Here is a 142,454-nt window from a genome sequence, read left to right as displayed (position 1 = left end):
AGAGTCCTTATGAACTCGCAAGTCATCCCACAAGCTTTGTCTCTCCTCCACCGTATTCAGACCATAGACAAAAGAGCAGAAAAACTCAGCGTCTTGATCCTCCAATTTGACCGAGCAAGTGATCAACTGCTCACTTTTGTAAAAAGGACTAAGCCTCACAGAATCTCGCCAAAGCACCCAGATACGACCCCACGTGTTATGCTCATGGTTTGTTAGAATAGACCACCCCTTAAACAACTTAGCCCCCAACCGTTGAGCCTTATGCTCCTTAACCCTGGTTTCTAAAAGACAACCAAACTGAAACTTCTGGTCTGCAACCCACTTTTTAATAACTGAATGTTTTGAAGCTGCGTTTAAACCTCGTACATTCCAGAAGAATCCAAACATTAATGTTGTTTGGAGGATTGACGTGAGCCCTGATCCTTAGGCTGGATCCGAGCTGAATGAGAGGGTGGTATCGAAAGTACTTTGTGAGCCGTATTGGATTCACGAGGAAGAGACGGTCTCAACTGCTGCTTCTACTGCACAGGACCCGGAGGTAGATTAGACTGTTGGGAGATCTCCAAACCGCCTGAATCCTCTGTCTTATCCTCTACACTAGTTTCCTCACTACTCTTATCAACGTTCTCTATATCCTCCTCAGTAGAACCCTTATCAGACTCATCCTCCCCTTTTTCATCTCGACCACTTAGAGCAGAAAAAACATTAGATAAAATAGAAACTTCACCAAACTGAAGGGCTGCAGTAGTCTTTTTCCCCAGACTACAAGCCAATCTAGGTGTAGTCCAAGCCTCATTGCTATTCACTTCCTCAGTAGAACATCCGCGTGATGGTCTTGAAACAATCCCCTGATTGACTACTACCTCGGAAGTTATCACACCCGAGGTAGGAACCACTGGCAGATCATCTATCACAGGATTCTCAGTTGGAGGCGAAACAGTCTCCACCATCGAGCCTGTTGCAGGGGTAGCTAGAGAAGAGGACTGCAAATGACCCCATTTATGACAAGTACTACACTTAGGCGGCAACCACATATATGAATATTTGATCACAACATCAAGTTCTCCTTCCTCTTCCCCCGTGAAAACAAATTGTCGTGGGAGATCCTTTGTTAAATCAGCTTCCACCATGACTTGAGCTATATCAAAACTAGTGCAGAGCTCTGTGTTAGGGTGTAGTCTAATCGGCTTACCCACTGCACTGGCCAGGAATTCAATACCCTTGTCAGTAAACATTGTAGGTGGCACGTCACGTAAAATAACCCAAAGGGGCATCGTCTTCAAAGCTGGTTGCGTTTCTTCCTTGAAAGGAGACCATTTAGAGACCACCATTGGAATATCCATGATATTCCACATTCCCCTGTTCAAAATCCGACGCCTCGTACTGTAGCTATGGATCCGAAACTTCACAACAGCATCACTAACCTCATAAACATCTATCATAGAGGATTTATCCCCCAGACGCCAAATTTTGTTGACAATCATGTGGATCTTCCCCACATGCGGTGCTTTAATACTCAAGAACTTACCAATAAGAAAGTCCTCCCATAGAGGGTTTGCTCCTGCAAATACCTCCTTAGGCACAACCACCTTCGTCTGACCATCCACCTCCACAGCATCAAACTTCTGCCGAGTAAAAACATGCTTACGAGCGACGTTCACATAAGATCTCTTCTCCCCCGGTACCTTCTCCGATACATCCTGACTTTTCAAGACCACCTGAGTCGATACACCTTCTGAAGTCACGTTCAAATCCACACCATGACCCCCAGCACTCGGAGAAGAAACAGCACCTTCCTTCGTTGTTGTAGTACCACCGGTGACCGTCACCGGACTCTCTCCAACGGGAGGAGAGGCCGACGGTGCCATCAAACTTGCGAGAAAAGCCAGAAACCCTAGATCGCCCTTTTTCCGCCAGCCACGTCAGCAAACTTTTTCCCTTCAACTTTTTCTCTTCTTATCAAACATTCATTCATTTTTATGGTTCTCTTATATCTGAGATATATTTAATTCCTAGAACTCCATATGAATCTATGAAATTTTATCACTTTACAGAACAGAAGATGCAATATTTTAGTTACATTGCCCTCACCGTGGAAATCCACATCCACCAGTAGGTTATTGGTGCGCTAGACGTTCCTCTAATCCTGGTCTCCACTTTTTAACAACCTTCCTACAGGACAAGTTGTCACCAATTGACCTACAGATCAATTGGTGACAGTTTGTCCTGTGGGAAGGTTGTTAAAGGGTGGGAACCAAGATTCGAGGAACGCCTGGCGCACCAATAACCTACTGGTGGATTTGGATCTCCGCGGTGAGGGGTTATGATCGATACCCTGCAGGGCCAGATTCGGGCCTATGGGGGCAAGCTAGCGTGAGGGGGGGGGGGGCTAGTGAAGTCCACGAGACGGGTTGTTACAATAAAAATCATATACATTTACTACTACTCTTTTTCACAAAACAAACATACATGCTCACTACAATTTTTCAGTAAATATATATAGTTACTAATGAAAATGATGATTAAATAAAGATAGATTTATTAATGAAAAAACAACACATGATAGGTTTGCCTAAGTATATGTTATTTCTTCTATACTTTGCGTTTTGGCTTATAACATGTGTGTATTTTTAAAACACAAAAATATGTTGTTTGTAAAAAAAAAAAGGTGTTCATTGATTTCAAAATTGCAAACTTCTGTACCTTATATATAAACATTCATTCATTTTTATGGTTCTCTTATATCTGAGATACATTTAATTCCTAGAACTCCATATGAATCTATGAAATTTTATCACTTTACGGAACAGAAGATGCAACATTTTAGTTACATTGCCCTCACCGTGGAAATCCACATCCATCAGTAGGTTATTGGTGTAATAGACGTTCCTTGAACCCTGGTCTCCACCCTTTAACAACCTTCCCACATGACAAGCTGTCACCAATTGATCTGTCAATTGGTGACAGTTTGTCCTGTGGGAAGGTTGTTAAAGGGTGGGGACCAGGGTTCGAGTAACGCCTGACGCACCAATAACCTACTGGTGGATTTAGATTTCAACGGTGATGGATTATGATCGATGCCCTGCAGGGCCAGATTCGGGCCTATGGGAGCAAGCTAGTGGGAGGCTAGTGTGGTCCACGGAACGGGTTGTTACAATAAAAATCATATATATTTACTACTACTCTTTTTCACAAAATAAACATATATGCTCACTACAATTTTTCAGTAAATATATATAGTTACTAATAATAATGATGATTAAATAAAGATAGATTTATTACTGAAAAAACAACACATTATAGGTTTGCCTAAGTATATGTTATTTCTTCTATACTTTGCGTTTTGGCTTATAACATGTGTGTATTTTTAAAACACAAAAAATATTTTGTTTGTAGAAAAAAAAAAAAGGTGTTCATTGATTTCAAAATTGCAAACTTCTGTAACTTATATGTAAACATTCATTCATTTTTATGGTTATCTTATATCTGAGATACATTTAATTCCTAGAACTTCATATGAATTTATGAAATTTTATCACTTTACGGAACAGAAGGTGCAACATTTTAGTTACATTGATAGAGTGTTTAAGATTCATAAACAATTGTATAACATGTTTCTTTTATTTTAAAAAAATGTTTTTTAAAAATTGGTTAAAAATGTTTTTACATGTTTATGTGTTAACGGAGGAGGGAGTATTTGTTTAAAACATTTTTACTCCCTTTGTTTCATAATAAAATTTTGCCTTTTACCTTTTGGTAGCTTTATTAACCCCGAATAATCGATGTGATTTACAAACTTCGTAATTAAATGGGTTTCAATTTTGTCGGAATACCGTTTTCATACTTAACTGTATCTGGTTAATTACGATCGTAAAAGCATTACACACTATATAGTTTTTTTTTGATAAAAAGAAATTAGGTTATACATATAAATGAGGTTTTGACTCTACTAAGTCGTGTTACTTTGCGTAGTAGGGATTTACTATGAATTGAGCATTATCGATTCAATGATGACAAAAAACAAAAGAAAAAATTATCTTGACGAAGATTATGGTTTATAACAAATTATTCGTAGAGCGGAATCAATTGATGAAACTCCACACTTTTCCATCAAACACTTCAACCATATGCTAATTTGTCCATGTAACATATGGATGGAAAAATGGCAAAAAAAATACCAAATATTTGCCAAATATTTTTTCATACCTCAACTTCAATAGTTTGTAAATAACATCATGAACCATATTTAAATTCAAAATTTCTACCTAAACTATATATAAAATTAACTTTTCTACCTAAACTATATGAAATATTATCAATTTCAACATCTGCTGGAACGGTTTTAAGCGAGAGTTTGACGGTACTGAGTCAGACAGCTTGTGGTGTTCACATGACAGTAGGACTTTGTGAAACGTTGTCGTTTTGGTCATTTTTGGATGTGATGTGGCAAGAAACAAAACCTCGTCATTTTGCATTTGGGGATTAAAATCGACGTCGTTTTGCATCTGGGGATTAAAATCGACATTGTTTGCATATGGGAATGCTGTAAGTAAATCAATATGAAATTTTTGATTGTGGAAATTTTGTCAGTTTGCATAAGGTAATGCAGACTTGTGCTTGCTGGAAATGGGAGATGAGTAGACTCCCATGTCGTCATGCATTACGAATCATTGCAAAATACTAAATAACGTTGTTTTATTTCTTCCCACAACACACCCAAAATGATGAAAACGTCGTTTTTCCCAAGTCCCACTGCCACGTGGATGATACGGGTAGTCTGACTTAGTACCGTTAAACTTTCACTTAACACTGTTCCAACAGATGTTGAAATTGACAACATTTTATATAGTTAAGTTAGAAATTTTGAATTTAAATACGGTTGAGGTTGTTATTTACAATATACTAAAGATTAGGTATTAAAATTAAAAAAAGTTTGACAATTAGTTGGGATTGATTTTGGCCATTTCCCCAACACATGGATATACCCATATAATTTTATTAAAATAAATTATTTGTTAACATTTACAGCACAAGGATTTTCTTTCTATAAATCAGATGAATGTTTTAACACAATTTAGTTTGCAATTCACATTTAATTCATTTATCTAAAATATTGGAATTTTAGAATTTTTTTATAACTGAGCTCAGTATTGATCCGTGCATCGCGCGGACAACTTTCTAGTGAACAATATTTTGTTCAATTTTTTATTTAAACAAACTAAATATTTATATAGAAAAATGAGAAGGTGAAGTGAAAGTAAGTAAAAATATAGAATTCTTATTGAAAATAAATTAAATATATAGAACGAAAACATTCCCAGTTAATAACTGTATTAATTCATTACAACAACAAGACATATGCATATCAATTAAAACTTGACTGTAGTACGTACACTGTACACAAATACACGACGTCCTCTTGAAAAACTTATACCAAAATGGGAATCTGAGGGCTTGACATGAGTTTGTTAGTTCCATTACTGTTTAATTTCTTTACTGAGACTTCATCACCGTTCCCCACTAATGCCTTCAGATCAGCGTCCGTGATTCTCTGAAAACATTATCGAATTGAAACCAATTGAGTATGAGGGCCCTTTCTATATATATATATAATAAATCCATTCGTAGTTTATGCTAATATATTATTTAATATAAAATATTTCGAATTTTTTAACGCATATATGTATAAAATCAAAAACCATTTTCTGCTTGGTTAAATCTCTGAATCGTGAGAAGATGTCTTTCAATTGCTCATCATTGATTTCGTATCCCAACTGAGAAAACAAATTATGAAATACATTTTATCTCCAAAAAGTGTCATATCGTGCAATAGTTATCATATATGATTAAAGATTAAACTATTAATTACGAAATCACAACGGTACCTCTTTCAGCCGGTCTTTTACAGCATGATGTCCACTGCATATATTCATTAATGTTTGGTTAAACTAATTAAACAATGGTACGTAGCTTTAGTAATATAAAACTAAGAAACATCACTTACCTAAGCTTTCCAAGAACAAGTCCAGACTTAAGAGATTTTACGATCCCAATATCTTCTGGTGATAAGATCTCATATGTACTTCGATTTTTCAACATTCCATCCTGCAAAATGTTTGAACAATCACCATACATACACATGCATACATCAGACCATTTCCCATATTTTATTTTCTTGTCATACATATATAATAATAAATTACGGAACCTGGTGAATGCCACTCTCATGAACAAAACAGTTGTCTCCAACTATGGGTTTATGTGGTTGAGCATACAAGCCAGTATACTCTTGAACCTGCTCAAGAATTTACATATGTTTTTGTTAATGCTTATGAAGGCCATAGGAAATTAAATCATTATCTATTGACATATAAATTTCAATTTGTATATATGAAGTTACCATCTTGCTAGTAGCCATAATTTGGCGTGTGTTTATATTTGTGTAAACACCATCCATCAGATATTCTCCTCGACATTTCAAAGCTATCGCGACCTACATACAGTCACAAATAATTGGTTTTTCCATAAAAAACATGAATCATGCATGTACGCATGACTCCACAATTTAAATACTTTATTTAGGAGTCACCAACGTTGGTGCGATGGCTATCATTTTAAATACTTAATTTAAGGGTTACACGATTCATGTGATTCCATTCCTCTTTTTCCTAGTGTCAATTCCATTATATCATACATTTCAGCTTGTAGGTTTAATTTTTCTTATTAATTCTTTATTTTTTCCCCTGCTTTTATCATATTTTCATATGATTTTGTAAACTTCAATTTACCATATTTTTATTACAAGTACAACTCCAGCATATTTTAAAATTATTTGTAAATGATGTGTTTACTTTTTTATTTTCCAGTGCCTTGCTATTATTATCATTTTTGTGTTTTTATTAGTCTTCTAAAATAAATAGTAAAATAGTAGTAAGGTTAAAAGCCACATTTTGAAAATTTTACTTTGCTATACCAAAGAAAGATACTCATGATTCGACAATATCTTACCTCTTCAAGCGGCGCATTCCCACTTCTTTCACCTATTCCATTGATCGTTACTTCGAATTGTCTGACTCCAGCACATACAGCCTAAATATAATGTAAATTTGTTGTTTCATATTTTTGTCATCATCTTGATAATCTATTTTGTGAGGCAATTTAGTTAAGTACCGCGATTGTGTTGGCCGTTGCAAGACCAAGGTCATTGTGGCAATGAACGCTTAAGATAACATCATCAATTCCAGGAGTGTTTGCTTTCACATAGGTCACGAGTTTTCCGAATTCGTGCGGCATTGTGATCCCTACAGTGTCCGCGATGCACACCGAGGTAGCACCCGCTTTGATCGCTTCTCCTAGAATCGTACATAGAAAGTTCTTCTCCGACCTGAATCAGAATCACACTAGTATTTAAAAAATGCCAAATATGACATGATCATATTTGAATGTCATAACTTAACGGCTAATAATTTTTATACTATGATCTGGAAAGTTTCAGACGTTCATTTACGTGTTGTTGCACTTAGCCACTTGCATGTAAAAAGTACTTTTTTTGGCAAACGTACTGAAATTTCTGTTCTAAAAAAAAAAAAAAAAAAAAATTCGTTGTATTTTTATATATTACTTTCAAAATAGAAATGCAAATGCAAACGTAAGATTACTAACAAAAATTTTGTAACGTGAAACCAAATTGATACAAACGACAATCAAAATATATTCAAGTTTTTAGATATTTACCTGCAACCGTCTTCGCAACCAAATTGGATGTCATGGAAGCCTAAGCTTTTTGCGAACCTAATACTACTTATGGACATCTCGATCACTTCTTCTTGAGTCTTTTTCAACTTATATTTCATGTGAATGTCACTCGTAGATGTAAATACGCATATCCTCGGCCTCTTTGCGTACTTCACCGCATTCCAAGCGGCCTCGATGTCTCTATGTTTGCTTCGTGCAAGGGTGGATATCACCGGGACATAACCTGTTTCCACATCCACCTAATGATACCACCAACATAATTGTTCAATAAGTTTTTTTTTTTTTTTTTTTAAATTGCAAAATCTGTCAATTACTCCAGTTTATGTTAGTAATTAATATTTGTGTAAGCAGTCATGAGTTTCCAACCCAAAACAACGTGCAATGAGTTGAATTGATCAATATCTCTTATTCACTGGTGTTTGTTATTTCTCACTTCCGATGGAGGATCCCTAACACTTTGCATGCATATATAACTGAAGGAAATAAAATCTGTATATTATCATTTTAACTGAAGGAAATAAAGAAACAACCTCATTCCCCACGGTCTTGGCGATGGCTTTAACGGTTTCAAACTCTTCTTCCGATGACCCGGGAAAACCGACTTCCATGATGTCTACTCGGAGTTTAGCGAGTTGGCGGGCAATATTTAGCTTCTGTAGTGGAGTAAGAGATCCACCTGGAGCTTGTTCGCCCTCACGAAGTGTCGTGTCGAGTACACGTACATACTTCTCGTTTGGGAGCTTGTTCGGTATGTACTCCGGCCACTGTTCCACGATGGGTTTGAGGTGAGTAGCACTAGTTGCCACCTTTTTGGACCCAGAGGAGCCACATGAGATGAGCAAAGTCGGTTTGTTGCACAGACGGATCAGGCGGATAGAGGGAAGAGAAGATTTAATGGGTAACACTGACGAGAAAACGACGGGGTGACCAGTGGACGTGATCATACTGGGAGATGTGCGAAGTACCGAAGCCATAACTGTAGAGTACGTATGACAGAAAGAGAGAGATATTTTTGTTAAATTTGAAAGATATATAATGAGAAAACTGAATTGCAATGAGATACACTACACGTACATTATGATATACATATATATATATTTATATATAGGTAGACATCTTTGACTCGAAACCTTTTTTCTTTTTTTTTTGTGTGATTATAAACGATAAAGTGTTGGTGTTATTATGTGTTTTTTTTAATCTTATTAACATGTTTTCTTAATTGTTTGCAGAAAATCCCTGCCCACTCCCACGCCCGACTAAACTAATCCATTGCAACTCTGTCAAAGATATGGTTCTGATACAAAGTAGGTGTGTTACAATTTTACGCAACATTTTCAATTACTTCAAATATCTACTAAACTTTTTGGGTTTCAGACGTGTAATTTTGTTTCTAAGACTTCACTACTCTTAACCAAAAATTACTAATGCTTCAACTCCAAAGTCATCCCATCTTAAGCGTACTTTTCTAATAAATTTGCACCACACATTATATGTTGATTGATGAAAAAAAAAATAGATAAAACGAGCATTACAAATGTTTTAATGTTATTGAGGATTAGTGAGATATATAAGATCATTATTATTTACAAAAAAACACCAGAAAAAGAAACTTAGTTGAAATTACTTTAAAATTGTTATTACAATTACAGTTGCATTTACATTAATGCATTTCTGATATTATTTTTTTTCTGAGCATAATTAGTTAAAGGAAGAGTAATTAAAATAAAACCATGTATAAAAATAAAATAAAAATAAAGTAATCCTATAAAATAACAGATCTTGTGGTAACTACCAAAAACATTTTGCTAGCTACTGTTTATACCTTTATTTGCTTCCTACTTATTAATTGAGAAGTAAAAATATGAAACTAACCTTAAAATGTGTAAAAAATTACATTCAATTGCCATTAGAAAATTTTAATTAAGATTAATCAATTAATTAAAAATAAAAAAGCTGACAGATCAAATATAAAAGAATTAGAAAAATAAAAGAAATCTATTCAAATCAAAACTAATTTGTACTTGAAAAAAATAAAAAATAAAAAATAACTGCTAATATAATAGAATTTATTTTCTTCTTTAATTTTACATTGTCATGCCATTGATTTTAAATAATTACTAGTTTAGAAAGAAATTTCTCTCTCTAATAAATTATAGACGAAAATTAAATTTTTTTTTTATATAAAAAAATCGGAATTTCAAAAACTAAGATTTTATATCCAAGTAGTCAATATAATTATTTTTAATAACAAAATTTCAAATATTTTGTTAAAATTTCAAATTATGATTCTCATATCATCTTTATTTTATTTTATTTACAAATTGTTTGGAATTTTTATATAATACTTATGATTAATAAAATGCAGATTTGTTTCTACATATGTTGTTATTTGAACCTTAAAAAAAAGATATATTACTCAATCTATGAAAATAAAATGTGTGTTTTAATTTTCACTTTAGCGGATTGGTAAAACTAAATTTATATAGCTGATAAATTAATAAATTTTATTTGTTTATAATTGTATTATTAAAATTACTACTTCATATTCTACAAAATAATGATACAAATACAATAAAAAACAATATAAAACTGTAATATATATAAGTAAAAATTAAATATTATAATATTCTAAAATAATTAATATTCAAAAAAACATATACAGATTTACAGAACCATTAAATATAAATATTATTTCAAACAAAATAATTTTTTAAAAAAAATAAAACAATAACTTTTATTATTCTATTATAATTTTTTTAAAAATGTTGAAACACGGGATATTGCCTAATTGTTAGTAAAAAAGACTATTACGAAAATGTCATTAAAGAGAAAATGCCGTTATTATTTTTAATCCATGTTTCGAGTTATTAACTGGAGACTGCTACTCTTTCTTTCGTTTGGATACAATGGAAAAAAGTCTGCGGGGATGTGTAGTATAACTTTATGTTAACTTGTTACTTAAACCAACTCTAATTGTTTTTTTTTTGTTGATTAAGTATAATAGACTTTACCACATCATCTAAATATAATTTATGATCTCGTCTATTCGTGCAAGGTTTTATTCGTTGAAATGATACTATTTTTTTTGGAACTAGGATTTAACCCGCGGTACACCGCGTGACAATATTTTTAATATTAAAATTTTAAATTTATATTGTATTTATTTGTTATTTTATTATTATTTTATTAATTTTTAGATTGTATAGTTATGAATATTTATTGGATTTTAAAAATATAAAATTTTACAGGTATTTGATATAAGTATTCAAAGTATAGGATTTTTGTAGTGTTTTCAAGATTTTAACTCGTGTGGTATATGTATAGTCTATTAATACATTTATCTCGTAGTACACATCTAAAAGTGTTTTTTAAAAAAAAAATTTCACTTAACTCCCTATATGGCATTAATGCTAACCCGTCTCACCGAAATCAAAATAAATTTTTGCTGATGAAATATTAATGCGTTTTTGGAAAACTTAGATGGATAGAATTGTTTTTGGAAAAATCAGAATGTATAGATATTGTTAAGATTTTATGGCAATAAATGTAACAAATGTTGGTCAATTTAAGAAAGTTATTATTTGAGTTTCTCTACAATGTTATTTATGGAATTGTTTTAGGGGTTAATATTGTAAAACAAAAATTAAATAAGTAAAACTTAAAGGGCATAAAACAAAATGTACTTCAAAAATGTTAATATAGATTACTAAGATCTGATCAAACGTGTTATGCACAATAAATGAAGTTTGATCAATTGTTTCATCATGGACCTTACATTTGTCTATTGCCAAATTATATGAGATGATTTGACCCACTTTTCTGACAATTTTTATTTTTATTTTTAATGATTCAGAAACTATAACCAAATGTAGCAATACGAATTATTTGGAATAGTCGATAGTTTAGACGAATTGATACAAAGAACAGCACAAAGCAAGTCTTCTATATTATTATTAAGTAAGTATGCTAAATTGTCAGAATGTTTTTGCTAAATAATATCGATAAAATATGCTACACGGTTGGATTTTTACAAATATAACTAAGGCCTTTTGAACTTTCCATTATTTTGTCAAAACTTAAATTACATATTCAGATTTTTAATTGAAACTTTGGGTAGTTAATAATTGACTAGTGTTTTGTTTTTTGTCCGAAACAATTGACTAGTTTTTAGAAACAACTAAAGTGAAAAAAATACGATGTGGTAATACGTATTGAATACTAATGAGTGGAGGCATATATTCTGTAGACTCCATAGCTTCGCTGTTTATTTTCGGAACTGGTTTACTAATTATATTTTACTGAATTTTCTATAGTTATGAAGCAAGAATTATATATATATATATATATATATATATATATATATATATATATATTAGTTGTCACTATGTGTTATGCACAGATTTAGTTTACATTATTTTTAGATATTTTTTTGTAATTTTTTTGATCATCAACATATAATTTTTCTTACCTCAAAACACCATATCTTATTAAGCCGGTTCAAATAGGATAGCCTTGTGAGCTAACAATTCCGGACCCTGCGGATTTACATAGGAAAAGAAATATCCTCGTGTTCGAGCCGCTTTTGCAAGACGGACGACACAAATATTGTTCAATCTAGGTATAAATCCAATAGAAAAAATAGAAAACCTCTTTTGATAAGACTAAAAAGAATATAATTCCGAAGCTAATGCTGGCCAGTCTTTTGACTCATCTATGACACTTAAAATCTTTTGACAATATATCTCAAAATGAACCATATCATATCCCAGAGAGAGAGAGAGAGCACTTTCCATGGTCCAGCATAGAGAGAGCATTTTCATTAAAAACCTAAAACGACAACTAAATTAAAACAGAAGGAGAATTTCATTGTTATAGGAGTCACATAATTTGTGAGAATTATAGATATGCAACCATTACATATTAATATATTTTCTTATATATGTAATATTTATAAATACTATTATAAATCATTCATTGCATTAATATAAATATTATGAAAGTTACGATAATGAGAGTTAATTAGTACAACATATAGGATTGATGAGACATTATAGAAAAAATAATAAAAAATGTTTCAGGTTTATAAAAATGCATTATTGTGAATTAATAATTAAAATTGTCTATTTTTAAATATATATCCAAAATTTATATATTATAAATATAGATCTTTGAGCGGGCATCTTAGCTAATCAAATCATGAATTTAAATATATATATATTCACTTCTCTCTTTAAACAGAAATATGTACAATTATCTCTTTATCAAAAAATATATTCAATTCTCATTTAGTTATTTAGATATTATATATTAAAATATAATTTAGTTTAATTTGAATGGATTGAAAATAATGTAATATCAAGATCATGTGAATTATTTATATTAAAGTGTGGAAATAAAACAGCCAATTATTACTCGACATTATCCTATACAACCCATATATATATATATATATATATATATATATATATATATTATAATATTATTTCTTAAACAATTTAATCATAAAATTATTTGTTAAGCGAAAATTTTATTATGTAAATTCAATTGAATAAATTTGTTACATTAAAAATTAAAAGAAACAAAATGACACTTGTGAAAGAAGAGAACATCAAATGACAATCTTTTGCAGCTTTCCAAAAGAAAACTTTACTTTATTATTAGATGATATAATTATAATATAGTAAGATTTCTTTCAACTTTTACTCTAAGAATCTGGCGCCCAACATCACTATACATTAAAATTCTTTTAAAATCAAATACACATGACATTATTTATCTTTTTATAAATATTTTAAAATGATTGCATAAATCAGCTAAAGATGAACAATAGAAAAAATAATTTACATTTTTGGAAAAAATATTCAAGACTTAGTAAGACAATATTTCTTCTAAACTTAGGAACTTCCCGAAAACGGATGATCCAAAGAACGATACTATTGTTACCGGTTTTTTGTTGTTCGTTGGAGATTGAATTGAGGATAGAATAGAAAGTCAATGTTTTAGTTTTCACAATAGTCTGAAAGAGGATTTGTTTGTATGGTAATAGGTTGTTTTTAGAAAACTAAACTTTATAGAATGTTTGAGCCTTTAAGAAGGAGAAGAGATTGAAATCAAATATTAATGATCATAAATTCGCAAGTGTTTCAAAATTATAAGTTAAAAATGAGAAGTAATAGAAACAAAAATGAAAATTGAGAAAATAGTGGGTATAAGGCAATACATAAAATGATGGTATTATTTCAAATCAAAACATAACTGATTATGTTCATAATTAATTCTGAAATTCCTATTATGAAAACTTCTAAATTTTATAAAATTCAAAAATAACATAACGTTTAAAATAATAAGTGTGAATCAAACAATGTAATTATAGAATTAGATCAAAACCATTTCATAATTTTACATAATTTTCCAGAAAGTAAGTTCAAAATTTTAATTTTATATAAACAAATTTTTAAAATTTAATTTAAGCTAATTTATTTAAATAATACCTACCCACCATCATACTTAAATTTGATTACGTTTGTGCCCGTGAAAATTATATAAGATTCAAACACAGAAATTAAAACCAAGAATTCAAACCTATAAATTTAATTAAATGTTGGTATATAGTTCCAAGATGAAACCAATCAGAGACTGATCGATATAATGTGGTTTTAGATTCTTGGGGGTTGCATATGTTTCTGATTAAAGAAAAAAGGAAATACAGATGATTTTTTTTGGTTTTATAAGCCTGTAGTTAATTAGATCTAAACTATAGTTAATTAGATACAAATAAAAAATACTAGTGTCAGAAATATAGTAAGCCAAGTGTCAACTCCTTAGCAAAATTGAGAAAAATCTTTTCATGTTATATAAAATATATATATCACTTTATTATGATTTGTTTGAGAAAAACCTTCTCATGTTATATAAGATATATATATCACTTTATTATGATTTGTTCCACCTTTTAATGACAAGTTGATAAAAATTTGATACATTTCCTTAAAACATTAACTGATTATGTAGTTTTGTATTCTTAATTCATTATGTTCAAATAAATCTTAGGAAATTAAAGAAAAAATCGTGAACATATATCTTTAATTTTCTAAATTGGCAAGTGAGTAGTAGTATCTAATTACTTTTTGGAAACAACCAAGTGTAAAGTAAGGATGTGGTAGTATATTATTTTCTATTGGATATTTTTTTTGGTGAATGACTAGGGGACACTCCCAGAACTTTATAAAAAAGATGAAAAAAACAATTACACTCGAACACGTCTACGGCACCTAATGGCATAGTCCCGCAACAAATGCTCAACTATAGTAGGAACCACAATAAAAGCAAGAAAACCAAAGGATAATTTATTATTTTTACTTTTTCTTTCATACACTCCCTTTTAACTAATAGTTAATATTATATTAGTCACTAATTAAATGCAAATACAATATTAGGACATATAAATCACATGTTATGCACCTCCAGGTAGGTGTCACTTACTAATCTCCGTGAAGAAATAGTAAGTCTGTTGTAGAAAATTGACCAAACTTGATTCGATATTATTTGACTAAATGTTCATTTGCCTGTGGGTACTAAAAAAATATTAAGGTATTTTACTGGAAAAAATATTTTACAGATCTTAATTGCTTTTTTAAAAAATCCACTATTATTGGTTCATTAAAATTATGAGCAAAAACAACAACTGAACATATGGATTGTTTGAGGATAAAAAATAGAAAAGAAACATATGGAATTAAGTATTTCAGATGCCAAATCTTATTATTGGTTCATTAAAAATAGAAAAGAAACATCTTATATTATTCTCATAACATTCATAATTCTAAAAAATTGAAAGCAATAATTACAAAAACGAAAGAGCAAGATACCATAGAATATTGTTCAATACATTTTATAAAAATATGTATTTTTTATTTACGATTTTTTTGTTTTTGTTTTTTAAACTCTTATTAGAGATTACGAGTTTGAGACACACACAAAAAAAAGATTGAAATTACGAGTATATATTTTTTCTCAATATTTTAAACATGAAATATGACGTCAAATTTAAAATGGGTAGAACAAGAATTAGCTATTAAGCAAGTTAGCTTATTTCTCAAAATATTCTTGTGTGTGTTTCCTCATCTCTACCAGAATTTTTGTACCTGATTATGCTGGAAATACCTAAACCACACTATCAATACACTCTCAAGTAGAGTTATGGGAATAATATTATTTGGCTTGGTAGTGGAACCAACATTTCTTTCCATGCAAGGAAATACAGAGATCAGTTGAGAGAGAACACAAATAATTTCCGTTAAGAGTAACGTGTCCCACATGCATATAGAAAGACAAAAATAAAAATGAGAAAAAATCTCAATGATAATACCACAAAAAGAAAAAGAAGAGATTTCTAGATAGCATAAACGACAATTACTTCATATACTGGGAACCTCTCAATTACAAACGTCAACTCAATCTCAAGCAGAACGTATAGGGGAAGGCTTTTGGTTCTGTAGAGGACTCAAAAGTTTGTCCCGACATGGAAATAGAAAGCCAATAGGGTTTGCTAAAAGCTTGAAATCTTATTCCTCAAATAATTTGAAAGAGAGCACAAATATTTTTCCATTTAAGGTAATCCGTCCCACATATAGAACGACAATATAGCTATCAACGACCATAGGATAGAAAACGACTCTAATATATATGATGAGACAATTCATGTTTTATACTGATCATATTGCGTGTCGTTTACAAATACAGTATATAATGTAATTTTTTTCATTGGGCAATACGTTAATTAAAACACTTATCAAATATTTACATTGAAAAATACTACAAAATAACACGTATTTTAAAATAAAACGGTGTAAAACTACACTTGAAAGAGAGAGAAAATGATTGAAATCTCAAATGATTGAAGCCGTAAGACCTTGTTTATCGGTAGTATCATACAGGAGTTCTTAGTGTTTTGACTCAAAAAAATAAATCAGAACAAAATAAAAAAATTCAAGGGCGCCTCTAATATAGTATACCTGATTGTGGTTTAAGAGACGATGTGTGTCGGGTTTTGGTTGGTCGAAAGAATAATATAAAGGAAAAAAAGCTGAGAAGCTCGATTTTATTTTTTTTCTTCTCTCTTTCTCTCTCTCTCTCGCGATCGAATTCCCGAAATGCCGTGTGATATGTAATGGATGGATTTGGAATCAGGAGAAGGGTTTGGAATCAAAGGATTTGGAGATGAGTAGCAAAGGCGATTGACTCGGCGGAGATTATTTGTTCCGGTATGATCCTTTTTTTTTATATTGTTAGAGGCGAATCCTTAACTGTTTGACCGATATTGTTAGAGGCGAATCATAGTTGAGTTTTGTGTATACATATATAAACACTTCAGACTTTTGATTTCCCTGTGTTTTGTTTTGAGAAAGTCATCAGCTTTTACTTTGTTAATCTCTTATTTGTATTTGGAAACAGGTAAAATGATTGTTGAGATGCTTGGATGGGGATTATTAGAAGGGAAAACCCTTTTTGGTTTTTGTTATGATTTCCGGCAAAGCAACAGGTTTCAAAAAAGATATCTCTTTTGAGTTTGATTGAGGCTTTGGCGTAAACATTGAGTGATCGGTGTATTGACTTTTTTTTTGTGTGTGTGTTGCAATGGGTTTAGACTGCAGGAAACGTTGGACCAGTTTGCTAAAAAGTTGGAAACAGTTTACAAAGCTTCAGGAGAGAAGAAGATTAATGTTATAAGTCATTCTATGGGAGGACTGCTGGTGAAATGTTTCATGGGTCTGCATAGTGATGTATGTTGTGATATGATAGGCCAATCACTATTTTGGCCTTATCCAAAATCTTTCTGTGGACAGACTCTATCTTAGGCCAATCTCTGTTTCTCTCTGTCCAGAGACACAGGACAGAGTTGTGGATTCGCCTTTGTAACGATGAGCAATGTCAAAGATTGTAACATCATCATCGATAACCTCGATGGAACTGTAAGTTTCTTGCAAGCTTTTACAAAACACACATTGTTGGTGTTGGGTTTCGACGATCATAAGGCCCACCAAATAAGCCCATTAGGGCGTACGCGCAGGCCAGGAAAAGAGGCCCAGTAAGGGCCCATGGAGGAAAACCCGAGCAGGAGGATGAAGTCAACATGGAGAAGAAATCGGGATTGGGGAGCCGAGATTGCAGCGAGACGTTCAGGAAGGGTTTCGAGGAATTTTAGTTTAAATAGCAGATGAATGTGAAGGACACAACACATGTAATCAAGCTCAGAGCGAATCAATAGAAAAAGTGAATACAAAAGTCCAGTTCGTTGTTTTTCATAGTTCTAAGTCGATTTGTACCGAAAGTCTGCCCAGATCTCATTTTACAAACTTATTCTTCTAATTGTTGTTTCTAGCCCCAACAATTTGGCGCCGCCTGTGGGGAGTTAGGTCTTTCTATTCTCAAAAATCGACTGCTTTGAACTCCAGCGAAATGGATCCATCCACCGCTAACACAATCATCTCAGAGACTGCTCCACCAGCGGCAGTCCACGGATCCACCTCCATCAGTGCACCTTCCCAAGGTGCACCCGCGTCAGCCCAGTCCGATAACGAGGTTACAGATCTAGTCAGACCCGGGACAGGCTCATCACTTGACGACAGTCAAGCACCGAACCAAAGTATTTTGGGAGGTTCGGGTCTCACTCATCACAGACCCGCCCAAACTCAGAATCTCGGTAGTACAAACCCAGGGGTTACCGTCGGGGTTGTTCCCACGGCCCCCGCGATCTTGACAGGAAACAGGAATCAGTCCCGAGTATGGACTCGTTCAGAGAATAACGGAACGAACCGACCCGGACAGCACCATGCGCCGGTGGTCTCCTCCGGGACCCCCGTCAGCAACGATCTGTCCGAGATTTGCGGAATGCTCGCCGTTCTGATCGATAAGACCCAAAGTCAAGATGCGACAAATCGGGCCCTCATGAACAGAATCGAGCGGCATGAACAAGAGCTCGCTTCTCGCGCAAATCTTGGACCCTATCGGGATTCCGCGTACTTTTCGGGAACAGCTTTAACCAATCCCACGGAAAGAGCGCTTCCCCGGACTCGTCTCGACTTTGAGGCGGTCCACGTTACCCCGCCCGGGATCAGAACGTTACCCGTTTTCGCGCCGTCAGAGAGCAACGGAGCTCCGAGCTCGTCGGTCTTAAATGGTAACGCGAGCTCGCGACGTGACGAGCATCCCCCATCCGGGGACGTCGGGTCAGCAGGGCAGATCCTCCGCACCTCGGGGGCTCTGGAGGGCTCCTCGGTGAGACTGGATCCAGTCCTGACAGGAGAACTCAGAAATGGGGCGTCACGAGGAATAACGACCGAGGATCTCGGTCTTCCCGGACCTCCGAGTAGCGGCGCATTCAGCGCGCAGTTCCTAACCGAGTACATGAATAAGGCAAGCGCCGAGATGGCCCAAATCCGCTGTAAGGTGCACCTGGCAACAAGCGCAGCCTCAGACATCGATCGCGTGATCGCCGAAACAAGGTGTACCCCGTTCACAGACCGAATCGCGAAGGTTCACCTTCGTGACGTGGGCAAGCTCCGCCTTCCCGAATACGCGGGCATAACGGACCCGGGAGCGCACCTCCGAGCTTTCAGATTAGCCATAACAAAAGCTTATCTCACCGACGACGAGTGTGAAGCCGGCTACTGCCGTTACTTCACCGAGAACCTGGTGGGACCGGCGTTGGAATGGTTTGCCTCTTTGGAACTCCATTGACAGCTTCGATCAGCTCGCCTCGGCATTTTTGAAGCAGTATTCAGTCTTTTTCCAAGCTAAGGTGACCGAATCCGACCTTTGGCTTCTCGTCCAAGAAAAAGACGAACCGCTCCGCGATTACATCAATCGCTTCAAGTCAACCAAAGCCAGGATAACCAACCTAAACGACGAGGTTGCCCTGGCAGCCCTTCGGCATGGCTTATGGTACACCTCGAAATTCCGCGAAGAGCTCACCGCTCGACAACCCCCGTCGCTCGACGACGCACTCCATAGGTCGATTAATTTCGCCCGAGCAGAAGAGGAGCGGGCCGCTCTGGCCGAGATCCATAAGTCATCAAAAGCACCGTAAATGGTTTTAGTAGTACACCTCGGCGAAGTCAGGCTGGGACGCTCAGCTCCCCGGAGTATTGTGGGCCACCCGAACTACGCCGCGTGGCAGCACGGGCGAGACCGCGTTCTCCTTAGCCTACGGAATTGAGGCCGTAATACCGGCAGAAGTTACCATAGGCAGTATTCGCCGAGCTGTTTCCCCCGAGAATGAGGAGGAAAATAGCGAAGCGCTGCGCGATCACCTCGACGTCATCGACGAGAAGAGAGAACAAGCCTACGTGCGAGTTCAAAATTACCAGAATGCCATCGCTCGCTTCTATAACTCGAAGATCCGACCTCGGCGTTTCGCCGTCGGGGACCGAGTACTCCGTCGAATGTTCGATCACAGAAAAAAAAAAGAATGCCGGCAAAATGGGAACCAAATGGGAAGGACCTTTCCGTATCACCGAGGTCGTTCGCAATGGCGTATATCGCCTCGTAGACGAGAGCAACGGTAAAGCCGAGCTCCGGCCTTGGAACGTCATGAACCTCAAAAAATACTTCTAAGAGGTATCCATAATAATCGAACTACGACCTGGCTTGATCCCCTTACGGGGTACGTAGGCAGCTCAATATCCTGAGCGCAGCCACCTTCCCAACTCGATCCGCTCCGCAAAATCTTTCCAAATAAAACGCGAATTTTACAATGACCTGGTGCACCGTTACCAAATATACCAAATCAACAAACAATAACTCTTTCTAACGGCGCGACGAAATTGCCTACAAATAAACGTACCTACGACACCAAACAGCACATGCGAATTTCGCACTGTCTTGCAACCGTTTCAAGCTTTTTCGAACACTTCATCAAAAACAAAAAAAAAACAACAAGGTCAACACAGCTCTAGCTAACAGTCCGCACCCCACGACCTCACGTGAAAGCAAATAAGATTTCACTACCCAATTTGGAAAACCTCAAAGGACTTCATCCCCAAATAGCAAATTTTTAGTGAATTCTACGATATAAGTCATAAATCACAATGACTCAAACCAAGTTGGATCAATCTAAACCGTTCAAACCTTTCGGCTCCACCGTTGGATCCTAGGAGAGAGGGGTAATCATCACGAAGATCTCGGAAGCCGAGATTCATTGAGCCTTCCCCGAGGAAGATCGCGAAACCGAAACGACATGAAAGATTCTCTGGATATTCGCCTTTCAACCCTCCCAAAAATAGGTTAAAAGGCTGGGGGGCAATTGTTGGTGTTGGGTTTCGACGATCATAAGGCCCACCAAATAAGCCCATTAGGGCGTACGCGTAGGCCAGGAAAAGAGGCCCAGTAAGGGCCCATGGAGGAAAACCCGAGCAGGAGGATGAAGTCAACCTGGAGAAGAAATCGGGATTGGGGAGCCCAGATTGCAGCGAGACGTTCAGGAAGGGTTTCGAGGAATTTTAGTTTAAATAGCAGATGAATGTGAAGGACACAACACATGTAATCAAGCTCAGAGTGAATCAATAGAAAAAGTGAATACAAAAGTCCAGTTCGTTGTTTTTCATAGTTCTAAGTCGATTTGTACCGAAAGTCTGCCCAGATCTCATTTTACAAACTTATTCTTCTAATTGTTGTTTCTAGCCCCAACACACATCAAAAAGGCATAACGAACTCAAATTCAATAAATAATATGTTTATGTGTTTGGGTGTTTATGAGCAGGTGGGTGATCGACCTTTCACATATATCGTTTACAGAAACAGAAACGAGTTTCTAACCGTGTTCACTGAACCTTTGAGTCGAGCTGAGGAGCCTTTCATTGTTAGACAGGTTGGTTTTTGTCTTCCCTTCCTTTGTGGTATACTTTGGTAGTTCTGATTCAGGAATGAAAGTACAGAACTCTGTTTCTGCATCTCACTTTTCGTTTTTTTTTTCAGTAATCTTGAATAGTATAGCTGAATGGTGTTATTTTACTTACTTGTTGCAGGTGAGGAGATTAGAGTTGGCCTTGTTGAAATGTTGGTTGAGAAAAGGTTTGAAGCCTGTGGATCATAGTTTGGTATCAGATGTAACACAGTTTATTAAGGTTCCATCAGATTTGTAAGAAGGATTCTCAGTTTGTTCCTGTTTTTTTATGTGCAATGACAATTTTGACGTTTTGGGTTTTGACCAAATGCATGAAGATGAGAAATTCAAGGAAATGAAAAACCTCTTTACTGAACTAACGAACTCAAATTCAATAAATTTTTATGCTTAAAGGTATTGGTTACTTGGTTATAAACAGTCAATACTAATCCAATCTGTGAAGAAATCTCAGAGACACAATTTATAACTTATGTGTCTTAGCTAGAATATAACTTATGTGACTACACGCTTCCACCCAGACCTTCATGTGACGCTACTATGCTCAAGAATCATATGTTCGTGATCTAGAAAAAAATAAATGCTTGCAAGATGATTTGGTTGAGAATATTTGGGCAAAATTTGGAGCAAATAAGTATTAAAATTAGTCATTCTCTCCATTTATAAATTGCACTTCTATTGCAATATGTATGAATGTTTTTATTATGTTTTGTATGTTTGAAAATTACTTAAAATTTAATATTTTCTAATTTTATAAAATCTTAAATGTTTACACATTTATACCACTTCTATTCTATTTAAAAGTTTAAATTTTAAAAAACAATATTTTCAAAAATAAGATACCCAAAATAAGAACATACCAATAAAAGATAAAAATTTATCTAAGAGATCATGGCTTCTTATATTCTAAACAGTACAGAATTAATTCATAAAAACATTAAGAACTTCCCTTACTCAAACCCACCGATAAACATGCTCTAAGGGGACTGGGGACATATATATAATCACACAAAATTAATGCATCGCAGGAAATCACAGCCGTTTAATATTGTTTTCTTTCGTACTTGAAATCACAAGTTGTGATTATTCAGAACGTAAAATACAGTAAAACCTCTATAAATTAATAATGTTGGGATCAAGATATTTTATTAATTTATAGTGATATTAACTTATCTATAAATTAATAATTATTATTTTATAGTGTAAATTAATAATTATTAATTTATAGGTATATTTTTAATTATTTAATTTTTAAAAAATTATAAATTGAGACAATATTGCAAAATAAGATTAGAACTTTGGTTGTTGTAAATTTAATGGTATTGGAATTGAATTTGAAATAATTAAAAAATATTATTGACAATGAATTACAATATTATAGAAAAATTCACTTATACACATGACATAATTAATATTCAAATATATGAATAAGAATATCAATTATCATATTTTAATAGTCTATCAAACTATCAAAATGTAAATGATGCATATTTAGAAATTGAAAACTTTAAAAAGTTTTAGCTGTTTTATGAAATGTTATAGAATATTTTATATCATTATATATAGTTTGAAGATACAACATAACAATTGTTTTATAGATATGAGGTTAATATTACAAGATATTAGATGGTGGCAGACTCGATTTCAATCTGTTGAATTTATATTCACCAAACGTTGTAATAATTCAGTAGCTCACCTCCTAGCAAGATATGGATGTCTAAATAGTACATATTATTTTGAATGTTTTAGACCACCTGTTTGGTTAAAACAACAATTGTATCAAGAATATTTCAACTCAGCAATATAATTCACTATTCGACGGAAAAAAAAAAAGATATGAGGTTAATAGAAACATAATTTACTATATCAGCGTATATATATTTATATATAAATTTACATGATTATTAATTTATGATATTATTGGGACCATATTTTATATAGGGATTTCAAAAAAAATATTATCTTATTATCTTATCAAATTTTGTTATTTTTTACATTGTCCCGACTTGGGACTAGCAAAATTTATTAATTTATAATGTTTATTAATTTATAGAGTATTAATTTATAGAGGTTTTACTGTATAGTGCTTTTGATCTACTGTGTTGTTTTTTGTTCAGGACACATTACTTTCGTTGCGTTTTAAACTACACTGGCCCTGTTAGTTTAGAGTCGTGCGACTCTTGCTGTGACTAAAACGACTGAGTTTTTTTTTTTAAGTTAACTTTTATCTTACAGAGAGGAAGATAAGAAAAGTACATAATTGAAATTTTTTGTCAATGGCAATTTGATCTGTTTTTTTTGTAGATCTGCTAAATAAAAAAAACTAGGGGCAGTCGCCGTTTCAAATCAAAAGCTTTTGGTTGTGTAGCTGCTTTCACCGGCAGTTCTGAATATCAAAAATTCTAATCTTTGCGACAGAAAGTAAAAAACCAAAGAAAAAATGAAAAAAAAAAACACTGAAAGTAATTTTGTGATAAATAGTCACCGTCGCTGCGACTAACTGCCGAACAGACCCAAACGTAGAACAAAATTACATGGTACAAATGTATAGTTGTCATGTCGGGGACATTTGATTTAACAAATTTCGTAGTAGGTCGTGAGAGGAAAGATTTGCACCCAAAAAGAAAAAAGAGAAGAATAAGAAACATTAAAAGTATGGAATAGCAGTAAACAAAAAAAAGAACAATAAGGAATAGGAAATTAATTTTTCACTTTATTTGAATGAAAAGAATGAGAACATAAATTATGTTCAAAAACAAAAAAAAAAACAAATGAAAGAAGAGAAATATGTTGTATTGACACAAATATTGTGTATGAGTGTATCATATGACGGACCTTTATTAGCGCTCATACTAAATTGATGTAAGCACTCAGCACAAAAAAACTACTCTACAAGCGCTTATATGGCTCGGACGAACTTATCTTCAAGCAGCGGATGGATAACGATGGATTAATGAAATGTTTTTGATAAATATCAAGAACATATATTGATAAAATTATAATGAAAACGCTCCCCGTTAATACTATTTTTATTCATTAGAATAACAAGACATGCATGCATGCATATCATATAAAGCTTGATTTAATGTAAAATAAAAGGAACATAATATCGTATAGTACACAAACACAAAACGTCTTCACGAACTTATACCACAGAGGGAATCTGAGGGCTTGACATGAGTTTGCTTAATTTCTCTGATGAGAAGTCATCACCGTTCACCACTAATGCCTTCAGATCAGCGTCGGTGATTCTCTGAAAAAAATAACAAATTGAAACTAAGTGAGTGTGAGGGCATTTTTAATCAAAGTTTTAAAACTCCATTAGTAATTTATGTTACAATATGATATATAATTAAAATATTTTGAAATATGAGAAGATAAAAAATATAAAATAAAACCTTTTTCTGTTTGGTTAACTCTCTGAATCGTAAGAAGATGTCTTTCAATTGCTCATCATTGATTTCGTATCCCAACTGAGAATGCAAAAAAAAAAAACAGAAAAAAACATGTAAATATATATGATCATTATATGATTTGAGATTAAACTTTTACGAAATCACATGGGTACGTTACGTACCTCTTTCAGCCGGTCATTTACAGCATGACGTCCACTGCATATATATATATATATATATATTCATTGATGTTTGGTTAAACTAATTAAACAATGGTACGCAGCTTTAGTAATATAAAACTAAGAAACATCACTTACCTAAGCTTTCCAAGAACAAGTCCAGACTTAAGAGATTTTACGATCCCAATATCTTCAGGTGATAAGATCTCATATGTACTTCGATTTTTCAACATTCCATCCTGCAAAATGTTTGAACAATCACCATACATACACATGCATACATCAGACCATTTCCCATATTTTATTTTCTTGTCATACATATATAATAATAAATTACGGAACCTGGTGAATGCCACTCTCATGAACAAAACAGTTGTCTCCAACAATGGGTTTATGTGGTTGAGCATACATGCCGGTATGCTCTTGAACCTGCGCAAGAATTTACATATTTAATTTTGGTCAATTATTATTAAGGCTAAAAATTAGTATAGCATCAAACCTTCATTATAATACACACACACACACACACACACACACACACACACACACACACACACACACACACATATATATATATATACATATATATTTCAATTTGTATTTATGAAGTTACCATCTTGCTAGTAGCCATAATTTGTCGTGTGTTTATATTTGTGTAAACACCATCCATCAAATATTCTCCTCGACATTTCAAAGCCATCACGACCTACATACAGAATAGTCTTTCCATAAAGAACATGAAAGCATCTGATTTTTTTTTGGTCCACCATTTAAATACTTAATTTAAGGATCACGTTACCTAATTCTTTTGGTGGTGCGATTGATATCATTTTAAATATTTTAATTAGAGTCACATGAAGCATGCGATTCAATTTCCTGTATTTTCTTATATCTTCTCCTTTCTTCCTGTATTTTTACCTCATTTTACCGATTACATATTATTATAGATCTATTTTAAAATGACTTGTAACTACTAAAAGCTTTGTTTCTGGTTTGTTGTTCATTTTTTATGGGTTTACGTAATGTTTTATTTTAGTGTTATAAACCTTTTTTTTTGTCCTTTAAAAAATCATAGTAAAAATAAAGGACACATTTTTAGAAAATACTCATGATGACGACGACGATCTTACCTCTTCAAGCGGCGCATTCCCACTTCTTTCACCTATTCCGTTGATCGTCACTTCGATTTGTCTTGCGCCCGCACATATACCCTATATATACATGTATAAATGTTGTAAAAACTTATTGTTCTATATGTTTATTACTCTGTCACCTCGATATTATAATTTTGTACGGCGACTTTGTTAGTCAATCTAGCACAGAAAAAGGAAGATCGTAATTACATACGGAGATTGTGTTGGCGGTAGCAACACCAAGGTCGTTGTGACAATGAATGGCGAAGACAACATCATCAGACCCAGGAGTGTTAGCTTTGACATAAGCCACGAGTTCTCCGAATTCTGGGGGCATGTTAATCCCGACCGTGTCCGCAAATCCCACCGTTGTTGCCCCCGCTTTAATCGATTCTCCTAGAATCTTACATAGAAAATCCTTATCCGACCTGAATCACACTATAGTATTTTAAAATCTATATAGATATATGAGATGATCAAATTTGTAAATTTTATAACTCAACAGCTAAAAGCGTTTTAGATTATATGATTTAAAATTGTTTCAGTTTGCATGTAAAAGGTTATTTTAGAAAGAAATTGTATGTAAATAGAAATGACGCAAGATTACTAGCAAAGACTTTGTAACGTATAACCAAATTAGCCGCAAAAAAAAAAAACCAAATCAAAATATTTTAAGGTTTCAAAATACCTGCCACCATCTTCGCACCCAAGTTGGATGTCAGTGAAGCCCAAGCTTTTAGCGTACTTAATACTACTCACGGCTATCTCGATCAATTCTTCTTGAGTCTTTTTCAACTTATATTTCATGTGAATGTCACTAGTAGATGTGAACAATGTTACCCTCGGCCTCTTTGCGTACTTCAGCGCCTCCCAAGCAGCGTCTATGTCACTTTTTTTGCATCGTGCAATGGCGGCTATCACCGGGACGTAGCCGGTTTCCTCATCCACCTAGGCAAGACAGTAATATATTATTTTATATTCGTTGCTGTCAGTCAACTTTGGACAATTACTCAATTTTATGTTTGTATCTTTATTAATAACAACTTATTTCTGATACCCGATTTCTTTAATATTTAATTAGTATACTAATTTCATCATTTATCAAAAAATAATAAGATAAACTATACATATATCTTGATCATATTATATTTTTATGTAAGGGAAATGAAGAAACAACCTCGTTCCCCACGGTCTTGGCGATAGTTTTAATGGTTTCGAACTCTTCCTCAGACGACACTGGAAAACCGACTTCCATGATGTCTACTCGGAGTTTAGCGAGCTGGCGGGCAATCTCTAGCTTCTGCGGTGGAGTAAGAGCTGCACCGGGAGATTGTTCACCGTCACGGAGCGTCGTGTCTAATATACGCACATACCTCTTGTCGGGTAGCTTGTTCGGTATGTACTCAGGCCACCGTTCCACGATGGGTTTGAGGTCAGTGCCACTAGTTACCGCATGTTTCGACTCAGAGGAGCTACATGAGATAAACAAAGTCACTTTTTTGCACGGACGGTTCAGGCGGATAGAAGGCAGAGAAGATCCAATGGGTAACACTGACCGGCCGACAACCATGGTAGGACTGATGGTTGTGATCATACTGGAAGATTTGAGAAGTAACGAAGCCATAACTATAGAGAAACGTAAGGAGAGAAAACAAGAGATGATTTAATTTGATTTGGAGGATAAAGAATGAGGAAATTGGTTTTCTTTTAAATGGAGTATATATATATAGATATATATGTAATATATGATATAGCTATATTTATAGACAGATTAATACTCATATTTTATATAATTTGTAGACCACTTGGTGTCCAAAGCTTTAAACTAATTCTTATTTTGTAATGGTTTAGTTATTTTTTCAAAGGCGGTACAGTGGTTATAATATTCAAATCCTATAATTCACCAAAAAAAAAATATATATATTCAAATTCTATATGTAATAGTTGGAACTTGGAAGGCTCTCTAAAAGACTTACACATCAGCATGGTACATATATCATTACTCATTAGTATTTCTATTTGGTTACAAAGGATTAAACCATACATTAACTCTTCATTGTTTATATGACAATGACATGCTACTTATTACTTGCATGTATAAGAAAATTAACTAAATTAAAGTATAAAAAAATTAACTAAATTAATTATATTAAACATTGTAACCACACGCATAGACATCAAATAATCGAAAAGTGTTATCATAACGATCATATACTTGACAACTGTAAACGAAATGTATTCAACCATACATTTTAAATGATTTGAGTTTTTGTAAGTTTTTATTTGATATTGATGATTATGAATGAACTTAGAAAATTTGTTATGATTTGTTATCAAAACACTGTAAAATTGTATTAAAAGCCATGCAATTTAGATTTTTGTATTCTGAATTTCTAAAATAATTTGTAATTCAGTTATAGATCATTGCTTAATACATTTCAAACGATGTTTACCCAAAAAAAATAAAATTTAATGACTGTAAATTTCCATTGACACTTATGAATAATATAACATATATATAACAACAAATTTTAAAAGATATGATTAAATAACATAATCTATATATACATTTTTAAGTACATTTTAGGTTCTACCCTTTTATTTGTACTTATTTACAAAGTTAATCCCTAATTTTTTTCCAAAAATAGTATTACTTCAGATTTTGTTTCCTAAATCTATATATACAAAAGTACAATTTGAGTTTCACCCTTTTATTTGTAATTATACAAAGTTAATCCCTAAATTTTTTCCAAAAATAGTATTACTTCAAATTTTGTTTCCTAAATTTTCAACTAAAAAAAATTACAACTATATCAATATGGAAACAAAAACTATGAAATATTTAACCACACTTTCTATCGTGTTTTGAAGATATTCTATCTCTGAATCATTTGCAAATTAACAAAGAAAACAACAATTTGATTCTCATTTTATTTTCCAATAACTGTGAGCTTTGATTCTTAACGTAAGAAGAACTTCAATTTACATTTATTTAAATATTATAATATATATATATATATAAACTTAATAATATTTAAAATATTATAAATATGTAAAATTAAAAAGTTTAAAATACGATATAATATAGTTATATAGTAGATGAGTTATAAAGAGAACATGTTGGAATTAATAAAATATTATTAAATTTGTGCTAACACAAGATAAATTCTCATTTTATTATTTTCAACACTATTAATATTAGAATATTTGACATATAAAATCAAGTTAATTTTAACTAAGATTGTGTAAAATAATTAAATCATTAGGAACAATGTGAGTTAACCGTAGAGTATAAATGACTTATTATGTATTTAGATATCTTATTTTTTTGTTATAATAATTAAAAATCAAAATAGAATCTTAAACAGTAAACAAAACAAACTAAATATAACAAACAAATGGTCATGAAGTATATTGCGGGTTAAAAAATTAATATAAACATTTAGCCGTACAAACGACCAGAAAATTTAATTCCTCTATTTACAAAACATCCAATATTTAACAAATAAATACAACATAAAATATAAATTATATACACGTGGTGTACCGCGGGTTAAAATCTATTAAAATCTAGAATTATTCATTTTAACACAATTCCTTCCATAGGCACATGTTAAAACAAATCTATAGGTAATTCTCTTCTTACAAACATGTGCCTTCTCAAAGATACATAAGGAAGTGTAGATTTTAGGTCTTTTTTCATCCGTTTCAAAATATATAATGTTTTAACTAAAAGTATGCATATTAAGAAGTGTTTACTTTTAAAAAGTTCAACTAATCAGAAACAATATTGCATAATATAAATATTAAATTAATCTAAAAGTTGAATAAAAATTTAAAAACATTTTATATTATGAAATAAATTTTTTTTTCTAAAACATCATATATTATGAAACGAAAGGAATATAATTTAGACTACCAATATTTTGGAGACTACCAAAGTTATGTCATTAGATTACCTTGAAAATCTTATAAGCTTACAACTATATTATTTTCTGGATATAGATTCACGAGAATATTTTTAAGTTATTAGGAAATGAAACTCTTGCATGGAATCAGTTCAAGCTAATGAGTCCGATTAGACCAAGATGAAGCCATTCCCCACTTCAGTCACCTTAATGTATCATAGATGGCTCACGGAAATATATTCAGATTCAAATAGTTTTGTTTTCAAGATAAAGTGGACGAATCTACAATGGGGATAGGAAAGCATACCCATTTTCTCCCAACTTAGAACTAAAAGAATTAGGGGCAATGATTTTATAACATACTGTTTTTATTGGTGAAGATGATATCAAAATACGCATTTTGATGAACTCATAAAGATCATTTTTTCCCCTTTTTTTTTTTTTTGTTTCTTACATTCCACGCATTAAAAATTGTATGAAGAATAGTCTGTACCTCCGGTTTGTATTTTTAACCAGTTTAATTTTAATCATATTCATTGATAACAAAATAAATAAATTTAATTCTTTATATTATGAGACATTATATTTTACTTATTTCACTATCCAGTATATACACCTTTGTAATGATAACCAACCCAATACATATTATATATTCATATTAGTTTGTAGTTATTAATTCATACATTAGTGTTATGTTTGTAACATTTGTAATTTCTTTAAATTTTATTTGTCTTATTATCTGAATTGGAATATATACATTTTTTTGGATAAAATGTTAATTATATTACCAAAAGAGAATTTAAGGTTTACAACAGTTATACAACACACTTTTTTTTTGTTATACAAACAACAAACTGATAAGGCCCATGAAAATGAAAAGCAATTAGAATTCAGAGAGATTAGTTGGATAAATCCTAATTTTATTTTATTTTATTTTCTGAATTGGTATTTTTTAATAAATATTTGATTAGTTTTTCTTTTTTTAATAAATTTTTATTTGATTAGATGTTAACGGACTTCTGTTTATTTCTTTATCTCTCATATATATTTTCTTTTAAGTAATAGTGTACTATCCCATTTATAATAAAAGGGAAGTACACAACATTGTTTTGGTAGACTTTATAATTTTAATAAATGGTTACGAATATGTTATATATAGATTATAAATTAATTCATATATTAATTGTAACAAATAAAACTTTATTTGTAACAGAAAATCTTAAACGAGTTATTCCAAATTGATAGTTCATGGATATTCCAAACTTTATGAAAATTACGTATATGGTTCCAAATATCTATAATCACAATATTACCAATTTATTTTCCACATATTTTATTGATAAACCACATCAATAAAAAAAATTTAAAGGGATAAAAATATACTCTCAATCATAAAAAAGTAATCAAATCTCGCTAATTCGTGATTTGGGATCGTATTCAGAAATTAATCCCCTTTATAATAAAAGGGAAGTACACAACATTGTTTTGGTAGACTTTATAATTTTAATAAATAATTACAAATAGGTTATACATAGATTATAAATTAATTCATATATTAATTGTAACAAAAAAACCTTAATTGTAACAGAAAATCTTAAATGGTTTATTCCAAATCCCCTTTATAATAAAAGGGAAGTATACAACATTGTTTTGGTAGACTTTATAATTTTAATAAATAGTTACAAATATGTTATATATAGATTATAAATTAATTCATATATTAATTGTAACAAATAAAACCTTAATTGTAACAGAAAATCTTAAACGGGTTATTCCATATTGATAGTTCATCGATATTCCAAACTTTATTTTCGGAAGATTACGTATATGGTTCCAAATATCTATAATCACAATATTACCAATTTATTTTCCACATATTTTATTGATAAACCACATCAATAAAAATTTTATTAAAGGGATAAAAATATACTCTCAATCATAAAAAAGTAATCAAATCTCGCTAATTCATGATCTTCGGGATCATATTCATAAATTAAAAATTAAACCATAATGCTAGATTAGGACCGTGCTAGAGTACGGGTTGAAATTTCTTTTATTTATATTATAATTTTAGAATAAAATATAATTTATATGATATATGATTGATTTTAAAAGTTTTTAAGGTCTTAATCTAACATTAATCGTGATCTTTGGAATCGTATTTTATTCTAATATAATATAAATAAAAAGAATTTTAACCTGTGCTTTAGCACGAATGTTAATCTAGTTACATGATTACACTCACAGTCACAGATTAAATGCAAATACAATACAAATTAGGACGTATAATCACGTGGGATGCACCTCCAGGTAGGTGTTACTGACATATCACGTACGCTAATTTCTAGGAAGAAGCTTAATTTAAATTAACAGACTTATAATATTTGCAACTTGTCTACTAACACGGTTCTTTTTTTTCTTTTTGAACACCACTAACACGTTCCTTCTCTTATCTCTCCCTTTAGAACAAAAAGGCAATATTATTTTGTTTCTCTTTTCTAGACATGGTACAGTTCTCATCTTAATATATTAAACATATAATGGAACGAGAGGAAAATTAAGTCAATTACTGCTACTCTTGGTTATATTTGAATATTTTGAATATAGAAGCAACAGACGAATTAATAAATGAGGTGACAATAAATATTGGTGGTATTGATTTTGGAATATAATGAGTAACGCTTTTGTAATAAATGAGTCAATGACGTTTTCAGAAATAAATCGTGAGGTATATTCTATGAAACAATTGTGAAGAAAAATATCGTTTTTGATATTTAATCGGTTACTGATTCATAACGTTTTTGGAAGTTATTTTCAAAAAGTATTCTATGAAGCAATTGTGGAGCAAATCAACCATTTAAGAAAAACAATTAAGAGCAGAGCGTGGATTAATTAAGAGGATTCTATAGAACAATCATAGAGCAAATCATATATTTAAGAGATATAATTAATTTTGAAACCAATTTAAAGCTAAACAACCAATAAGAAGAGAGCAGAACAATACTTTTATTTATTAATTTTGAAACCAATTTAATGCTAAACAAACAATAATGAGAGAGCAGAACCTTACTTTTCTGTATATGATTTCAAAGTCAAGTGACATTGCTAAAAGAAACGTATTGTAACATCCGGAACCCAATTTTGGGTGGGTTTCGATCGACACCAAGAAGGGTGTCGGTCGAAACCACTAAATTAATGGTTGTTCGGTTTGTTTCAAAATTGATCGGTTTAGCTTGGTTTGGGCTGGAAACCCTAGGTCTCGTTTAAAAAGGCAAGAGCAGCCTCTCTTTGTAGGGTTTTGTCTTTTGTTGCTTCTAGAGAGAGAGAGAGGAAACACAGAGAATTTCTTTGGGGAGCCTGATCTAGAGGCTTAAGGAAAAGGTTAAGGAGGGTTAAGAGGAGCATAAGGGCTTGTTTTGGTGTTGTAAAGGAAAAGAGAAGCAGATCAGTAGATTTCTGGGCGTGAATAGGTTGTTGGGGTGTGGTTTCTTGTTATTCTTCATCTCAATCTTCTCTCTTTGCTATGGTGAGTGCATAACCATGGCTTATCTAAGCAATTAGGGTTTGTGTGATTGATTTAGTGATTGTATGGTTGATTCCTTTCGGTTTTGTGTGCTTTTGTGTGGCCATGTGTGGCTTTTCTTGGTTGTGTCGTCGTGGGAGATGATGTGGTGGAGTTTTAGGGTCAGTTGATGGTGGAAATCATCAACGGAGGTGTTGCAGAGGTTGGGTGTCGACTGACACCATCTGACTTCGCAGAAGGAGATCACATTGCAGAAGTGGTGCAGAGTGGTGGTGGTGTCGACCGAAACCAAAAGGAGTGTCGATCGACACCAGGTGTCTGTGGACGCACAGATTTGGTTCCAATTGTCTATTTTGGCTGCTTTATGCTGTTTTCTTGTGTATGGTCTTAGTTGCTTGTGTGTATAGCCTAGTAGATGGGAGGATTGTCTCACTAAGTATTTATGATAATACTTACGCATCTCAAATGTTGTTTGTGATGTAGGTAATATGCAACGTGGAATCATGGTGATAAGGAGGAGGATGATCTAGGGTCTCGGTTATGTGTTTTTTGTCTTGGCTATGTTATGTTGTTGGAATCTTAAGTAGAAATATGCTAGGTTGTTAGATAGAATAGTTAGGAATGTTCTTGTATTGATGTTATGTTAGAGATGGTTATGTTGTTGGTATGTTTCCACTGTGCATATTGGTTGTTATTGGTTTAATGATGATTTGTGGGTTGGTTGGTTTAATTAAGTATTATTGAATGCTTAGTTAATTATATTAATAAAAAACGGGTTGGGTTGTTTCACGTACCTTAGAAAAATAAGATGTTAATTAAATATGAATATTAAACCAAGTCGCCTTCGTTCAGTGGTAAAGGGAGAAAAGTCCCGCCACCTGGGTTCGAGTACATTGGCCATGGGGGTTCGAAAATTAACATGGTTTCCCTCGGCCCCAGGAAATTAGTCTTTGGGCCTAGAAAACCTTTAAGATCACTCTTGAGTTATCACAAATATATATATATATATATATATATATATATAAATATTAAACATAAATAGCTAGCCATATTATGACCCCTGATTTTGGCACTTAAAAAGAAGATGGTTATTCAAAAAAACATTCTGATTACAAACTTACACTTACAACTCATTCCACGCCTTCACTAGTTATTTTATAATACGAACTTGAGATTTTGTAAGAGAAACAAAGATAATGACAGATGTTCCTCACTCCATGAGTAAGACACATGTTCGATTTTTTTTTTTAAAAAGGTTTTGTAGACAAAAATTATTTGGTTTTACTACTCATCCATGATTGAAATGACGGTGGTATATTCTTAGTTTGATTGTTTTTTGCTAATTGAATCTAAAGTTATAAACTTTGGGGTTTTGTTTTTGACGCAAAGCTTTTGCGTGTGCCATTTACGGAGAAACCGCCCACACATAATTTGAGGCATATACGCGGGTTGAAGGTCCTTCAATAGAATTATACTCATATTAGTTAATGGAGGTTAGGAGAGTTGAAAGGCATTTAGAATGAAATATGGAAATATGGACCATATATAGAATGAGGCGATTTTTGTATTTTATGAATATAGGAATAACCTACGAATTAATAAATGGAGTGACAATAAATATTGGTGGTATTTGTTTTTTAATATAATGAGTAATGTTTTTGTAATAAAGGGGGTCAATGACGTTTTCTGAAGTAAATCGTGGAGTATATTCTATGAAGCAATCGTGAAGAGAAATTTTGTTTTTGGAATTTAATGGGTTACAGATTCATAATGTTTTTGGAAGTTATATTCGAGAAATATTGAATATTCTATGGAGAAATCGTAGAGAAGATCAACCATTTAAGAAAAACAACTAAGAGCAGTGGGTGGACTAAGACATGGACTAATTAAGAGGATTCTTTGGTGCAATCATAGAGCAAATCATACATTTAAGATATACAATTAATTTTGAAACCAATTTAATGCTAAACAACCAATAAAGAGAGAGCAGAATCTTATTTCTATGTATTAATTTTGAAACTAATTTAATGCTAATCAAACAATAAGGAAAGAGCAGAACCTTACTTTTATGTATATGATTTTAAAGGAAAGTTAAATTGCTAAAAGAAGCGTACCTTAGAAGAATAAGATGTTAATTAAATACGAATATTTATGTGAATTAAATACAAATATTTATGTTAATTAAATATGAATATTAAAAATAAATAGCCAGTTTATGACCCCTGATTTTAGCACTTAAAAAGAAACCGATGGTTATTCCAAAAAAAATTCTGATTACAAACTTACAGTTACAATTTATTCCACGCCCCTGAGTAGTTATTTTCTACTACGAACTTGAGATTTTGTCGGAGAAACAAAGATGATGACAAATGTTCCTCAATCCATTGGTAAGACACATGTTCGATTTTTTTTCTTCTTAAAAAAGGTTTTGTAAAGAAAAATTGATTTGGTTTTACTGACTCATCCATGATCTTCGATTTTGGCTTTGACTGTGATATATTCTTAATTTGATTGTTTTTTGCAAATTGAATCTAAAGTTATAAACGTTGGGGTTTTGTTTTTGATTGAAAGCTTTTGCGTGTGCCATTTACGGAAAAGCCGGCCATACACAATTTGAGGCACAAGCCCGGGTTGAGGGTCTGCAATGAAATTATACTCATATTAGTTAATGGAGGTTAGGAGAGTTGAAAGGTGTTTAAAATGAAATATGGAAAATGATGTAGTATATTTCAATCAATTAAATTATCAATCCTCAATTTGCAATGATCAACACACTAAGAATACACAAAGCTGCTTAATCTAATCCTAAACAAGAGATGGTTTTTGTAACAATCTTAACCTAAGCAAAGAAAATAAATAGTAAAAAACTCAACAAATAAACCAAGAAGGAAACAGAAAATCAACTCAACAATAACTAAAGGAGAATCTCAGGGTTATGGTAATTGATTAGGAGTGAAATAAGAGATGGATTATGGAGTAACAAACAACTTAAACTAAGCAAGATCCCTAGGCAATAGAAGAATAGCAAGACTAACACATTTCCATGCAATCAATCCCTTTACTAATCAATCAATCATCAACTTCTTCCAAAGGCAATTAAATGATTAATAAGCAATACAATCAAGTCTATCTAGCCACTAAGCACCTTTTTTTGTGCAACCTATGATTCATTAATTATCTTATTGGGCTAAGCCCATTACAAGAGTGTGAAAGCTTCCTTTGCCAAGGAATCAGCTTCAACATTGTTTGTGCGAGGAGTAAACTTAAAAGACGCATGCGTGAAAGATCTAGAAATGCTCAGGATATCGAAGAGAATCCCGTGGAACTCCTTCGGGTGGATCTTCGAATTGATTGCTTGGACCAGATTTATCGAGTCGAAAGCAAGAGAAAGATGGGTTATCCCCAATTGTTTGGCCGAGTGGAGGGCGTTCAGGATCGCCAGTCCTTCTGCTATGATCGGTGAGGCAACATTTGATATCGGAGTAGACCCTCGATCGACGACTTCTCCGCAATGGTTTGTGAATATCCAGCCTAAACCCGCAGATCTATTGAAATTCCAAGCTGCATCTGATGACATCTCTCCCCATGGGAATCTGATCCGTCGGTTTCTGGGACTTCAAAGTTGGTTTTATTACATTCTAGTTTTGGATCCACTCTTTTGCCTTGACAATAGCTTGTGTAATGACCTATGTAGGACGAGGATGCCTATCCTCAAAGATCTTTTTATTTCTATTATGCCACATAGCCTAGAAGATCCATGGAATGAAGCTTGTCTCACCGATACCCACCGGGGGTAGGCATTTCAGTAGTTTGGTGGCATCGAAACCATTCTGGAAGCTAGAAAAGCGATCAATCGCCAGAGAGCCTGCACATCGAAGGTTCTCCTAGATCTGCCTGGCAAAATGACAGGTGAAGAATAAGTGTAGGATCATCTCATCCTCTCCGCAGTGTGTACATTTAGCATCCGTGAAGATCTGCCGGTGCTTGAGGTTCTCTCCCACTGGTAAGGCATCTTGAAGTGCTTTCCATAGGAAGACTTTTATCTTGGGGTTGCATTTAATTTTCCAGAGGTTTGCTTTCCAATCATAATCACTTTGGGCAGGGGATTCAACATTGCATTTTTCCTCCTTATTTAATGCTTCATAGTAGATGGATTTAATAGTGTAGGTTCCAGTTCTCGTTGGTAAACCATGCCCACTTATCTGATCTGCCTACTTTGCTCGGTTTCAGATTGATGATTTTGTGTTCATACCCCGTAATAGTTAGAGCAATCTTGTCCAAGTCCCATTCTTGGGAGTCCCGTTGGAGCAGGTCAGCCACTTTTTGTTGTTGTGAGAACTCATTGGCTGGGCCTATTGGTACTTCCGGCTTATCTAGGGATAACCAAGGATCCCTCCAGAGTAGAGTTGATTGTCCATTCCCGATGATTCTGCCAATATGAGGTTTTAGGAGGTCTTTTCCCACACAGATACTTCTCCAGCTATGGGATGCGGTGGTTGGGACCACGGAGTCCAGGAAGTGGGCACTTTGGCAGTATTTGCCTAGGAGAATTCGAGCAAGCAGACAGGAGGGTTTTGTCAGGATTCACCAGCCAATCTTAGCTAGAAGTTAATCATTAAAATGTTGTATGTCTTTGAACCCTAATCCTCCCTTACTTAGAGCTTTTGTCATTTTCTTCCAAGAGATCCATGACATTTTCTTCTTATCCCCTGGACCATCCCACCATAATCTGGTGAGTGCTGATTGGATCTTTTTGCACAAAGAGACAGGTAGCTTGAAACAGGTCATGGCATAGGATGGCATAGCTGTCAGGACCGACTTGAGGAGAGTTAGCTTACCTGCGGTGGAGAGGAACTTGGTTGACCAGCTCATCACTCGCTGTTTGATCCTGTCAATAATTGACGTGAACATATCTTGCTTTTGGCGCCCAAAGAGTTCCGGTAAGCCGAGATATTTTCCTTGTCCTCCTTCATGGTGAATAATGAGTTCACCTTTAACTCGATTCTTGACCTCTATTGTTGTCTTCTTAGAGAAAGTGATAGCATATTTCTGGAAGTTTATCTTCTGTCCTGATGTTTCTTCGTATTTATGTAGGATGGATAGAAGGGTTTTGCAACTTTGTTTGTCTGAGCGGCAAAAAAACATGGTGTCATCCGCAAAGAGGAGATGGTTCACTCGGGGACAGTTTTTTGCCACTCTGATGCCCTCTAAGGATCCATCAGTCTAAGCTTTGGAGCATAAACCAGATAGTACTTCACTACATAGGATGAAAATATACAGTGATAGAAGATCACCTTGGCGGATTCCACGCTCAGGTTTGACTAATCCTTTTGTAGATCCATTGATGAGGTAAGTGTAACAACCCGCCCCTTGACCCCACTAGCCCACCGCTAGCCGCCATAACGGACCCCAAGCTGGCACTGCAGGGCATCGATCCTAACCCCTCACTGGGCAAATGAAACTATTCATCCAAATCCACAGTAGGTTATTGGTGCGCCAGGCATTCCACGAACCATGATCCCCACCCTTTAACAACCTTCCCACGGGACGGGTTGTCACAGTAAGAGTATGAGACGGTAAAAATGCATTTCATGATCCATTGTATCCATTTTCGATGAAACCCCAGTCTTACCATTACTTGATCTATAAAGTCCCATTCCAGCCTGTCATAGGATTTACTCATGTCAGTTTTAACAGCCATGTAGCATCGTTTTTGTGCTTCTGAAGTTCGAAGGTAATGTAATGCTTCATGGGTTATAAGCACATTATCGCTGATAGCTTTTTGAGGGACAAATGCTGATTGATTTTCAGATATCACCTCTGGAAGGAGAGGTTGAAGCCTTTTTGAGTGTACTTTTGCAATGATTTTGTAGTATACTGAGCAAAGAGCTATCGGTCTGTAGTCAGCTGCCTTCTTTGGACTTGTTATCTTGGGGATCAGTCTAACATGCGTGTGATTTATATTTTCAGGTAAGGTCCCGGGGATCATGTCTCCCACTATATGCCAGTTTGACTGGAAGACGCTAGCAGAAAAACCATTCGGTCCTGGTGCCTTGTCTGCATGAATTGCGAAGCATGCCTCCTTTATTTCCTTGGGAGATGGTTCGAGAATTAATTTTTCATTCATGGCAGGAGTAATGGTGAGGGAGATAGCATCATTGACACACTGAAGTCTGGATCCAGCCTCTGATTGGAAGAGATTGGAGTAGTAGTCTGATATGCTTTTTACTTTTCCTTCTTCTTCATAGATTGGATTCCCTTCCTCTTCTTCCAGAACAGCTATGTTATTAATTGCCTTTCTCCCTTTTGTTGCAGCGTGGAAATATCCACTGTTTTTGTCTCCCAGGGCAAGCCAAAGTTGTCTGCTTCTTTGTCGCCAAAATTCCTCCTCCACTTGGTAAGTCAGCATGAGTTCCTTATTTAACTTTATTATTAACTCGGTTTCCAAATAGTCGCTGCTCATTGCCTCCTCAAGTCTTGCTCTGAGGTCTTCAATCTTTTTTTGGCTGTTAGACGGTTGCTCCTTGTTCCATTGGATGATCACTCTACGACATTTGCTAATTCTATCCTCCACAGTGTCCTCAGAGTTTAAGTTCTAGGCAACGCTCACCAACTTTTTAACTTCATCATTTTCTCTGAGTCTGCGATCAAATCTAAACAGCCTTTTCCGTCTTTTCCTCTTAGGATCAAAAGATACTATAATTGGTCTATGGTCAGATCCCTCAAAACAAAGGTACTTACTTCTACTAGAGGGATAGGCTTCTGCCCATGCACTGTTTGCCATCGCTCTATCTAGTCTGCATTTAACCAGGTGATCATGCCTTTTTCCCCTCCAAGATAGAAAGTTGCCCGAATAGTTTAAATCATACAGATCGCAAGCTGACATGAGTGTCCTTAGATCAACAAGGATCCCTCGGCTCTAGCTGGACTGCCTCTTTTCTCTGAATTATTGATGATATCTTTGAAGTCTCCAGTCAGCAGCCATGGATCAGTTCTATTGTCGCCAAAGGTTCGAATCTGGTTCCAGATCTGAACTCTATTCATTCTTATTGGCTCATTGTATAAGCAAGTCACATAGACCTCCCTTTTGTTTTAATCCATGTATCGATGTGGTTTTTGCAGGACGAGAGTATCTCAACCTCGATAGAGTCCTTCCATAATAGAGCAAGCCCTCCTGAACCTGGTGAGCTTGGTGTGATTAGGAGTTTTGATGGGTACTCTATCCATTGCAGCTTTTGGAGAACAAGATCAGAGTTATTCTTTGTCTCCATGAGGAACAAGAAATCCGGAGATATCCTTTTACAAATATCTTTCATCCTGTTAACTGTTATGGGGTTCCCCATCCCACAACAGTTCCAGCTTACAATCCTTAAGGAAGAGGTTTTGGTGGATTCTGAAAATCTACCAGTTTCTTCCTAGCTGCAGGGATGAGCTTTATCTTTGGGTCACTTGGTCTTGAAGCTATGTTACTTGAAGTGCTTTGAGAAGCTCTGACACCCGATGGTCTTGTTTGTTGGTTCAGAGTTGGAGGTTCGTCTCTGGGCGTGTTGGCTTTTTCCATACCTGATCTTCTTCTTGGTGAGCCTGAAGCTAGGCAAATGTTTTTTTTTTGTGATTTCACTTCAGATATTCTAAGAGGGCTTTTGTTTATAGTTTTCTTTTGCACAGGTCTGCCTCTCTTCTTTTTCCCCGGTCCACCTGGCAAAATGCTCTGGGTTGAGATCTCCAGTGGGATGTCCTGGATAAGAGTCTGATCTTCCTATGTTTGGTTCTTAATTCTTTGAGCCTGATTTACTGCATTCTCAGCCGCTGCTATGATATTAGCTGCGGTTTCAGCCATTAGATCCTTTGCTTCTCCTTGTATAACTCTATTTTCCCTGGCTGCACTCTCAGTAGGGTCCGCACAAGAGATATACTGGACCATCACTTCCTGAAGTTCTCCCATAGTCTCCTCAAGTGTGGGAACAGTTACTGGTCTCATTGGTTGTTCCGGGAGGGGGGGGGGGGGGGAGTGTTTCCAAGTTTCTCTCTAGAGGAGGACGTCGTGTTCTTGAGGTTTCAGATGAGTCTGCGATGGCAGCATTATTACCAATCGTCTTTTCTCTCCATTGAAAGGAGGATGATGAATTATTCTTTTTGTTCAAGCCTGTGTAGTAGGAGTCATCTCTTTGATCTATGTGGGAGCCATTTCTAGAGTGCGAGTGGATTCTTTCCAATGATCTTCTTGGGTTTGGCATATACTCTCTAGGTCCCCTTGAGCCCGAGGATCGTCTGTAGTCCAAGTCGCTATTGTGATACGACCTTCTAGAGGGTGAGTGGATTCCATGAGGAAGTCTGTCTCTTATGTTGCTTTGGTTTGCTGACTCAGTTTGGTTCTGGTTCCGCCTATGATTTGCAGCCTTGTCTGAAGTGTTGTCTGCAGGGGGAGCTCGCACTAGATAGGGATTGGGCTTGGAGCTATTTGGGCTTGGAGCTATCATTCTTGAGGCCAGGGCAGTTCTTCCTCTCGTGAGTCAAGCGAAGGCAGTAGTTGCAGACAACACTGCGATGGCAGCATTATTACCAATCGTTGGCAGTAGTTGCAGAGTGTTTCCAAGTTTCTCTCTAGAGGAGGACGTCGTGTTCTTGAGGTTTCAGATGAGTCTGCGATGGCAGCATTATTACCAATCGTCTTTTCTCTCCATTGAAAGGAGGATGATGAATTATTCTTTTTGTTCAAGCCTGTGTAGTAGGAGTCATCTCTTTGATCTATGTGGGAGCCATTTCTAGAGTGCGAGTGGATTCTTTCCAATGATCTTCTTAGGTTTGGCATATACTCTCTAGGTCCCCTTGAGCCCGAGGATCGTCTGTAGTCCAAGTCGCTATTGTGATACGACCTTCTAGAGGGTGAGTGGATTCCATGAGGAAGTCTGTCTCTTATGTTGCTTTGGTTTGCTGACTCAGTTTGGTTCTGGTTCCGCCTATGATTTGCAGCCTTGTCTGAAGTGTTGTCTGCAGGGGGAGCTCGCACTAGATAGGGATTGGGCTTGGAGCTATCTGGGCTTGGAGCTATCATTCTTGAGGCCAGGGCAGTTCTTCCTCTCGTGAGTCAAGCGAAGGCAGTAGTTGCAGTGATTTTTAGTTGCTTGTACTCCATGGACACTAGAATGTCGCTACCATCTGGGAATTCAACTACTGTTTCTTTCAGGATAGGTTTGAGACCATCAAGGAGGACTTTGACTTTCGCATGAGAGGCCGTAATCTCAAGATCCATTAATTCTCCTATCTCTTCTGCAATGCTCGACAGCATCTCTGCCTTCCAGTAATGTTTAGGAAGTCTTTGGACGTTAATCCAAAAAGAGATTTTGGAGGGGAATGAGGAGGAGATGACCGGTTCCCAACGTTGGAGAATTACCATCCACTGGTCAAAATGGTATGGCCTATTGTCTAGTACTTTTTGCAGGTATTCTTCATAGTCAAATCTGAATTTGAAGCATCCATTTCGCAGATCTGAGCCTATTGCATTTCCTATTACGTTCCATTTGTTTGAGATGAAGGGTATGGGATGCGCTTACTAGTGTAGAGGGAATCACATATGGTTTGGGGGTTGCTGTGAGGGGTCGGTGAGGGAGGGAGAGAGCATTTTGGTCATCAGAACCACCTTCAACATCGCCGGAGTTGAAAAATTCTGCTATGGACCAACAAATATTTCTACTTTTAGTATTCTAAAGTAGGTGAGATCCGGTTAAAAGAGTTCCTCATTCTCCTTTCAATCTTCCTCGAAAGCCGTGTCTGAGAGAGTTTCTAGTTGACTTTTTTCAGGTTTATTAGTTTCCTAAATTATACTTTTTACATAAGTATCATAAATTATAGCCACTAAGCACCTTAGTCAACAATTTCCAAAGGTAAGGAATGCAAAGCACTTAAAAGGTTTGGTTCATGAATTTCATCAAACACCTTCTGGCATGAAATTTCTGAAGTCTAGAATCAACATGATCAAGGCTGATCAAGCTTTATTAGCAACTAATAAGTAAGGATCTAATCCAACTCCTAAATTATCCTAATCTCCCAAACCCAAAGACTCTATAAGACTACTCCACTCATCATCATGATCAGACAAAGGAAAAAGCTTGATTTTTGTGAAATCATAATAAGAGATTGTAGATTAAGAGAAATGAAGAAGAAATTGCTATTAAAAACTTAGAAATACTCAATCATTCAGAAAAACCAAGAATAGGCAAGTTTAAGAACCCTACAAAAGCTGCTAAAACATAAGATAAATCTCCCCTTAATAGGTTTAATGTATTTATATAGAAAAAGTAGGGAACCGGGTTAACCCAAGAGAAACCGGGCAAACCAGGGTTGCAAAATGGATCCAAGTGTGGACAAGCGGCTTCGGTTGTGGTGACCGTAGGTGCTGGCCGATAGGGAGCTACGGCCACCCTTTGGCCGAAGGAGATGCCCGTTTAGTGCGTTTGGAATTATTCCTCCTTTACTCCTTGCCCTTTTCAGCGCCAGAATGGCTTACATCCACTAATACCGCTAACTATTGCATTGTAGCTCAGATTTGCTTGAAATAACTTCCACTAAAAAGCTGACTCTAATTCCTATAACTTTGATGAAGAGAGTTGAAGCTAAATCTTAATGCAAGATCTTCATCCGACTTGATTTTTGAGACAATTTTGACTGGTTCTGAATCTTCCATCCGAGAAAGTGAGATGGGCAAGGCTTGGCAGAAGGGAAAGGCCGAAGATGTGAACCGATCATCGTTTGGCCGTACGAGATGGCCGTAGGTGTAAACCGGTCATCGTCTGGCCGAAGGGCGTGGCCACTTATACTTCCTAATAGGCTTGCGACTTCCGTCCGATCGGATAATTCGGTTTCCGTTAATCAGTTTTCGGTTTATTTGAAAAATTAAAAACTGTTCCGAATCTAACCAAATAAAGTTTCAGTTCGGTTCGATTTGGAAACGGTTATTTCAGTTATTGTAATTCGGGTATTCGGTTTAGTATTGGGCTAAAATATATTCTGAAAATTGGGCTTTCGGTTTTGTCTGGAGAAAAAAAGCAAGGTCCATTGGCCAAAAAAAAAACTTGGTCTTCGTTTCGCTATTCTAGCGATGAACGACGAAGACATCGACGACGAGATGTGGAAAAACATCGGCGGTGAGATCTGAGAAACACTAGTGGCAAGATCAAAGAAGAATGAATTGAAGATCTGAGAAACACTGGTGGCAAGAAACATCGGCGGCGGGGGAGCTCGCGGTATATAATATGAAGAAGATAATGATGAAGGATGAAGAATCAAAGAAAAATGAATTGAAGAAGAAAAACTAATGATGTTATGAAGAATGATGAATCAAAGAAGAAGGAGATGATTGTTATGAATCGAGTTAGAAGAAGAATAAGAAAGAAAGAAAGAAAGAAGAAATAAGATGATGAATAAGAAGAACAATAATGATGATGATGAAGAAGTAATCGAAGACAAATGAGGAAGAAAGAGATGAATGCTCGGCGGCTAGGACTAGTTCTATTAGGAGGTTAGGGTTTTTTGTTCTTCGGTTAACCATTCGATTTTAATAAACCAAACCGAAAATCTCGGTTAACCGATACTATATTAAACTCATTCTGATCGGTTTAATCAATTAAAAAAAAACAAACCGATTTGTCCAAATTTCAGTTCGGTTAGGTTCGGACAAATTGGTTCGGTTCAAAATCCCAGGCGTACTTCCTGATCTTCCATCCAAGGAGGTGAGTTGGGCATGATCTGGCCGATTGACAAAACCAAAGGGGTGAATCGGTTGATGTTTGGCCAAAGGGCTAGGTTGCGTATCCGTTATGGAACTTTGCCACTTCTCCACTTCACTCTTCTTTGCTTCTTTTGCACCAAATGCTCCAAATATGATGAAGTCACTCCAAAATCCTGAGAAATAACCAACTAGATGCAAATGCCCCTAAAAAAACCTACAATGACAAGATTATGCAACAAAACTATACAAAACAAGTCTTAAAACCCAACAAAAACACAATATATCAGAAATATGGACCATATATAAAAGAAGACGATTTTTGAATTTTATGAATATAGAATAACATACGAATTAATAAATGGGGTGACGTTTTTGAATATAATGAGTAACGTCTTTGTATTAAAGGGGGTTAATGACGTTCTTGGAATTAAATCGTGGAGTATATTCCATGAAGCAATCGTGAAGAGAAATTTTATTTTTGGAATTTAATGGGTTACATATTCATAACGTTTTTGGAAGTTATCTTCGAAAAATATTCTATGGAGCAATCATGGAGTAAATCAACCATTTAAGAAAAACAATTAAGATCAGGGTGTGGACTAATTAAGAGGATTCTATGGAGCAATCGTAGAGCAAATCATACTTCAAGAGATACAATTAATTTTGAAACCAATTTAAAGATAAACAACTAATAAAGGGAGAGCAGAATCTTACTTTTATATATTAATTTTGAAACCAATTTAATGCCAAACAAACAATAAGGAGAGCAGAACCTTATTTTTATGTATATGATTTCAAAGGCAAGTGACATTGCTATAAAAATCATACCTAAAAAGTATATGATGTTAATTAAATACGAATGTTTATGTTAAGTAAATATAATATTAGATATAAATAGCCATTTTCTGACCCCTGATTAGCACTTAAAAAGAAAACGATGGTTATTCAAAAAAAATTTCTGATTACAAACTTACAGTTACAGCTCATTTCACACTCCACACTAGTTATTTTCTACTACAAACTTGAGATTTGTAAGAGAAACAAAGATGATGACAGATATTCCTCAATCCATGGGTAAAACACATGTTCGATTTTTTTTTTTTTCAAGGTTTTATAGAGAAAAATTGATTTGGTTTTACTGACTCATCTATTATTTTTGATTTTGAGTAAAACACATGTTCGATTTTTTTTTTTTTCAAGGTTTTATAGAGAAAAATTGATTTGGTTTTACTGACTCATCTATTATTTTTGATTTTGGCTTTGACTGTGATATATTCATTATTTGATTTTTTTTTTTGCAAATTGAATCTAAAGTTGTAAACTTTAGGGTTTTGTTTTTGATGGAAAGCTTTTGCGTGTGCCATTTACGGAGAAGTCGGCCACACACAATTTGAGGCACACGCCCGAGTTGAAGGTCCTTCAATGGAATTATACTCATTTAATGGAGGTGATGATAGTTGAAAGGTGTTTAGAATAAAATATGGAAATATGGACCATATATAGAATGCGGCGATTTTTGAATTTTATGAATATAGGAGTAACATATAAATTAATAAATAGAGTGAAAATAAATATTGATTGTATTTTTGGAAGTTATCTTCAAGAAATATTCTATGGAGCAATCGAGGATCAAATCAACCATTTAAGAAAAACAATTAAGAACATGGCGTGGACTAAGGAGTGGACTAATTAAGAGTATTTTGTGGAGCAATTGTAGAGCAAATGATACATTTAAGAGATACAATTTATTTTGAAACCAATTTAATGCTACACAACCAATAAGGAGATAGCAGAACTTTACTTTTATGTATATGAATTCAAAGGCAAGTGACATTGTTAAAAGAAACATACCTTAGAAAAATATGATTTTAGCACTTAAAAAGAAACCGATGGAGGGGTGGGCGTTCGGGTACCCTTTCGGGTTTCGGATCGGGTATTTTGGATTTAGAAAAATAAGACCCATTTGAATATTTTTAGATTTCGGGTTGGGTTCAGGTAAACAGCCATCAGTTTAGGTATTTTCGGGTTTCACCCAAAGCCTCAAATTAGATTTCGAGTTCTGATCGGATTTGTAATTTTTTAATCCAAACCAAAGTAAAAGAGCCCGAAATCAATCCAAATTCAAAGAAAAAAATGAAATTAATCCAAATTCATTAAAAATGATTATAATCATAAAAAAAACAAAGTTATCAAACCAAATTAAATTCATGGAAAAGGACAATTCTAAATAACAAAATACCAAATTCTCAAGCCAATAATTTTTTACTTCTTAAAACATCAAATGGCATCAAATTCAAAGTCAGAACTATAAAATCTATCTAAATTAACATATGAAAATTGACATATTTAAAAAAGAAAACTTATTTATCTTGTAAGTTGTAATAGGGATTATAAAATTACTTCTGAAACTTGTAAATTAACTCAATATATTGTTAAATATATATAACTTTGGATAGTTTCGGATATTTTTTCGGGTGTTTGGATATACCCAATCGGGTTCGGGTATCCATTTCATTTACTAAAAGCATTTAATTGGATATTTTTAATATTTGGATTCGAGTTTGGATCGGGTATTTTTAATCGGGTTTGGATTAAATTTTTGGGTTCGGGTATGATATTTGAAAGGTGCTTAGAATGAAATATGGAAATATGGAAATATGGACCATGGAGATGATTTTGAATTTTATGAATATATGAGTAACATATGAATTAATAAATAGGGTGACAATAAATATTGGTGGTATTGATTTTTGAATATAATGAGTAATATTTTTGTAATAAAGGGGGTCAATGATGTTTTCGGAAGTAAATCATGGAGTATATTATATGAAGCAATCATGGAGAGAAATTTCATTTTTGGAATTTAATGGGTTATGGATTCATAACGTTTTTGGAGGTTATCTTCGAGAAATATTACATGGAGCAATCGTGGAGCAAATCAACCATTTAAGAAAAACAATTAAGAGCAGGACGTGGACTAAGGCATGGACTAATTAAGAGGATTATATGGAGAAATCGTAGAGAAAATCATACATTTAAGAGATACAATTAATTTGAAACCAATTTAATGTTAAACAACCATTAGGAGAGAGTATAACCTTTTTTATGTATATGATTTTAAAGACAAGTGACTTTGCTAAGAAAACGTACCTTTGAAGAATAAAATGTTAATTAAATATGAATATTTATGTTAAATAAATAAAAAATATGAATATTAAACATAAATAGCCATTTTATGACTCCTGATTTTAGCACTTAAAAATAAACCGATAGTTATTCAAAAAAAACATTTTGATTACAAACTTACACTTACAGTTCATTCCACGCTCCCCACTAGTTATTTTCTACTATGAACTTGAGATTTTGTAAGAGAGACATAGATCATGACAGATGTTCCTCAATCAATGGAAAAGACACATGTTTGATTTTTTTTTTTTTGAAGGTTTTGTAGACAAAAATTGATTTAGTTTTACTCACTATTTCATGATCTTCGATTTTGTCTTTGACTGTGATATATTCTTAATTTGATTGTTTTTTTTTGTAATTGAATCTAAAGTTGTAATCTTTGGGATTTTGTTTTTTATGGAAAGCTTTTGCGTGTACCATTTATGGAGAAGCCAGCCACATACAATTGGACAATACTTGGGTTCACCCCCATGGGTGAACCTATTCAATTGTAACATCCGCGAATCAAATTGTGCATTTTTGGTCTGAGTGTCGATCGACACCTTTGGTGTATTGATCGACACCATGTGTTTCCGGTTTGATAAGATTTGTTTTAATTGCTATTTGGTTCATTTTGGTTCAATTAGAAATCCCTAAATCGCATTTATAAGTGAGGAAGCGACGAATTAAGGGTTTTGGGGGGGGGGGGGAGTTTTGTTTTGTCGTCGTTAAGTGAGAAAGAGAGAAAAATGAGAGAAAGAGTTGGAGAGTGTCTCTGTGAGTTTATGGGTCTGTTCTTGGCGTTTTTGGAGAGATCTGTGGCTGGAGAAGGGAGAGCTGTTGCTGGGAACGAAGGAGAAGCTTCCTACGCTGTTTTTTCCACCGTTTTATCAACCCAATCTTCCTGTAAAAGAGGTGAGTGCTTGACCATGGTTGATCTAAGCATGAGATCTCTTTTGTTTGGGTGTTTCTTTGTTGCTTGTGGTGTTTACTTGCTTGGGTTCGTTGTTTTCGTGTTTCCCATAGGTTCCCGAGAGGTTTGGGTGAGTTTGAGACGGTTTTGAGACGAATTGAAACGGAGGATCAACATTCGTGTTTGCGCAGATCGTGTCTGCAGAAGAGGCATCGATCGACACCTTGTAGCATCGGTCGACACCAGGTTGTAAGGCATCGATCGACACCTTGTAGCATCGGTCGACACCAGGTTTTCTTAGCATCGATCGACACCGACTTAGCGTCGGTCGACACCAGTCTCATCCGAGACTTGTTTTCCTGGTTTGATGTATTGCTTGTGTTTTGTTTGCTTGCTTAAACATGAGGGTCTCATATGCTTGTGTGTATAACCTAGTAGATGGGAGGATGGCCTCACTAAGTATTTATGATAATACTTACGCATCTCAATTGTTGTTTGGGGTGTGCAGGTATGTGACGTTGAATCATTGCGATGAGGAGGAGGATGATCTAGGGTCTTGTTTGTGTGTTATTGGAGTTATTGGATATATTGTTGGAACCTTGGTTAATGTTATGTTAGGTTGCTGTATAGAATGGTTAGAAATTTTATTGTATTGGTTTTGCATTATTGATATGTTTCCGCTGTGCATGTTATTGGATGTTTGTTTATTATTGGTTGGTTAGTGTGTGTGGGTTGGTTTGTTTAATTAAGTAGTATGGGATGCTTAATGATATATTGTATTTAATTATAAAAAAAAAGGTCGGGTTGTTTCAATTCACCTCTTATAAAATATGGAAATAAAATCTGTATACATTATTATAAAATTAAAAACTTAAACCGTTCTTTTATAAATCCAAACCGATATATAATTTCATTCTAATTGTAAAATCTAAACCCTAACCATCTCATTTGTAAACCCAAACCGACATATAATTTCGTTCTAATTGTAAATTCTAAACCCTAACCATCTCATTTGTAAACTCAAACTGACATATAATTTCGTTCTAATTGTAAAATCTAAACCCTAACTATCTCATTTGTAAACCCAAACCGACAAATAATTTTGTTCTAATTGTAAAATATAAACCCTAATTTTCATTTATAAACCCAAACCGATATATAACCTCGTTTAATTGTAAAATCTAAACCAAGTCAATATTTAACTTTCCTTAAATAAAAGTATACAGAATTTGTTTCCTTAATTTTTTTACTTTTTAATTTAATTTTGATTTATTTTTAAATAAAATATTAAATAGAACAATTTGATTGGTTGAGAGAGGAGGGGGTGAATACAAATCAAATTGTTCTATATTTGAGTCATACAATTTGAGTCACATGCCTGGGTTGAAGGTCTTTTAATGGAATTATACTCATATTATTTAATGGTAGGTAGGAGAGTTGAAAGGTGTTTAGAGTGATATATGGAAATATTGACCATATATAGAAGGAGGCAATTTTTGAATATTATAAATATAGGGGTAACATAAGGAAAATAGTTTATTCCCCCATGAACTATTTTATTTTATCGCATTTATATATGAAACTTTTAACTGTGCTTATTCCTCCATTAACTAAGACAAAATTTGAATATCCTACATGAATTATACAAATCCGGTGAAAACTACAAATCGTTAGACGGTGTTACTGTGCCGTTAACGGATGCTGACTAGGACGAAACGTCAATTATAAAACTACTGCGTTTTGCACATAACAAAAAACCACTAAAACAGAACGACGTCGTTTTTTGCTTCGGGGATTTTTATTTAATTTAGATTCTTCTTTCTTCAAAATAACAAATCGATTTTATTAATAAGGATCTGGAAAATTTTAAGTGCTCCGAAAACGTCATTCTCAACAAGAAAGAGAGACAATAGAAGAGGATAAAAGCAAGTAAATTACCGATTTTGATAGAAGTAAATCGAATACACAGCCTGTCACAACCACGTATTCCATCTTCTTCCTCCGATTTTTTTTTTTAAATGGTGGTGTTGGGTTTGATTTAGTCTTTGGTCAATTCAGTTTACGAATAAGTTCTGATTGATTGGGAGTCAATTAGTGGACCAAGTTTACGGTTTGTTTCTGTTTGTTTCTTGCCATTTATGATTCACGTTGTTGTAAGAAGATTGACTCTAAAAGAAAAGAAAAGAAAAAATAAAAGTTTCAGCTATAGACTATAGTTACGTGTTTCTGCGTTTTGACTTAAGTCAAGCGCTGCGTTTTGGGTTAGGGGAAACCCTTAAGTCGACTTTTGTGTCTCATTCGGCGAGTTTGGCCGTTTTTGAGAGAGAACGAAAGAGAGAAAGAGTTCTTGAGAGTTTCTAGTGATTTTGGGCGTTTCTTGGTGAGATCTGTAGCTGGGATCGTTGTAGAAGCTTCCTAGAAGCTTGTTCTTGATTGTTTGACGTTCAATTTCTTCTGTGGCAAAGGTAAGTGCATGACCATGGCTTATCTAAGCTAGAGGAACCTTTAACTTGCTTGATTTGTGTTGTTAGACTTGTTAGATTGTCGATATGGACGTTCTTTCTTGTGGCTTGGGAATGAGTTTCTGTGGTTGTAGGAACGAAATCCGGCGAGAAGCTTCGGGGAAATCACGGTGCTCGGCGTTGCGTCGATCGATGCATTGCTTGCGTCGATCGATGCATTGCTTGCATCGGTCGATGCAAGTGCGAGGACGGCGCGTAAACTTTAGGGTTTTCGTGTTGCGTCGAGCATGCGTCGGTCGATGCAGATTGGGTATTGGTCGATGCAAGTTGCACTTGCATCGGTCGATGCATGTTTGCATCGGTCGATGCCGAGTCCTGGTTCTTTGATTGTTGTGCGTTGATTGTTGTGTGTGGTTATTGGTACTCTATTGCTTATGTGTATAGCCCAGTAGATGGGAGGATTGCCTTACTGAGTGTTTGTAAAATACTCATGCATTGCAATATGTGTTTGTGGTGCAGGTAAAGGCAAAGTGTGATCGTGGAATCAAGGCGATGAAGAGGAGGATGTTCTAGGGACTCGGTTTTGTGTTGTCTGGCATTGCTAGGTTACTAGAGTTGGGTCGTTAGAACATTGCTAGGTTGCTGGTTCTATGATTTATGTTGTTTTGGTTATTGATCATGTTGAATATTGTTATATTTTACTATTGGATTATATTTGGATATTGGTATTGTTTTCCGCTGTTGGTTGTGTGTGGTTAGGTGCCTAGTGGGTATGGGACCACTAGTTGTAGTTTATATTTTTATATTATATTTATTATTTATTATTTATTAAAAAAAAAGGTCGGTCGTTTCAGGAATAAAAATCCCCATTCATAAAACGACGTCATTTTTTTCTGGTGTTTAATCGAATTATGCAACCCGCAGTCATTTTATAGTTGACCTGTCGTCCTAGTCAGCTTCTATTAACGGCACAGTAACACCGTCTAACGATTTGTGGTTTTTCACTGGATTTATATAGTTCTTGTAGGATATTCAAATTTTGTTTTAGTTAATGGAGGAATAGACACAATTAAAAGTTTCATGTATGAATGCGATAAAGTAACATAGTTCATGGGAGAATATGCCGTTTTCCCGAGTAACATACGAATTAATAATTGGGGTGACAATAAATATTGGTGGTATTGATTTTTGAATATAATTGTCCCATATTTCTGTTTTTTTTTTTTTAAGTAGAAAGAGAGCAAAAAGAGCACGTTGGTACTTGCAACTCCAGTTCGGCAGATGGGTGTTTGCACCTCCAGGTTGGTACGTAGGTGGTTTTGCTTAATATTACTTGTGCGTAATTCTGTTCTCTTTTTCTAATCTCTATCTAGATTTTGTTTGCCAATCCGTAATTCTATCCATACAAAAGGACTGAGTGGCTAAGTCAATGAAAAAAAAAAAGGCTTTGATTGGTGATTTTTTAAGTTGTTACTTTATGTTGAAAATCTTTTATTCAAGAAGAAAAAGACGATCGTTGATGATGGTAAACGAATCATCAGTTGACAGCGGTTTTATGTTGTCGAAAATGTTGTAATCTATTTATTCGTTTCCAAAAATTTGAATTTTAATATTCATTTTTGGTTTCATAATAAATTTTAATTTGATATTTTAGATAGTCTATATCAATAACTGATTGTTTATTTTTGCTTGATGTTAAAATTAGGTATTACATGCTAAAATTGATACTGAATTCCGAAATTGATACTTAATATATGAAAACTAATATTCTGAATTTATTTATCGCATATATTATATCCCTTATATAAAATACTAAAAAATTATGAGTTCTCAGTAATCAGTATATTCAAATATAAAGAAAAGAAAAAAGCAACTCATTCTTATTTATACTGTTTTTATTCATTACAACAAGAGAAGGCCTATCAAATGGAACTTGATATTGCCGTGGTTCACAAACATACAAAGTATTAGAGGGAAACCTGAGGAACTGGTATATAGCTGTTAGGCATTTTACCATTAGCGCGGTTTAATTTCTCGATAGAAATTTCATCACTAGCTGTTACTAATGCCTTTATATCAGCATCCGTGATTCTCTGAAAAAATTTAACAAATTGAAACCAGTTTACGAGTAAGATTTCTATTTCTAAAAATGTATATTTAGTTTGTCTTTTACATTCTTGTATAATATATAATTAAGTTTGTAAGCTAAAACCGTAATGTATGTGCATAAAAACCTTTTTATGTTTGGTTAAATCCCTGAACCGTGAGAAGACGTCGTTCAATTTCTCGTCATCGAGTTCATATCCCAACTGTGAATAGAAAAACACATAGGTATGACTTATCAAATATTTATCCCTAAGAAGAGTCATCTGGTATGTACAGTTGTATCATATGTGTATATAATATATGATCGGTTACATTACTCAAGATTAATGACATTACGATATCACAAGGTATACCTCTTTCAGCCGATCTTTCACTGCATGACGTCCACTGCACATTTCCAAAGTTGTTAATAAATAAATAAGACAAAATAACAAAATGGTGCTAAAAAATTTCTCCTTTCATAGAATAATTACCTAAGTTTTCCAAGAACAATGCCGGAATTTTCAGATTTAACGACCCCAACATCTTCTGGTGATAAGATCTCATACGTACTCCGATTTTTCAATATTCCATCCTATGAAATATTCGAACAATAGTCATATTAATCAATTCGATCTGACATTATTTATCATCATTTTGATATAAGAGTACATATAAACTAAAATAAGGAACCTGGTGAATGCCGCTCTCATGGACAAAACAGTTGGCTCCAACGATGGGTTTATGTGGTTGAACATACAAGCCCGTATATTCTTGAACCTGCTCAACAGTTGTACACATATTTTTTGTTAATATTTATCAAGACCATAATAACTAGCATCATTATCTTGATATATATGTATACTGTATATATATATATATAACATGTGTATAAAGAAAGTTTTCGATAAAGAAAAAGAATCTGCAAAGAAAATTACCATCTTGCTTGTAGCCATAATTTCCGGGGTGTCTATGTTTGTGTAAACACCATCTAGTACATATGCTCCTCGGCATTTCATAGCCATCACGACCTACATATACGATATAAATAAATTCTCACGTCGATGATGATGATGATCATGATATATAATGGTGGTGATGTGATTATGGTGATGAACTGATGATGATACCTCTTCAAGAGACGCATTCCCACTTCTTTCACCAATTCCGTTTATCGTTACTTCGACTTGTCTTGCTCCCGCACGTATACCCTATACAGATCATTGTAAACTCGTTGTTTCTTTTTTTTTTTTTGACCTAAACTCGTTGTTTCTTTTTATGTTTATATTTTTGTCACATTGACAATTAGTGAATGGAAATATATATCTAACGCAGATCCACACACACAAAAGGAGAATTAGTTACGTACGGCAATTGAGTTGGCGGTAGCAAGACCAAGGTCGTTGTGACAATGAACACTAAAGACAATATCATTAATTCCAGGAGTGTTTGCTTTGAGATAGGTCACGAGTTCTCCGTATTCATGTGGCATGTTGATTCCAACTGTATCTGCGACGTTCACCACCGTAGCACCCGCTTTGATCGATTCTCCTAGAATCTTGCATAGAAAGTCCTTGTCCGACCTGAATTACACTAGTATTATAAAATCAATTTATGACATGCATGATTAAATATGTTAATATCACAATTCACAAGTCACACAAAATCCCTACTATATCTACAAGGTTTCATATGTTTGATCTACGCGTTTACTCCATGTGAAAACCGTTTTTAAAAAGTTACATTTTGAAAGAAAATACTTTTTTTTGTTATGAATTATTCTTATAAAATATGAACCCAAACGTCAACGCCAACATATATAGGACTACTAACATAAGGTTAATACAAACTAAACGTAAAACTAGACGAACGCAGGCAAAACAATTGAGATATATTATAAAGTTTTTAAGATTTTTGACCTGCCGCCATCTTCGCAACCAAGTTGAATGTCATTGAAGCCCAAGCTTTTGGCGAACCTAACACTACTCGCAGCCATTTCGATCACTTCTTCTTTAGTCTTTTTCAACTTATATTTCATGTGAATGTCACTAGTAGATGTAAATATGAGTATCCTCGGCCTCTTCGCGTACTTCACTGCCTCCCAAGCGGCCTCAATATCTCTAGGTTTGCTTCGTGCGATGGCACATATCACGGGGACGTAGCCTGTTTCCTCATCCACCTAAGTGAAATAATAATATAATAGTTTATTTTCTTTGCGGTCAATTTTGAACTTTTACTTAATTTATGTTTGTAATTTCTGTGAGCAGACCTAAGTTTCCTACTCAGAGTCACATGTATATATTATATATTAGTATTATGTCATTTACACCAAAAAAAAAAATATTAGTATTAAGTCACTTCTTGTTTCTAATATACTTGGGAATCTAAATTATAACACTAAATAAGGTCAGCTACATGGCACGCTCAAATTAAATAAAGCGCCATTGTGCTTTCTAAAAACTTGGTTAGCTAAAAAAACTAAAACAAGAAACAAATGGTAGAAGTTTTTTCTTTTTTCTTTTTTGGACAAACACATGACAAACAAATGGTAGAAAAAGGGTGAAATTAACTGCAAAATAGCAAAGACAAAAAAAGAATGCAACTAATCCACCAACAACCTAGTGTCTCCATCTTGTTCATTAGCCGCCTCTAAAAAGTTTCTAAAGACAGAATTTTGTTTAATCTTTGATTTGGGCCTCAAATTAAAAAAAAAAAAAAAACAAAACAAAAAAAAATCGAGGATCTTGTGCATTTACGGACCTTGCACACCCTTAGAACCGGCCCTCATTAACCACAAAAATAAAATCCGCATTTTTAAATAAAGGAAATAAAGAAAGAACCTCATTTCCCACGGTCTTGGCGATGGTTCTAACGGTTTCAAGCTCTTCTTCAGACGACCCCGGAAAACCGACTTCCATGATGTCTACTCGGAGTTTAGCGAGCTGCCTGGCAATCTCTAGCTTCTGAGGAGGAGTAAGGGATCCACCGGGAGCTTGTTCACCGTCACGTAGCGTTGTGTCAAATACACGCACACAGTTCTTGTCGGGGAGCTTGTTCGGTATGTACTCTGGCCACCGTTCCATAACGGGTTTGAGGTCAGTAGCATTAGTTTCAGTATTTCTGGACTCAGAGGAGCAACATGAGATTAACAAGCCCGGCTTCTTGTATGTTCGGGCCAGGCGGAGTGAGTGCATAAAAGACCGAAGGGGTAACACGGACCTGACGACCACGGTAGAGCCGGTGGTAGGGATTATACCCGAAGATGTCAGAAGTGAGGAAGCCATAACTATGGCGTACGTAGGAGAGAAAGGCTGAAAGACTTTGATTTTGATTTAGATAGTGAGGAAACTGTTTTGAATGGAGATGGAGTACAATATAAAATTATCTATATTTATAGGTAGAGTTTTTATTTATTTCTATTAGAAACATTTTGATGCCAAAAAAAGAAATATCTGATCTAGCGGAATGTGACTCAATGAAGCTTATCATTAGTTTTGTAATATTGTTTCTTAAAGCTAGAAAATGTTTCAAATTACATAACGCGTTTGGTAATCAAATAGAAAACGTTAAATGGTCAACATATTTAAAACCGGACGGGAAACCAACTCCGAATATTACTAGATGGCTCAATTTTTTTTTTAATATTACATTTTATATATTTAAATAATGAACAACATGATGATAAATTATATTTTACATATTTTATATATACATTTTATATAAAAAGTATATTAACAGGATAAATCTTCTATAAATTGTTTCATATGTATAAAAATTTATAGATAAATTGTGTTTGATCAAAAACAAAATATATATTTAAACGTGTAGATATCTATAAATTATAGACGTAGGAAATGGTAAGTTTGGTCATTTTGATATATTTGTACATGATAATATAATATATCACAATATTCTTTTGAAAAATGGAATTTAAATAATAAATTTTTATTAAAATATATTCTTAGCATAATAATTTATGTTAGTATTCTTGATATATCAACATTACCATATTAGATACTGTTGTAATAATTCTAATAAATAAAATAACGGATTGATATGACATAAAAATCACGTGGTATTGCACCTCCAGGTAGGTGATATATCGCATATGCTGATATTTGGACGTAGTTTACTATAGTTAAGTTCTGTAGTCATTATCTTGAAATAAAGTTTACAATATATAATGAAGTTTCTCTGTCAATTAGAAAGATAACAAAAACAAGTCCCACATAACATTTTCCACGTTTCATTGTCTTTAGAACAAAAAGGTAGGATTCTTCTTATATTCTATATTCTCCAGTCTCCACATGATCCTACTCTATCATAATATATACAATACACAATATGTCAGTTTTGGTTCATTTGATATATTTTAATTTTGAACATAAGAGCCTTCAATTCTACGATATTTCTGCATCTCACTAGTTTTATTTATAACCTAGTATGTCACTGGTTATTTCTTTCACTGGTTTAAATTAGATATTAAGGAGAATATATATAATGTTTTGTCTACTATTAAAACACAATTTTATTTTATGTGAATTGGTTTAAAATTTGGATTCAGAGTGACAAGGTGTAGGTAAAGACGTTTTTTTTTTTTTTTTTTGAGAAAATATTCATATTAGGCTGTGAGAATTTGGTTCAAATGCTTTGGGCAGATGCAATATGTACAAACTGGAACAATCGATGAAGGCTTCAATATCCATTAGTGGATGTTAGTAGAGGTGGATCTAAAAAATAGTTTATTGGGAGTTAAACGAAAAGAAGGAAAAAGAATGGTTAAAAAAGAAATTGAACAAAAATATAATTGGGGACAACATATATACTATTACTTTTAGCAAAAAAACATATACTATATTAATTACCATTTAACCTAACAAATTTATCTCATTTTTCATACAAGACTATTAATATTAAAAACGTACAAATTAGTGTCAAAAATACAGAATCACGTTTCAACACAAATATGAAATATAGTTTTGGTTTATATTTTTATTCTTTCATCTCTAGTATTTTGAGGTATCAGAATTCCGCTAAAACAAGGACATGTTCTTTTTATGATATAGACACTTTTCAACATACAGATTCAAAGTACTTGCTGCGTTATGTTGCATTCTGTGGTCACTTAAGATGTTACATGTTCTACATGTTTCTAGAGTGAAAGTAGTTTTATCGATTGAAGCAATAAATAAAGCATTTTGTGGCCAAGGTACTGCTTTGTCTTGGAAGACATTCGTGACATCTTGAATTGTTTTCTTTCATGGGTTGTCATCATGTGCCTAGTTCTGCTAATGCTATTGGAAAATTAGTGTTTAGTATCACAAAGGATGGTAGATTTCATTCATATTTAGCATTTGGAGGGTTATCTTGGCTATTCGAGTGCATAGACATATATTATTTAAAAAGGAAAAAATCAGTACACAATAACATAACTAATGATAAAGTTACAAATACATAAGGACTATTCGACATAGAAATAAAAAGAAATCCTTGGTACAACATAGGCCCCGATTGGTAACGACTGTTATTTGTGGCTGTAGAGACTTTGACTGTAAAAATTTGGTTGTATAAAATTTGGCTGTAGAGACTTTGGCTGTAGATACTTTAACTGTTAAAATCTGATTGTTAAAAAAAACTTTTAAAACTATGACTGTAATTTTATTAAAAACACAATTATAAAAAAAATACAAAAGTGATGATAAAAATAATTAATTTGTGAAGAGAAGTGGATATCAAAAGAAAGAGAAAAAAATACTGATAATTAATCTATAAAAAAGGTTTGTATAAAAATATATATAAAATTATATAGAGTTTTTAATTATGATGGAGAAAGAAAAAAAAAAAGTTTTTAAACTTGTTGGCTTTAAAAGTTTTACAACGTCATTTTGAAGCTTTAAAAAAAGAAGGGAAATAAAGAAGAAAAAAAATTAAAGTGGCTGTAGAAACTTTAAAAAATAAAAAAGTCATTAAAGTTTGATTGGCAAATAAAATACTTTTAAGACTTTTAAATGATTTTAAAGTCTTAAAAGTCTTCACCAATCAGGGCCATAGACTAGTATTTAATAATGGGAGATTCTAAAAAATAGCACCAAATTATGTTTTTGTTCCAAACTTAGCACACCATCTTTAAAATTCCAAAAATAGCACTAATTAATCTTCTAAAATTAAATCCTAAATTTAAAATACTAAACCCTACCCCTCAAAACTATACCCTAAATGTGAAATTGGGAACCCAAACATAAAAAACAAATTCTAAAAATTAATTTTAAATAATTTAATGTGTTAAATAGTGCTATTTTTGGAAATTTATGAGATGTGTGCTATAATTGTCAATAAAACTTGGTTTAGTGCTATTTTAGGGTATTTATCTTTAATAATTTGGCAGACTATTTCGGATCCACCAAAAATCATTAAATAGTATTGTATGTTATAACTTATTGCTAAAAATAAATACTTGGGTTGAATTGATTAATTTTATAAATAAAAGGTTATAATAATCATTAATAATTGAATAGGAAGAGATATATTTTTGAAGTAAAAACTATAGTAATGGATTTTTAAAAAAATCAACTCTGTTTTTGAAGTAAGAAAATGGAGGAATTGATATAAGATGTTCTTAAGGAGCGGGCATCTTAATGAAATGCTTTTTGAAAATTACTCTAACTACTTTAAATGTGGGCAAACAAACTGTAAAAACAACTTATCATTTTTTTGACAACTTAGTATTATTTATTATATATATGTGACGTATATAATATATTAATTTCGTGTTTAAAACTAAAATCCTATAAATAACACAGATGGAATAGTATTTTGACATCGCATGGAAGAGATTAGCATCAGTGCATCACGTGTTTGTTTGCATATAGGTAGGTGAGTTATGGATAACTAAAATGTCCAATATGCTGTCGAGTGGGGTATAGCGTAATGTTTTGTTTAGCTTTCATGCATGAGTACTTAGGACATTTACTATCCGACTAATCGAAACTAAATCATAAAATACTAGTCGAACATATTATACTGTACACGCGGCACAAGGCTGAAATTAGTAACAAGACCGAAAATAGTATTATCTCAAAATCTAATCAAATCTTAAATACTATACACTGATTTAGTTTACAGAATACTATGGCCCTGTTCATTTTTGAGTCGCTAAAGTAGCGACTGCGACTGATTTTAAAATATTTTCTTTTTGTAATTACGAGTATTGTAAAAGGTCTAGTTATAAATTCTGTAAATACCCAATTGATTAGGTTAGAGAAGAAGACGAAGGGTTCTGCAATTTTCATGTCTGAAGCTTCCTTTATCTGATTTCAAAAATGGTAATTTGATTATAGAAAAAGTAGCGACAGTTGCTGGTTCAGATCATGGCTTGGGTCTTATCGCTGGTTTTTCCAGCGATTCCAAACTCTTGAAATTCTAGTCGCAGCGATCAAAATTGAAAGAGAATTAAAGGAGAGATGAAGAGAGAGAAAGGAAAAACAAATATATTTTTATGATCGATGTCGCTACTGTAGCTACACATAAACGAACAGGGCCTACATCATAAAATAGTTAAAATTAGAAAACGTCTTGTAGCTCTGGTAATATATTCAGCAAATAACACAGGGAACACAGTACTGTCACTTTCAAGTCTCACCGATAAAATTATGTCAGACACATTTCTATAAAAAAATTTACAATCCAAAACCATAATTTTTTTAAGCCGCTATGACATCAATCGACAGATGACCGTAAACCCCATATGATCTATCCAACTGGTGGTGAATGCTAAAATATACATTTCAGGAAATCATAACCATGTCATGTGACACAATACAATTCTCTTTGTGCCATAAACCATATATAGATGTTTGTTTCATTATCAGATGTGTTCTCTCCTACTCTCAGTCTACCTACTTAATCCAAAAACAACACAGCAATGTTGGAGATGCAAAATCTGAGTTTGGGAGAGAAGAACGACCCATTTAGACCTTTTACGGCTGTAAAATATGAACTAATCTGATAATTGACGTTAAAATTTTGTATATACAAATGAAATTACAACAATACAAATTATGCTTTGAGATCGCGCAAAAGATCTAGGATGCAGGTGGAATTCCACGGTTGATAATTATTAGCTTCATAGATGTCATTGCTATGATCGGCAGTTCTGCACACTTGTGTGCTCCATGATGAATTCAAGTTTCAAGTTTCTTTCTTTCATGTTATTGTTTTTTTTACGTATCCTTATAGTTTACAGTGTATTTTATCAAAAATACATCCATAATCAAATTTTAAAAGAAATTAAGTGAGGTGAACAATTTTTATACAACGGGCCTACGGGCTTATAAGTCAAAAAGTCCAAAGCTAATATCTCGGCCCATGTAAAAGCTACGAGCTTGGTGTTTGTCATCAACTCATGAGCCAAAGTCTCCCGATCACTCAAGTTTTAGATTAAAAGTTGCTCTAAATTTTCACTTTGGTTTTATAATTTTTTTTTACAAATAATAATATAATTCGACTGCTAACGAAAAACATTTATAATTCTCTTCTATTATACAAGTTTTTTTACTTAAAAGCACAAAGTTTAAGAATTATTTTAATTTTTGAAATAAATAAATAAAAACCTTAAAAATTCTAATTTTGGGAGAGAGAGTAGTATATACTGTTCGATTTTTTACACCTATTTTCTTACACCTAATTTTCCCTAACCTATTTAATATAGAAAATATGCAGGTTGCAGGTTTTGTAAAGAATAAAAGATCAAATAAGAATAATTTTTTTAGAGCATCTTTATAGGGGGAATACTTTTGGATGTTCTTAGAGTATAAATATTATGAAAATAATGTAAGATCATTAGTGATCTTTTGTTAAGAAGTTAGTTATTGGGAGAATATGTTTAAGATCATAAGATTTAATAATATAATATTCTTAAACATATTACAATTATAAAAACTTATAAAATAATATTTAAATTGCAAATTTATAAAAATTTTACTAAAATTCAAAATACAATACCAAATTTTTATGAAACAAAAAAAACATTGTAAATAATTTTTTTTTAAAAAACCAAACAAACATATTACTTAATTAATTAAAGCACACAAACATTCTATTTAATTAATACATAGATTAATGTCGGCCAATCACGTTAAGCCACGACCAATAAGAACTGGGATTAAATCAGTTCTTATTCAAGATCAAAAAAATAGTTCTAAGCCCACTATTCATTATTTTTCTAATTTTTTTGGGCTTAGAATACCCTTGGTGTTCTCCCTATATAGATGGCCTTATTATTAGCTCTAGAAAAATCTCTCAAAAAACCAAAGCTCTCTTACAATTGTTCTCTTTCAAACTCTCAATCTCTATATGTTAATGTCATAGCTCGACATACATATATATAGTAAAACAATTCCTAGTCCTACTAGGAAAACACCAATAACTTAGATAACACCAAACAGAGTTTGATCCTTATCCTTTCACTAATCATAACTTGAGAAGGACTTCAGCCTTTCTATCTTTAAGTCCTTCTCAAGCTTAAATCAACATTCTCCCCTTTAAGCTTGACTTCACTCTTCACATCACTAACTCCAATAAGTTCTCTCATCTCTTTAAATTTAGTCCTTCCAAGTGCTTTTGTCAAAATGTCTGCCTTCTGCTCACTCCCTGGAACATGCTCTACCTCGATCAATCCCTTCTCCACACACTCTCTTATAAAATGAAACCGTCTATGTATATGTTTGCTCCGGCCGTGAAACACAGGATTCTTTGTCAATGCAATTGCTGACTGATTGTCAAAGCGTATTGTAACCTTTTCACATGAAGCTCCTGTTATCTCACTAAGTACCTCTTGCAACCAGATGGCCTGTTTAGCTGCCTCTGTTCCAGCCATGAACTCGGCTTTACATGAGGACAGTGCTACGACATCTTGTTTCTGCGAACACCAGGTTATTGGACTCTCCCCTAAATAGAAAATATGTCCAGAGGTGCTCTTGCCATCGTCCGTATCTACATTATGACTACTTTCACTGTAGCCTATGATCCTCGGTATCTTTGCTTTGCTGAAAACTAAACCAAGAGGTGTTGTTCCTTTTAAGTATCTCAAACATTGTTTCATAGTTGCTCCATGAGAAACTCTTGGACTCTGCATGTATCTGCTTAGAACTCCCACACAAAAGGATAAATCAGGTCGCGTATGCAACAAATAGCGGAGACACCCCACGTTCTTCCTCTACATTGTTGCATCGATTTCATCCTCCTCTTTAGCTTTACACAACTTCAGTCCACTCTCCATTGGCGTATGTACTAAATTGCAGTCTCTCATCCCTGCTTCCTCAAGAATTCTTTGTGCATAACGAGGTTGATTTAATGTTATTCCTCCTTGTTGTTGTGAGACCTCAATGTCTAAATAATATGTCAGTTTGCCTAGATCGCTCATCTCAAACTTTGACGACATCTCTTTCTTGATCTCATGAATTGTCTTTAGACTCGAGCATGTAACAAATAGATCATCAACATAAACTCCAACAACTAGCAAGTGCTCACCAACTTCTTTGCGATAGACTGAAGGCTCCTTTGAACACTTAACAAACCGTAATCCCAGTAAGATTGTGTTTAGTTTGTTATTACAGGCTCTAGGTGCTTGACGTAATCCATACAAAGCTTTGTTTAGCTTGTAAACATTTCCCTCACTTCCAATCTTTTCGAATCCCTCAGGTTGTGAGACATAAACAGTTTCCTTAAGCTCACCATGAAGGAAAGCTGTTTTAACATCAAGATGATGTATCTCCCATCCATTTGTTGCTGCTAAGTCAATAAGTAATCTAATGGTTTCAATCCTTGCCACTGGAGCAAACACCTCATCAAAATCAACTTCATATTGTTGTACATATCCCTTTGCAACCAGTCTTGCCTTGTGTTTGTTGATACTACCATCTGAGTTCTTCTTTAGCTTGAACACCCATTTGAGACCAATTGGTTTTGCTCCAATCAGCAAATCAATAAGATCCCAAGTTTTTAACCTTTCAATCGAGCAAACTTCTTCTTCACAAGCGTATATCCAATCTTTTGAAGCCTTTGCTTCTTCAAAGCATCTTGGTTTGTTGTTCAGACTTAAGAGCAACATCTCTCCTTCCTGTTCTGCCAGGAGAACATAGTCATCGAGATACCTTGGTGTATGTCTCTCTCTCTGAGATCTTCTTAGTTGAACCGGTGACAAATTTACTGATATGAGATCATCTTCTCTTATTTCTTTATTATTTTCTCGGATTTCACTATCATCTTCTTCTGCTGCTCCTCTGTTTTCATTGATCTGTTCTGTTTCAGAGACTTCGTTGTCATCGTCTACTCCATGATTTCCAAACGTACCAGTCATAACTCGAAAACTTTCATTTCTCCTTCTCATAGCATCATTAAATTCAGCATTCCAGTCCCATCCTTTTGTTTCATCAAAAACAACATCCCTACTAACAATAATCTTCTTTGTGTGATGATCAACGAAACGATAGGCTTTTGATCCAGGTTCTGTTCCTAGATGAACAAGTATGCGAGTTCTGTCATCTAGCTTCTTAAGATGTGGAGAGTCAACCTTTCCATAACCAATGCAGCCAAAAACCCGAATATGATCAACATTTGGTATCTTGTCTCTAAAGAGTTCATATGGTGTCTTATCCTTGAGAGACCGTGTTACAACCCTGTTTAAGACATATGTTGAATGTCTTACATCTTCTCCCCACATGTAGTTTGGCATGTGCATATGCTTCAAAATGCTTCTCGCCATCTCCATCAATGTCATGTTACGTCGTTCTACAACACCGTTTTTCTGCGGGGTATAAGGGGCTGATGTCTCTAAATGCCATTTTCTTCACAGAACAATCTAAATTCATTAGATACAAACTCTCCACCTCTATCTGTTCTCAAAGTTTGTATTTTACTCTCTGTCTCCTTCTCAATCATTACTTTGAAGCTTTTAAATTTCTGAAAAGCATCTCCCTTTTCTTTTAGCAATATCGTCCACATGTATCGCGAGAAGTCATCTATAAGAACGAATATATAACGGTTTCCAGCACTTGTACATGGTGTAATTGGACCACAGAGATCACCATGTATAAGTTCAAGCTTCTTAGTTGCACGGTATGATGTTGCTTGTGGGAAGACCCAACGTGTTTGTTTCCCAAGCAAGCATGAACTGCAGAGTTCCTTCTTAAGTGTAGTACTAGGAACTCCATAAACCAGTTTCTTCAAAATCATAGAGTTCAAGGTGTCAAAGTTTACATGACCCATCCTTGCGTGCCACTTACCTGCGTCACTTACACATGTTAGATACAAACATGTGTTATCCTTCAAGCCCATTCGAACCTTGTAAAGTCTATTTAGAGATCTCTTTGCCTTCACAAGTAGTTTTCCTTCACGATCCTTCATTGTTAAGTATCCATCTCTCAATCGAATATCACATCCAGCTTCTGTAGCCTGACCAAGACTAACTATGTTACTTTTCAATCCCGGAATGTAGTAAACATCAGTCATCTTTCTTGGTTTTCCATTCAGATCAACAAAAGCTATAGTCCCTTTCCCTTTGATATCAATGCGGGAATCGTCTCCAAATCTTACTTTTCTTGTGACTGTTAAATCAAGTGTATCGAAATACCTACTATCTCCTGTCATGTGATTGCTAGCCCCGTTGTCTAGGTACCAAATATTATCACCATCCTTGTTTGTCTCAAATTTGCTAGGCACACATCGTTCTTCATTAAGAAAAACGACTTCATGCATCATAAGTTCATCTGCAATCTCTGTATCTTTCTCTACTTCTTGAGCTTCTTGCAATTTGAGTAGACGATCTGGAAAACTGCTTGCATAGTAACCCATCTTGTCACATCTAAAACATGTTATTTGTGAGATATCTCTTCCTCCGTTGCGTCCACGTCCTCTTCCTCTATAGAAGAATCTTCCTCCTCTGCCTCTTCCTCTGTAACTTCCATTATAATCATGTTGATGTTGGTTAGAATAACTTGCTTGTGTGTCGGTATGAGAAACTATGTTAGCATACATCAGCTTGCTTTGTTCTTCTTGTGGTTCTTTATCTTCACATATTCTTTCTTCATAAGCTTTGAGCCGTCCAACAATTTCAACAAAACTTGTTGTGCTTAAATCAAGTACTTGTTCTAAGGAAGCCACGATATGGATATACTTTTTCCGAGGAAGGGTCTTAAGAGACTTCTTCACCAGTTTGGATTCTTCTATTATTTCTCCTAGTGCAGCTGATTTTGATGATAGTTCTGATATTCTCCCAGAGAAATCATCAATCGTCTCTGTATCTTTCATCTTTAGCCAATCAAAATCAGTCATCAATGTTTGCAGCCTAGCCTCTCGAACACGTTCTGCTCCTACATGTCTATTTTTGACAGCTAACCATATCTTTTTAGTTGTATCAAGCTCCCCTACTTGTAGAATGAGTGCCTCAGGAATTGATTGAAACAATAGTGCAATGGCCATGTCATTCTTCTCTTTGTCGATGGTTTCTGCATCAATTGTTTCCCAGACTTTGTTAACCCTAAGAACAACTTCATCTTCATTGCCCAAACTGTGTAGTTTGTAGCAGTTAGCATCGGACATGTAATGGAGGAGGATCCTTAATACAAGACTCGGTGGTGAGTCTTATACCGGGATAGAGATGATGGCTTCACAAGCTGGCGGTCGCTTCTCTCTTGTGAAGGGAGGATGATCGATGATGAAGATCTGACACGATGGCGGTCGCTTCTCTCGTGTGGGATCGGTAAAAGGGGAAGTGCTGGCGGATTGAAGTACACCACATAGATGTGATTGGTCTCTGATACAGTACACAAACTCAGCCTTGTGGAATCTCACACACAAGACTAAGAACAAGCTTATTCTCTTAAGAACACTTATAGAGAAGAAGTAAGAAAATTCATTATTTTATTGATAATCAAAGGTGAAAATTCGTACAACTACTGCAGGGGGACTTTACAAGAGTCCTTCAGCTAGCCTTAAGGCTGAAAATAAATGCAGAAAATGCAACAAAGGAAAGCAAATAAAATCAAACACAAAACCATTGTTTTTGGAAAGTAAATAAGCTAATAAAAGAAAATGCTAAAGTAGACTTGATCTCTCTTGATGAGGAAGTCTTCTAACCGTTGTTGGGGTTGGTGGGACCTGCAAGGATCGAAAATATTGAATAAGACTTACCTGGATGCGATTTAGGCCCAATTGATGTTCTCTGAATCACTTCTTGTACTACTCCATGTGCTACTTCAGAGTTTTTGTCTTGTACTTGATTGTTGGCTTGTTTTAGGGGTCCTCCTGGGGTTCCTCTAGAGTATCTTGGTCAGTCTCTTGATGCTCGTCCATGTCCTCTATATCTTGGTCTTGATCTTCACTACCTTGATCGCTTTCGGAGGTGTAGCTTGTATCACACGTCTCTGGCAGCTCCAATGTCTTCTCTTGAATTCTTGAGGTTCCTTGACCTGCCAAAAAAGGTTTCATACCTGGGGAACTGGTTTGATCAAGGCTCATTTGGGTGAAGGCTTCAGCAAGCTCTTCCTCAGCAATGTGATCATATCCGTTATGGTGTCATGATGGTGGTACAGACCAGTTGACGTCCTTCAGCTCTAGGGAGCTTACAATGTCTTGAACGGCTAGGTTAAACCTCTTCTTTAGCTGTTTAGCCTTCGAATGTGTCATAGGCCCTTCTCGTACTTCTGGTATAGGATGTATTACAGGAACTAGTTCAACGGTTTGGATGGTAGGATCGATGTCCGCATCAGTCCTCCTTCTGTTGGTTTTGCTATTACTATAGCTCCTTCTCCGTCTGCCATTGTTTTCTAGATTGGCTCTGATACCTAATATAGAAAATATGGAGGTTGCAGGTTTTGTAAAGAACAAAAAATCAAATAAGAATAACTCTCTTATTATTAGCTCTAGAAAAATCTCTCAAAAAACTAAAGCTCTCTTACAATTGTTCTCTCTCAAACTCTCAATCTCTATATGTTAATGTCATAGCTCCACATACATATACTAAAACCAATTCTAGTCCTACTAGGAAAACACCAATAACTTAGATAACACCAAATAGAGTTTGATCCTTATCTTTTCACTAATCATAACTCGATTAAGAATCCTTCAGCCTTTCTATCTTTAAGTCCAACATTTAGTTATTTATTATTCATGGTTTCTTATTTATATCTTTAATAGAGAATAAACAGAAAAGAAAACAGTAACCGAAGGATATGGCGCAGAAAGGAGAAAATCAGAAAAGTGATGAAGCCATCTGGGAAGGGTATATATGTCATTTACAACAGATGAATAGTGTATGTATTTCCATCAATCAATTTGCTTCTCCTAGCCGCTCTCGAGTCACTGACCAAAAGTGATGACTTTTATACACAATCCTTTGTTCACTCTCTCTCTCTGTAACAATAAAATTGTTAAGAGTATATACACTAAATTTGTAGTTGTTAATATAACTAAACACGAAAATTTATAAGAATGAAAAATCTATATCAGTATGTAACAAAAATATTGTAGTAAAGATGAATATTATTGCAATTGTAGCTAAAGATTAGTTATACTTTTATTCACATATAAAATATATATTACATGATACGAAGATTTTTTGTTTTTCTTTATTTATTTATTTCATTATGAATATTTACTTAAATTAAATTTTTGAATATGTTCGTAATAGTGTAACAATATACGATGCTTTAAATGTGTTTGTCTTTTAGGAATTTAAATTTATGATAGAAATTGTAGATGAGTGAGTGTATTACTATCAGAAAATTCTTTACTATTTATAGCCTATATATGCATAAAATGGTAATAGTCTCATCTAATTTTTTTTTTGAATTTAATAGTCTCATCTAATTTTAGAAACAATAACATGCTATATGTGGGTGTGGCCTGTGGGCGTGTGTATGATCACTTACTTTGTTCCAAGTTTTAACTAAAAGCTGATATGATCTACTCTTTTCGACAAAAAAAGAAGATTATCTTCAACCATAAATACATCTATCCTTTTGAGTTTCATCAAATCAAATATCGCATTGTCTTTTCTTAACTAGAAATCCAATAAAGAGACAACAATAAACAAAATACAAAATCCCTTAAAACTGATCATAGTCTTTCTCTCTCCTCCCATACCCCATCAAATCTTTGATATTACTAACAGTCAGTCCAAAATATATTTATATAAGAAGACAAGAGAGTCTAGAAGAACTAGGAGTAGAAATAGGGAAAGCAGTTGTGTTGTAGGAGGCTACTACTGCTTTTGTTCTCAGCTAGGTTGCTTATCGAACTTGAAGATGAACCTGAACCACCCATGTTTATGTTAGAATTAGTGCCTGTTCCACTAATCATTTGCTTCAAATCCCCATGCCCATTGTAGTAATTAAAATATCCTTGTGTGAAATCCCCACTGTACCCTTTTGTCCTCTGGTCAATGTGGTGGTCTATCATCATCATCATCATTATCTCTTCTTGCTTCATCATAGTCTCTGATCTCTTTCCATTGACGTCCGAAGAGAAACTGGTGTGGTTGTTGTAGTGATCACACATATTGTGGTTGAGCAAGAAACCACTTGCGCCCGAGATGTTGCTGTTGTTGCTGTCCGAGAGAGAGAGATCTTGAGTATAATTAGGGTTACTATAAGGAAAGACCATCTGTTTGTCGTCAGCTTCAAAGCCATTGATGTTGGAGATGAGGCATTTTGTTGGGTCTTGATTAGGGTTTTCAGCATACGGATTATAAGAAGAAAATGGGATTGTTGCTGATGGGGTTAATGGTCTTTTCATATCCTGAGAATTAGGGTTTAGATAAGGAGAAGCCATGGCTGATGATGAATGAGAGGAAGATGAAGAAGAAGAAGAAGACAAGAGCTTCTTCCTTAGCTTTGTATTCCAATAGTTTTTGATGTCGTTGTCTGTTCTTCCCGGTAGATGAGCTGCTATTATTGACCACCTACAAGTTTCAATTCATGTATATTATTAATTAATGTTGGAGAAAAATGTTGCAATCTAGATGAATAACTGGTGCTCGTAGTTTTTAACTAAAATTATGAATAAGTGTTGCTCGTAGTTTTGACTAAAATTATGACTAAATTATGTAAGTACGTTGTGAACTACTTTTATCGTTAGTTCCAACATTACACATACATTCAAAAATATATATAACTAAGAGAGAATAATTTTTAATTATATTAATTAAAGGAGAGTGAAATAATATTTTCTTTAAACCTATTTGAGTAGATAACTATTTAAGAGGGACCTTCATAAGCAAATGGACAACAAACGGATATCAGCTCTGTATTTTTAGTGAGGATCTTAATTAATATAATTTTCTTCTTATAATCAGAGATATATAGTTACATAAATAAAAATACTTCAATAGAGAACCTGCTTCCAATGGCAGCGAAGAGGCTAAAAATGATCCTGTCTTCTTCCTCAGAGAAGTCACCATGTTTTATGTTTGGTCTCAAATAGTTAAGCCACCTCAATCTACAACTCTTCCCACATCTCCTCAAACCTTAAACCACAACAACAACAGAGAATGGCATTAGCTCTTGTTTTGGGATTAGAAGCTCGAAAAGGTGAACCAGGAGATTGGTTTTAACTAAGAACATGTATATGAACTTACCGGCTTTGAGAGGGAGAGAGATCCAATTTCCACCATTACCATACTTCTCAATGTAATCTCTAAGCTTAGAGTCTTCCTCAGGGGACCAAGGCCCTCGCTTCACTTTTGTCTTGTCGCAACATGGAGCTCTTCCCATTTCTCTCGTTAGTGTGTTGAAGTTTGATAAAGAGAAGAAGAAAAGAAAAGGAGAGAAATCGTTATCTCTTACTTGCCTTTTTTTAGGATGGAGCTTTTGTGTTTATGGAGGAGTGGTTGAATTTGTGCCCGCCCTTTTAATAAGAGACTTGGATTTGGACTCACTCTATCAATTATTATTATTATATGTAGAACCAATAATTTTATATTTCATTTTGTTTCGAAAGCTATGGGTGTGGAGAAGTCAACATGATTGACATGCATGCATATTCATTGTGCCTGTTTGAAAAATTAGATTTTTATTGTCAAATATATATATATATATATATATATATATATATATATATATAATTTTCTATGTATCTACATATTTTATATATGTAATCAGCAATATTAAATATGTGATTGAATTATAGATTTAACAAATAAGGTGTGCTCCTAAAGTATTTTGTGGTACCTGTTTGTCTTCAAGTTTTATTCTTTTTGTAGATGTATAGTACTAATCCAAAGTTCCAAACAATAAATTTAAACGATATTTTTTATATATATTTATCATGAGAAGTGCAAAATATTCAAAAAAGGTACTTTGTGTTGAGGCTGAAAAGAAAGAAAAAATCACTAACGAAGATCATCAGCATGTTCCATGATTTGATCATTCGTCAAAATATTTTCATAATTATACATGTTCAACTTTTTTTTTTTTTTTTGACACAATTATTCATATTCAGCTATAGTTTAATTTGTATTCATCATGAATTTCAAAAGTGAAAAGTTAAAAGAGTTCTCAAGTGGTAGTGATATGATATTACATGGATAAAAGAAAGAAAACATGTTAGATGAGGAGACTGCATTGAACGGACCAGTGAACTATATAGAACTGTCTGATTATAAAGTGACAAGAAAACAAAAACTCATTTTTGTGATATTCCAATTACCAAAAAATTATCATCACGAGTTGACTTGCCATTGTTGTTTTCATTATTACATTTAGTAAAGTGCCAAAAGAACCCTTCATAATTATTCATTCGTACAACTTTGATGGACACTTGCATGCATGAATAAATCGATAAATATATTTTGCACTGTTGCACACACATATAAATATATTTCTATGTGAATTTCATGATGATCAGGTGTAAATTTGGACCGACTAATCAACTTCAGAGATAATGACCCATCGATGGGTATGTATCCATATATGTACAATTGATAGATCGACTGTACACATTTACATCATTTTAAGGTACATGTGTTTGATTCACGCAGACACAGTCGCACACTCATTTCCACAAATGTGTAAGTAATATGTATGTGTGTGTACAAATGGCCAAACAAAAGTTTCCAGATTCGTGGTGTACTTCTTACATTTGCTACATTACATTTTTATGTGTTATACGGAACTTAACTGTATGTATTAGTTACATTTATAGTCTTTTATTATCTGTAAGATCCTATCTATACATTTGTAGTCATATGTGCATTATAACTTGCAGATGTTTCGGGGTCATGAAGACATGAAGCATGTTACTAAATATGAACTAGGTGAAACTTGGAAGCAATAGTAGTAAATTGCAAGTCATTATCTTTGGCTTTTAAACTTTTTCGTCAATCAATATTGCATCAATATAATAAAAAGAATACTTCTTAGTCCTTATAAACATATTGAAAAAAAAACAATATAGCGTATAATTGCACGGTATCAAATCATTTTTATATTGCGTTGATATAAAGTTGATTTACTTTTTACATTGATACTTTAATAATCGAGGTTTATAAAAGCGATATCATTTACATTAATACTTTATTCGCGGAAAATTATTATAGCATATAATATCATGCTAACAAATAGTTTTTATATTATACCCAAATTGGCTACTAAATATTGCAAAAAAATATTCTACACTTTTCATAATTTATGTGGAGTTCAACAGTCTTTATATATATATATATATATATATATATATATATTAAAAAAAAAGTTCTTGAAATCTTGCTGGTGAACAAAATCTCGATTGTGTATATAATCTAAAATTGGAGATACTGGCCTTTGGTGGTGATGTTCAATGCATAAGAGAGAACACAGTATTGTCCCATTGGTATTCCATGGTTTGCAGGCAATTACATAATAAAGATATACAGATATATATACTCATAATTTCACCACAAATTGTATCATTGAATGTTTCTCATGCGTCCCCTCTTAGCCAGGCAATTATGATATTTTCTGGTTTGCTGATCATTATTATAATTTCATCCATAAGAACTTTGAAATTATTATTATATGCGTGAAAAAGCAGTAAAATATGAAAAAAGCAAATAAAATATAGGCTGATAATGGGCAGTAAATGTTTAATAATACATGTTTGTGACAAAAAAAAAAAAAGAATCGACTTATTATCTGTGAAAAAAACAATTACGTTAAGTCAAACTATGATTGGATGCTGAATACCAAAAAGACAAGAGTCTTTTTCTAGTTTGACTCTCAGTGTATAGAACTTTGGTTTTTCCTCAACGGTTGGCAAACTAAAGTGGACAAATTACTGAAGGTTTTTTCCAGGCTGTTAAACCATTTTCAACATTAAATATATATATTTAAAAAAAAAATTCTAACAGATATTGTCAACCTATTATAAAATATGTTACCTAATACTCATTATTTTCACTGCTACAAATATACATTAATAAAAAATTCCAGCAGTATATATCTTTGATACTTTCTAATATGTTAAAAAGAGATTTCATGGAAAGGTAATAGATTAATTTACCCAATAAAATAGTTTATTTTATATGTTTTGTTATTTCTAGATAACTATATTATATCTAATAGAATATTTTAATATTATGTACTTTTTATGCATAATAAGTTTTATGAGAAAATAGTATTTTTAATGTAATCACAATTTACTCTCATAATTATTTCCCCCAATTTTTCTAATTTGTTATATGAAACAAATCACTACAGATTGGTGTATTAATCTCATATGTTATATTTTATCAAAAATAATAACCATAAATCTATATAAAATTCTAAAACATAAATCATACTGAAAAGGGAACCTCAAATCTAATTAGATTAATTTTAAAACACACTTTAAGATTACATGTAAATATACCATACCAAAATAATGCAAATACTTTCTATGAGTGGGTTAATACCTCAAATATTAGAAATATAAAAATATGCTTACAATGATTGATTTAGTACTACTTTTACCAGGAAAACAATAAGAAATTTTATATTAATTGGTGTTTTTTTTGTTTGAAAAACTTTACGTCTTAGCCTGATTGAGTTGTTATTATTACACTACAAGAAAATAATCGATTTGCGATGGAGGAATTCATCGCAAGTGCCTCGCAAATGGACAATCGCTAGAGATTTGCGAGACTCTACGATTCCTCGCAAATCGAGTCTCGCAAATCGACCAACACCCCCAAATCTCTCGCAAAATTTGCGAGGAAAAATTTTGGTCGCAAATCCGACGCAATTTGCGATGGAGTGTATTCCTCGCAAATCTCACGCATATTGGTAGAGATAATTTTACTCGCAAATCTCAAGCAATTTGCGAGTGAGCCCATTCATAGCAAAATCATTGCAAGCCACGACGTAGTACATCCGTCGCAACATTTACGACTGCTTTGCAACGTCCGTTTAAATCTGCATGTTTCGATTCCGTATCATATAATTGTGTTTAATTTACATTGTACCGTTTAAAATTAGTTCGAAAATAATAAAATATAATCGCATTGAAAAATAAAATTCAGATTAAAATAAAATTCAAATATTACAAAACAAAAAATATGTTAACAAATAGTGTTTGTCCCTTCGGGGACATCCGATAAAAAAAAAGAGTTTTTAAAATGATTGAGAGAGAGAGAGAGGTCACGTTTCTGGTCCCTGTGTGGCTTCCAGCTACTGTTTCACCGGTGTTGCTCTCTGGTTCGACTTCTTGGTTTCTGCTTTGTGGGTTGGTTGTCGGGTGCCCAAACTCAGGAGCAAAGTCGGGATCATTTTCAGCGAGGTACTCAAAGTATGCATCATAGCTATGCATTCTCTCTGCACTTTGTTAGATTTGTGTCACCTGAGTTTGAATACATTCCTCAGCGAAAGCTAGCTTATGAGCCAAAATAACCAGATCATTAGCCGGAGACATAGGCGGTGGACTGCTACTGCTAGAGGATGCTTCAAACTGTAAAGAACCAACCCCAAAAATCATATTTTTCTTCTTCGGAGCAACCAAATAACAAAACAACAATACAACAATGAACTTGTAAGTTCCATGGAAATCAAAGAAAGACAAACACAAAACTCAAAGAAAGAAAAAGACAACTAATTATACACCACTTGAACAGATAATTTTTGCATCGACAAGAAATTCAAAGTATTTAAAATAGACAAGTATTACCGATGTCTAAATTTTGTTTTTGATATGAATGGGCACCCCACCAGAAGCAGTGCTCTCTCCATTATCACATGTGCAAAGCTAAGATTCCAACTCTTGAATCTTGGACAACACCTCATTGAAGAGAGACTCAGACTTTCCATCCGTAAATGACCCATCAGGATTTCGATGAGTCTCTTCTAGGATGCGTACAAATTCAGGAGTTAACTCACCAGTTATCTCAAACTGAAAAAGAGAAACATAGAGATGATTAGTCACTTATTGATTGTCCATAAGGTCAATGCTGCTGAAAAGAAAGCCAAACACTTACATGTTTTCGAGCACGAGCTTTAAAAGAGGTTTGGCCTAAGCGGTGCTTATAAATGTCGGTGCCATTAGGATCATGATAACGAGCATTATGGCTGTTGGTACTCTTGACTTCTGATTTGAGCAAATATTTAACAAGACCAACCCATACTTGAGGATCAATCCACCGTGGCTTTGCCTCATCACCCTTTAGTTTCCACTTTAACTTCCACCTAAACACTTGATCACACATCCTGTCCTTAAGCTTGTCTTCAAACTCCTTCCTAACTCTATCGTTTATGGAACGGTCCCAATTATATGTTTGCTTCCAAAAAAAAAAAGTTAACTAGTATATGTTTAAAAACGACAAACAAAACATATTGTATAGTAGCAAAACAGATTTGACTTACCGCAAAATATTCATACCAACGGTCTACCACTACAGTCGGCGTCTGTATCCAATTGGCATGAGGCTCTTTGTAATCTCTTTCAAAGATTCTTTGTACAGTAGCCGAAACAGAGAAATATTGGTCAAACCTCCAAACAAAATACAACTTGAGTGAGGAATGATTTGGATTCAAGATGCAACTATCATATTTCAACATGCAACTATCATACTCCTAACTGAAGAAACTAACAAACAAAATACAACTTGAATGAGGAATGATTCGGATTCAAGATGCAACTATCAGATTTCAATCATACTCCTAACTGAATAAACTATCAAACAAAATACAATTTGAATGAGGAATGCTTTAGATTCAACATGCAACTATCAGATTTCAACATGCAACAAGCTCAATTCGGATTCAAAATACAACTTGAATGAGGAATGATTCGGATTCTTACCAGAGAGTTCCTGAAGGTCGACACGGATCTAGCTTTGTTAAACTTCCATGCTCAGGGTTTACTCCCTCCGTTTCAAAATATAAGATGTTTTAGAGAATTTTTTGTTTCATAATATAGGATGTTTTCAAGTTTTTATGCAAATTTTATATTAGTTTAGTATTTTATATTATGCAGTATTGTTTCTAATTGGTTGAACTTGTTAAAAGTAAAAACTTCTTAATCTGCGTGCTTTAGTTAAAACATCCTACATTTTGAAACGGAGGGAGTACCTTTTAGATCTATGCTGGCAAAAGAGACGACGAAGAGACAGTGAAGAGAGGACGAAGAGGGACGGCGAGAGAGACAGTGAAGAGAGGAGGAAGAGAGACGGCAAAGAGAGGAGGAAGAGAGACGGTGACTAGGGTTAGGGAATACATCGGAGAAGAAGAAGATCGAAGAGCTAGAATTAGGATTTGAGTCGCAGAAATAGATTTAGGGTTTGAGCGAGCTCAAACCAACAATCGCCTTGTATATACAGACTTTTTAAGGCCTCGTGAATCCCTCGCAGTATTTGCGAGGGAATAACTAGAATACCTCGCAAATCAGTCGCACAATCGACAAAACCGACCAATAAAACACCCAATTTTGCGAGGGATTAACGAGAACTCATCGCAAATCCCTCGCAAATTGCGACAGAGTAATTAGGAAACTCGCAAATCAGTCGCAACAACCGACAAAACCGACCAATAAAAAAACCTCAACTTTGCGATGGATTTGCGAGGCCCTATACAATATACCTCGCTAATCCCTCGTAAATCCCTCGAAAGCTTATAAATCATTCTTTTAAAATACATTATCCTCAATTACTCAATCAGATTCATTTTCTGAATTATATACTAGACCGTACATTATTCTCAATAGAATCTACTCAATCAAAATATCAAGAAATACACAATGGAAATCAGCTCGTTCAACTTTCTCTTTCAGCTGGTTCAGTAAGTGATACAATCTCTCTTTCATGTTTGTTCCTATGTTTTGGAAAGCTCTTTGTTCGTATGGTTAGTGATTAATGGACTATGGACTCTACATTGTAAATCACTCCTGGTTTATCATTAGATGCATCTTCATTTATATATATTCGATCCGTGTCTCCACGTCAAAGTTTCATTAAACATCTCAAAATGTTGACAAGCCAATATATTCCTTCATCTCAAAAGTTTCTTGTCTCTTTATGTTGGTTAGTAATGATTTTATTTATGGCAAAAGCTCATTGCTTGTATCATCACATCTTGATTTAATATATATATGTGTCTTTTCACGTCAACTTTCTTTAAACATCTTAGCAATTTTCAGCATATGCCAATATATTCCTTAATCTCCAAAGTTTATTGTCTCTTGATGTGGTTAGTAATGCTCTTCTTTAATTTGCCTGTAAAAGATCAAATTGCGACGGAACCGTGAGGAGCTAGCGAAGGATTAGCTAGGAGCTAGCATATGCCAATATATTCCTCGCAGAAATCCGTTGCATATCCCTCGCAAATATATATATATATATATATATATATATATATTCTTTTGCATCTAATTCATTTTCTTAGTGATACAATCTCTATTAGTTTCATGTTTTTCTTATGTTTTGGAAAGTTTATTGTTCATATAGTTGGTGATTACTGGACTATAGACTCTATATTGCAATTGTTGGTCAAAAAACTTTAACACTCGGTCTCATGATCATAATGAAAGTAAATCACATCTTGACATATATATATATCGTGTCTTCACGTCAAAGTTTCTTTAAACATGTCAACATCTTAAAAGTTTTTTGTCTATTGATGTTTACTGAGAACTTCACTTCAGATTTAAAACTAAACTCAAACCCTAAACCCTTAAAGACCTCACAAATCCCTCGCCGCTTCCTCACAAATTTGCTACGGATAAGACTACTCGCTAATGCGTCCAAATCTACGATAGATTTGCGAGGGAGTATTTTCTCCTCGCAAATCACTCGCAAATTTGCGAGAGATTTTTATCTAGCAAATTTGCGAGGGATTTGCAAGGGTTCTCGTCTTCGTAGCAAATTACCCGCAAATACATAGCAAATTTGCAAGGGCATATATCCGTCGCAGTGATCCGTTGCAATGAGCGTGTTTTCTTGTAGTGTTATTACAGTAACCCAAAATTAGTGATTTAAAGCAAAAGAATTTCCTGCCATAGAAAATAGGTGTATAACATAGAAAAAAAAGCTTGTGCTCTCATGGTAATTTGCTATAAAATTAGTTCATAAATATTAAATGGCTCAAAGGACATGAAACTATATAAAAGGATTGCCATATCACTACATAAATAATATAAAGAAGTTCTATCCCTTTTAATTTTATCTAAACATTACCATACTTATAAAGTTTTTTTTTGTTTTAAAAGTAAAAAATGAATATCAAAAGATTATGTGCATCAAAATATTTACTTTAATCCAAAATTGATTTTCTGGACAAGATATTTTTCCTTGCTTATTCAATTTCTCCTTTTCTTTTATAATAAATATATGTTGTTGATTTATGAATGTACCTATATATAGGTGACACAGTAAAAATATAAAACATGCTCTTGTCAACTTTCAAAATGACTATAATCTCAAATGGTTTAAACTCTTATGGTGACGATACTATGAACATTCATAGTTTTTCTCCCATCAAAACAAGTTCCAACTTTAGGAATTATGAGTCTAAACTTTTGAATCAATGTTCGCTACTTCTGTCTACACAAACCATCATGGTTTATATTCTTCTTCAAATGTCTCTCCATCTTCTTTCGATTTCAATAATTCACATGTGGCTTATGAGATGAGAGAAAACATGGTTTCTACTTTCGGGATGCCTTTCATAACTCGAGTTCCAAATAATGCTCATCTTTCTCAAATCTCCGTCACTCAAACTACTATAAATAGGTATTACAATATTATTCCAACCAATAACCTAAGTACTGTGCAAAATGAATATCATCGTGCCATAAATCCCAACATCTTCAATTCTTCATTTTACCCTCCAAATTATTGGTACAAACAACATAATATCTTGAATCCAACACCTCTCAATACTGTTTTTCCACATCAAACTTTTGTTTATCCAACGCAGTTAGATATCTTTTCTTGTTCACCAAAATGCTACCATGACCAACTTGTCCCCCATCATCAACCACTGAAGAAACGATATAGGTCTACCACATATTTTGAAGAAAATCTTGGAAGTGTTAATTCTGAAGAAAATTGTGAATATGATGGGCGGACACATAGTTTACCATATAAGAAATACGGTCCATATACATGTCCCAAATGTAACAATGTGTTTGAAACTTCACAGAAGTTTGCTGCACATGTATCATCGATTCATTACAAGAATGAGACCATCAATGAAAGATTTAAGAGAGACAACGCGAGGAACAACAAAAGATTATGCAAAGCAAACCAAATGATCCATGAGGAATGTCGTAACATCCAGCCAGAAGAATGGAGGGAATAACAGCAAAATGGAGGGAATAACAACAAAGTAAGCGATCCTGAAGCTTATCAACATCATATGGTTGTTAAAGAAGAACCAACTTGTGATATATTTTATTAATATATTATTTATTTTTGTATAAAAAATTGTGTTACTTTAAACAACAATGACTTATTTCTTTCATACTTTTGACATATCCTCACCTTATTTAATCACTAGGACTGAGGCTCAACATTAGTGCCAGAAAGAAATATTTTTTGGGTATTTTTCGCATTTTCAATGTATGGTTTAATTGTGTTTTGTTAGTATATGTGACACCCCAGTTTCAGAGACTTGCTGAGAAGTTTAAAAGAATTGATTTGGCACTTATATTTTTGGTAAAGCCTTTCGGACGTAGCAAACCGGCCTTTGGATATGAGTGGATCCATGGGATGGGAGTGGATGTGGGGCTACTAAGCGAGGTGGGCCCATGGGCCAGAGTGGATATAGGGCCCACTAAGCAAGGTGATGTCGGAATGTTACAAGTGGTATCAGAGCCGAATCCATACGAGTGTGGAGCCATGAGGGCTCACACCGTCGGGGGTGACAGTTTTGGTGGCAACGTGGATGTTGCGATCTGTTAGTGAGGGTGAATTGTGACATCCTGGTTTCAGAGACTTTCGGAGGGGTTTATAAGAATTAATTTGGCCACCTATGTCACCAAAGTACACTTATCTTTTCAGTCAAGGGTCTTGAGAGAATTTTAGAGTTAAACGCGCTTAAGGTGCAGTAGTTTTAGGATTGGTGACCTTCCGAGAAGTGATTGTCGGAACTATGCGAGTGAGAACAAAACAAAGGAAAAGATCATGTGATGATTTTTAGGTTCGATAAACAAGTTTTTAAAGCCTTCAAGACGTAACTAACCGGCCGTCGGATATGGGTAGACACATAGCCGATAGTTGACGTGGAGCCTACTAAACGAAGTGGGCCTTTGGGCGGGAAGTAGACATAAGGCCCACTATGCAAAATGATGGTCGGGGCGTTACATTATAATTCCAAATTTCCAATAAGTATCATTGCATGCGCAATTATGCAAGTTACCCTATAATAAAAATATAACAAATTATATAATTTTTATTTTTATTGTAAAATAATCAATATCTATCAACCAATATATCTGATATATCATGGTTTTTGTGGTTTTTAACCATGATATTAGGAGTCTTTAGAGTCTTTCTTTGTGTGTTTTAGGTTCTTTGTGAGTCTTTTCAGGTTTTATAGGATTTTGGCATGAAAGGAGCAAAATGGAGAAACTAGAGGGATTTTGGAGCAATTCAGCTAAGGAAGAGAACTTGGAGCCGATCAGAAGTGATGGTGTCGATCGACACCACCCTTGGTATCGATCGACACCACCCTTGGTATCGATCGACACCACCCTTAGTGTCGGTTGACACCCCTGTTTGCCTACTCAAGACCCAAGTTTTGGAAGATTTACAAAAGTTGCATGAAATTTTCCATATTTGCATCATTAGTCCCTGGACGTGTTTTAAGACATATATATAGTATTTTTAGGTTTGAGAAACCCTTAAGCTTTATTTTTCCCTGCAACTTTTGAGAGAGAAAACCCTGAGAGATTTTAGAGAGCTTTTGGAGAGAAGATTCAAGACTCCTTAAGAGAAGATTCAGAACATAACTCCCTTACTTCTTTATTCTCTTTCTTATGCAATTTATTCGGTTATTGATTTGTGTTCTTATAATGATGTCTGAGTAGTATGCTTGTTAGGTTCAGGGTTTTTCACAGGGATTTTATGATTTATTAGATCTGTTTATTTAGGATTCATTATATGTTCTAGATCTTCATCATAGGTTGTTCTTCATATTAATTATTGATTGGCCATCTAGAATTAATAACCTAGGAAAATAAATTGATGTGAGAATATAATTGATTTTTCTGATAAAACCTTTTGATGAGCAAAATTACTTCTTTCAAAAAGAGATTTGATTTAGTAATTTTGTGAACAATTTAAACATGTTTTCAAAGCTGATTTTTAACCTTGAATTTTGCAAAGAGATTTGGATTTTCTGGTTTTAAATTTAGATAATATTTGCAGTAAGAACTGATTTATTTTACAAAAAAGTTTAGAGTTTTAGATCTGATTTTAATTGCTTGAATCCAAATTTATTGATTGATTTAATATTTTGTAATTTCCTGAGAAATTCCCTAGACCTAGCTTTTTGATTCTCTGAAGTTACAACAGTTTTATTTAATATTTTGCATTGTTATTTCAATTCAAATTAATCTGTTTAGCTTAATTATAAAACTCTATAATTTATTGTGTAGACTTGAGTCCTTGTGGAATTCGATCCCTAAGTACTACAGTGATCTCTTAATTTGAGAGAGTAGCTCTAGAGATTAATTTGATATGTTAATTTGAGCATATCAATATCTCTAAAAATATGTAAATACTCTAACATATTATTCATTATAATAACATGAAAATAGAGCCAAATTTTAATATGTGATTGGTCTATGTCAATGTTGAACACATGAAAACTTTAGTTATTAAGGAATTTGTAAAACCAATAGATAGTAGTAGATAAGTCTAAACATGCAAAATTGAATATGTGTTTTTTTTTCCTAATCTAACATTAAAGACGGTCGAGCTTAGTGAAAAATGGGTGTTAACAACATACGAATCTTTATAGTCAATTTTCATGTTTGACGTGAAGAAGCTTTAAATTGTATAAACCCTCTTGAAAAAGCTCTACTCGTGTATGGGGATAAATAAGGAAATGGTTGGATGTTATAGTTGTTAATAGTTGTTCGCGAGGCTGAGAAAGTAAAGATGGCTTATAGCATTAGTGACGAGAGGAGTCGTTGGATTTCTTGCAACAAAAAAATATTTTCTTCTTTTTTTGGGCATATGACAACAAAAGTTCAAAGGATGAAAAATATAATATCATGGCAACAATCCCAAAATAACTAATCAAGATTAATCATTAAGATCAATAGCATGAAAATACAAGGACATTATTATGAATGAAAGCTTAGATCACATTGTTTTGAAATGAAATGTTCTATACATGAAAATCATGGACGAACTCTCGGAGTACTACTAAGCTTTCCTTGCATCCAATACATAAGCATTTGCAAAGAAGCCTTCGGCTGATCCATCGGAACCATGTGGCCAGCATCATGAACCTTCAAAAATATATGAAGGCTAGTTTAGTTGTGTTACATCAATACTAATTTTACTTCATTGGTCGATTTCTAAATAATTGGTTCGTCTGAGCTAATCCTTTGTGGAGAAAAGTTTTTTTTTTACTTCATTGGTTTTTCTGATATACCTTAAGAAAAGTGAGAGGACCGTAATTTTTCAGTAAACCGGTTTCTTTACCATCTACCAAGAATGGTACATTTTTTGCTGATTTGAAATCCTTTTGGCCTGACCAATTCATCTGGTCAACCCACCTAGAGTTTCCTGTATAACCAAGAAAATCAATCAATTTATTGAACTAGGTTGAACAAGAATAAACTGGGAAAGTATGAAAATGTAAAACCATTATGAACCAGAATTGATAGTATAACACAAAATTTTGAACTATAAACCCAGAGAAAAACCATTCTCAGTTCCTAAACCATAAAATTTATATATAAAAAAAATATAGAGACCAAAATTTCTGATCAATCAAAAAACCTAGAGAAAAACCATTATCAGTTCCTAAACCATAAAATTTATATATAAAAAAAAAATATAGAAACCAAAATTTATGAAGCAGAATTGATAGTATAACACAAAATTTTGAACTATAAACCTAGAGAAAAACCATTGTCAGTTCCTAAACCATAAAATTTATATTAAAAAAAAAAAAAACCAAAATTTCTGATCGATCTCACCAAGCCAATTGCAAATGAAATCATATTCTCCGGCATAAATTAGTAGGTTCATTCCATCATTGACAAGATCTGGGATCTTGACCTCAAGATTAATCATCCAATCCTTTGTCATTGCATCATAAACTGTGCTACTACACGACACAAATTCAATGTTTCCAACTCCTAAGGCTTTTCGTACGTTTTCTTTGTTCAAGAATGTTTCCATCTTCGAAAAATCATAACACAGATTTCCAACACATTTCTTCCTCACGTCGTAGTACTGCAAAAAAGAAAAAAGTTAAATCATGTAAAGGAAATATAATATATATATATATATATATATATATATATATATATATATATATATATAAGAAAAATCATTTTGAGGTTTTTAATGCTTACACTTATGCCTGGTTTTACTGCTAATATCGTATTTAAGATGATGTCGCAAACTTCGAAAGCAGATTTACAAGCTAAACCACCATCAAGATCTGATATTGAAAAAGTAAAATATTTTCATAAAAGATCAAAATCTTTTTACTCGAACAGTATATCTAACAAAATTTAGAAGAGTAGCTATATATTGAAATTACTGCATTTTTTGATGAGACTTTGACACTCGACGTAGTCTTGTTTGATACCCTCGTAATCAGATTCAGTAATCAATTTCATTTGCAGTGCATAGTCTCCATACGCAGCATATTGGATTTCCGGATTGGTTAGACCATTACCAATCGCAAAACCCTGATTTAAACCAAGATTAGTCCATAATTTTTAATTTAATTCCTCACATGTGTTTGAATATTAAAACAACACCCTAATGTAAAAAAAAAAAAAAAAAAAAAAAGATAGAAAGGAAAACTCGATTAAAATAATAAATACAAAATTAATAAAATTCTAAATTTCTTAGAAACCTCATGCATCAACTACTAACCTTAAGGTTGATTGGAATTCCTTCCTTCTTTTTGTTTCCACTGTGAACACGTGAAGCGAAAGCCGGAATGTAGTGACCAGCATACGATTCACCGGTAATATAGAAATCATTCTTTGCAAATTTCGGATGCTCTTTGAAAAAAGCCTACCAAAATTCAAAGATACAACCCAAGTCACTACAATTTCAATAAAAATTCTTATAACAAAATGGGAATACCAACAACAATCGAACCTGTAAGAAATCGTAAAGGTCATTGCTTACACCAGCCTCGTCATGCCGGAGATCGCTTTTGTCCGATGTGTAAGAGAAACCAGTTCCAACTGGCTGATCTACGTAGATTAAATTGGATACCTATTAAAACAATATTAAGAAGAAATTTATTTTTTATCTTTTTGTCGTAGATAAACATGTTTCTTGTGTAAGAAAAAAAAAATTTTAATAAACCAGACAAACCTTGTCCCAACCAAAATCATTCCAAGAGAGAGAGAAATCATCAGAGATCTTGAACGGACCATTCTCATAGAACATAGCAACACTGCTACTGCAACCCGGTCCACCTGATAACCAGATCACAACCGGATCGGTACTGCTGTTTCGTGACTCAAAGAAGAAATAGAACATCCTGCGAAACCAAAATAAGCAAACACAACAAAGAAAAAAAAATCAGTTGCGTACATATCTATACTAACTAGTAAGCAAAACATGATTCGAATAAGACTTATTTGAATCGGTTAAAGGTTTTACTTGGCTGATTTTGAATGAGGGAGGCTGTAATAGCCAGCATAGTGGCCAAACTGTTGGACAGAAGGACCCCCAGAAACGTTTTGGACACCAAGTGTCGCTGGAAAATCAATTTGGCTCTCAAAGAGTCTTGGAGCGTCGGGACTACCTTTTGGGATGACATTGACGTCATACATAGGGGTTAGATTGAATGAATTGATGAGCATCTTCGCATTTAGGCTCGACAAACTCGCAGATGATGAGAAACCATATGGATCGTTTAAAATCCTTTTAGAAGTTGAGAGTGAAAAGTGAGAAGATATGAAAATCATGAGGAAAGGGAGAGTAAACGTTCTAGCCTCCATTTTTTTTCTTTGTAGTTTCTCTATGTTGCTTTGTAAGAGAATTGGGGTTTAAGATGTAAAGTATGGTATTTATGGGGAGATGACTTAACCACTGTTGATTGTCCATTGAATTGGGTCAGAGAAAAATAAATGCTAGATATCTTAATAAAAGCGTTTTCTATATTATATGTATTTGGTTTATTAATTATGCCAAACTAATTATTTCACTCAAATTAAAAAGGGTAAGTTTCAAAAGAGTCAAAGTTTTATACAAAAATTAAGAATTATCTAGATTTTAAAGAAAAAACTTAACCAAATAGTATAAAACTATATCTTTAAACTTTAATTTTATACCTTAAAAACTTAATATCTTATGTCACTCAAAAATTGAATTATAAGATCTTTAAATAGTGTAACTCTTAAATCACAAATACTAAACCTCTACCCCTTAAAGCTAAATTTTTAACACTAAAATATAAACAGAATGGTTTATTTCTTTAATTTTAAAAATTTTAGTCTATTTTCAATTAATATTTTTGCCTTTTGTCACTTATAGCTTTTATGTTTGCCACCTAAGGTGGACAAAAAAAAAAGGGTAAAAAACGAAACCAGATGTGAAAAGTGAATTGCAATTTTTTTTTAATGATATCCATTCAATTTTGATACATTGTTTCTCAAAATTTAGATTTATTATCTTTTGTAAATATTCAATTCACTAAAAATAAAGTAAGATAGATGCATGTATATAAATGTATGCACCTAATACTAAACCCACATAATCATTAGATACATAAAAATTTGTAGCTCATATTAAAAGTAATTAATTGATGGGGATTTTAAAAAATACCCCTTTTTCTATGACACTTTTCAAAAATATCCTTTCATGGTGTTTATTTTCAAAAATACATCTTTTAATATATAAAATGATAAAATTATAAACCCTAAACCCCAAATACTAAACCATATTCTTTAAAAACTATACCCTAAATGTAAATTCGGAATCCAAACCTAAAAAAAAAAATCTAAAAATTAATTTAACATAGTGTAATTGTGTAAAAGATGGCAAAAATGAAAATATTCAAAAAAAGGTACATTTTTTTTTTGCATCTAATGTTAAATTACATGCAAAGAAAAATAGCGTTTTTACAACTAGTGTATCGGTTGTTTGAACAAATTTATAGAGTTTACATTAAATTAAGATAGAAACTAGTCTCAGATTCTAGTTTGAAACCAAGCCTGAAGCCCATTGTCGAACCGCCTATCCACTTGTCGTTGAATTGCCAAAAGCTGATCTCGAACCTGGCGATCAATCCACTTGGTTAACTGCTCGGGGGTATTTGGATGCTGACCATGCCGTCTTCCATTCCTTCCTGCCAGATGGTTTATACCGCTAGTTGAAAGGTGTAGCGAGTGAAAAACCTGTCCAAATGATCTAGGTGATTGTCTGCTAAGATGGTGAGGAGTTGGTGCCAGTCGGTTGTGTATCCTGTACGAAACACCCCCTTAGCCGTCGCTTTCCACACTTCTGAAGTAAACCTACAGGCAAAGAACAGATGTGACATGGTTTCAAGACTTTGTTGACAAAGCACACAGGTTCCCGTAGCTCCAATATTCCACCGCAACATTCGATCCCCTGTCGCCAGCTTATCATGAACTGCTAACCAGGTACAAAGTATACTTCGGAGTAGCATGAGGAAACCAAACCGCATGGTACCAGGAAACCTCTGCAGAAGTGCGACGAATATGGTTCTAAGTGTCTACCGTAGAAAAATCCGCTTTGAAGTTACCCGCCTTGCCTTTCCACATAAACAAATCAGCCTCCTCTGTCTGCATCGGTATTGCTAGTGTAATATATCCTCGATGGAGAGGAGGAGTGGGAGACAAGGTCTCCGCGTGCGCCTAACCAACCATGCCTCTGCTACTGTCATTATGCGCCCAATCCCCAAGTCTACAGCTCCCCTATCTCCTGCCACATCTGTTAACCGGCCTAAAGACGACCAAGTATCAAACCAAAAAGAGGTCAGCCATCCATTTCCCACCTCCACTTTACACAGAGTTGTAGCCACCGCTCTATATTTCAGGATCTTCCTCCAAATCCAAGAGCCCACTCCTGTGTTTTCTTTAACCGACCATAATGATCTCCCCTTTAATAAATAACGATCCACCCATTGTACCCATAAGGAGTTGCCACGGGAGAGTATCCACCAAACCAACTTAAGACAACACACATCGTTCGCCTCCTTTAAGCTACAAAGACCAAGCCCTCCCTCCCGCCGTGGCTTGCACACAACGTCCCACGACAACTTAACTTTTTTAGGATTTAAATCAGCCCCGGACCACAAATAAGCAGAGCAAGGTTTTTCCACTTCCCTAAGACAAGCTCGAGGTAATCGAAAAGCACTTAACTAGAAGTTGCAGGCGCTCTATAAAACCGAACTGACCAAATTAAAACGGCCTGCAAAAGAGAGGTATCGAGACGTCCAAGAGTCAATACGCTTGCGTATCTGTTCAAGGAGAGGGGTGTAATCAGCGGTAGTAAAGCCTTTAGTGAGCAGAGGCAAACCCAAGTATCTAACAGGCAGCTCTCCCACCACAAAAGCGAACTGATTCTCTATTAACTGTCGGTCTTCAGCAGTCACACCCGCAAGATATACTGTCGATTTTTCCATACTAATCTTGAGACCCAAAATCTTAGCAAATTGATCAAAAATGGACACAATCCCCTCAATGGATCGTGGCTTCCCATCAGATAGTACCATCAGATCATCAGCAAAGCTTAAGTGTGTCAGATTAAGAGCTTGACACCGTGGATGGTAACCAAAACAGCCTGCTCCAGCGGTGGAGTCTAATAGCTTTGACAAAACATCCATACAATTAAATAACAAACAAATAGGGAGATAGAGAACAGCCTTGCCTTAGTCCTCGATTGCTTTGAAAATACCCCGCTAGCTCACCATTCACTTGAACAGAGATAGATGCAGTTGTTATACATAGTTTGATCCAATGGATAAACTCCTGTGGCAACTGTAAAGCTGAGAGGACATTCAAGAGGAAAGGCCATTGAACTGAGTTGAAAGCTTTGGAAATATCTATCTTTATTGCACAACACTCCGATATTGTCTCTTGATGATAATTCTTAACCAATTCTGTTGCTAACAACAAGTTTTCTATCAACAACCGGTCTTTAACAAAGGCTGATTGATTCCCTGCAATGAAACTAGGCAACACCACCTTCAACCGATTCGCAAGAATTTTTGAAATAACCTTGTATAGAACATTGCAACAAGAAATAGGTTTGTAATCCGTCATTTCCATCGCCTCCAGTCTTTGGTTCACCATTAGATTAAAGTCTTTGATTCACCATTAGATTAAAGTCTTTGATTTTGTCTAAATTTTTTTTTTCTATTTTACTCACACGCTTTTGTTTCTTTTCTCTTGTGTGTTTCAGGTACATGCCTAAGCCTAGCACTAGGAAAAATCCTACTGGACCAGTTGTTAAGCTTACAAACCAAGAGTTAGGACAACTAGAGCGTGATAACACAAAAGCAGCCACATCAGCGAAGATGGCCAATACAATCATATTTAGACCAGATGTGGCTGGAGTTTTGAGGGATCAAGAGGGTCATGTGCACAACGAACAAGGCCAAAAACTTGAAGCTGACGGACGGGTTATTCAGGAAGAACTCGTCGTGGTCGATGAGAATGCAGGTTGCATCGACCGACGCAACGATGGCATCGATCGACGCAACCAGGAAGGCATCGACCGATGCAACATTGCAAAATAAAGGGCATTTTTGAAAAGGAATATGTCAAAAAGGGCATTTATAACAAATTCTCTTAATTGATATGAATAAATGCTAAACTGTTTCATTATCTAAATAGCGTAAACACGAGTTTCATTGTTTCATCCCCTATATATTAATAAACAAATATTCTTGAAAACTATACTAATGTGTCATCGCTAGAGAGCTCCAGCTACAATTTAGCTAATCATTCTCATTAGTTTACATTAATTATAATTCATGCCATTATCTATTACATTGAAAACTATTATATTACTAGATTAAGACCCGTGCTAGAGCACGGGTTGAAATTTATTTTATTTATATTTTAATTTTTATATAAAATATAATTTATATGATTGTTTTTAAAAGTTTTAGTGGCTAAAACATTTGGCAATAAAATCATATGCTAAATATGATGGCTGGAAAAAAGACACATATTTTGTAAGTTTTATATTGCTAATGATTTTAGATAAGTACCTGTGCTATACCATTTTATACAAAATTTTGTATATTTTATAATTTAAAATAAAATTTTAATATATTGTATTAGTTTATGTATGTGAAGTTATTTCAACAATGTATATTCTACATCATGACATGAATGTCATTATAAAACATAATTTTGTAAATTTGGTTTTTAAAAAGCAAGTTATTATATTATGAGTAATTTAATATATTGTTATACTTTTTGTTTTAATATACTTGATATCTTGAAATTTTTTCATACTTTAGTGACATATTATTAGTAAAAGAATAATATTACTAAATATCATAGATCGAACAACTTATATTTGTTTTTAAAAATTCAACTTATGGTATATCCGGAAATAAACTACTTTTTTATTATAATAAATAATATGATAATTTAGTTGTTTCGCAAAATAGACTCATATATAAAAAGGAGAGGTGAAATATAATGATAATTAACAAATTAATATGTATAAAAAGGAGAGGTGAAATATAATGATAATTAATAAATTAATATGTTAATTTAGATGTCAAAAGATTTTGTTTGAGGAATAATTTATTAAAGGAAATTAATATGGTAAGTTAGATGATATCAAATAATTTTTTAAAATATTCTCTTTAAGATTTTCAGAAACAACGTGGTGTAGTAATAAAATCTTCCAAAAATAAATTAAGGTTGCACCCACTATTTAACTTGTAACCAATTAATGTATCAATTGATCTATAACCTATTTGTAACCAACTTTTTAAAATTATATAGTCTACAAAACAACGTTGTGTACTTCCGTTTTATTATAAAGGGGATTCAAACTGTTTATTCATATCAATTAATTAGTTGTGATATGTATCTACAAATTAGTATCAATTTTTTTAATTGTACAAACTATTTAAAAAGTAAACTCAAAAATTTTAAACAAATTATCATAAACTGTAGAAATAAACTCTGTTCGAACTCTTTTTTTGTCTAAAAAGCTAAGCGAAAATTAGATGGCGACTGCGGATCTAGGGTTTTAACTCCATGATCTTGGTGCGATTTCTGGTGAATGATTGGTTTCTTCTCGGGTTTTCAAGGGATTCGGTTGTATGGTATGGGCGAAGATTTGGTTTCGATTGGGTGTTTAAGAATCTAATCTTGCCGCTCGGGTGTCGAGTGGGATGGATGGGGAGATTTGGAGAAGGATTCGGGTTTCACTCATGTTTTTTGATGTCGGGATTCGGATTTCCTATTTCTGTGTTGGTGATTATGTTCTCGCGGATGCGGGGTAAGAGAGGGGATTTGGAGAGAATCGGCTACGGATACGGGGTTTATTCCTTCGATTTGTTCTATTGCCATGGGTGGATATTTGCGGGATCTTTTAGATTTGGGGATTTGGTAAAGCGATTGCAGAGGGTATTGATAAGAATTGAGACCAGTTCTCACGGGTTTATTTGGTTTATTGTTGTGAATACGAACACGGTTTGGAGTTTTATCTCTGTTTGCTTATAAATGGATGCTCTTTCCTTCTTTGGAGAATTCAAACAGACTCGGGAGTTCGAGCAGAGGTACCGGTATGGATGGTTTGGGTGTTTTGGAGAAGGATTCGGGTTTCCATCATGTCTTCTGATTTGGGGATTTGGATCTGCTAATTTAATATTGGATATTACAATCTCGCGGATGAGGGGTAGGAGGTGTGCCTCCGCGAGATTCGGCCACATATACGGTTTAAAACCTCTTGATTTGCTTTATTGTCAGAGCTGGATATTTGCGGGATCTCTTAGATTCGATGATTTGGTGTTGCGATTGCAGAGGGTCTTACTGAGATTTGGGATCAGTTTTTACAGATTGCTTGGGTTATCTGTTGAAGATATGGGATGGCGATACATGTCTCATTGCTCTCGAACGATTTCTCTTTCCTTCTTTGGTGGATTCATACAGATTCGGGAGATTGAGCAGCTGTTCGTTCCTGTTATGGTTGATCCGGTTTGTTTGCCTTTTTAGTCTGGAGATTACTATAAAAGGAGTCAGGGTGTTTTGCTAGTGAGATATCTCTCTTTCATCTCACTTTGCTGGCTTTTCAGTTTGCGGTTCCCACTTTTGTCTTTTATTTGTTTTTGTGCTGTCACTTGGGTAAGGATGACACAAGCGGGGCTTTTGGGCAAGGGGAAGGGTTTCTCGGGTCAGAAGGATAATGAGGCAAGACCGAGGCGCAGAGTAAAGATCTCTTACTTTGATAACTCTGCGCTTATTGCGGGCTATTCGAAGACGGTAGTGGGAAGGTGTTTCAATCCACAGATGCAGGACATGAAAGCTCTGGTGATTATGTTCCCGCGCATTTGGCAGGTCGAAGAGAAGGTTGCCGGTGCTGATCTCGGTTCTCTAAAATTCCAGTTTGACTTTGATGAGGAAGCGGATATCATTGAGGTCTTGTCTATGGAGCCTTTTCATTTTGACTCCTGGATGGTGTCGATGGTGCGATGGACTCCAGTGGTGGATCCCTCTTATCCATCTTCCCTGAAGTTTTGGGTTCGGGTGTCTGATGTCCCTATCCAGTTTTGGGCAGCGCCCACTTTCCGCAATATTGGATCGGAGTTGGGAGTTGTTGAAGCGGTTGATGTTGACCATGGTCGGGTGCAGGTTATGATTGATGGTCGTAACCCTATCTGTTTTGAGCTTGACATTGAGTTCTTTGATGGAGAAGTTACTATTGTCAAGCTTGATTATGAGAAGCTCAATGGGTGGTGCAAGAAATGCTTTAGCTTGTGCCATAATGAAGCTGTCTGTCCAACATCATCTAAAGAGGTGGCTCAAGGTGTCTTGATGGGTAGAGTGGATAAGTCTGAGCAAGCTCAGTATATGAGCTATAAGGGGGCGGTCATGGCTGAGGGGAGGCGAAACACGGGTCAGGCTGGACCCTCCAGAGGAAACAATGGACACCAGTTTGGTGGTTCATGGTCTCGGTATGAGCAGGGTCGAGGAGATTTGTCACGCCAGAAGGGTTCTTCTAAAGGAGCCTCCAGTTCGGGTTCGCAAGACCAGAGGGGGAGGAGTGGGTTAATTCGGGGTTAGTCTCGACAACGGTAGGGTCCTCTGTTGCCCTTGGTGACAGAGGAGGTCAGGGGGCCAGTTTTTGAACAGAGAAAACATCGTCAGGTCAGGAAACTTCTCTTCCAAGAGCCGGCAGTGGAGGCGGTAGAGATGGATCAGGATCCTCAGGTTTTGGGTCATGTCGATGTAGATCAGGGCCTCGTGGAAGAGGGTCAAATTCTTGATGATACAGAAGGTCGTGAGGGGCCTGCTGGATCAACGTTTTAAACGAGGGTGGCTACTGAGGCAGTGGGGGAACCTCCCTTGGTCTCGTTTGAGGCAGATATGGATCAGGATGATCAGTCTACCCTTGGTCCGCATGTTGGTATGAGAGAGGGAACGTTGGTGGAGGAGATTGTTTCTCAGGCTTCAGAAGTTCCACTATACGTGGGGCTGACTGCAAGCACGGTGCCATCGGATTCTCCTGCTGCGAGTGGGAAGGATACGGATTCTGCAATTGGCGTTAGTCATGGGGTCGGTATTGATGCAAAGTTTAAGGGGGAGAATGTGGGAGAGCCAGGGGATGTTGCTGGATTGGTAGAGGCAGAGAGTGATCAGGTTCTTGAAGAGGGTGATGGTGTAAAGACCATGGGTGATAACGTGGATGGTGACCAGCAGGCAGTTGCGGAGTTTCAAGACAATGTGGAGCAAGGAGACAAGGGGAAGAAAGGGAAGGGGGTTCTGGTGCTTAGAGGTGTTTCAACTAAGAAGAGGAATGCTAATATGCTTTTGTCTCCACGAAGACGCCCCTCGCCAATCGGACAGGAATCTGGTGCAACCGGTGTTACTATAAGGACCCAGGATGGGGTGAAAGGCGGTCACGGTGGAGTCAAGCCACCAAAACCAAATATTAGTAAATGAATATTTTAAGTTGGAATTGTCAAGGCCTAGGCAATAAGGCCACTATTGGACATCTCAGAGATTTATGGAACAAGCATAGGCCAGATTTTTTATTTCTTATGGAAACAAAACAATCTTTTTCTCATTTGGAACAATTTGTAGGCCATTTTGGCTATAAAAATTTAAAAACAGTGGAACCCATTGGTTGTAGTGGAGGGTTGGCTTTATTTTATAATAAAGAGGATTTTAATGTTTCAATTTTATTGATATAGAAGCAGTTCATAATGGCAAAGTTTTTAATATAACATTTGTCTATGGAGACCCAGTCCCTAAAAACCGTGATATGGTTTGGGAAAGGTTATTAAGGATAAGCACTAGCCCTGGGCATTCGGATTTTCGGTTCGGATCGGGTTTTTCGGATTTCGGATTTTTCGGATTGGGTTATATAAAATCCGTTTAGAATCTGGTTGTTTATTGGATCGGATCGGTTCGGATTTATTCGCATTCGGATCGGTTTTTAATTTTTTTTAAAAATCCGAACTTAAACCGAAACTGTTATATATGTCATTTGGAAAATAAAATCAATAAGTTGGAGTAGCTCAGCTGGTTATAGAGTGTGTTCCTTATCCTCAAGGTCACAGGTTCGATTCCTTATACTGGTGATTTGACTTTAAATTTTTATCAGCGATCCATTTATAGTTAATGGGCTTCTAATAGGCCCAAAAATAACACCAATTAAACTCAAATGTATAGAAAAATTAAATATGTATTCGGTTTAGCGGATAACCGATCGGATTTCGGTTCGGATCGGTTTATATCCGAAAACCGATTCACTATCAAAAGAAAAACCGATCGGTTTTTACACAGTATCCGAATCCGATCAAAATCGGATTTTTTGGATCGGTTTAATCGGATTTGGTTTATTTGCCCATGGCTAATAAGCACTTTAAGATCAACACCTTGGATGGTTGTGGGAGATTTTAATGAGTTAAAAGAAAACCATGAAAAACAAGGGAGTAAGCTTCGACATGCGGCTTTTTCCGCTCTTTCAACGGGATGATTTAGGATTGCGGTTTTTTGGAGTTCCCATATCTTGGGGACTATTTGTCATGGAGGGGCTGGCAGGATAAGAAGCCAATCCGGTGTCGGTTAGATAGGGCTCTAGGTACTGAAGAGTGGCATGATCAGTTCCCGGATACGGTGACAGAATATCTGCCTATGATCGCCTCGGATCACAAACCCCTGTTGGTAAGTATTGGGGCCAAACGTCCACGTGGGCGTTGGTATTTTATGTTTGATAGGCGTTGGATTGGTAAACCGGACTTAATGGAAGCTATTTCAACGGGTTGGGGGTCTTATTGTGCTCAGGATTCCCATGATTTGGTCACCAAATTAGGGAACTGCAGACGTGCAATTTCTCAGTGGCGGAAAGCCCAGGTTCCATATGGGAGGGAAATGATAGAGGATCTTAAGAATAAGCTGGAAGTGGCACAGGCTGACGATTTGGTTGGGTAGGAGGTCCTTTCGGACCTAACAACCAGATTACATGAGGCGTACAGGGATGAGGAAATTTATTGGTATCTGAAGAGTCGGAACCGATGGATGAGGGTGGGCGACAAAAATACAAAGTATTTTCATGCGCAAACAAAGCAGCGGCAGGCTCGGAATCGAATAGTTGGCATGTATGACAGAAATAATGTTTGGTCTACGAAGGATGATGATATTTGTAACACTGCGGTATCATATTTTGAGGATCTTTTTACTTCGATCTCTCCCAATTCCTTTGCGGAGGCATTAAGTGAGATCGATGGGGTCATAACGGAGGAGATCAATGACCGTTTAACGGCCCCGGTAGCAGAAGCGGAGGTTTGCAAGGTCTTGTTTATAATGCACTGAGATAAAGCTCCAGGACCGGATGGTATGACTGCTCTGTTCTTTCAGAAGGCTTGGGGGGTTGTCAAAGCTGACCTGGTTTCCATAGTTAATAAATTCTTTGAGGAGGGGGTTTTTGATAGGAGTTTAAATCGAACTAATATTTGTCTTATTCCAAAAGTGGCAAAGCCGACCCGGATAGCAGAGTTACGTCCGATTAGTCTATGTAATGTGGGGTACAAGATCATTTCCAAGATCTTGTGCCAACGGTTGAAATTGGTGTTACCAAATCTTGCCTCGGAGACTCAGTCTGCTTTTGTGCCAGGTAGACTAATATCGGATAACATTTTGATTGCCCAAGAGATGTTTCACGGGCTCAGGACAAATCCCTCTTGCAAAGGGAAGTTCATGGCAATTAAAAGGGATATGAGCAAAGCTTATGATAGGGTCGAATGGGGTTTCATTGAGGCTCTGTTATGTAAAATGGGTTTCTCGGATAAATGGGTTTCCTGGATTTTGTTATGTGTGTCCTCGGTTGAATATAAGGTCCTGCTAAATGGTCAACCTAATGGTTTGATCACTCCTAAGCGAGGGTTGCGACAGGGTGATCTTTTATCTCCCTATCTGTTCATTCTCTTTACAGAGGTCCTCATAGCAAATATTCGGAAGGCGGAAAGGGAAAAAAGAATAACTGGGATCAAGGTGGCTAACAAGTGTCCGCCAATCACGTATTTGCTGTTTGCGGATGATACTCTTTTCTGTAGGGTAAATAAAGACCAATGTGGGGTTATTTTGGACATTTTAAAGCAATATGAGGCGGTCTCAGGGCAACAGATTATTCGACAAATCATCCATTCAATTTGGTCACAAGGTAGATGAAGGAGTCAAACGTGAGGTGCAGGAGGTGCTGGGGATTTCGACATTGGGTGGGATGGGGTCGTATTTAGGGATGCCGGAGAGTTTGGGAAGGTCCAAGACGAAAGTATTCTCTTACGTTCGAGACCGTTTACAGAACCGTACAAATGGGTGGATAGCGAAACAACTGTCCAGAGGAGGGAAAGAGGTTATGATAAAGTCTGTCGCCACTGCGGTACCTACTTTTGTTATGTCCTGTTTCCGGCTGCCAAAAACAGTCACATTGAAACTAACTAGTGCGGTGGCGAATTTTTGGTGGTGTTCGGGGCAGTCTGGGGGGATGCATTGGTTAGCTTGGGAGAAGCTATGTGGGAGCAAACATTTGGGGGGTATGGGTTTTAGGAATGTGGATGACTTTAACACGGCCTTATTGGCAAAACAGTTGTGGCGACTGATAGAGGCTCCTGAGTCCCTTTTCGCACGGGTTTTTAAGGGTAGGTACTACAGGAACTCTAATCCTATGGATCCTATTCGTTCTTATTCTCCATCCTATGGGTGGTGAAGTATTGTCTCAGCTATATCTTTGGTCAACAAAGGGCTTATTTTACGGGTTGGCTCTGGTGGTTCCATCTCTGTATGGAATGATCCATGGATTCCAGCTCAATCCCCAAGACCAGCTGTGAGTAAGGGTCCTTTTCAGGACCCTTCTCTGAAAATTTCACATCTTATTGACCGTCAAACTAATTCTTGGCGTCTCGATATGCTCCTTGAGCATTTTTCCGTGGAGGAGGCTGGCTTAATCAGGTTTATACCATTGGGTAGTCCTCAGTCGGTGGACTCGTTGGGTTGGCACTTTACAAAATCTGGAAAGTATTCGGTAAAATCAGTGTATAATTTGGAACGTTCGGCAAAGCAAGGGATGCTTGTGCCTCGCATCGGGCCAGACATTACTCCGCTTCTAGCGGGAGTTTGGCAGGTGGCGTGTCCACCAAAAATACAACACTTCTTGTGGCAAGTATTATCCGGATGTATCTCGGTTTCGGTAAATTTGAGGAGACGGGGCATTGCTTGTGACTCAGGGTGTGTCCGTTGTGGGGCGGATGAGGTAACGGTAAATCATGCTATTTTTCGATGTCCGCCAGCTCGACAGGCCTGGGCTTTGGCTCAGGTACGAGTCGGCCAGGTTTCTTTCGCCATAGAATCTCTTTATGCCAATGTGGATCACTTTTTGGGCTCTGACAACCCGGGGACCCAGATTGCGGCTTTCCCTTGGATTATGTGGTATATTTGGAAGGCCCGAAATGCTCTTGTCTTCGAGAATATTCTAGACAAGCATGAGGATGTTGTTAGGATAGCGGTAGGAGAGTCTACCACATGGTTACAGGCTCAAATAGAGGAGGAAGTAGAGGACCAATCTTTGAGTCCTCGTGTTACTAATGATAGAGGGACAGGGCGAGTAGGGATGCTACCCACTGTTTTTTCGGGTTACCGGTGCTTTGTTGATGGATCATGGAAAATGGGAGGCGATTACACGGGTGCAGGTTGGGTGTGTTCATCCATTTCGGATGGTTCATCGATAAAAGGAGCCACCAATTTCCGTCAGAGTCTTTCCCCTTTGCATGCAGAAGTCGAAGCCTTTGTGTGGGCTATGCGTTGCATGATTGGACATGATTTTCGAGAAGTAGCTTTTTTAACAGATTGTTCAGACTTGGTGAAGATGGTGTCTTCCCCTCAAGACTGGCTGGCTTTCAAGACTTATCTCGATGACATTGATGTGGACAGGGAGGAGTTCACGTCTTTCTCTTTATCTTTTATTCCCAGAAATGCTAATGTTAGTACAGATTCTTTGGCACGCCAAGCGCGTACCTCACCGCAGCATGTTTTATTTGTTAATTCTTTTCCTTCGCTTTGGCTCATGTGAGCTGATCTTTTGTTGTAAAAAAATAAAAATAAAAAAAATATCATAAACTGTAGTCTTGCTTGTATTTGCGATAAGTTGATACAAATTAAAAATGAAAGTTGTAACGGTTGTATGTGATTAATTGTAGCTCATTAATTACACATTAGAAGTCACTAATTGTTGTAGCAAATCAGCAACTACAGAGAGAATATACTTATATGATTGACACAACATTCTTGTGTAATAACTGATTAACAACTAATTACAATTTTTTTTGCATAACTTGTGTTGTAACAAATTTTATAATTAATAAAAAAAATCTAATAAACTACTACACATAAGTTAAAACATATGACATTGAATTTGAAACATTGCTACATATCCTACTATATTAATTGAGAAGTACAAATATAAAACTAACCTTAAAATGTGTAAAAAATTACATTCAATTAAGATTAAATAATTAATTAAATAATTATTAGAAAAACTTAATTAAGATTAAATAATTAATTAAATAAATATTTCTAATTAAAAAAACGAAAATAGGGAAAACATCAAATAAAATAAATTGTAGAAAATTAAATAACAAATCTGTTAGAATCAAATAAAAAAACTAACAGATAAGATTTTTTTTACATGTTAGTTAAATCTTTTTACAAAGATTTCACAAAGGTTTAAATAATTTTACAACTATAGCAAAGATTTCATAAAAGTTTAAATAATTTTATTCATTACATGAAAATGTTTTATTGACAGGTTTTCAATAAACATTTTTAAAATATAAAATTATAATATAATAAACAAATTTTTAATCACAAACCATTATAAATCACACAATAACAAAATAATTTATTACAAATTTTCATCAAAAAAAAGTTTAGTCCGCGGTTTTCCGCGGGATAGTACCTAGTATAAGTTATAGCATGAAACTTATCGTCTAATTGTTAAAGAGATATTTAAGATTTTTGTGAGCTTGAAGAATGGGAATCTTAGATATCAAATACCTAAGTTAAGATATAGCTAGGTTATATATGTTCAATATGTTTCTCTTTAATTTTTTGGATTTAATTTTGTTTTCATATATTACAGAAATTATATGCCGTAACATAGACTTCACAGTTAGAAAAAAAAAAAAAATATATATATATATATATATATAACTAGACTAGACAAATTTAGTTGTTTTTTTTATCTAAAAGAATGAGTTCCTTCAACATTAAAACTTAATAACATAACCACTCATCTCAAATGATTAAAAAAAAAAAGTAATATTCTCAAAATAATAATCCAAGACAAGAATAAGTTACAAAGTCAAATATCACTCACCACTTAGTAGATACTTAATGATCTTAACTTCTTTAGCTTGTAAAAAATGGTAAGCATTAAATAAAAAATATATATTAATATAAACAACTAAAAACGCAAAAAAGAAAAAAAAAAATCAGCGATGATTGCTTTTAAAATGTTAAGATAATTTGTTTTAAAGACCATATTGTCAATTTCGGTTTATATGCTTACACAATTTCGGTTCAGAAGGACCACCGGAGGAAGAGGAGGAGGAAAGTTGAGAGAAAATGAAAAACATGAAGAGGAGAGGGAGAGAAAACGTTTTAGTTGTCATTGTTTTCTTTGTTATGAACACTGGAGAAGATGAAGAAAGTTATGTTCAAGTTTGTATTTGATCTTAGGAATGAAAACAGAGAGTTCACAAGATTTTATAAATGCTTAAGTTGACCGACTCAACCAAACTATTTTGCCGGATATTATAATCCAATACTTTGTAATTCGCTTCTTCTATGATAATTGGATAATTATGGAGCTTTCGGAGTAATGATGGACACTCCACGAGTCAATGCTTTAGGAGTAATGATGGACATTCCACGAGTCAATGTTATAGGAGTAATGATGGTCGATGGATGTTCCACAAGTGTATGTTTTAGGTGTAAATAAGGTTGATTTCCAAAGAAAAATAAGCAAAGCAGTGTGTTCTTATTGACTTTGTTTTCTTTTTTTATTGTTAAGAGCTTTCTAGAGTGTTACTTATGACACAACCATATATATGTTGATAACTGATTTCTTGTCCATCATTTCTTGATCACATGCAAGTTTTAGGAGTAATGATGGAAATTCCACGAGTCTGTGTTTTAGGAGTAACGATGGATGTTCCACAAGTGTATGTTTTAAGTGTATATAAGAGCATGTGCATCGGCGCGATTTTCAATCGTCCCCCGATTTTTGTTTTTTTTTAAAACGAAAAAAAAGCCAAATACCCAAAAAATGCGACATTTTTTTATCGTGTACTTGGAGATGTGGAAGGTTGTGATTGGCGTTGATCTATGGGTAGGGTTAACAATCGACAAAATCCGGAGAGATTAATTTTCGAGTTCTCCCTTCTATCTCGACGGCGACGAAATTTCCTCTTGGATGTCTTCCTCTGTTCCACCGATTTCAAGCCTATCTCCACCTTCTGTGTCTCCCGTAGCTTGTCCGGCGTCTTTGGGTTTGGGTTAACACGGGACGAAATCTCGAGAGGGCTTTTCGAATTCTCCCTTCCATCTCGACAGCGACGGCGACGAAATTCTCTCGTGGATTTCTTCCTCTTTTCCACCGATTTCACGCCTATCTCCAAATTCTTTGTCCTCCGTAGCTTGTCCGGCGTCTTTGGGTAGGGTTAAGACCCGACGAAATCTCGAGAGGAAGTTTTCTAATCCTCCCTTCCATCTCGACGGCGACGAAGGACCACCAATTGCAAGACGATCTCCAACTTCTGTGTCTCTCGAAGCTTGTCCGGCGGTTCAATTGTGCGAAATTTAAGGTATGTCTTCTTCCTCCAATTTGAGATATATATGATTTGCTTCATGGTTAGTCTCTGTGTATAGCTTGTTCATAGCTTTTTGTGTAGGATTATCGATTTAGCAAAAGGTTATTCTCCGGTAGTAACTTAACAAAAGTAGTTGTAACTCATAAAAGTTGAATCCCTTTACCTCAGATTAAGATATGGTAGGGGTGGGCATTTCGGTTTAAGTTCGGGTTCGGTTTGGGTTCGGTTCGGTTTGGTTTATTCGGTTTTGGTAAAACTCTAACAAAACTCAACCGAAGTTAGTTTGGTTTGGTTTGTGTTCGGGTCGGTTTATGTTTGGTTCGGTTCGGTTAGGTTTGGTTTTAGTATAGTTCGGTTTAATTCGGTTTAAAAATCAATTAATGTAACAAAATGAAATTGATTATGGTTTTATAATAGTTAATTAATCAAATAAATTAGAAAATTAAAATTAAATACCTAACATTAACCATAATTAAATCTATATTTATATTTTTAATAGTATTATTAATTAATTTAAAAAACAGATTGGGTTATTAGTTCAGTTCGGTTTGAAACCGAACCGAACCGAACCATTTGGGTTGGGAAGAAACATAACCGAATGGTTGGAGTGTAGGATTGAGTTTGGTTTGGGTCGGTTTGGGTTCGGTTGGTTCGGTTTGGTTCGGTTCGGTTTGGTTTAAATGCCCACCCCTAAGATATGGTAGTAACTCATACAAACTAGCTGTGTAATGTTTAGGGCAAGAGACTAGTAATCTGTAGTTAGATAGTCTGGTTAATTGATATGCTTGATTCTTGATTATGATTTCTTGTTGGGTGACAGTGTTGACGAGTATGTACGAATTGGTGCTTCAACAGCTCGGAAATGTTTGCACAAGTTTACCGCCGGCATCATCCAAGTGTTTGGAGATGAATACCTAAGACGTCCAACGCCGGAGGACCTAGAAAGACTACTCTATCAAAATGAACAGCGTGGATTTCCCGGGATGATTGGGAGCATTGACTGTATGCATTGGGGATGGAAGAATTGTCCCACTGCTTGGAAAGGCATGTATTCACGGTCAACCGGAAAACCTACAATCGTGTTGGAAGCCGTAGCTTCGTATGACCTCTGGATATGGCATGCCTTTTTGGGAGCTCCAGGTACTATGAAAGATCTTAATATTCTTAATCGATCTAATGTTTTTGATGACATAATAACCGGTCAAGCTCCGGAAGTCAACTACGTTGTCAACGGAAGGGAGTACAATTTGGCGTACTATCTCACTGATGGGATTTATCCAAATTGGGCCACTTTTATTCAATCTATCCGACTTTCACAAGGTATGAAAAAATCTCTCTTTTCTAAAAAACAAGAAGTTGTGCGGAAAGATGTTGAGCGTGCATTTGGAGCCTTGCAAGTTAGATTCGCCGTTATTAAAAATCCATCTCGTTTATGGGATAAATACAAAATGGCAAATGTTATAAGATCATGCATAATACTCCATAATATGATTGTCGAAGATGAACGCCATGCATACAGTTACCGAAACATAGTTTCTGAATTTCAACAAGGAGAACATGTGGATCAAACATATACCGTTGGTGCCGCCGGTGTGGGTTCAAATATCAGCACTACGATTACTCGTCCAACAAGACTTCGGGATAAACAAGCCCATGACCAACTAAAACATGATTTGATTGAGCATATTTGGACTAAATTTGGACATCTTCAAGATAATGAAGATTAATTTTAAAATTTATATGAGTTGAATAAAATGTTTGTTTTTCTTTTAATGTTTTATGTTTTATGTTTTCTGTTTTTGTTTTTTAAGTTGAATAAAATTTCTAAATTTTGAAAATATTATTAATTTATTTGGGAAACTAAATACAAGCATACACCAATGCTCATACTAAAAATAAGAAACTCTCATAATAATATAATCAAATTTGGGAGACCAAAATCAAGTATACACCAATGCCCATGCTCTAAAGTTGGTGTAATGTCCTCTTTGATTTTCAAAGCAATAAAAATAACCTCAAGCGTCCTTCCTTCTTGACTTTGTTTACCTTTTTGTTGTCAGAGGTTTTAGAGTGTTACTTCTGACACAACCATATCTACGTGTATAACTGATTTCTTGATCACATGCAAGTTTTATTTATCGAGATTAAAGATTAAATCTTGGTAACATTTAATTTGATCAGTCTTACGTCTTTATCGTCGCCACATGAATAATTTTTCTTATGTGTCTTAGATCATTCTCTAGAAATGGTTAATAACAATTATGTATTCATCAAAAGTGAATTACGAAAATATGTTTCATATAATTTACTAAGTTCACAATTGACTATTGCGGTTTTAATAGTATAAAAGTGTATCGGATTTTCAAGCTTAAGGAACCTGATTAGCCCTTTTGGTTTTTCTTTTGTTTCTTCTAATGCGGTAAAACGGAAATGTTTTAAAGCATGGTCGACATTGAAAAGGTATTGTCCTGTCTCCTGTGATCACCGTTGTATGTTGATCTATAGAATTTAATTACTCTCGAAAAGGATTTGTTTTTTTTTTTGGTGTGATTTTGTAGGAGTGTGACTCTGGAGAGAGATTTGAGTAAACGTTAGGGTTTTGTTTTCTTACAACGCAAGTCACATTAATACATTATTATAGACATTAACTACTCTTTAATTATAACTTTTTCTAATCTCTCTCTCTCTCTCTAGTTGCAAGAACACTGAAGATCTACCAAACCAAGATTGTGTCTCTAATTGATTCTAATTATAATTGTAACCGTATGTATGTTATATAATTCACCTTGAATTCATAAACGTAGACATTGTTAATGCTCCAAATTAAATTTTAGAAACTGAAGGGAGATCGTACGTGTATATATATAGAGACACTGAGAGACATATACGAAAAGGGAATACATTTCGACTAAATAGTATAACGAATCAAAATCATGGACACTCTCATAACCGTATCGATCATGGCCCTAATGGCTAATGCTCTTTCCAAGGTGTGAATCCGCACGTTCCGCCACTCTTGTCGTATCCAACGAGATGCAAACTCATGGTGAAGTTCCCGTTTTTGTCACGTGCCGACCAACCCCGGAGCTGTCCAAATCCGTACCTTTGGGTAAATAAACGTTGATAGACATCCCAAATACTGACGGCGATAATGAAAATGCGGAGGCATCTAAGGTTTTACACCATACGAGATGTGTAGGAACGTTTTACGGCAAACCACACTACTGGCCCTCCGAGACGTGGTACAATTTGTAGGATACAGACAAAGATAAAGACGACTCATGTTTCGTCGTTGCCAAAGACGATGAATTTTATCGTTGGAACAACAACAAGAGAAGCTGGGATAGGAATTCTCGGAGCATTCGGTTTTACTAGTAAATCGTATTTCTTCGTTTTATATATGTCATATTTCCGGATTCGATAATTTGTAGCATTTGATTATATCAACCCCTTAACGATTATTACTAAAAGCTATTTGAAGTACGTTGTTTCGTATTTAAATTTTTAAGTTTAAAACTTTCATCAGACAGCCCCCCCAACCACCATGCCACATGTGTAATGTGTTGTGTTACTTGTATGACAAAGTTTTCTTTCAACATAGAGAAGATGTAAATTGTCCCTTTCACCTTCATCGACTCATCAGGCCTAATATTCTGTCATTGCAACTCACCAAATTATCCCATAACTGGCCACGTCAATTTTACAATAGGTTTACTAGCAACAGAAATGGAAAATAAACCGGAAAAAAAAAAAAAAGAACACAGTACACTCAGCCATTGGTTTCTTGATCAGGGAAGACTTTAGGATGAAAGAAATTACCATGAAAAGAAAATTCGTAAACAAAAGGTAATATGATGATTACATGTGTATTTGTGATGCATGGTATTTCAATTATAATATATTATACAATACACTGGGATTGCCTTATGTTCTCATCACTTTCAAAAGTTGTTCGGATCAATCAAGAATTGCATTTAAAAAGAGTCATTGGAATCAGTTAGGATCTAACTTTAGCGAGCCGAGCTCGAATCTCCTCCAATTCTTCCTCATCATCAACACCCTCTGCAATTGCCTCTTCCTGCAGGGAGAAAAGAAAAAAACAGAACTCTTCTTTCAGAACCTAATCTTTCCAGGAGTTGGAAAGTATCAAACTTTGTTTCATTTTCTTGCAATCATTAATGTTGGATGGGAGGGTTACCTCGCGAGAAGTGCTCGCCTTCTGTGCAGGTACCTTAATCCTTTCCTTCCTAACAGCTTCTGGGAGCTCTGCAGCTGTTTCTCCAGCAATTGCTGTCAATACTTTGTCAACCTCTTCATCAATCTCTTCTTCCATATCCTCTGAATCTAGAGCATTGTCAATTGCCTCATTCACAAACTCTTCAATAACTCCAGCCTACACATACCAAAGTAGCAAAAGGATATATATATATATACACTCAGGATTACTAACAGTGAACTCAGCTCCAAATCTTCAAACAGAGAAAGTAGAATGATACTTAAAAAGGCGTACCTTAGTCATCTCTTTGCTGAACTCCTGCATCGTTGCAGCCATTTGTGGAGCTTTCATGAGATTATTAACAAGCTTCATAACCTCTGCACTCTTGGACAAATGCCCAACTGTTCGAGCAATCGCTGCAAATTTCCAATGAACAAAATGAACCAAGCTTAAGAATCTCACATAACAAAACCTAGTAATGAAATATAATAAAAGCTTCATCTTTATCTTTTAACATACCAACACTCTCTCCAAGGTGCATTGATATTGAATTCATCTGAGCCTTATTTTCATATAGCCGGTTCACTGTTCTTCTAGAACCAACAATTTCCTTAGCAAGTGCCTACAAAACAACCCACACATACTCACAAATCAAAAGAAGAGAGCCAAAGATTCCACAAACAAAACAAGCTTTACAAAAGGCAGAGACTTTATTCCAAATTGGGTTATATATACCTTAGCTGAGACCATATCATTACGCTTTGCAGCTTCTTTAATAGCTTTCTGTACATTCCTCTCTTCTTTCTGTATATCTGAATGATTCAAACCCCAACCCAGATAATCAAAATCGACAACTTTACAATCAACAGTAATCAAAGTCCAATTGTAATTTGTAAATCATCAGATCACAATCCGAGTCATCTAATCAAATCTAAAGCAGTATCTAATTCAACAAGATATATCCAATTTCAAATTACAAAATAAAAACCCTAATTTACTCGAACAGAAAGGGGGATTTGAATAAAACCTCGGATTTGGCGTTCGATGTTACGACACTCCTGTCGTAATTTACGTTGCCAATCACGTAAGAGTTGTTTGGGATCAGGCTTTGGCTTTATGATGTTCATCACTCTCTCCATTATTGCGTCTTCTTTGTTTTTTTTTTTTTAACCTTTTCTTCAAACTTTAGGAGATGAATATATGCGTCTGGCAGACCAAAACTATTCAACTAAACAAAGACATCAATAACCTGATCGAATTAGGAACTTTTAAGACCGAACCGAACTTAAACAATCAGACCGAACTTAAATAGAACAAATTTTATACAAATAAGATTATCTTGTATATCAGTATATATATGTGCATATATATCTAGCAAGTTAAAATAAAAAGAACCTAGTATAAATGTGTAGAGTATGGTCGGAGTCGGCCCAACATGGCAACATACTATAGAGCCTATATGATTAAGAAAAGAAACAATAGGGCCTCTTTTTATATGAATTTTGTTTGTTAACTTAAAGAGATAGGTCCAGATCCTGACCCCTTCTACCTCTAAATTTCTAATCAATCTCTTAGATACAGGGGGATAGTACTTGACCAATAAGGTAATGACCATACCATTATTACATTATAGATGAGGTACTATGTCACTTTCGTCCTAAACAAAATCATCATGATTAATTGGTCATTGTCTTTGTTGTGATGTTAGAACAAAACAACTTGTACGATACATCTTTGATAGTTTTTCCTAATTGCGGGTTACATCACTCTATTATTAAAACTGTTCAAGAAAATAATTCTCATGCGGCGTCAAGTGCATATATAAATGTTGTTGAGAAGACAATAAATCATGCAATGTTTTTGTATCTCCTTGCTAGTTGTAAGTTGTAATTATATAAATATACATTAGGGGCTGTAGATCAATATAAGTATTCGATAGATGAAGGAAGAAAAAATACATATAGAGATAGTTGTGATTTTGTGATACAATAAGGGCATCCTTAATGGGAGAACTTTTTTTTGTGTTCTTAGATTAAATATATAGTGAAAATAATCTAAGATCTGTTGTTAAGATCATAGGTAAAAAAAAATGGAGGAACTAATTATGGTGTTCTTAGAATAAATATATAGTGAAAATCATGAGCAAAACCAGACAACTTGTTATACATATCACAACACAAAAGAGAAATCAAATCCAACGTGAGGTTTCTCAAGAAGCTCCAAACTAGCACCACCACCGGTAGAGATGTGACTCATCTTGTCAGCCAAACCAACCTTCTCAACGGCAGCCACAGAGTCACCTCCTCCAATGATTGTGGTTACTCCCTTTCCGCTTAGTTCTGCAAGCTGCTTTGCTACAGCCTGATGGTGAAACAATACAAGAGAGATCGGGTTAGTTAAGTTGGGTTTCTTTGGTCAACAAAGAGCATGTTGAAGACGGATGGATTTTGATAATAAAGGTGACTGGGGTTTATGTGTGTTTAGTTGCTCATACCTCAGTTCCAGCTGCAAACTTCTCGAATTCAAAAACACCCATGAAGAACAGAGAGACCACCAATAGTGATAAAGTCTTCCCACAATCGCCACAAAGGTTTGCTAAGCTTGCCGAAATAGTACAAACAGTTTAATATGAGACCCATCGTAATAACAACTGAAGTAGCAACAAAATACTGCATAGGCATAGCTTCAGCCATTGTGAGCTGAGCAAGCACAATGTGAGTAGAGACCACTCCCAGCGTTTGCACTATAGCTGCTTCTTTTTCTCTCTTCTTTGCAAAATAAGAAAGCAACGAAAGGTTTCCTAACAAACCAACCAACATTCCCTGTATTCAAAAAATGTGCAGTTTCACACTCAAGAAACAGAATGAATGCTTCTTCCTAAACCCTTTCTATAAAGTTCCATAAACTAAACCAAACTTATCTGAGTATACATAATTTTAAGAGTAAAGAGTTACCAGCCATGGAACAGCAGAAAGGGCGATATTGTTTCCGGCCAAGAGATTTTGGGAATTGAGGATGATCTGATGCAATTGGACCAAAACCTGGAGATCCCTTTCAGAGATCAAAAAACCCAATAATAAAAAAAACATACACAACCAAATTAACAAAATTCAACGAAATCATAACAAGAACGGGAAGAGATAATTTGCTCAAATTTTGTTAAAACCTCACCTGCTGATTCTCGTGAGGGAGATCCGAGTCCGAGTCAATTGCACGAACAGGAACGAATCGACGAGTCGAAACAATCGGATTCCGACGAGTCAGAGTTAAGCCATTGACAGAGAAAGCACCACCGTGTAGACACGCACGCTGCAGCGGTGGAAGACGGGAGATGCGGGATGTAGAAACGAAGAGAGAGCTCGGAGAAGTCGAGAATATGAAAAACCGGTCACCACCACCGAGAGAAATGATTTTGTTCTCTCAATTTTTCGACCAATCAGAAGACAGGAAATAAGCTAGAACTGGGCATTAGATCAGTTCTATCTGAAGATCAAAATTTTTGATCTAAGACCACTATTCCTTTTTTTATTAATAGAATTGGGTAAAAACACAGCAAGTGTTCTGCCATTAAAGATGACCTAATACTATTTGATATGTGTACTGTTTTTGTGATGTTTACAAGACATAAGATAAGAAAAGTAAGGTGGGCCTGCAATAATATGTGTAAATATAAACAAAAAATACTATATAGAATAATATTATCACATATTCACATTTATTGATATATGCATCTTCTTCTGACACACTAGCTGTCTCTTGCTCACATTGCTCTGTCTTTCATCTTTCCCTATACATAAACACCATCCTTTTTATTTATCTTTATTCATCACTTTTTTCCAATTATATACCACTATATTAAAATTCTTATCATTTCTATTAGCAATTTTCTTAACTATAGTCAATTAAAGTGTAGATCCGATCCGAGTGTTTATTTATTATATGTTGAGTTTCGATCTAAAGGAACTAAACCCAATTGTAAACAATGTGAACTGTAATGTGAATGTGATAGTCGAGATTTGATATAAAACAAATGAATTTGGATCTCGATTTATATTCAAAAAAAGAATTAATATGCCTACTCAACCAAAAGAATTACACGTCAGCAATACTTTACACTTCCACGTTCTAATCCACTCAGTGCTCGGCCAGCCAGCTCAGCAAACATCTCACGTGTCCGAGTTATAAACCCCACCTCACGTTGTGGACACCCACACGAGACATTCCCGGTTTACCGATTCCGAAACAGTCCGAAAAAACAATCCAGCCTAGCATCCAATTCCCATTCAGACAAAGAATCTTACGTGTATACATCTCATTTGCTCAATACCCTTGACCTTCTGTACGACCGATCATCGAGCTTTCTCCGCAACACCTCGAGGACACGCCACGTGGCGTCTCCGTCTTTCATCGGGACGTTGTACAATAGTGCCCGTTTGATCTCCGGCTCGTGTAGGTTTCGCTGTATGGCAGACAAATTAGTCACCGCCACGTGTTCTAAAATCTTCCGTAGATTCTTCACGTCTTTCTCCGCCACCGTGAGTGATATCTCCGGCCACTGTACAGTATCCGAGAACGGTAGCTTGATCCCGTCAGCTATCACCACGGGAACGCACCCTAACACCGCGGACTCCACTAGCCTAGGACTCCATGGTGCCCACCCTAGAGGACAGAGACAAAACACCGACCTCACGATTTCTGATCGGTATCCAACAAACCGGTGCCGGTTTAGATGAAACCGTCTTCTTCCTCCGTATTTCTTTAGAATCGCCGTCCTCACTCCCCTGTCACGCCGGTAGAAAAAAAATAACATTTCAGTAAATTAACACAAACACATAAACACAAAAAGTCAAAGTCAACGAGAAAAATAAAACGCAAACGCACTTGCTGTAAAAGCGTCCGCTTATATTCTTAGGGTTGACTTCCATCTTCCCCCGGAAGAACGCCCAAATGTCTCGCCGTCCGTTCGCCGGAGCTCTTTCTAAAGCTCTCTCAACACTCTCCGGCGGAATATAAGGCGGGATTATAACATGCTCCACTTCTTGACATGGATGCTTGTAATTAACTCCAAACGTTTGTAATATTATTGACTTCTTCATAAACTCTGGTATCCCTTCCTCAATCGCCATGTCCTCCTTCACAACAAAAATATTAAATACTAATCTCCTCTTTAGTAAAGCATAACTTCACATTTTAGGAACTTACCATAGCGTGGAAGCAAGCACCAAAGTCATGAGAAGCAACGAAGACATGATCAGAGCCTTGAGTCCGGTTCCAAAACGGGTGACGAACGGAGATGAGATCAACGGCTGAGCTGATGAGAGACCGAGCGTGGCTTAAAGAAGGGAACCCGTTTGATGTGGAGAAATTGCAAGAAACGTAGACAGGGACGAAGAAGTAATCAGCTTCTTCCGGGTTTAACGTACGGACGACGGATGAGAGAAGCGCTCGGTGAATCGCTACCTCCGCCGCGAAAAGATGAGTTGAGCAACGTTCTGATGACTTGACCCAATCTTCGTTATAACTCGCCGGTAAATCGTATACATATATCTTCATGCCGCTGAACATATCTTTAATCAGAAAAAGGAAAAAAAATCAATTTTTGATGAATGGATTTGAAACAGAGAAGAGACAAAGGATCGATTTTTATACCAATGGAGGTGGTGGTAAGGGCGGAAGATTCGATGAGAGCACGAGATGGGAGAGACGACGACGTTTTATGGTTAGACAAGAGACGTATTGTTGAGGGAGATGAGGATTGGTCTTCTCCGGCGAAGTAAGATGTGAAGAGATAGAAAGAGAGAAAAAACCAGAGGATCCATGTGTAATAGTTTCTGAAGAAGAAGAAGAAGACAAAGATGTTTCTTTTATTTCCTCCTCCTCTGTTGTTGTTATTAAGCTGCATTTTCACGATGAAACCTGTCTTCTTCTTCGTCTTGTTGTTGTTGTTGTTCGGTCTCGTTATGTCAAGCGACATTGCTTTAGAGAGATTTGGGAGAAATGTAGAGAAAGAGTCGTTGATTTGAATGGATCTTTTTTTAGTTTAATCAAAACATTTGGAACAAAATCGTTGATCTACTTACTTTCTCATCATTCTCTCGTGTGGGTTTGGTTTGAATCCAACAGAGTCATAACAAATCATTAAGAATTTAAAAAAAAACTGAATTTTTCAGAGTACAGAGAGAAAGAGAGAGAGAGAGAGAGAAGGGTCACATGGTGATGATGGCAATGGAGCAGAATAGAGCTCGGCGCAATGGTCTCTCGGGTTCATCGCTGGTCAAGTTTTCTTAGTAACCGTACCAGTTGGATGATCTGGAATGACAATAATGTCCTCGTTGGCTCCGTAATTATTACATTTGTGTGTGTTTTTGGGTAAGTTGGGGTGTTTTAGATCTCGTGAAGGACATGTGCTTTTTATTTCTTGATAATAGCTAATTGTTGTTTTTGGATTTCGCTTATCATTTTGTGGTTAATAATGACAAAGTTAGCTTAGCTCTAGCACTTTTATTTATCGTTTACCTTTTTTTCATAACTCACTTCTGATTGTACCAAAGTTAAACTTGTCATAATGAAAAATAAAACTTCACAAATTAATGATGAGTATATTGATCACCATACGTACGCAATAAGCCATAATTTATACCAAAGTTATATCATAAACTCAAAAAGACCCTTAAAGCCAAACGAACCCAAGATTTCCTAAACCTTTAAATCTGAAATTGGTTAATTAATTTTTAAAAGAATTAGCCTATGTTTTCTTAACCTTTTTTTTAGCTTTTTTCTTAATTGATCCTTTTTATCTCGGTTTGTAATTGAGCAGCCAAAACATACATCGTACTTCATCCCAAACAAGTAATAAAATAAGTTTTTTCCACCTAGTATCTTAAAACTCGAATTTGAAATTGAGAATAACATGGTAAAATGTAATGGAACCAAATCCACTATACATTTATATATTATAAATAATTAGTGTGGGGCTTGAAAAGAAACGCAAAATGTTTCTAAAAACTAAAAAAGCTTACAAGGGCACTGCCTACTCGGTGTGGGGGGAGAAGGAGTGCAGCACATTCAATTTATACACAAAAGATATTTTTAATTAATTAAAATCCACTATTCATTAGTTCTTGCCTATGTAAATTGGGAAGTGTTTGGTTGTTACTAGAATGTGTCATAGTGCCTATACATACATACATGCATGAACTTTTGCATACATATTTTGGTTGAATGGTGGGCTAAATCTTTTGTACACATTAATTGTGTTCTCCAAGTGTAATAGTACCTCCTTAGTATAATTATAATGTTGTCGTTATCAAGAATAAAATTTGACTTTAAATGATACTAATAGTATTTGACTTATTAATGTGTATAAATGTTTAAATATATGTCTACAACATTTTAAATAGTGGAAGGGAAGGAGTATATAAATGTTTAAGCGGTTTAATTTCATTAAACCATATTTTTACCTTTTCCAAGTACATCTATCAGTGGTCAATTATCGTCACACCAATTCGAGTAGACAAGTGGTTAACACTTACGACTTAGAAAAGTAGTTATGAGCACGGACGACGCCTAAGACGATAGAAGTTGGACATTTTCTATCTTTATGTTTAAGTATCACCCACTTGGTAAAGACAACGAGGACGCAACTAAAGGAAGCATAGAAGTACTGAAATACACCCAGTTCTTTTTGTTTTTTAACGCTCTCATGCATATATCAGATTTTGTTTATACGAAGTAATAATAACCCCGAGATGATACAAATGACATCCTAGGGAAAATAACAATCCCAAACTAAAATCCGGAATCGAAAATCACGTGAAAGAGTCGAATACCTATGCTAGTTCAAACGTTTATAGTGATGAGTGAACAAACAATCTCATATATCCCCAACCCCACGACTACAAAACTTTGAACGTTGTAATTGTGTAACGGCGGAAACATGCAAAATCCACCGTCACAGCAATATGGATAGGAACTGAGCTTTATGTTGGAAATCAATGTGGTTGTACCAATCACACAAAATGGTTAATTTAGTTCAGGCTTCTGTTAAAAAAATTGTGTATTTATTAGTTTATTTAAAAATGCAGCTACGGATTGGTTGCACTTTTTAATCACCTAAATAGACTATATAGTAAATGAAACATTTAATACTGTGACCAACTCAATTCACACATTTACCCATTTGGTCATAAAAAGGCTACGTGTATATTTATATACATGTAGACAGAAATGGATTTACATGCACAACATTAAAGAAAAATTGTAGGAATGGACCCATTTTAACGCTTACAGTGTTTTTGGCCAACTAACGCTCAAACTCTTTTTTTTTTTTTTTTTATGTTCACACATATATATGTATTATAGTATATTATTATTGAATATGGTTGACTTAAATTTTGTACAATTCTTAAAATATTTGGTTTTGCATAATTTATAAACTAACTGATATTTATACTAATATTTCTAAATATGTTTTTTCCAACGCATAAATATAAAAGGAAGAAGCTAAGATATATCGAATATTGTTTCTCTACAGCCCAAACTTAGATTCAACGTGACTGATTAATAAGTGTAGTTTACATGCAAAAACAACTTCATAACGATCGCGACACTAATAATCAAAGCCAAACTATGTTAATATTTCGAAAATATTTATATCATATATTATTGTTATGAAATTATACCTTTTGATCGTTTATTTCTCTTTGGATGCTATTTGGGTTGACTATATAATATATAGTCTATAGTATTTTAGTCTTTATTGTCAAATGTATTCACGAGACACTCATGATTCGGCAATGAAGAATAAATTAATAAATTTCGTTTCTCTCACTATATGTGTAAATGTATATATATGCGTGCAATAATGTAATATTTATTGTTGGAACATTACAACCGAAGCAATATGTTTGGTAAGGCCGTAAGGGTATTGCAGTCGCTTAGACTTAAATCAGAAGGAAGAAGCTTATTATCAATAAACTTATTGATATATATCAGTAGTCACTCCAACATCTTTTCTTTACTTTTTCTCTCTACCGATGTGAATTTAGCAGACGAAAAAATTGTAAAACAAAACATGAATAACCATTTAAACTTATTTAACAAAAGCAGGGAAAATTAATTTAGTTGAACAATGAATACTGGTTTATAATGGTAAATAACAGTTGGACAAAAAAAAAGAGGTTAACAACACATAACACATTATGATTTTTTTTTTTTTTTTAATAGAGTTTTCAATTACAGACGGATAAAGAGAATTATATTTTACTATCACTTTTTAACCACAATTTGTATTTTATTCTTGTTTCTACACATTCAAGACTCAAAATTTTATGATTTCATCTAAGACTCAAAATGGGCCTAAAGGTCTTTGCGACCCATTGTTAAATAGCTGGACTGTGTTTCTCACCATATCACATTCACCTATAATTTTTAGATTGATATGTGTGGTCTAAAGATCATGTTTAATTATTGATCTAGACCAAACGTTGGTACAGCTTAATTAGCTGCTAAGAAGAGTGTTACAGTGTTACCAGATCCGAATACAAATTTTGTTTTAAAATAACTTTCCGTAAGCCCAATACTCCACACAGTAAACAAATATAACAAGTTTGAGGTAGTGGTTTGTATCATGATAATTGTTCAATGATATATATAGCCTAAAAACAGAAAAGTTAGGTCCGGCTCAGATTAATTTGTGAAGCCCATTTTCTTGGATAATGGCTTTATGATCCCTTAAATGGTTTTAGTTTTTAAAATACCCTTCGAACACCACTCAAAAGACTCAAATATCTCATCTCTTCTTGAGCATTGAGCAACTAAAATAGTTTGATCTAAGCCTCTTTTCAAGTTTAATTCGAATATCCTCTGTTGTGAGGATGGTTATGTACTTTTTATAGCTGCTTAATTTTGCCATTTTCTTTTTGAGCTCCTGATTTAGAGCTGTATTGTTTTGAGATGCCTACTGGTAGTCTCCTTTTCATGTACTCTGTTTCTTTATTTCAATTTTCACATAGAAAATGACTCCCTTAAGTGTAGAACGATAAAAGAGGAAATAATCTTTAATTTACATAGTTCAAATGTCACTTGCACCCATCAACAAAACAGTTTGTGTTTACAAGTATCTTTTATTTTCATTCTATAGTTTACTATTTAAAAAATGACTGTGACAAAATTAGAATAGGAATTCTCCGTCAAATTACTTGCCAGAAAATATATTGCATTAATAATTTGTAAGTCGTTAAAAGTAAAGTAATCATTTGTAATAGAATAAATAAAATTTAAAATATCTAAATGAGAATGTAACACACAGACAAAAATAATTTATTTTCGTAAGATTTTTTTTTCTAAACTAAAAAAAATTTCAACATTATTTACTATTAAACGGTTTAATATATTCTCCCTAGATTGTTAAGGTAATAGATATGTTTAACTTCTATTTAGACATATTCTCTTTCCTATTCTTTAGCAACTTCTTCTTCTATATAAACATGTAAATCTTGACATATGATTCAATAAGAAAGACAGAGCAATTCAGAAGTTTAGCATGGTATCAAAGTCTCCCTTTGGCCTGTACAAATTGCTCTAGAAACCCTATTTTTTTCTTTTCTTCTTCTTCTCTTTCTCGTTTGAAACTTCTCTTTTCTATTTTCTTCAAATATGGGTAATACCGACAAAGAAACAGAAACAAGCAAATCTTTGAATGATCAAACCTTGATCTCTCCTTATTTTCTTCATGCCTCTTATCATACCGGCCATGTCCAAACTCCAATTCTCCTCAACGGCTCTAACTATGAACGATGGGCGAAGTTAATGACCATCTCTCTTCGCACCAAAAGAAAACTAGGGTTCATTAACGGAACTCTCCTCAGATCCACGACAGACACAAAAGAAGCAGAGCGTTGGGATATGGTCAACTCAATGATCATTGGCTGGATCTACAGTAGCATCGAGCCCCACCTTCGATCATCTATTTCTGTTGTTTCTGATGCATCAGTGATGTGGGCAGCTTTGAAAGGGCGATTTTCTACAAGCGATGACACACGAGTTCATCAACTACGTGCAGAGTTAGCTGCTTGCAGACAAGAAGGTCAAACTGTTGAAGAATATTTTGGCAAGCTCAAAGTTTATTGGGATGATTTGTCCGATTTTGAAGCAGCTTTCACTTGTTGTTGTGGTAATGATCGCTGCTCCTCCATGACCAAATACCGTAAGATTCAAGACAAGTCGTTCATTCATCAGTTTCTCATGGGTCTCGACAACAGCAGATTTGGAACAGCTAGATCCAATCTTCTCAGCCGACTTGGTGATCTAACTCTTGAGAGTGTGTACTCTCAAATTAAGCAAGAAGAGACCCATCTCAATACTACTCGACGAACAGAAGGTAAAAACAGTGTTATTGGTTTCACGGCAACAGCGACTTCAATCACCAAATCCAATACCTCAATGACATGTACTCATTGTGGTAGAACAGGACACGAAAAACAACAATGCTTTAAGCTCGTTGGTTATCCAGAATGGTGGGGGGAACAGCTGACTCTCGGACGAGGACACTCAAGTCGTGGTCGAGGTTCTGTTCGAGGACGAAATAGAGGAGGACGTGGTGGTTACTCTGCGCACCAAGTAGGCTTGTTAGGATCACACCCTGCAATTTCACACACCACTGATGTCTCAACCTCCTCCACAAGCGATTCTGGAATCCCAAATCTCACCCAAAGTCAGTGGAACTCGATTGCTAACTTCGTGACTAGTAAGAAGCAAAACAACACCGTCAAACTCTCCGGTAAGACAGAAAAACTTGTCATCTTTGGCACTAGTAGTCGCTATGATATCATTATTGATTCTGGTGCATCTCACCATATGACTGGCGACATAAACTTGTTGACACATTTATTTAAAATCGATCCCATTGCCATTGCCTTACCGGATGATGGATTTACTTGGGCCACACGTCAAGGCACATTAAATCTCAGGGGGAAATTAGTACTTCATCGAGTCTTCTATGCCCCTGATTTATCTATGACTCTTATCTCAGTCTCTCAATTGTTGGATGAAATTGCAAGTTCTGTGATATTTACGAAACGTTTTTGTGCGATACAGGGCCAAGCTTCAAGGACTTTGATTGGTGCGGGTGAGAAGAGCAATGGGGTTTATCACTTGACTGGTGCAGTTGTTCCTCAGGCTCATCGTGTTGGTCGCAGTGATGTTCGCGCCTTGTGGCACAGGCGGCTCGGTCATCCGTCGTCAAAAGTGTTATCTTTTCTTTCTAATTTAGGAGGTTTTTCATATAATGTTAGTGATTTGGAGGAGCTTTGTGATACTTGCCTGCGTGCAAAACAAACTCGTGTTTCTTTTCAAGATAGTTCTAATAAAGCGGATGATTTATTTTCCATGATTCACTGTGATGTTTGGGGTCCTTATCGTGAAAAAATCAACTACCGGAGCATCTTATTTCTTGACTATTGTTGATGATTTCTCAAGAGCGGTGTGGACACATTTACTTCCTGAAAAATCGGAGGTAGCGGATGTTCTCAAGAACTTCATTGCTTTTGTGCATCGTCAATTAAACAAACATGTCAAGATCGTTCGGTCTGGCAATGGAACAGAATTTATTTGTCTTTGCAAGTTCTTTGATTCTCAAGGAATAATTCATCAGACATCTTGTGTGGCTACTCCTCAACAAAATGGCCGTGTTGAATGCAAACATCGTCATATACTGAATGTGGCGAGATCCCCTTGTTGCTTGAAGCCAAGCTCCCTGCACGGTTTTGGGGAGAAAGTATTCTCACCGCCACTCATCTCAACAAATGCACTCCCTCAGTTCTTCTTCTCGGAAAATCACCTTTTGAGCTTTTATTTAAGAAACCTCCTACCTACGACGCCTTGCGGACATTTGGATGTCTCTGTTATGCCCACAAAGTCCGTCGCTCCAATGATAAATTTGAAGAAAGAGGTGTTAGGTGCATGTTTCTTGGCTATCCCTTCGGCAAGAAAGGATGGATTGTCTATGACTTTAAGAAAGACAAGCCGTTTGTTTCCCGTGATGTTATTTTTCATGAGAATGTCTTTCCCTTCCACTCCTTTGAATCTTCAGCGGCTGACTCTTTAACGGTTGTCTCTCCCTCTACTGTCCATCCTAGTTTCTTTGATGACATTGATTCACCGTCTTCGATAGGGGGAGACATCACTGCTCGTCCCACTCCGGCATCTTCTACTGATCCTCCGCCAACACCACCGACTGATACGTCGTCACCCACTGAACCAGATCCTCAAAGTGACGACTGATATTGTTGTTTCTCCGGAACTTGGCCGTGAAAAAAGGATTCCTCAGCCTAATGTTAGTCTCTCAGGATATCAACTAAACTCGGCTATGTCTTGTGATAAACCTCTCCTCACTCTTCCCAATCAAGATCTCTCAAGTAAGTGTACTTATCCACTAACAGCTTTTCTTGCATATCACCGGTTTTCTGCATCCCAGCAGGCTTTTCTTGGAAAAATTACGGCTTGCATGGAACCCACAAGTTTTCACGAAGCAATGCAATATCTTGAATGGCGTCAGGCTATGCAAGCTGAGATCGATTCTCTTGAAAAACAACACACATGGGATGTCACTACGTTACCTCCAAACAAACATGCTCTTGGTTGCAAATGGGTTTTCAAACTCAAATATCATTCTGACGGAACTCTGGAGCGTTACAAAGCTCGTCTTGTTATCTTTGGTAATAGACAACAAGAAGGTGAGGATTATAATGAACCTTTGCTCTCGTTGCCAAGATGACTACTGTCCGGTTTCTTCTTAAAGTCGCAGCAACCAAGCATTGGGATTTGTTTCAAATGGATGTGCATAATGCTTTCCTCCATGGCGATCTTGAAGAGGAAGTATACATGAAACCACCACCTGGTTTTTCTGCTGCGGATAAAACCAAAGTGTGTAGATTAAAGAAGTCTCTATATGGCTTGAAACAAGCTCCCCGTTGTTGGTTCTCCAAGTTATCGAAGTCTCTTCTTGCATTTGGTTTTACTCAGAACAGGAAAGATTACTCTCTGTTCACGTATACCCGCGGTACCACTCGTCTTCATGTCTTGGTGTACGTTGATGACTTGATAATTAGTAGCAATGATCCCAGTCTTACAGCTAAATTCAAGGCTTATATGAGTCAAAGTTTTCACATGAAGGATCTCGGGATTCTTAAGTATTTTCTTGGCATTGAGGTGTCTCGGGCTCAAGAAGGTATTTATCTCTCTCAAAGGAAGTATGCTTTAGATATAATTTCATAATGTGGTTTGACTGGTTCCAAGCCGTTTGATACACCGATCGAACAAAACCACACTCTTGGCAAAGATGATGGTCCACTCTTTGACAATCCGCATGATATCGCCGTTTTGTGGGTCGTCTCGTTTACTTGATCTTTATGCGACCTGAGCTAAGTTATGTGGTTCACATACTTGCACAGTTCTTGAAGACGCCCCGTCTCAAACATTGGGAAGCTGCTACTCGAGTGGTTCAATACTTGAAAGGAACACCCGGACAGGGTGTGTTCTTAAGTTCTGACCTGGATCTTTCTCTAGTCACCTATTGTGATGCTGATTACAATACTTGTCCTTTCTCCCGGCGTTCTTTAACTGGTTATGTGGTTTCTCTTGGTGGTTCTCCAGTGTCTTGGAAGACGAAGAAACAACAGGTCGTATCTCGTTCTTCGGCTGAAGCAGAATATAGGGCTATGTCAATGGCTCTCTGCGAAATTAAGTGGCTTAAGGAACTTCTTCTCACTTTTGGCGTCACACACTCTGCTCATATTGCTCTCTTATGTGATAATGAAGCGGCTCTTCACATTGCTGCTAACCCAATCTTCCATGAACGCACAAAACATATAGAAAATGATTGTCATTTTGTTCGTGATGCGGTTCAAGATGGTACAGTCTCTACTCATCATGTTTTCTCGGAGGAGCAGGTTGCAGATTTTCTTACTAAAGCACTTGGACGACAACAATTTAACTATCTACTTCGCAAGATGGGAGTTCGTGATCTTCACTCGCCATCTTGAGGGGGAGTATTAGGCGGTTTAGTATATTCTCCCTAGATTGTTAAGGCAATAGATATGTTTAACTTCTATTTAAACATATTCTCTTTCCTATTCTTTAGCAACTTCTTCTTCTATATAAACATGTAAATCTTGACATATGATTCAATAAGAAAGACAGAGCAATTCATAAGTTTAGCATTTACCCATGTTTTAGAAAACTGAAACCTTTATATATTTTAGTTTAAATTTTTCAATTTCCGTTTTCCATGTTTTCAAACATGAGACGACTAAACATGGCTACCCACTGTGAAATGGGCTAATTAGTCAACAGAATTCTATGAACACATAATGACATATATAGCACACGCAAGAAAAAGAAAAACAAAACTTGAAAGAACTTGTGATGTATCGTGGTCGACTAGTTATGTGTGACTGGAAAACAACTGGCTTGTTACATAACAAAACAAGAAGTCAAAATTTCCATACTAGAACTATCAGTGTAATACAGTGCCGTACTAAGACGAATTGTGGCTTAGGGCGGGTAAGAAAAATGTGGCTTTTATTATTAGAAATATCAAAAAAAAAAAAATTTAAAGACAACAACGGTGAAGAAAAGAAAAAAAATTCTAAGCCACAATTTTTCTATCCTTTTTTCCTAAAAAATCATTCACCAAACTCACATAATCAAGCTCTCGAACCAATTCTCTCTCTATAGATATGATAGCCAAAGAATTTAATCTTTCTTGTGACATAGTTGATCGAAGGTAAGATTTTATCAACTTCAACTTTGAAAAACTTCTTTCTGCAGTGGCAACAGATACTGGAACCGTTAACAATATCCGATAAGCGATCCAAGAATTAGGATAACAACCTTCCATTGTTTTCAGAAAATCTAACACTTCGATAGGTCTCTTGTAGTCTTTTGGTAAAACCTCTTTTAGAACTTTCAGTTCGTAAAATAAATCATTCCCATCAACATCTGAATGATTGCCATGCTTTAGAGAAGCTTCAAGATTGTTTAATGTTTTTGAATACACAAGCCAACGCCTATCTTGTTTTTCTCCGTTACTGAGCTCTCTTGTATAATATGAATGAGAAAAATGTCTACCCCCAATCTCTTCTCTAGGAAAGTGGTAGTGAATTTCCTGTCTTGGTCCAGGTCCTTTTTTAACCATAATATCTATCCATTGCTGATCAATTTTCCCCCAATTAGCTGGATCACAAATATCAGGAATTCCATGAGATTCCTTAAAATCACCTCCTGCATCTATGTTCTCATCCTCTTGTGCTTTCGTATCCACATTCTCATCTTGTTGCTCATTCAAATTCTCATCTTCTACCTCGTTCAAATTCTCACCATCTAGCTGATCAGCCACATTATCATCAGACCCACCATCAACAGAAGTATTAACATGCTCGTTTCCACCAGATTTATCACCACCAATTTTAGTTCTTTTCACAAACTTTAGCATAGAATTCTGTTGAGTCTTTATGAACTCATCCTCTTTTCTTTTCTTTATTGTTTTGTCCCATCCTGGGGTGTGTCTTCTTGTTGGTACCGGAGGCATCTTCTGAAATTTATAATAAAACATAGTTAGATGTCCAACGAAATCAGACTTGAGAAACAGAGTTGAAAACAGAAAAAAAAAAATCAAACATACCTGCGAAAGACAACGCCAACAAGAACTAAAGAACACAAAAACTCTTATGAATAATGAAAGTACAGCAAAAAAAGTTTGTGAAACGAGTAGACAGCACGGTGAATAGGTTATCAATTGACAAGTGTTCAGAATTCTTAAACCCTACAAATAGTTTTTTTTATTCTTAATTATCTTCCATTAGTATTATTATTATATTAGATTTAGAGTATAAAACAAGTGTAAAAATTTCCTTATATATTAGATTTATAAATATTGTTATGGGCTTCTAAAAAAAACCCACTTTTACATAGACATTTATCTTATGAATATAAATATACATAAAGCCTAAATAGGAAAAAAATGTGGCCTAACAAATTTTTAAATTTTAGTGGCTGAGGGCAATTGCCCTTTCCTCTTGCCTATAAGCACGGCACTGGTGTAATATCACAGAGTCGCAGACTTTAACACATACAAAACTGTACAAGAATCAATAGACATAACTATACATGCCTTAAATATAAAAAGTAAAAAAGAAAACTTAAATTATTAAATGATATAATGACATGTGTATATTTATTTTCAATTGGTTTTGAATTAAAAATAATATATAGTATGGGCGAACATTAATTTTTAATGGAAGAGATTCTAGATTCTCATTTTCTGTTGACAGACTTGACAGATTCAGCTTAAACAATCATCTATTGTGGTTTTGCATGGTAGAGGTTAAATATGCTATTTTAGGAATATTAATAGGTATTATGATGCGGTGAACGATCATCATATATGTGAGATTGCCATAAAGGTATATATGGACTATTGAATCTTTTTTTAAACTGCCACAACGGTAAATTTGAATTGCTTGTTTCTTACTTTCTCTATACCAATTGATGCATCGATTCATTAAGACTATCATGAGGAATTGAATTATTGGCCGACAAAATAAGCAATCTAGTTTCCCTTAATATGGAATTTAAGGATCTTAATAAATAGGATAAAACTAATACGCACACAAACTTGTTCCATTCATAATGATACTGAAGAATGGAAGCAAAGCATGTCCCGTGCATTTATGGATAGCTCCCATGTTTGTGGCTTCGTATAATTAGCTCTTATCCTGAATTATATTTGTTGTGAAAATTGCCAACACGATCATATTCACAAGGCATTAATAGACATTAAATATTGTGGGTCATCACATTCATAACCATATATACTAGAGAGACTCATGATTTATGAAGTAACATATTAAAGTTTCACATCAATAACTGCCAATGTGTGTTTATTTATAACTCAAAACTAATTGTCAATATACTAAGATTAGTCCATATTAACAGTTGAACACCATGAAAAGTTACCGAAAGTTACAGACTAGTTTTTATTATCTTTTTTTTTTCCGGCAGTTTTTATTATCTTAACATTTACAATTTGCACCAAAAAAAACATTTACGATTTAAAAGAAACATACATATATATATATATATATATATATATTAGTAAATATCTAAATAAATAAAATCACATTTAGTAGGTTTAGTTGATAAAAAGAGTTAATTATGAGATAAGCATTTATTTCCATGGGTATTGTCTAATTAGGACTTTTTTCCCGTATTTACAGATTTAGGTATTTATTTTGCACTAAAATGACGACATTGCCCTCTAAAAGCTGAACTCAAACGCTTCGATCTCCACCGCAGTCTTCTCTGTTCTCTCTTTCTTCTGTGATGAACAACTTCAACAAACACATACATCTCCATTTTGAATCTTCTGAATATGAAGATTAAACAAAAAAAGAAAACTTATGCATTGATTCGGCAATATAAATCTGTTATCGAGGTGCAAATCTATTAATTATGATGATTGTGGTTGTTGAAGAATGAAATAGACGGAGACGAGAAACTTGAAAAGTTAAAACCTTCTGAAACTTTAAAACAAAAAATTGCATAGTTTGTTTAACTATTTTTCTTTGGGTTCACCAATTACTAGTTTTCTTAGGGTTTAATTTTCATCAATCGAATTGAGTATATTAGTCAGCGATGGCGGAAGCAGAGAACCTAGAAAAAATATCTATTTTTACTTTTATGTGTGTGATCAATTCGCGAAGGTGGTTTGATGTATTTTTGGTTTGAGATTGAAGAAATTGGGATTGATGTATAGAGCTTTCGTTTTTTGCTTTTAATGGTTATGAATCATGAGTTCAGATTTGAGATGGAGACTCCACGAAGCTAGAGCTATTGTGACATTTTTTATATTGTTTATTCATATTTGTTTGGAACCCAACAAAAAATCTTTTGAACGAGAAAAATTGAACATTTCTCTTGAGGCAAACCTCTTCTATGTCATCGTCTCCGATCTACTCCTTTGCCGTCTCCACCGCTATGGCTAAATAGTCGCTCCCTGATATGCTCAAATTAAACCCTAGAGCTACTCTCTCAAATTAAGAGATCAATGCAGTACTTAGGGGTCGAATTCCACAAGGACTCAAGACTACACAACAAATTATAGAGTTTTATAATTATGCTAAACAAATTGATTAAAATTAAAATAGCAATGCAAAATATTAAATAAAGCTGTTGTAAATTCAGAAGATCAAAAAGCTAGGCCTAGGGAATTTCTCAGGAAATTATGAAATATTAAATAAATCAATAAATTAGGATTCAAACAATTAAGAACAGATCTAGAACTCTAAACCCTTTTGTAAATTAAATCAGTTCTCACTGCAAATAATATCTAAATTTAAAACCAGAAAATCCAAATCTCTTTGTAAAATTCTAGGTTAAAAATCAGCAATAAAATCAGGTTTAGATTGTTCACAAAATTATTAAATCAAATCTCTTTGCAGAAAATAATTTTGCTCATCAAAAGGTTTTATCAGGAAAACAATTATATTCTCATATCAATTTATTTTCCTAAGATATTAATTCTAGATGGCCAATCAAGGATTAATATGAAGAACAACCTAAGATGAAGATCTAGCAAGATAAAGAATCCTAAATAATCAGATCTAATAATTCATAAAATCCCTGTGAAAAACCCTAAACCTAACAAGCAAACTACTCAGACATATTCAATGAAGAACAAGACATGATTCTGAATAATAAGCAATAGAGATTAAAAAGAGTAAGAAGGAGTTTAGAAATTCTTCTCTACAAAGCAGATCTCTCTCCAATAGCTCTCAAAAATCTCTCAGGGTTGCAGGAAAAATAAAACTTGATAGAATAAAACTTAAGGGTTTTAAAAACCTAAAAACACTATTTATATGTCCTAAAACACGTCAGGGACTTATGTTGCAATTATGGAAAACTTTGGGGCAGATTTGTAAATTTTCCAAAACTTGGGTCTTGAGTCGGCAGAGATGAGTGTCGATCGATGCCTCCTATCTTGGTGTCGGTCGATGCTCCTGCTTTCATCCGAGACCAAATTGATTCTTCAAGATTTATGCTCCAAAACATCCAAATTGCTCTATTTTGCTCCTTCCATGCTAAAAACCTGTAAAGACTCAAAAACAATCTAGAAACAAATGAAAAGACACTAAAAGACTCTTTGTATCATGGTTAAAAACCACAAAAACCATGATATATCAACTCCCCCAGACTTAGCCTTTGCTTGCCCTCAAGCAAAACATAAGCTTAGACATGTGAAAGAGGTTTGAAAACAGGGAACTCACTCAACTGCATGATGATTCTTATTCACACTCTTCATTTACCTGACTCAAGAACTTACTTCTTATACTTAACCATGATTAGCATCAACATTCCTTACTCAGATCCCACAATCCTTTGGAATCTCTGAAATCTCCATTGTCATCTCATTAGTCAATATTAAAGGCACAAATAAGGTGAATTCTTACCTTGGGTGTATTGATCAGTGGCATTTGGACTCTTTTCAGGCCAAGACATTCTTCTTACATCTCCTTTCCTCTCCCTTTTCTCACTTCCAAAATTTGTTCTTTTCTCTCTTTTTTTTTTTTTTCTAAATCAAAGGTGTAAGCGAATACCGGGGTCATCGGTAATTTACCTACCCCTCACTTCCAAGCTTTGTGTGATCATTTGACTCAAGAGTAGAATAATGAGGTCACTGGTAATTTACCTACCTCTCTAAACTGATCAAAATCATCTCATCTTTTATTTTCTTTATATTTTTTTTAAAGCACTGAAGGGAAGAGAGAGGGGAGACATACTTTGAAAAATTGCATTGTCTTGTATGGCCTGAAGAAGAAGTCTAGTCCACTGATTTCCAACCCCAAAGTAAGAGATTAAGTCCGGTTAAAATCCTGATAAAAGTTGAGACAACGTTAGATCAATCAGATATCCATTGAATAAGGGCTTTCAGGATTGTTGATAAGGCTCATAGTCTTTCTAAGCTTCAGTTCTGAGATCAAGCATAAACAAATAATCATTAGAGTGTTAGCCAAATAAGAGAAATCATTAGTCAATATCATAATTCCCAAAGATAAAAAGAAAAATTTTGAAAAATTTGACTCAAACTTTATGGTTTTGACTGACACAACTGAAACTCAAAAACAGAAAACATAGTTAGTAACTAACCTCCCCCAGACTTAAACAACACTGTCCCCAGTGTTATCAAGTAAGAGGAAAGCAAAAATAAAAATAAAATAAATAAAAATCAAAATCAAAAGAAAAAGAAAAACCTACCAGTGGGTTGCCTCCCACTAAGCGCTTGTTTTCAGTCATTAGCTTGACTGTGTTGGAGCTCAGACATCCGTAGGAGCAAAACATGGCATTGAAGTCCTCTTCATCCAAGGTGGTGTATAAGCTTTAGGTGCATGAAGTCTGCCAAGGATTTGAGGAACGGGACCAGGGCAGGATTTAGGGATTGGTTTGCCTCTCTTATGTCCTGCAAAATCATCAACAGAAGAAACAAGCGCTCTACGATAATCTCATGGCTTGGTTAACTGCAAAACAGTTTTTCTCTCTTTGAAATTCTTGTTGATGATAGGAGGAAGTTTAGGAGAAGGAGAGGTGTACCTTTGCCTTACCTGAGGGCTTTGGAGTGTGGATTGATGACTCTTCTGTTTGGGAACATGTTTCTGACTTGGAGCATCAGTTTTGGACAAGCATTGTCGCGGTCGTGGAGGGGTGTCGATCGATACCATCTTGGTGGCATCGATCGACACTGAGCCTGATGCTCGTGTTGCAGAAACTTTTTCAAGAGAAAAAGTCTGTCCATCAATAGTAGGAGCCCTCCTCAGCTTATCCATCTCGAAATTCAAACTCAAACCATCCACATTTAGTGCTATGTGTCCCTTCTTCACATCAATGATGGCACCAGCTGTAGCCAAGAAAGATCTTCCTAAGATGAGAGGATCTTTAGGCTCTTGATCATACTTCAGCACCACAAAGTCAGTGGGAATCATGAAGTTGCCAACCTTAACTAGAATATCCTCTAAAACACCTTCAGGAGTTCTTCTAGAGCGATCAGCTAGGATTAGAGAAATCTGAGTTGGCTTGAATTCTGTCATCCCAAGTCTCACAGCAACAGAATGTGGCATCAAGTTGATGCTAGAACCAAGGTCACAAAGTGAGTGTGCAAACCTTCCTGTAGAGATAGAGCAATCAAGAACAAAGCTTCCAGGATCTGGTAACTTCTTAGCAGTCTTACATTGAATGATTGCACTCACTTCCTTAGAGACAACCACTTCCTGCTTTCTCTCCTTCTTCCTCTGAACAGGCTGGTTCAACAGAATTGCACTGACATCTTTAGTAAGCAGTGCTCCTTCTTCAGGACTCAAACCATTTGATACCATTCTCTTAACATAGCGCTTGAGTGGTGGTGAAAGCTTTACTGCATCAATCAATGGCATCTCAATCATCACCTTGTCCATCATTGCCTTGCATCTAGCTTCCTCCATCTCTTGCTTAGACTTTCTTGGCTTGGGAAAAGGAACCTTTGGCTTGTAGATCCTCTCAACTGTTGGAACCTGAGATTTTGCAGCTTCTGGTTCCGTCTGAGAAGAGTGTCGATCGACACCCAGGTGGTGTCGATCCATGCCATCATCTGGATCCGACAGATTGGCCGATTTTTCTCCTTGTTCTGCAGAAAAAATTTCACCATCATCTTCATCTCTCATTGATATGGCATTGCAAGCATGTCTGGAGTTTGACTCAGTTCTTGCTGGAAGATAATTCTCTTGCCTTTTTACAGACCCAACAGTCTGTGCAACTTGAACTTCCAGCTTCTTAACATGAACATTTAATGCTTCTATCTTCCCATTCAGCTCAGTGTAGACATTGTCAATCTTTCCATTGAATGTCACTGTCAGATTCTCTTGTCCTTGCAGAAGCTGCTCAAGCATGGCCTCCATTCTACTCTCAGAAGAAGTCTTAGGAGGTGGAGACTGATAAGATGAGTTCCCATATGTCCTTGTATAGCCATTGTTCTGTTGTTGCTGCTGATACTCTGGCTTGGAAGTGTAGCCTGAAGAGTTCCCACTGTAAGTCCTATTGCCTTGCTGATTTCCAAACCGCTGTCCCTGATTTCCATACACATAGTTCACATCTTCCTCTTGGTGTCCTTGATCAGGTTCTGGCTCATATGTCTCAACCTCAGTAGCAAAATGAACAGATTTCTTACCCATAAGAAGATTATGCACTGAATCCAGCTTAGCATTAACAGAAGCTAACTGGTTTGAATCAAATCCTCCATGCAATCTCTTTCTTTCAGCATCTGCTCCCTTAGTGCTATTGCTAGAAGCCAAATTCTCAATCAAAACTTCAGCATCTTCTGGCATTCTTGTCTTAAAATTCCCATGACTTGCAGCATCCAAAGCTAACTGATACTTCCAGTCACACCCTCTGCAGAAGATAACAGTTGTACCCTTGAAAAACCATGGTGTGGACAGTCCCTCTGATAAGCTTTGAATCTCACCCAAGCTGCCTTGAAAGCTTCCTCTGGTCGTTGCTTGAAAGTGGATAACTTGACTCTCAACTCATCTGACATTGCATCATCATAAAAATGGTTGAGGAAAGCCACTTTGACTTGTTGCCAAGATGTCAAAGATCCAGTTGGCAACTGCTTCAACCACTGAGATGCCTCTCCTGCAAGTGAGTATGGGAAGAGCTTGCAGAATATGAAGTCCTCAGTCACTCCATTAGCCTTGATGCTAGTCACCAGATCCTCAAAATGCTCAATATGGTCCAAGGGCTTCTCATTGGGCAAAGCAGAGAAAGGTCTCTGCCCAACTAGTTGAAAGTACGCAGGTTTCAACTCAAAATCGTTCCTCTGGAATGGAGGAGGAACAATAGCAGACCGGTTCTCATACACCAGATCAGCACGATTGTAGTCAGCAATGGTCCTGATCAGATCCCGGTTGTTCTCCTGTCGTCGAACGGGGTTCTGTACGTGGTTGGCAGCTCCACGCACGTCTGCAGGAGGGTGTCGATTGATGCCACCTGGTTGGTGTCGATCGACACCAAGGTTCGGATCATCAACGACACCAACTTGCTGGTTCACTACAGCCTGTTCGTTGACAACAGGTTCAGCAATCACATTGCCTTCTGCATCCAGCTTTTGGCCGTGCTCATTGCGCAAGTGGCCCTCTTGATCCCTCAAAGCACCATCCTCATCTCGCATCAGAATGATCGTATTAACCATCTTCAGAGATTTAGCTGCTTTTCTGTTCTCACGCTCAAGTTTTCCCAACTCTTGGTTTGACAAATTCACAGTAGGACCAGACTTGTTGCTCCTTGTGTGAGGTCTAGGAGGCATGCACCTGAAACACCAAAGAGAAGAAAAACAAAAACGTGTAAGTAGAAAATAAAAAGAAAAATTTAGACAAAATCAAAAACTCAAATCTAATGGTAGATCAGAGAGTCCCCGGCAACGGCGCCAAAATTTGATATGCTCAAATTAAACCCTAGAGCTACTCTCTCAAATTAAGAGATCAATGCAGTACTTAGGGGTCGAATTCCACAAGGACTCAAGACTACACAACAAATTATAGAGTTTTATAATTATGCTAAACAAATTGATTAAAATTAAAATAGCAATGCAAGATATTAAATAAAGCTGTTGTAAATTCAGAAGATCAAAAAGCTAGGCCTAGGGAATTTCTCAGGAAATTATGAAATATTAAATAAATCAATAAATTAGGATTCAAACAATTAAGAACAGATCTAGAACTCTAAACACTTTTGTAAATTAAATCAGTTCTCACTGCAAATAATATCTAAATTTAAAACCAGAAAATCCAAATCTTTTTGTAAAATTCTAGGTTAAAAATCAGCAATAAAATCAGGTTTAGATTGTTCACAAAATTATTAAATCAAATCTCTTTGCAGAAAATAATTTTGCTCATCAAAAGGTTTTATCAGGAAAACAATTATATTCTCATATCAATTTATTTTCCTAAGGTATTAATTCTAGATGGCCAATCAAGGATTAATATGAAGAACAACCTAAGATGAAGATCTAGCAAGATAAAGAATCCTAAATAATCAGATCTAATAATTCATAAAATCTCTGTGAAAACCCTAAACCTAACAAGCAAACTACTCAGACATAGTCAATGAAGAACAAGACATGATTCTGAATAATAAGCAATAGAGACTAAAAAGAGTAAGAAGGAGTTTAGAAATTCTTCTCTACAAAGCAGATCTCTCTCCAATAGCTCTCAAAAATCTCTCAGGGTTGCAGGAAAAATAGAACTTGATAGAATAAAATTTAAGGGTTTTAAAAACCTAAAAACACTATTTATATGTCCTAAAACACGTCAGGGACTTATGTTGCAATTATGGAAAACTTTAGGGCAGATTTGTAAATTTTCCAAAACTTGGGTCTTGAGTCGGCAGAGATGAGTGTCGATCGATGCCTCCTATCTTGGTGTCGGTCGATGCTCCTGCTTTCATCCGAGACCAAATTGATTCTTCAAGATTTATGCTCCAAAACATCCAAATTGCTCTATTTTGCTCCTTCCATGCTAAAAACCTGTAAAGACTCAAAAACAATCTAGAAACAAATGAAAAGACACTAAAAGACTCTTTATATCATGGTTAAAAACCACAAAAACCATGATATATCACTCCCCACCCTCCTAATTCACCTTTGATGGCTCTCCTCCGCCGTGCAACCACCAAACCCATCTCGATTCAACCGAAACCCTTCTGCTTCACCACCTTCCATCATTCCTTGTCACCTTAATACCAGATCAGGCTATCTCTACTACGCCAAAAATCCGTTTCTATAGAAACTCAGAAGCCGCCATGATAATGATCCCATGATTAATCGAAGAAATCAATTGATCCGATAGTTGTTTAAAATTATATCCCTTGGATTCACTATATATTATCCATTTAGGGTTTAGATTTTTTTTCAAAAGACAATCAATTGAATCCCTTGGGTTTATTGGAGGAGATAATTTTGGCAGCGGAGATGTATTGTTAATCGGGAGCGATGAAGATGATGCAGAGCACGAAAAAGAAAAAAAAAGGGTACAATCGTCATTTCACGTAACAAAAAGGCCTAAATCCGTAAGCACGGACAGAAATGCTCTATTTCAAACTTTTTGTGGCACAAAGACCCATTTGAACAATAACCCCTTGATTAAAATTGGTTCCGCCTGCTCAAGAGTTTTTTCTTTTGAAGTTTAGGACCTTTTTTGGTCGCACAACTAAGTTGAGTTTGATTCATAGACTAAACAACTTTTGGCTCATATATATTAATGAATTGAGTTTTTTTTTTATGCGAGTGCGATTTATGCATCGTATAGTTTTGGAGCTAGACTGCAAAATCGTGAGTAAGTATACCGAATCAAGAAGCTTCACATTAGATATCTTTGTACGTGAAGAATTCACACAAGAAACCGAAGCAGACGAAAGTGAAAAGCTCTTAACATAAAAAGAAAAGAAGATATACAAAGTTGTGCTTGACATGCTCTTAGATTATTGATGTTGGTGAAAGAGACCATGAAATGATAACTCTTGTCTCCCTACTTTTACTATTGGAAACACTTTTTTTTTTCTTTTTCTTTTTGGATATATATTTTCATCTGCATATTAATTGTTGAAGGGGAGTATTATTCCTTTACACTCTTTTTAATGGATGGCATTATTATATATAATTAGTACATATATAAAAATATTAGGAATATCACAATCCTGATCATCACTTAACACATGCCCAGCGAACCAAATATGGAGATTTACTTTCCTTGCTTTACTTCCACTTGCAGTAAAAGTCAACAAATCATTTTAAACAAAGTATTTAAGAATACTGATCATAAAGTTTTGCCCAAGAAATTAAAATTGATTTTGCGCCACCCTATTAGTCATTTTACGAGGTTTTCTTTTAACACATGCATGGTATAAAACTATGCTCAGTCCAAAATGAAAATTATAATTCGTTTAGAAAATAATTCATCATTAGCTAAAAAAAAAGTTACTGAATATTTGTTTTGTCTCGTATTGTACGTTCTTACCTCAACTTTAATTTTTGTCAACTATACGTTGATAATACACAAGATATACACTTGATCGTACCCCGCTATAAACACTGATTGATCATAGATCTTACACTAACTATATAATATCAGTAAACAACGATAGATACATTTTTGCTTCTGGCTATAATCTAGCGATGTTATTATCCACTGAAAAAAGAAGAGAAACTGAGCTGTTTAGATTGTTATTTTCACGTGACATTTGGTAACGAGGATGTGAGTAGTGAGAACTTTTTTGTTTTCTCTTCTTTTTTTCCACGAGTAGTGATCGGTTTAATAATTGAAAAAGGGATTCCATATAAACTTTTCTCAATATTTTGGTGGGAAAAGTTTGGTTACCTGCCTCTTTTGCTGACCCTGGAATCCACTTCTCATTGACTATATATATGCTTCTTTGATTTATATACACAAAATCGAAAAGAAAAAATGGTGTTTGAAGAAGCATTCGTTCCCGCTCTTTTCGGTGCTACTCGAATTTTCTTGGATAAAGACAAGAAGTGGTGTTGCACATCCCAAGAAAACCGAAGAAGAAAACAAAAGACTTTTAAAGAGTTGAGACTATAATGTGAGTGAGTGAGACCAAAGTCAGTAAACTACGATCTTGGTCTAAGGTCTTCCACCAAATACTTCCGGCAAAAGAAGAAGAAAAGAAAAGAAAAAACTATATATTAAAAAGAGATACACCCACTTATATTATGATTTTAATATTGTTCCACTTAGAAATTACTTGATATGAGTTGTGAGATATTTTGCTTTATTTTATAGTTATATTAGTGATAAATCATTTCTAAAATAGTTTGCGCGTTGTAAATAATAAAGTGGCGTTGGTTGAAATAATGTAGCAAGATATGATACAATCATGTGCCATCATTTTATTTATTTAATTCTTTTAGTTGATTAAATAAAATTATTGAGAAAACTCAAAAGAGAGCTACCTGAAAAAGCTCGATGTGCTTTAAGCAGTCCAATAAGTTTTACTAATATATAAAGTCCTTCCCTCCCTAACTCCTCAAGTTAAAATCCATTCTCTCTCACTCTCTGTCTCTCACACACACGAACAGTTTATTATAGAGAATCAAAAGATCTTCTAAGCTCAGTTTAGTAGAATTTATGGATAACCAAAGCAATGCTCTTCTTGGCTGGCCTTACTACTCTCAGGGAAAGGTAAATTTGTTTTTTTCTTTATATATATGAGTTTCCTTTGTTTCTTTTAAACCTTAGTGAGTGAGTGAATAGTAAAAGCATTCGGCTTTTGTATTATGTCTGCCTAATTTCTTGAGGGTGTACTTTTTCTTATTCTTTGCCTATCTTAGATAAATCTAGATTTTGCATAAGGTGGTTTTAATCTTCAACTAGATCATGAGTCATTACTTGATGGGCTAAAGATTTTTTCTTACTCTTTCTTCTCTGACCAAAACTCAATCATAGCAAGTGACAATGAACACCATTTTTGGGAAATTATGGGGTATTCTCTGTTTTGTTTCCTCTGTTTCTTTCTTTTGTGTGTCTGATTGTTTTTGTTTTACTTTTGTTTTACAGACAACAGAAGAAATAAGACAATCTCTACTATACACAACACTAGAGCTGGACCAAACAAAGATGTTTGCGTATGATGAAATAAGAAAGAGAGATGAGCAATTGATCCATCTCAAAGACATCTTAACCAAAACCATCAAAGAAAGAGACGAAGCTCTAGAGAAATGTCAGCGTCTCATGTTCGACAGCCACTCACTTCAGCAACAAAAACACATAACTCCTCCTTCATCTGGAGCTTCAAGCATTGAAGACGAACAAGTTCAGCTTCAACAACTAGGATCCAACAAGAGCTTCTCATCCTCGGATTGTGAGGAGAGCATTATGTCACCCACTGATCATGTCATGAACCCACCACCATCTCAGCTTGAAGAAGTTTCAGGAACTGAGATTATTATGGATCCATTGTTTCCAGACAAGCCATTGCCTGAAAAGGGTAAGCTCTTACAAGCTGTTATAAAGGCAGGGCCATTACTTCAGACACTCCTCTTAGCCGGTCCATTACCTCAATGGCGCCACCCACCACCGCCTCTTAAGACCTTCGAGATCCCTCCAGTTACAGTCCAATGCCCAATTGTCAACAATGGTTGTGGCAAGTTCAACAGGAAAAGAGTTTTCTCAGATGGATCCTATTCAGAAGCTAAGTATCAGAAAGTTCTTCTCCACTGACCGGGAGCTCAAAACAAATTCTGGATACTGATCTTTATTCTTGCTCAAGTAGTACTAATAGTCATCTAATATACCATTACATAGGTCAATTCCAGGATTAATCTCACTTCTAGGGTTCAAGTGAAAGTGATCTTTTGTACATTAGGGCTTTTTGTTATGCTCCATTGTGGGAGACAGAGTCTGATCCATTTAGGGTTTAGATTTAGAGTGCTGAGAAAGTAAGAAAAAAAAACTCCCCTGGTTTAACTCTAACTAAATGAGAGTGAATACTATGTGAGAGAGTTTGCTATTTTACTTCTTTCTCCAGTTATGCTTGTGGTTGTTTTTTCTTTCTTTTTGTTGGGGTCTCAAACCCAAAACCCCAATTTCTCATTCATGTTTTGGCTCCATGGTTGTGAAACTAGAATAGGGGTTTCTTTTGTATTCTATGATTTTTCCCTCTACAATCAGTTGGGGATGATTTATGTTAAATCTAAATGTATTATGTGATTCTCTACTGTGATGTTATGTTCTTGTCTTCATAATGGATTTTCTATAGTAATTAAAATAGGTTTATCTTGCGGCACTTGTGTTTGAAGGATTTAATTGTTTTTGTTTTTGGGGGTAAATGGGTGAGAAGTCGTTGGTAAGCCCAACAACCAAAAGGTCTAAAAGCCATTTCTTTGTCGGTTCGGGTAGGTCCCGAAGATCTAGAGCCGGATCTTCTTGTCCATGTAACACATAAGTCTACGAGTGTTAAAAAATAAATAGTCCACTCATGGATTGATTTACCTTTTTCAGTATATTAGAATCAAAATAGTGATGTATACGACTCAATTCTTTAGAAGAAAAAAAAATACAACTTCAAGAAAAACATACAACTCGTTTGTTATTTAAATCTTGAAACATGAGTCAAGACTCAAGAGGCACAGAACTAAAACAGTGAAGTAATATACAACTCATTTTTCTTACCTTCAAAAAAGAGCCAAAAGAAGGAAAACAGACTACAGTGAAGCAAGCAAGTATCAAACAACCAACACTACAAACTAAAACTAGGGAAGGACAAGACACAAAGGAGAAAACCAAACCAAGTGGGTGTATTAAAGTTTTTAAGTGACGTGGAGACGCTTATAACGGACGATCACGTTCCCTATAACTCCAACAACCATAGCATTCCATTCAGTCTCAGGAAAAGGTGACACTAACTCAAGGTCAAAGTTTCTCAACAAGTGACTCCATATGGCTTTGATTTGCATGTACGCAAAAGGTCCACCAAGACACTCGTGCCTACCTGCTCCCAAGGAGATGTATGAGAATGGACCAGCTAATTTGTCTTCTTCTCTACCCGGTGAGAATCTACCGGGATCGAAATTGTCTGGATCTTTATAAACGGTTGGCGAATACAGGCGAGGTTGCGACAATATGACCCTTTGGGATCTCATATGTTTTTTTTTTTTTTTTTTTTTTTTTTTTTTTTTTTTTTTTTTAATAACTCAGGAGTTATCCTAAAGGCTTCCTAGGCCCAAAGACTAATCTCTTGGGACCGGGGGAAACCATGTTAAAATTCGAACCCCCGTAGCTAATGTTACTCGAACCCAGGTGACGGGACTTTTCTCCCTTACCACTGGACCAAGGCGACTTGGTTGATCTCATATGTTTTTCCTTCTCGAGTTGTCACATTGAAATCACTATGTGAGGCTCTCATCAACATGATCAGTGGAGGGTGAAGCCTTAAACCTTCTTTGATGCATCTAAACAGAACATCCATTTCAGATAAGATATCATAATTGATCTTGTCCCCATGTTTTTCAATCAGTTTCTTCTGCTCGTCCTTAATTTGCGGCTAATAAGTAGCGTTTGTCTCGCATGAGATAAGCACCGGTCCATGTTGAAGTGATAGCGCTTGTGTGTTGGCCAGCAAACAAGGCAGCAATGAGCAAGCCAGTGACCTCAGATTCAGTTGTTTCTCTACCGTCTTTGTACTTTGAGTCGATGAAACATTGTAGCATGTCGTGCTCTGATTTGTCACCACTCACCAGAACGTTTTCTAGATGCTATGATTTTGGAAAAGATTTGTGCAAGCTTTGCTGTGGCGCGGTCGCGACAGCGATGAGCTGGAATGGGAAGGTACGGGAAGAGAACACTAATGGGAAGCATTCCATTGTCAAGTTCGTGGAACAGTGCAGAGACATCATCAAACAGTTGTTCACGGACTTCTCGACCTAGAAGACATCTACTTGGTGTTAAGATGATGAGACGCTCTAGCTCAACACTTAGGTCCACTTCACCACTCTCTCCCCGTTTTGAAAAGTAATCCTGACAAGATCAATGTACAAGGGTTTCAGAAATATATCTATTCAAATTTTGCAAACCAAACAAAAACAATAATATATATTTGTTTTAGAATCCCTTATCAAATTCCGACTAATTATTTGTTTTTTTTTTAATCAGAGGTGATCGGGACTTTGACCATGCACTGAACTATCTAACTATTTTGTTTTTGAGAACAAACAAAGATAAATAAGATTTTTTTTCAAAGAAAATTGTATTTAGAATTAATTAATCATTGCACTCTATTAATTTTAGCACCACTTAAAAAAAAATTAATTTTAAATGTTAGAATTTGTATCAAAGTTTTATGTTATATGTAAGGGTAATTACCGCAGCTTCTCTAACCATGGGATCGACATAACCTCTTAAGTTATTGATTTTGAGAGCATCAGCGAAGAACCGAACCTGCTCCATCCGGATGGGATAATCAGCATCAAACACAACTCCGGGGCCAAAAGTAGGCACGTTGAATCTGTAAACTTCTTTCTGGCTAAGTTCCGATTCAAAAGCGTTGAAGAAATGCTCCGACACTTCAGGACCAATCAAAAATGTTATGTTCTTGTGAAGAAGCTTCACCGTGAAAACACTTCCAAGCTTAGGATATTCCTCTCTTAGCATCGAGATTGGACCTTTCATGAAGCGGATAAGAGTTCCGATCAAAGGAGGCCACGCTTGAAGAACGGGAGGGACACGAACACTCTTCTTCTTCTTGGAAGGTAAGGATGTGATGAGTTTGGTCACAACCATTGTAAGGAACAACACCACAATAACCACACAACTCATATTCAAAACCTTGTAAAAATACTCTTCCATTTCCATATTTTGGATTTGCTTCACAGATTTAACACTGCTCAGCATAACTCTTGTTTTACAGCTTGATTGCTTTTGGAATTTTAGGCAATAAATAATTATGTCCGACTATAACCACAACACGTTAGGTTCTTTAGCTTCACTTGATCAGTACAAACGAGTACGTTATTAACAAACACGTAGAAAATATTATGCTCATGTGTCAGAATGATGTCAATTACATGCATATAGTTAGTACACGATTAGTGTCCGAGAAATGTTCTCAAAAGTTCCTTTTAAAGATTCTCCCCTGTCCCATAAATATTGAGTGATAAAAATAGTAAATATTGTACAACTTATTTTGGGCTATGTTAGTGGCTATGAAATATTGGATCCAAACTTATCTTTGGATCGTTTAGACTTGCGAGTTGGATAGGCTCAAAGCAGCTTTTGAATTTTGTGCTGATATAAACAACCAGATGCATTGATTGACTGATACTATATAGTTACGAAAATACAAATAATCTCTCTCTTGAGAAATTTAGATACCAAGACTAGCACTGGTTAAAGAATTAACCGGTCGAACCAACAACCTGAGACACTCCAGAAGAGCAAGAGTGACTATCAGAGCCTCTCTGCGTCTGTTTCGTGTTGTAGGAACCGCAGCTACTGCATTTATGCGCGATAAAATGAAACCGAACGTTAGTGTTTGCGCTGCAGTCATTGCAAAGAATCCATACCTGATTCAGTACATCAAGTCCAAATCAGAATGTGCACATACACAAACACAAGCAAGAACATGATATGGAATTATATTTCGTTTACCATCTTATTCTCATACAGTTTTGGCATTGGGTATGCGGCAACCTGCAAAATTTGAATGTAAAAAAACTTAATAAACATTAAAAGACCATACAAGAGATTGAAACATTAGATTATGGAGTCTTACCTCTTCATCAAGTTTCTTCCACAAATTGGACATGTCACATATGGATTTGGAGCATACAGGGCATGTGTATCTACACAATTCATCAAGAAAAGTTTTAATTCTTGTTTATTAATGACTTCCTTTTATTGGCTGCATAAAGACTTGAGAGGTCTTTTTACCGGTTATGCAGCCCCATATCTTTCGTGCATTCTAAATGCATAGTATGACCACATTGCAGGACAGTGATATCTCTTGTGGAGTCAAACAGATACTGAGAACAAAATAAAACCAAATCAGGATACCATTAAGTTACACTAAGAAATGGGGTGGGTTTTACTCTTGTACCTCGAAACAAACAGGGCAATTGTGATGCATTGCGCCTTCGACACATCGGTGCTTGTCCTCCATAACCTTGGAGTAGCAACATCCTGTTTCAAGGATAAAAAATAAGATCTCCAAACAACGAAAGACGCAAGAATTAGTGGAAACAAGCATGTGAGGTTTTGTAGTCTCTTACGACATCTTTTGCAATGGAAGAAGTTTTCTTCTCCTCCAGTCCTATTGAACACAACATCATGAGATTACATATCAACTTCGCAAGTTTGAATTAGTAAGCACAAATTACAATGCCAGTTTAAAAGTGAATATATACCGGCAAATCCCACACTCATCGCAATGATATTGCTTCTTGGAAAGCTGAAACAACCAATCTGAGTCTCATTACTACAAATTCCAGCTAAAAAAGGGCGATAACTCGATTACAAAACTTACATCATCGTCAAAGAATTTGCATTTTGAGCAGAAGTACTTCCCCATACATACACCACAATTGGAGCAATTTTGCTGAACCTAAAGAAAACAACCAGAGTTCAGCATCAAGAAACATGTTATATACACGAATATCAAAATGTGGATAGATACTCACTTCTTGTTCTGTCTCACAGAGTGAGCATACCACCTGAAAAAACACAAATCAAGATCAATACATATTGCTATCACAATGAACAAAACATAATCAAAATATTCAGAATTTTTCAAAACCTTTGAAACTTCATGTCGTGGAAGTTCATGTCTATGCATCTGTTCAATGTGAAGAGAATCCTATTGAAACAAACAAACACATTAGTTCTATATTATAACCTTCGCTCTATAACCAAAACTTGTTCTTCACAAAACACAGACACATAAGTTTTATACCTTAGCTTCGTTGTGACAATGTCTACAATCAAAAACCTCATCACAACATGGTGCTCTAATCTTACATCGTCTTCTATAATGTGAGCACCTAAACACACACACACACACACACACACACAAAACATGGGATCATCAAAATTCAACTAAAGGTTGAAACTTTAGCTTTTTCGTTACCCCAAATAATAAAATTGAAAATTAAAAATAAATGGTTGGTCTTTACCCGTAATGCCCAGATCCAATCTCCATAAGATTCGCAACCTGAGAACCAAATTCTTGATTTTGTTCATTTTCCTGGAAACCCATCTCCATGTTTTTTACTTCAAAGTTTTAATCTTTCCTACTTTCAAATCAAACCCAATTCGAGATTTGAAAAGAGACTTGTGGAGACTAACGAAAGATTGATAAAGAAACGTAGTTTTGAAGAACCAAATGTAAATAGATATGTATATGTTTGTTAAATAAATCAGAGAGAATCAAGTTGAGAGAGTTGCAGAGACGGAAAAAAGCAATCAGGTAGAGATTTGTTTATATATGAAGATGAGTGAGATGACTCGGCAACACGCCAGATTTTTTAACTTTGCCTAATCCATAGATTATGAAATTATGACTCTCTTATTTTTGGTATATATAATTTAAGGAACATAATATTTTGGTAAATATAATTAAAGGAACATACTTAATATATAAAAATCTCCTACCTGAAAAAATATATACAAAATAATATTCCACTAGGTTATGTAAAATATTTATAAAAATTTCTGTAATCTAGTAAAGAAATGAGAAAATTTTAGAATAGTGTTTATGGCCTTAGGATGGATTGAAGTACAGAGATTTTTGGTTGGACTTTTGTTAAAATATCTTTTTCTTTTTTGTATTATGCAAATAAAAGTCTTAAACCATCATTTTTATAATAAAAAGCTACAAATATGAATGAAAAAGGAGGGTTATGTAAGAGTTATTTGGTCAATATTTAATAACATAGGTAACCCTCGGTTTTAGATTTGATTCAGTTGGCGACTTGGCGGGACCATTTAAGAACAATGGTTTGTGGTGTGGGTCTCACAATGTCATGTCCTGTCTTTTTTAAAAGGAGGAACAGGATAGGATTGGATCATCGATATGATCTTCTTCCACTTGGTGACACGTTATGGGTCCATATTTAGTACATAGACTTAAAGAAGTTGTGGAAATTTTTGTTTTATTTTAATAGTTTGATAATTGATATTATTAGAGTTGTGGCCTTGTGGGTAAGAGTGTTACGGTGTGATGGTTAGAACGGTTGGAGCAAACAAATCTATATGTAAATTAGATCACTTTTTA

General features: G+C 35.1%; 14 protein-coding genes, 1 long non-coding RNA gene and 2 pseudogenes across 20 annotated transcripts; 6 read left to right on the top strand and 11 right to left on the bottom strand.

The window, feature by feature from the left end:
- Nucleotides 1-5,258: 5,258 nt before the first annotated feature.
- LOC104770652 (methylthioalkylmalate synthase 3, chloroplastic) lies at nt 5,259-8,832 on the bottom strand. 2 transcript variants are annotated; one of them, XM_010495109.2, is made up of 10 exons: nt 8,286-8,832; nt 7,735-7,994; nt 7,171-7,384; nt 7,009-7,089; nt 6,401-6,493; nt 6,209-6,295; nt 6,005-6,105; nt 5,886-5,919; nt 5,700-5,774; nt 5,259-5,551 (listed from the first exon to the last, which is right to left on the bottom strand). In XM_010495109.2, the coding sequence occupies exons 1-10, from the start codon at nt 8,727-8,729 to the stop codon at nt 5,429-5,431; spliced, it is 1,512 nt and encodes a 503-aa protein (XP_010493411.1). In that variant the 5' UTR covers nt 8,730-8,832; the 3' UTR covers nt 5,259-5,428. The 2 variants fall into 2 exon arrangements, with proteins under 2 accessions (XP_010493411.1, XP_010493412.1); XM_010495110.2 differs by lacking the exon at nt 5,700-5,774.
- A 12,713-nt stretch (nt 8,833-21,545) lies between these two features.
- On the top strand, nt 21,546-21,950 carry LOC147918782 (uncharacterized). The gene is made up of 2 exons (XR_015592725.1): nt 21,546-21,622; nt 21,780-21,950. It is a non-coding gene; the product is annotated as an uncharacterized LOC147918782 (long non-coding RNA).
- A 2,655-nt stretch (nt 21,951-24,605) lies between these two features.
- On the bottom strand, nt 24,606-28,169 carry LOC104770651 (methylthioalkylmalate synthase 3, chloroplastic-like). The gene is made up of 10 exons (XM_010495108.3): nt 27,540-28,169; nt 27,051-27,310; nt 26,577-26,790; nt 26,360-26,440; nt 25,843-25,935; nt 25,572-25,658; nt 25,368-25,468; nt 25,233-25,266; nt 25,054-25,128; nt 24,606-24,908 (listed from the first exon to the last, which is right to left on the bottom strand). Exons 1-10 carry the CDS (start codon nt 27,984-27,986, stop codon nt 24,801-24,803), a joined length of 1,500 nt encoding a protein of 499 aa, XP_010493410.1. The 5' UTR covers nt 27,987-28,169; the 3' UTR covers nt 24,606-24,800.
- Nucleotides 28,170-36,989: 8,820 nt separating this feature from the next.
- LOC147918781 (uncharacterized) lies at nt 36,990-37,370 on the bottom strand. The gene has a single exon (XM_087503700.1). It carries the CDS (start codon nt 37,368-37,370, stop codon nt 36,990-36,992), a length of 381 nt encoding a protein of 126 aa, XP_087359826.1.
- A 16,544-nt stretch (nt 37,371-53,914) lies between these two features.
- LOC147918780 (methylthioalkylmalate synthase 2, chloroplastic-like) lies at nt 53,915-57,700 on the bottom strand. Of its 2 annotated transcripts, none has more exons than XR_015593497.1 (10): nt 56,987-57,700; nt 56,066-56,325; nt 55,516-55,729; nt 55,277-55,357; nt 55,085-55,177; nt 54,840-54,926; nt 54,641-54,741; nt 54,521-54,540; nt 54,296-54,370; nt 53,915-54,154 (listed from the first exon to the last, which is right to left on the bottom strand). XR_015593497.1 is itself a non-coding variant. In XM_087505900.1 (10 exons), the coding sequence occupies exons 1-10, from the start codon at nt 57,428-57,430 to the stop codon at nt 54,029-54,031; spliced, it is 1,515 nt and encodes a 504-aa protein (XP_087362026.1). In that variant the 5' UTR covers nt 57,431-57,700; the 3' UTR covers nt 53,915-54,028. The 2 variants fall into 2 exon arrangements, 1 of the variants encoding a protein (XP_087362026.1); XM_087505900.1 differs by having other exon boundaries at nt 54,521-54,554.
- A 12,432-nt stretch (nt 57,701-70,132) lies between these two features.
- Nucleotides 70,133-72,024, bottom strand: LOC104770649 (transcription factor RAX1). The gene is made up of 3 exons (XM_010495106.3): nt 71,779-72,024; nt 71,538-71,667; nt 70,133-71,103 (listed from the first exon to the last, which is right to left on the bottom strand). The coding sequence occupies exons 1-3, from the start codon at nt 71,912-71,914 to the stop codon at nt 70,362-70,364; spliced, it is 1,008 nt and encodes a 335-aa protein (XP_010493408.1). The 5' UTR covers nt 71,915-72,024; the 3' UTR covers nt 70,133-70,361.
- An 8,038-nt stretch (nt 72,025-80,062) lies between these two features.
- Nucleotides 80,063-80,996, top strand: LOC104772482 (uncharacterized). The gene has a single exon (XM_019242265.2). The coding sequence runs from the start codon at nt 80,165-80,167 to the stop codon at nt 80,939-80,941; it is 777 nt and encodes a 258-aa protein (XP_019097810.1). The 5' UTR covers nt 80,063-80,164; the 3' UTR covers nt 80,942-80,996.
- A 2,883-nt stretch (nt 80,997-83,879) lies between these two features.
- Nucleotides 83,880-87,004, bottom strand: LOC104770648 (serine carboxypeptidase-like 47). The gene is made up of 9 exons (XM_010495104.2): nt 86,455-87,004; nt 86,164-86,332; nt 85,942-86,061; nt 85,711-85,854; nt 85,370-85,520; nt 85,179-85,267; nt 84,798-85,056; nt 84,248-84,381; nt 83,880-84,101 (listed from the first exon to the last, which is right to left on the bottom strand). Exons 1-9 carry the CDS (start codon nt 86,793-86,795, stop codon nt 83,991-83,993), a joined length of 1,518 nt encoding a protein of 505 aa, XP_010493406.2. The 5' UTR covers nt 86,796-87,004; the 3' UTR covers nt 83,880-83,990.
- Nucleotides 87,005-95,932: 8,928 nt separating this feature from the next.
- LOC147918779 (uncharacterized) lies at nt 95,933-99,579 on the top strand. Its single transcript, XM_087503699.1, has 7 exons — nt 95,933-95,947; nt 96,057-96,179; nt 96,300-96,437; nt 96,645-96,797; nt 97,047-97,568; nt 97,675-98,152; nt 98,234-99,579. The coding sequence occupies exons 1-7, from the start codon at nt 95,933-95,935 to the stop codon at nt 99,577-99,579; spliced, it is 2,775 nt and encodes a 924-aa protein (XP_087359825.1).
- Nucleotides 99,580-105,312: 5,733 nt separating this feature from the next.
- LOC104772481 (uncharacterized) lies at nt 105,313-105,754 on the top strand (annotated as a pseudogene).
- A 424-nt stretch (nt 105,755-106,178) lies between these two features.
- LOC104770647 (vacuolar protein sorting-associated protein 24 homolog 1) lies at nt 106,179-107,976 on the bottom strand. Its single transcript, XM_010495103.2, is given in 7 exon segments — nt 106,179-106,405; nt 106,407-106,457; nt 106,578-106,772; nt 106,890-107,011; nt 107,115-107,217; nt 107,331-107,407; nt 107,623-107,976. Coding segments are annotated over 7 exon segments (693 nt in total). The 5' UTR covers nt 107,735-107,976; the 3' UTR covers nt 106,179-106,372.
- A 2,634-nt stretch (nt 107,977-110,610) lies between these two features.
- Nucleotides 110,611-113,063, bottom strand: LOC104770645 (putative glucuronoxylan glucuronosyltransferase F8H). Of its 2 annotated transcripts, XM_087506084.1 has the most exons (5): nt 112,676-113,063; nt 112,245-112,571; nt 111,798-112,162; nt 111,477-111,727; nt 110,611-111,376 (listed from the first exon to the last, which is right to left on the bottom strand). In XM_087506084.1, the coding sequence occupies exons 2-5, from the start codon at nt 112,567-112,569 to the stop codon at nt 110,908-110,910; spliced, it is 1,410 nt and encodes a 469-aa protein (XP_087362210.1). In that variant the 5' UTR covers nt 112,570-112,571; nt 112,676-113,063; the 3' UTR covers nt 110,611-110,907. The 2 variants fall into 2 exon arrangements, with proteins under 2 accessions (XP_087362210.1, XP_010493404.2); XM_010495102.3 differs by having other exon boundaries at nt 112,245-113,063.
- A 4,045-nt stretch (nt 113,064-117,108) lies between these two features.
- Nucleotides 117,109-118,983, top strand: LOC147918778 (uncharacterized). The gene is made up of 3 exons (XM_087504403.1): nt 117,109-117,975; nt 118,066-118,374; nt 118,692-118,983. Exons 1-3 carry the CDS (start codon nt 117,252-117,254, stop codon nt 118,724-118,726), a joined length of 1,068 nt encoding a protein of 355 aa, XP_087360529.1. The 5' UTR covers nt 117,109-117,251; the 3' UTR covers nt 118,727-118,983.
- Nucleotides 118,984-122,083: 3,100 nt separating this feature from the next.
- LOC104772478 (uncharacterized) lies at nt 122,084-123,374 on the bottom strand. The gene is made up of 2 exons (XM_010497086.3): nt 123,277-123,374; nt 122,084-123,186 (listed from the first exon to the last, which is right to left on the bottom strand). Exon 2 carries the CDS (start codon nt 123,181-123,183, stop codon nt 122,242-122,244), a length of 942 nt encoding a protein of 313 aa, XP_010495388.2. The 5' UTR covers nt 123,184-123,186; nt 123,277-123,374; the 3' UTR covers nt 122,084-122,241.
- An 11,225-nt stretch (nt 123,375-134,599) lies between these two features.
- On the top strand, nt 134,600-136,457 carry LOC104770643 (uncharacterized). The gene is made up of 2 exons (XM_010495099.3): nt 134,600-134,872; nt 135,248-136,457. The coding sequence occupies exons 1-2, from the start codon at nt 134,819-134,821 to the stop codon at nt 135,908-135,910; spliced, it is 717 nt and encodes a 238-aa protein (XP_010493401.2). The 5' UTR covers nt 134,600-134,818; the 3' UTR covers nt 135,911-136,457.
- A 269-nt stretch (nt 136,458-136,726) lies between these two features.
- Nucleotides 136,727-139,121, bottom strand: LOC104770642 (sterol 14-demethylase-like; annotated as a pseudogene). The gene is made up of 2 exons (XR_015592138.1): nt 138,551-139,121; nt 136,727-138,205 (listed from the first exon to the last, which is right to left on the bottom strand). The product of XR_015592138.1 is annotated as a sterol 14-demethylase-like (transcript).
- A 323-nt stretch (nt 139,122-139,444) lies between these two features.
- On the bottom strand, nt 139,445-142,137 carry LOC104770641 (E3 ubiquitin-protein ligase RZFP34). 2 transcript variants are annotated; one of them, XR_015592137.1, is made up of 12 exons: nt 141,355-141,729; nt 141,135-141,222; nt 140,979-141,038; nt 140,863-140,895; nt 140,709-140,786; nt 140,590-140,647; nt 140,455-140,495; nt 140,283-140,365; nt 140,117-140,208; nt 139,959-140,028; nt 139,835-139,876; nt 139,445-139,749 (listed from the first exon to the last, which is right to left on the bottom strand). XR_015592137.1 is itself a non-coding variant. In XM_010495098.3 (12 exons), exons 1-12 carry the CDS (start codon nt 141,441-141,443, stop codon nt 139,582-139,584), a joined length of 888 nt encoding a protein of 295 aa, XP_010493400.1. In that variant the 5' UTR covers nt 141,444-142,137; the 3' UTR covers nt 139,445-139,581. The 2 variants fall into 2 exon arrangements, 1 of the variants encoding a protein (XP_010493400.1); XM_010495098.3 differs by having other exon boundaries at nt 140,590-140,633; nt 141,355-142,137.
- Between the last annotated feature and the right edge of the window lie 317 nt (nt 142,138-142,454).

The sequence above is a fragment of the Camelina sativa genome, chromosome 20, assembly GCF_030686135.1.
Source record: "Camelina sativa cultivar CO46 ecotype springtype chromosome 20, ASM3068613v1".
NCBI classification, from domain to species: Eukaryota; Viridiplantae; Streptophyta; class Magnoliopsida; order Brassicales; family Brassicaceae; genus Camelina; species Camelina sativa.
The sequence above is the reverse complement of the archived record's forward strand: the minus strand, read 5'-3'. Positions and strand labels throughout refer to the sequence as shown.

Excerpts from the sequence above, each read along its gene's own strand:
- LOC104770645 (XM_010495102.3), bottom strand. The coding sequence starts at position 112,569 with ATGTCGCTTGACATAACGAGACCGAACAACAACAACAACAAGACGAAG. Across the intron at positions 112,163-112,244 it reads CCTTACCACCACCTCCATTG|ATATGTTCAGCGGCATGAAG; the intron begins GTATAAAAATCG and ends TTCTGATTAAAG. Across the intron at positions 111,377-111,476 it reads AGCGGACGCTTTTACAGCAA|GGGAGTGAGGACGGCGATTC; the intron begins GTGCGTTTGCGT and ends CCGGCGTGACAG.
- LOC147918781 (XM_087503700.1), bottom strand. The coding sequence starts at position 37,370 with ATGTCATCAGATGCAGCTTGGAATTTCAATAGATCTGCGGGTTTAGGC.
- LOC104770651 (XM_010495108.3), bottom strand. The coding sequence starts at position 27,986 with ATGGCTTCGTTACTTCTCAAATCTTCCAGTATGATCACAACCATCAGT. Across the intron at positions 27,311-27,539 it reads CCAAGACCGTGGGGAACGAG|GTGGATGAGGAAACCGGCTA; the intron begins GTTGTTTCTTCA and ends TGTCTTGCCTAG. Across the intron at positions 26,791-27,050 it reads GGGTGCGAAGATGGTGGCAG|GTCGGATAAGGATTTTCTAT; the intron begins GTATTTTGAAAC and ends AGTGTGATTCAG.
- LOC104770649 (XM_010495106.3), bottom strand. The coding sequence starts at position 71,914 with ATGGGAAGAGCTCCATGTTGCGACAAGACAAAAGTGAAGCGAGGGCCT. Across the intron at positions 71,668-71,778 it reads CTCTCTCCCTCTCAAAGCCG|GTTTGAGGAGATGTGGGAAG; the intron begins GTAAGTTCATAT and ends TTGTGGTTTAAG. Across the intron at positions 71,104-71,537 it reads TTCGCTGCCATTGGAAGCAG|GTGGTCAATAATAGCAGCTC; the intron begins GTTCTCTATTGA and ends TGAAACTTGTAG.
- LOC104770652 (XM_010495109.2), bottom strand. The coding sequence starts at position 8,729 with ATGGCTTCGGTACTTCGCACATCTCCCAGTATGATCACGTCCACTGGT. Across the intron at positions 7,090-7,170 it reads CAACGGCCAACACAATCGCG|GCTGTATGTGCTGGAGTCAG; the intron begins GTACTTAACTAA and ends CATTATATTTAG. Across the intron at positions 6,106-6,208 it reads ATGAGAGTGGCATTCACCAG|GATGGAATGTTGAAAAATCG; the intron begins GTTCCGTAATTT and ends AACATTTTGCAG.
- LOC104772478 (XM_010497086.3), bottom strand. The coding sequence starts at position 123,183 with ATGCCTCCGGTACCAACAAGAAGACACACCCCAGGATGGGACAAAACA.
- LOC104770643 (XM_010495099.3), top strand. The coding sequence starts at position 134,819 with ATGGATAACCAAAGCAATGCTCTTCTTGGCTGGCCTTACTACTCTCAG. Across the intron at positions 134,873-135,247 it reads CTTACTACTCTCAGGGAAAG|ACAACAGAAGAAATAAGACA; the intron begins GTAAATTTGTTT and ends TTTGTTTTACAG.
- LOC147918779 (XM_087503699.1), top strand. Across the intron at positions 96,438-96,644 it reads TGGCACAGGCTGACGATTTG|GATGATGATATTTGTAACAC; the intron begins GTTGGGTAGGAG and ends TGGTCTACGAAG. Across the intron at positions 96,798-97,046 it reads CCCCGGTAGCAGAAGCGGAG|ATCATTTCCAAGATCTTGTG; the intron begins GTTTGCAAGGTC and ends GTGGGGTACAAG.
- LOC104772482 (XM_019242265.2), top strand. The coding sequence starts at position 80,165 with ATGTTCGCTACTTCTGTCTACACAAACCATCATGGTTTATATTCTTCT.
- LOC147918778 (XM_087504403.1), top strand. The coding sequence starts at position 117,252 with ATGGGTAATACCGACAAAGAAACAGAAACAAGCAAATCTTTGAATGAT. Across the intron at positions 117,976-118,065 it reads TACTACTCGACGAACAGAAG|GACACGAAAAACAACAATGC; the intron begins GTAAAAACAGTG and ends GTGGTAGAACAG. Across the intron at positions 118,375-118,691 it reads CAACACCGTCAAACTCTCCG|GGCCAAGCTTCAAGGACTTT; the intron begins GTAAGACAGAAA and ends TGTGCGATACAG.
- LOC104770648 (XM_010495104.2), bottom strand. The coding sequence starts at position 86,795 with ATGGAGGCTAGAACGTTTACTCTCCCTTTCCTCATGATTTTCATATCT. Across the intron at positions 86,333-86,454 it reads CCTCATTCAAAATCAGCCAA|GATGTTCTATTTCTTCTTTG; the intron begins GTAAAACCTTTA and ends TTGGTTTCGCAG. Across the intron at positions 85,057-85,178 it reads CAGTAAAACCAGGCATAAGT|TACTACGACGTGAGGAAGAA; the intron begins GTAAGCATTAAA and ends TCTTTTTTGCAG.
- LOC104770641 (XM_010495098.3), bottom strand. The coding sequence starts at position 141,443 with ATGGAGATGGGTTTCCAGGAAAATGAACAAAATCAAGAATTTGGTTCT. Across the intron at positions 140,896-140,978 it reads CACGACATGAAGTTTCAAAG|GTGGTATGCTCACTCTGTGA; the intron begins GTTTTGAAAAAT and ends GTGTTTTTTCAG. Across the intron at positions 140,496-140,589 it reads GATGAGTGTGGGATTTGCCG|GACTGGAGGAGAAGAAAACT; the intron begins GTATATATTCAC and ends TGTGTTCAATAG.
- LOC147918780 (XM_087505900.1), bottom strand. The coding sequence starts at position 57,430 with ATGGCTTCCTCACTTCTGACATCTTCGGGTATAATCCCTACCACCGGC. Across the intron at positions 55,730-56,065 it reads GGTTGCGAAGATGGCGGCAG|GTCGGACAAGGACTTTCTAT; the intron begins GTCAAAAATCTT and ends AGTGTAATTCAG. Across the intron at positions 55,358-55,515 it reads CTACCGCCAACTCAATTGCC|GGTATACGTGCGGGAGCAAG; the intron begins GTACGTAACTAA and ends TGATCTGTATAG.